Source organism: Malania oleifera, chromosome 4 (genome assembly GCF_029873635.1).
Source record: "Malania oleifera isolate guangnan ecotype guangnan chromosome 4, ASM2987363v1, whole genome shotgun sequence".
NCBI classification, from domain to species: domain Eukaryota; kingdom Viridiplantae; phylum Streptophyta; class Magnoliopsida; order Santalales; family Ximeniaceae; genus Malania; species Malania oleifera.
Genome location: NC_080420.1, coordinates 2,283,927 through 2,428,105, shown reverse-complemented (window position 1 = coordinate 2,428,105; position 144,179 = coordinate 2,283,927). Strand labels below are relative to the sequence as shown.

At 36.2% G+C, this 144,179-nt stretch overlaps 4 protein-coding genes across 5 annotated transcripts in view; all 4 read right to left on the bottom strand.

The window, feature by feature from the left end:
• Positions 1–56,829: 56,829 nt before the first annotated feature.
• Positions 56,830–57,339, bottom strand: LOC131152943 (uncharacterized). Its single transcript, XM_058104909.1, has one exon. The coding sequence runs from the start codon at positions 57,337–57,339 to the stop codon at positions 56,830–56,832; it is 510 nt and encodes a 169-aa protein (XP_057960892.1).
• A 15,016-nt stretch (positions 57,340–72,355) lies between these two features.
• On the bottom strand, positions 72,356–89,885 carry LOC131152937 (plant UBX domain-containing protein 4-like). The gene is made up of 4 exons (XM_058104904.1): positions 89,595–89,885; positions 78,703–78,991; positions 76,349–76,444; positions 72,356–72,973 (listed from the first exon to the last, which is right to left on the bottom strand). Exons 1-4 carry the CDS (start codon positions 89,741–89,743, stop codon positions 72,593–72,595), a joined length of 915 nt encoding a protein of 304 aa, XP_057960887.1. The 5' UTR covers positions 89,744–89,885; the 3' UTR covers positions 72,356–72,592.
• A 9,189-nt stretch (positions 89,886–99,074) lies between these two features.
• On the bottom strand, positions 99,075–100,566 carry LOC131154108 (uncharacterized). Of its 2 annotated transcripts, XM_058106631.1 has the most exons (2): positions 99,490–100,507; positions 99,075–99,401 (listed from the first exon to the last, which is right to left on the bottom strand). In XM_058106631.1, the coding sequence occupies exons 1-2, from the start codon at positions 100,294–100,296 to the stop codon at positions 99,381–99,383; spliced, it is 828 nt and encodes a 275-aa protein (XP_057962614.1). In that variant the 5' UTR covers positions 100,297–100,507; the 3' UTR covers positions 99,075–99,380. The 2 variants fall into 2 exon arrangements, with proteins under 2 accessions (XP_057962614.1, XP_057962613.1); XM_058106630.1 differs by having other exon boundaries at positions 99,075–100,566.
• Positions 100,567–141,633: 41,067 nt separating this feature from the next.
• Positions 141,634–144,179, bottom strand: part of LOC131153647 (large ribosomal subunit protein uL10) — a 6,913-nt gene continuing 4,367 nt past the window's right edge. The window contains exons 4-6 of the mRNA XM_058106099.1: positions 142,582–142,680; positions 142,112–142,504; positions 141,634–142,026 (exon numbers count right to left, since the gene is read on the bottom strand). Coding sequence (XP_057962082.1) covers positions 141,883–142,026; positions 142,112–142,504; positions 142,582–142,680 — 636 coding nt within the window. The 3' untranslated portion in view covers positions 141,634–141,882. The remainder of the gene's footprint in view (positions 142,027–142,111; positions 142,505–142,581; positions 142,681–144,179) is intronic.

Here is a 144,179-nt window from a genome sequence, read left to right as displayed (position 1 = left end):
GGCGTAACTTTTCTATCGGCTCTAAGTTGCACTAATTCTATCCCTAATAAGCCAAACCTTATCATACGCTTGCTATACTAATTCTGGTCCCACAACTCACCGCTCACCCATCTCGTCCCAATATAAAGGAGAACGACATCTCCTACGGTAAAGTGCCTCAAACAGTGTCATGCCAATGTTGGTATGATAACTGTTATTATACGCAAATTCCACCAGCGGCATGAACTTAGTCTAACTACCTCCAAAATCCATCACACGCTTGAAGCATATCTTCTAATATCTATATCGTCCTCTCGGTCTGCCCATCTGACTGAGGATGGAACGTCGTACTGAAAGGTAACTGAGACCTTAGAGCCTCCTGTAAGCTCCTCCAAAATCGTGACATGAAACGCGAGTCTCGATCTAACAGTATGGACACGACACTCTGTGAGAATGGACTATTGCCTGAATATAAATCTTTGTCAGTCAGTTAAGGGAGTAGTTGATCTTAATAGGAAGGAAATGGGCGGTCTTAGTCAGACGATCTACAATTACCCAAATTGCATTCTAGACATGCAATGCTGACAGGAGCCCTGAAATAAAATCCATAAACATATGATCCCATTTCCACTCTAGGATAAAAAGTGGCTGCAACTTACCTACTGGCCTCTAGTGCTCAACTTTTACCTTCTGACACGTTAAACACTATGCTACATACTCAACAATCTCTTTCTTCATACCACTCCACCAATAAAACTCCCACGAATCCCTATACATTTTCGTACTGTCAGGATGAACTGTGTATAAAGATCTGTGAGTCTCCTCTAAGATGGTCCTCTTAATATCAACATCAGCAAGAACACACAGTCTGGAATGGAACTGCAAGGCTCCATCATCTATAATACAAAACTCCTCTCCCTGACCACCCCGTATATTTCTAGTCAGTCGACCGAGGAGTCAAACATTGACCCGTGTAGGAGTTCGATCGACCAAGTTGTGTGAACTTAACTAGGTTCGGTCGACCATACTATAGTCAAATAGTTGATCACTGCCTAGTTCGGTCGACCAAGCTGAATAAGCTTGGTTGGGTTGGTCGACCGAACTTGCTTATTTTGTCCAATTTATTTCAATTCTTCCCCTGATATTATAAGTGATTATGGGGACTATTTGTGTGAGTGTGTAGGGACCTAGGGTCAGTCTACGGTCTAGGCTTTTCAATTAAACCTAAAAAACCTGGCATCAGTTGATCAAAGGTCAACTGAAGTAAGCCCTAAAGTCATTTGATTAACCTATGGTCTGTCTACGACATTTCTGATCTTATAGATCCTACATGCATGATATGCAATGATTGTTACAGACCTTTGAAATGAAATTATTACTATCCCACAATATATTAAAACAATTAATGAATATGTTGGGTCTTCACTTCTTTTCAGGTTGCCGCATGCCATTATATGAACTTGTCAATAAGAACCTACACACAAACTTGACAACCGTTAAATACCAGAGTATTTGTCATTATCAAAACTGGGAAAGACCCATAGGGTCAATAAGGTAGGAATGGGTAGATTAGGGTGTTGATAGGAGTTTAAGGTTGTTTCATAGCTTGGAGGCAGAAATCCTTTAACGAACTTCTGTGATTTTCTGAATCAGTCAATGGTTTCAAAAAACTACGGTATATCCATCGACGGTGATGTTTCCAAGCGGAGAAACTGAAATATGGAATTTGAATTTGGAGGTTAAAATGAATGCGAACAATTGGATATCAGATATTTAATTGAGGATTTGGATATTAAATTGGTTTCTTGTTTTATGATTTTGTCAGATATATTAATATGTAGAGATATTAAACTTGTCTATGTTATATATAAAGGATGGATCCTAGAGGCAAAGGCGTGGATGAAGGAGGAGAAAGCCAGTTGGGAGCTTCTAGTGGGGATGAAATTGACACCTCTTGATTGTTGCAAGGAATAGCTCATCAGGTTAGGGAAGAGATGAGACGAGACCTCGGGGGATCAAGTTACCCACTAGTGCACTGGAGTTGCACGATTAATCAATTCACCCGCTTGAAACCCTCATCTTTTTATGGTGGTACATACCCAATCAAGGCTGAGACGTGGATGCAAGAGATGGAAAAGATAATGACAGTGTTAAATTGTACTGAGGAGTAAAAGGTTCTTTTTTCCACCTTTAAGCTGGTCGGAGAAGCTAAACGGTGGTGGCATGCGATGAAGCTGTTGGAAGAACAGCGAGTAGTACCTATAGCAATGACCTGGGGTCATTTCAAGTTGATCTTCTACGATCGATACTTCCCCGTTACCACCAAAAATGCGAAGGCGAAAGAATTTTTCAATTGTGGAGAAAGCCACTGTTGTATAGTCAAGTCTGCAGAGAGGTGTAGAGGCATCAGAATGAAGAGGAAGACCTGTGTCTCCACACCCCCAAACAAATGTCAAGCAAAAGTCGTGGAGGGAAAACATATATGTTGTAGGTCAGGGGTTGGAAAGGAATGATCGAGGATGACAGGGTGATTCGTCACGCCTCAATTCCCTAGATGTAACCAGCGGCATTGGGGGGAATGTCGGAGTAGGGGTGTTGTGTGCTATAGATGCAGCAAATATGGTCATATAGACCGGGAATGTTGAGAACCGTCGAACAATGCACCTGCTCCAAATCAGAATCAGAGGAACAACCCAATGCCTCACGACGGCAGTGCTCCAGCACGTGTTTATATGTTAGGTACACCCGAGGGGGACAATGCTAAAGGCGCAAGTAATATGTCTATGTTAGCATGAGTAATAATTTTATTTGACTTTGCATGAATCGATGTTGCATATGTTTGAATTGATTGAAATGTATGAATGTGGTTAGTTAGTCTTTTAGTTGTGAAAAATGAGTGATTAACAAATTTCGAGGACGAAATTTTATAAAGGAGGGGAGAATGTAACGACTCAGAAAATTTTAACTATTTAAAATAATAAGGAAGATAATAAATGGAATAGGAAAAATAGGAAAAAAATAAAAGAAAAGGAAAAAGGGAATAAAAAGGAATTTTTAAAGAAAGGTCAGTGAGAACTCGTCAACGAACCAACTGGTCTCGTCAACGAACATTCTTCCTTGGCCCATCGACGAGGGTACATGTCTCGTCGACAAGGAGTTACCGAGAGGGTTTGAGATATCCTGAAACTCATTGACGAACTCACGGTCTCGTTGACAAGGGTTCTTCATGGGATCGTCGACGAATCCACGTCTTGTCAACGAGTCCCTGACTATAATTAGAGTTTGCTTCATTTTTCGGCGAGAAAATATTGTATGTAGTCTGTAGTGACCCAAAGAATAATAGTATTTTAATAATAAATAGGGAGGAAAATGGAAACAGGAACAGAAGGAGGTAGTAGACTTCGTCGACGACATCGCACTTTGGAAAAATACCCCAATAAATTCATCAAGACCTCGTCGACGAATATAGGGGACTTATCGACAAGGGTACAGCAGGACCTTGTCGACGAGGGCGAGCTTCGCCGACGAGAAAATACCGAGAGAAGAATTTGGGCTACTCTGAATTTCATCGACGAAGGGTAAGGTTCGTCGACGAAATTACTAAGGACTTGTCGACGAGATGACGTGGCTCATCAACGAATCCTGCAGTATAAATTGCCCTAAAATGATTTTAATCGCACAAAATTTTTCTTAAACCCTCTCTCTCTCTACCCCTACAGCCCTTCCCTCTTCTTCCTTCGATTTCGGCCTTATCAGTCACCGGATCGACAATCTGAGGCCACCACAACACTCCTGGCGGAGTTCTCTGCAAGTCTGCAGGAGCGGATCGTCAGTGGGACGAAGTTGGAATTCATCCCAAATCCAAGGTAAGGTCTTTTATTCGGAATTTGAGTTTCCAGCAATTGTAAGAAATGTAACAGACGTAGAAATAGTAATATTTTGTTCTGGGATTTATGGTTTTCAGGGTATTGAGTGGAGAACCCTGCGGGTGTTGGACCCGTTATAGTAGGGGATTTTAGCAGGAAACAAGCAAGAGAAATATGCTATGCTAGGTAGTTTTAAAATGATTTCCAGTATGAAATTTACATTTTTACAAGGTTATTATTCATAGTAGGACATTATATAGTTATTAATTATGAATATTAGTTATTAAATTACTGTGTGGCTTAAGAATATAAATATAGTACACAAGCATGGTTTACAGTATTTTCAGGGTATGTTTTACAGAATATATAGCCAGTGGATATGTTTTATAGTAATTACAGAATATCATGATTATATTGTTTCAAGTACCATGATTGTACAGTTTCCAGTACCATGACTTACAGATTACAGTTCAGTTCAGAAATACAGTTGATACAGTTACAGTTTATTTCATTGTCATGGTTAATACAGTTATTTCAGAATCATGGTAAATCATATAGCTGTATATATAGAGATAGATTATATAGTATCAGACCCTGTTGGACCATACAGTTACAAAGCACGGTACCGTAGCTATATACAGTTTACAGAGTGCAACCACCTATTCAGATATAGCTCGATCGTATAGTGCCCTAACGTGGATAGGCTTCCCATCAGATATGAGTTAAGAAGGGCAAATCAGACCGAGGGAGTATAGTGATTTACCCTGGTCGGCCAGCCAATGTAGATCCCATCTACAGGCCGCACAACCCTGTCATGAAGGGTTAAATAATGACACACAGTTATCCACAGGGACAGTTTTCAGTTATTTTTATGTATGTACTGATTTACAGATAGAAAGTATACTTATTTATATTAGAAGTATTTTGAGTAGAAACTTAAAATACTGACATGTTAAGCAACATGGAAATTGTAGTGGTTTCTATTACTTGTACTGTATTTACAGATCCAATTATAAATGATTTTATAGAGACAGATTTTCATAATATTGTAACTCATCTGCCACACACTAGTAATAGCATATTTCGTCTTACTAAGCCTTGGCTCATCCCAATTATTTTAACATTTTTCTAGTGATCCAGGTAGGCGAGCAGATCAAGCTCGCAGATAGAGGGGCCTCGGTATTGCCCTGACAATAGAGAGTGAGTATAGTTTTGGGAGTATTTTTGTATAGCCCTCACAAGTTACGGATATCTGGGGAACAGTTATATATGTATATTTTGATAAACAATTTAACACTCTAGTATTGTATATAATTATATGTGGTTATGTTCATTTGATTTCTACTTCTCGCTACTTAGGTTGATGATTGAGTTTAATCTAGTATGGTATCAGAGCATTTTAAATGTTATAGTACATAAAATAAAATAAAATAAAAACCCATTAAAATAGTAGGTCGTTACATAGTCTCTCTATAGAAAACAGCCCTCTCACATTCTCTCTAGGTTTGTGGCCCCGTTTCTCCTCGATTTGACGATCGGAAGCTCTCTAGAAAATAGCCCTCTCACATTCTCTCTAGGTTTCTGGCCCCGTTTCTCCTCGATTCGATGATCGGAAGCTACCATGAGACACCTAGGAAGAATCTTTGCTACATAGGCGGAGCAGATTTTTGATTTGGAGTACTTGGGAATCACTCCAAAATCCGGGTAAGTGAAATATTTTAGGGATTTATTATTATTTTGAAATATATGGAACCTAGGAAGTATTAAATAAGTTTTTTTTTTTTTTTTAATTTGAGTAAGTTGGGATTTTTGGAATACAGGGTCTTGTTTCCGTTCGGTTTAGGCAGGAACTTATGGAGGAGGTAAGGGGAAATACTTTATAATAGTTTTTTATTAATTTTAAACTCGCTAAATCTTGGGTATAAAATTCTATATATTTAGGAAAATTATTCTAAACGATGCAGGCATTGAAAATACTATTTTTGATTATATATTATATTGGGAAAAATCGTATGGCATGAAAACAACTTAGATAATTAAATGGTTGCGAGTAATGCGAAATTATGATTTATTGTGTGATTGTGAATACCGTTTGGGCTACGAATTCTGCTTGGTTGAAAATAGTGGTTTGTTTTGGATACTGTTTGATTGGGTATACTGTGGTAGATGCGTGATGTGCTTGAGTGGTTGGTTTTGTTATTGATCTGTGTTGTGGTTCATTTAAATTGCGATGTAGCATTAACAGTGATATGAGAAGGTTGTTATATCGTACCTGATATAACCATTATATAACGCTGGCAGTGGTATGAGGAGATCATTATATGGGTGTTTATATTGGGGGGTAAAACATTGGCAGTGGTATGTGGAGTTTTTTTTTTTTTTTTACCTATTTACCATGAATAGGGTGGTATATGTTGTAATCTGTATGATGATTAGTCCTGTGTGGACCGTGTAACCTGTGTAATTGTTAGTCCTGTGTGGACCAGTCCTATGTGGACATGTATTTTATATGGATTAGAGTCCTATGTGGACGTTGTATTCTATGTGGATATGAACCATGTGTGGGTATGAATGAAAACTGTATGAATTATCTTGTGTGGTTTGGCTGTGGCATGCGTATATGTATGGAACTTTGTGAAATGATGACATTGGATATGTGTAACTTTAATTACTTAAGTATTTAGGGTAAAGTAAAATTCTCCACCCCAGGGCTTGCTAAGGAAGGCGAGTGCTCTGGTAATTATCTATGGATACTAGAGCAAAAGGAAGCTACTTGTGTAGGCAGGTGACCTTCCCTATTCTCGAAGACTTTACCTGGATACATAACCTGAGGGCTTACTAAGAAAAGTGAGTGCCCTGGTTTTAGCATTAGAGTAGAAGGAATTTACTTGTATGGGTGGGTAGACTTCCCTATTCCCGGGAATTATTAGTAAAAATAATTATGTATGTGTGTATATGATTGGGTGACAGAGAAGTTGACAATGATGTGATTAAGAATACATTTTCTCAGCTTCTATTGATAGTGAAATACAACTGTGTATATTTTGTAATTATATATTAAACATTTCAGCTACACACTGTTGTAACTTATTTCTTCCTTACTGAGAAGTGTCTCACCTCGGTAAATATTTAATATTTTCAGGTCCTCTAGGTGATTGAGCTTAGACAGCTCCAGGGCGGGATAGTTTTGTGAGTAAATAAAAGAACGGATATGTGTATAGACTGTGTTTAATATTTTTTCCTGGTTATATAATATGGAATATGGATGTACCTTTTTATGGGTTTGCATATGTAAATATAGTACTCTGGTATTTTGTTTGAGGTTATTTAATTAATTCTACTGCGTGAATGGTATCAGAGACGTATGATTGGTCTTATAACACTTCGAGCCCCACGTGGCAAGGCGTTACATCCTGTAGGTGTCCAGGGATACATGAGTGTGACAAATCACGTACTTTACACATGCCTTGTGATATAATTTATTTATACTTGAGATTACATGATAATATTAGCTCTAAATTGCAATCGTTGGTTGATTCTCTGTGAGTTATACTTGTTGATAATGGCTGTATATTGTTGAAACTTGCATGGATCAATTGTTGCGGAGTGTGTGTATAATGGAGTCACGTATGAAAAGGTCTAGATGTAATCAGGATATATTCTTGTATGTAAAATGGTATAAATTTTGTTGCATGCAACTTTATTTCATGATTCACTGAACTGGTGTTTGTGGGTATCGCCCTAGAAACCCTCATAAGACTTGAACTCGTCCGCTAGGATCAACCTACGGGTTTAAAGCCTTGTTGCATATGGTAAATGCAATCGTGTTTCCCATGAAAGAGGAAGTAGGTAGGATTTGGTAGTTTTCTTAGATTTTTCTTTGCTCGAGGACTAGCAAAGTGTAAGTTGGGGGTTGTGATGAGTCCCAAAAATGTATGATTTTAAACCCTCATTTATCTTTGTTTATCCTCATTTTACTAAGCATTTGCCCAGAGTTATTATTGTTTAGAGCTATGCAAGCTTTGTTTGTATTTTTAGGAAAAACAGGTTAAAACTGTGGAGTTAGGCATTACGAGAAGCCAAAGAGGATTTGGAGGACTCAAAGCTCAAATCAAATGCTCAGCCAAGCTCCTGAAGCTTCAGATCATCAAGGGACAAGAAGATGATGGGCAATCATGTGGTGCGGCTTGCAGCATAAGGGGCGAGTAAGTCTTTACTCATAGACTCCAAGGTTCAGATTGAGATCAAAGTGCTGGAAGGTTTGACCAAGTCCTTGACCAAGTGACTCTCCAAGGTGACTACGTCGAGATACTAAGTCAGAACTGAGATTAGTATTACCAAGAGCCTTGACGAAGTGTTTGACCAAGAGACCTTGAGGGGCGACTATGTCGAGGTCCTGAGATTTCTTGAAGATTGAGATCCTGCAAGTTTTGACCATCAACTTCACTAGCAAGACCCAGAGGCATGACACAATTGAAAAAATTGAAGATTCAAATTCCTGATTTCCCACGAGTCTCAACCAAAGTGTGCATAAGAAAGACATAGGGGCGATTTGGTCGACAGCAACAATCTTTTACGCGAGATACACTACAGACTTTCCTAAATTGTGAAACAAATCTTGTAAACCATAGAGCCTATAAGTATTTGCTATAAATATGAGCTCTGGGTTCCTCTTTGGCCTCTCTTAGGTTAGTGACAGACTTAAGATGTCATTAAGAGCCAAGTTAGATTAGGGGTAGCATAGTTTTCAATTCCTGCTTCGGTGTGTGCATGAAGTATTTGACGGCCTGTGATAACCAGCTGCTTTCATGTGCTATCCGTGTATATTACACAATCACTCTCTTGTATCTTTTGACGTTAGTGACAGACAATCTGAATATAAAAGGGATGATCTTTTTACTGCTTTCTCTTCTATTGCTTTCATTTACTTGTTTGGATTGTGATGATGTTTAGTGACAAGATTAACACCTCTATTTCTTCAGTCAGGTACACATACTATGCTACAGTCTCCCAAAAAGGTTCACGTGGTCACTGTGACAGAGTATACTCCGGTTCCCGATCGTGCTTCGGACGGCTGGTGCACCTTTGCTACTCTATGCCATCGAACGACTCCTTAGATTGTTTAGCTGGATTCTAGTTAGTTTAGTATGGTAAACTCATTGAACGTAGATTACGTAGAACAACATCCTAAACTAAACTCATGTCTGAACACTGCTTTGTAGGAGTAGGGTTAACATAGATTTATTTGTTTTCATTTAATCACTTTCCTGTAGTTGGTTAGATTTCACCCATTGAAAAATACCACCTTTTACTTCTCTTTTATACAAGGCTATAGTAAACTAATTTGGAAGTAGTTTAATAACTATGCTTAAGTCCCTAAGGATTGACACCCGACTTACCCCACTTTCTACCGAACTTGGGATTAGTTAGGTTTTATAAATTTTATTTTTGGTAGTTAAGGACCCAAACCTTGGCGAGCCTACCGACCGTCAAGGTCATGAAAAGCAAAGGATGAAGATATCTTTATATTGTAAATGCATTTATTCTTGGCCTGTAATATTTATGGTCTGTAATAATACATTGCATGAATGATAGGATCTTATGCTCAAAATACTATAGAATGACCATAGGAACCAAAACCCTTTAAGTTAAATTGCCATAGCTTATTCACACATGGTTGTATAAGTTCAAAGACAAAAACAAGGTAAAATATGCAACTTCAAAGAGCCCCGGTCGACAAAACCTTAGGAGTTCAATTTGCCTCAGCTGACCAAAGCCATTTGTTTAAGAATTTTAAGGAGGTCGGGTGACCTTCCTGTTAAACACATATCTTCCCTGGGCGCTCGAAACCAAATCCTAGACTGACACATCTGCCTCGGTAGACCGGCCCTCAAGGTCTAAAATTAACCGGCCAACCAAGCTTGGCCATTCAAATAACTGAACCATAGGTCAGGCGACTGAACCTACAAAGGTTTGGAAAATCGCCTTGGCTCGGCTGATCAACACAGTGATCGATCAACCGAACCCTTAAGAACTTTCATATTTATTATGTTTGTTCAGGCGACCGGTCCATTGCTCTAGGCAACCGAACCTCTTAGGTTCCCAAAATTTTTTCTGCACTAATCTGTTTTAATTTTTAATTAAACTTTTTCAAAATTCCCTCTGTATCCCTAACAGTCAAAAATCTTGGGAATTCTATATATACCTTTTCATTATTCCAGATTAGCAATTCAATTAGCATTAGATTAGCCAGATATTCTCACAAAATTTATTTGTGCCTTAATTGCATATCACTTTCAAAATCAAGTATATAGTTATACTCTCTTCTTCTTTATCTTTGCAAAATTGTTTTAAAAAGGAGAGTTATATTTGCTTATCCTCTTCATTTGCAAGCTTATTGCAACTTGAAGAGTGATTGTGGTTCATTCTTGTGAGGCTAATCTTCATTATCTCCCATTGTGTTTATTGTTGAAAGGTTGCTTTTGTGAATGTTATTTTGGGATTTGGATCTTTGAAAAACACTCAATAGTCCTTATATATTTGAATCAAAGATTTTCTTCATTATCATCTCTCACATCTCTTGATAAATACATTGTTGAGAGACAAATTTAGAATACTCAACATGTAGAAACCCAAACCTAGAAAATAAAGAGAAAATAAGAAAAGAAGAAAATAAAATTTTCAAAGGGCAAATAGCCGAAATCGTCGACGAATCCCCTGTGTTCATCGACGAGTTCCCTTTTGTGTCTCATTGATGAAATTCAAGCATCGTCGATGAAGAGATCCCAAATGAAAGGAAAATATCAGACTTAAGGTTCGTTGACAAACCCCTCTTTCATTGATGAATGTCCTTCTGCAATTCGTCAACAAAGGCTCCATTTCGTCAACGAATTGTGCTGGGTCAAAGGGTTATAAATAGGTTTTTAACATAGTTCTCCATTAAGAAATCAATCTCTCTCTCTCTCTAAACTCACGCCCTCACTCTCTCTCTTCAATTTTTTCACCATTCGTCGCCCAAATCGACGATCGAAAGCCGCCACGTGGATCTAGGAGCAATTCTTTACAAGTTTAACGGATTGGATTTTTGAACGAGGTTTCTAGGCATCAAAGTTGAGGTAAGGGTGGAAATAGGCTATTTGGTTAGCATGTAATTAGTTAAATGGGATGTATGGGCCTGGGGATGTTTAATGGCCGCTGATCTGGGATTTGAGTTGATTAAACTGGGGGAAATGTGGTTTCAAGATTTTGAGCTCTATATCGCCATAGGGTGGGCTTTAGGAGCGTCGTAGGAACCTTCTCAGTAAACAGGTAAAGGGATTATATTATGTCATCTATTTTGTGAAATATGGACTAAATAAAATGCAGTATATGTTTTTGGGGAAAATAATGTGGATAGTTTGACCATCTCTTATTTTATATAAAATATGTAGTTTGAGTTACATAAAACCCTAGAGATGCTCATACCATGTTTTCAGTAATTTTTGTTTTTCCTAATTAGGTTATTTTTATTTATAGATAACAAATAAAATTTGTGTGGCGTGGGAACAGTTTTTATATGGCATATGTGAATTGAATGCCTTAACTGATTTTTTATTCAGTATTTGATATAATAGTTGGGGGTCGAGTTTTGATATAACAGTTGGGGGCTGAGTTTTATTGAATATCAAGTTTTATATTAAATGAGTTATAAAACAATATTTATTGTGTAAATTGCCATATATGATTCTAGAACACTGTGGATTTGCGATATGTGATATTGTGAGCATGGTACTGAAGCTATATGCAGGCAGTGAGTGCAATCACATGAGCATGGAAGTGTGATAAGTCAATTGGAGACCTGGGCCACAGTACTACTCCGAGGTTTTTGCTCGGGGGCCCCATTTGTGGTATACCGGGTGACCATAGGTAAGCACAATCGTACTTACGACGTTAGTTTTGACTCAGCAGCGGAATCGTCGGCTGTGAGTTGAGTCTAGCCTTTGGATCACACAACCCTTTATGGGGGGAAGCATGTCATATGAGTATGTGATAGTGTGACGACGTTACTTCAACAGTCCATATTGTGTCTTTTATGTATATATGGGAAAATTTACTATATATGGGCAATATTGAGCCGACAGTCTATTATTCACAAATTATGTATTTTCTGATGTACAGTGTAGTATAGTTTTTAAAATGCCATATTTATATACAATTAAATAATAGAATTTTATATTCACAAGAGAACTAATGTTAGTCATACAATGATAATAATATAGTCCGTTTTACTGAGAAGTGTCTCACCCCATTATACAAATCATTTTTAGGACCTTTAGGGAATCGTGCCTAGCTTACCTCAAGGTTGGGATTAGACTTTTTGGAGTAGTAATTTAGAACTAGTAAGATACCAGATATCGTATTTTGTTATTTTGGGATTGTAATATGTAGACAGATGGTGTTATGTATGTATGCATTTGGGTATAGTTTGAACTTTGGTAAAGTGTTTGGATGTTTTAGAAATCTTCCGCTGTTTGGTTTTAATTTCAGTAATGGGAGGTGCACCTGGGATTCCCTGGTTAATGCGGGTTGCAACTATATATGTATGTGCTATTAGAGAGTATTTATGATTATATCAGGTAATAAATATTCGGGTCATTACTTACTAGCACTTCGGGCCAATGTGGCGGGTCGAGGCATTACAGGTGGTATCAGAGCCTAGTTTGTTAGGTTCTATAGACTAGGTCGGATGATCTTACCAGAGTATAGGTTTAAGTAGGACGAGAATAGGAATGGGTAGAATATGAACTTTTAGTGTTGCTTCGTAGGCCTGGAGACAATAATTCCTTGATGGGTTTATGTGTTTTTCTTGATCAGTTGAAGGGTTCAGAAAACCCGACAATCCATTGATGGTTTTGTTTTCGAGTGGAGCGGCAGGAACTTGAAAAATAGAACAGGAATATGAAATTGGCAGAGTATGTCGTAAATTAGGGGAGAAGATTTAGGCCGGTGTTGGGGTCTATTTAAAGTAAATATTTTAATGTTATAATTGCACCAGACATGTTAGGATATGATAATTCTAAATTCGTTTTGGTTCTATCTTCAGAATGGATCCTAGGGACAGTAACGTTGTTGCCGAAGGAACTAGTCATGAGGGAGTTGCCCATGAGCGGGGCAGTGATAATACAGTGGCACTTTGAGACTTCGCCCAGCTGTTTGTGGCAGAGGTTATGCGGAGTTCTCGGGGGCAGGATCATCCCACTGTTGAGCTGGGAGATTCTCTTGAGAAGTTCACTCTCTTAAAGCCTTCTACCTTCGCGGGAAGTACCAACTCAATTCTTGCAAGGAATTGGACTTGGGAAATCAAGAAAATTGTGGTTGTACTACGATGCACCGATGAGCAGAAGGTGTTATACGCCACATTTAAACTGATTAAAGAGGCCGAGAGATGGTGGGAAGCAGTAAAGCTGCTGGAGGAGTAGAGACTGGTACTGGTGACGATGACGTGGAGCTGCTTTAGAGAGGTGTTCTTTGTTCGATATTTTCCAGCCTCTATCAGGAAAGCAAAGGCAGAGGAGTTCCTAAACCTGACTCAGGGACAGTTGACTATTCAGAAGTATGCCACCCAATTTGTGGAGCTGTCACGGTTTGCTCCTTACATGGTACTGGGCGAGTCTACGAAGTTTGAGAGGGGTCTAAGGTAGGAGATTATCAAACAGGTGGCTGTGTTACAGGTATAGGAGTTTTCTACACTAGTGGATAAGGCCATTGTGGTAGAGGCGAGCTTACAGGGGATGTAGAGGCTTAGAACCCAAAGAAGAGGTCGATGCCTTCTAGTTCTCATGTGGGTGCAAGATAGGGTCCTTGGAGGAGGTATGGTAATGGCAGAGGCCAACATCCGGATTTGGGTACTAGGGCATTTCAGGGGATCTCATCACACCCTTGTTTCCCTAAGTGTGGCAGGTGGCATTCGGGCAATTGCAGGGGCAGACCAAGTGACTGTTACCAGTGTGGTAAGCCCGAACATATGGTGTGAGATTACTGCGCGACATTGAACTTCCCACCTCCACAACTGCAGTATCAGGAAGGTAACTAGGCACTGCATGGAAACTACCAGAGGGGTATGATGCAGGCACGAGTGTATTCCTTGAGTTCTGGCAACGTTGAGAATCCAGGAGATGTGGTGATAGGTAACATTTATGTGCTTTCAAATAGTGTTGCAGTGTTATTTGACTCAGGTGCGAAACATTATTTTATTTCTCAGTGATTCATTAAATTGTGCAGGGTAGAAACACAAACATTAGATACTGAGTTAGAAGTGGTCACACCGACAGAGTTTGTGGTAGTGTGTAGTAGAGTGATTCGAGACTTCCTAGTGGGGATTCAGGAGAGAATGATGCCTGCTAACTTGATTATCTTTGATATACACGGTTTTGATATTATTTTGGGGATGGACAGGTTAGTAGCCAACTACGCGAGTATTGACTACCATAGGAAGGAGGTAGTGTTCAGACCTCCTAGGGAGTAGGAATTTATATTTGTCAGGTCATGTGTGCGCTCTGCACCACGGATTCTTTCAGCTATTCAGGAAAGGAGGCTACTTCTGAAGGGATGCCAGGGGGTACTTAGCATTCGTAAGAGAAGCACCAAAGGAAGAACTTAAATTGGAGGATATTCCCATGGTAAGGGAGTTCTTAGATGTTTTCCAAGAGGACTTGCCAGATTGCCTCCTGATCGTGAGGTGGAATTTGCTATTGAGTTGCTTCTAAGGACAACATCTATTTCTAAAGCTCCTTACAGAATGGCTCAAGATGAATTAAAGGAGTTAAAGGAGTAACTGCAGGAACTTCTTATAAGGGATTTATCAGATCGAGTGTATCACCTTGGGGAGCACCAGTGTTGTTTGTAAAGAAAAAGGATGGGTCGATGAGGATGTGCATCAACTATAGAGAGATTAATAAAGTGACAGTAAAGAACAAGTACCCGTTACCCAGAATTGATGATCTTTTTTACCAGTTACAGGGCATACAGGTCTTCTCCAAGATCGATTTGCGATCCGGGTATGATCATGTGAGAGTTAAATTAGAGGATGTACCAAAGACGATTTTTCATACTAGTTATGACCACTACAAATTTCTGGTTATGCCTTTCATATTGACCAATGCTCCTACGGTATTCATGGACCTGATGAACCAGATATTTCATGTCACGCCCCGAGCCCCGAACCCCGTAATGGAACCCAGGGGTGAAAATGTAACCTAACCTGTCATTGTATCATACAAATCATTACAGATACAGTACAATGGATGAGGGTCCGACCCTGTGGGGTTCCCAGGCACCCTAAACACATCCCACCACAATCATATACGCAGCGGAAAAAGTCATTCTATATCAACATATGTAGTACCCTACCAGAGTCTATACAAGAGCAGAACATGGCTCTAACAAAACGTACAAACTGGGTGCCCAAATACAACTCAAAATGGCAACCCAACAAACTACAGTCCTAGCACTTACCCAAGCGCTAACGCAGTACACCGGCCACTACGCTCCCTACACCAGGACGCTAGTTCCAATTACTCGAAGGACCTGTAAAAATGTACGTACAGTAGGGGTGAGATACCTCTCAGTAAGGAAGAACACAGGTTATATCGGTGTGTGACATTTGAGTGTTATCATGATACAACATACACGAAGTTGAATGCAATTCAGTACTAATTCACACAATGCATACACGCAAGCATACGGCGGTCATTTATACGCAGCCCCATCACAATACACACACATGATCAGTAATACACAGTGTCATCACACTCATTGGCCCGAAGCCGGTTTGGCATTCTGGCGTTGGCCCGTAGCCAACCCGCGAAGCACGGCGCCGCCGGCACATGGCTAATCCTCGACTCTCATGACATCATACCGGTGCTAATTGGTGGATCCACACCCTTTGGCCTGATCTATCGGAATAGGGTCACGCCCTCGGATATAAAGCCGAACACTCTTACCTATGTGGCAGGCGATAAACACACGCCCTCGGATATAGAGCTAGACACTCTCAGTCCCTGGAATCCTTGGAATCGCGATCCTATCAGCAATTCCGCATATCACACACACATGCATGCTCATATAACCAAAAAAACCACACTCATTTGGTAATCTAAATCATGGTTTTCCAAGCAAATACAGTTTAAACAAAGTCAAGGCACGACCATTCCAATATCAGAGTATAAATCACACATATACTCGGTTTTCAACAAAACCCAGGATTCAGCCCGTTGCCCCCTTTTTCCCCAAAACTGCAATAATGAAAAACCCATAATTTTCCCCGTTAGATCCTCCCAAATGAGTAGCCAAAACATACACAGGACCGTGGACCACAATTCCACCGAGTCCGATTTTGAAAAGAACCAATATAAACATAGTTTCCCTTACCTTAACCCCGTATAACAAATCCCGAACTCCAAGGCTCCTAACAGCGAATCGAGTTCCAAAACCTACAAATCACAATACAGAATATGTGCACAAGATAGTTACCTACAAGACTACCAAATCAAAATTAAAAACCGAGCCTTACCTCGATTTTTTTCCAAAACCTGAAAACCTCCGAAATGAGATTCCGATCCATAGAAGTTGTTGAGAATCCTTCCACGATCCTCGTGGTAACTTCCGTTTTCCGATTCCGTCAACGATCGATGAAGAAATCTAGAGAGAATGAGAGTAGGGAGAGTTTAGAGAGAGAGAGAGAGAGAGAGAGAGAGAGAGAGATTTGAGAAACTTAATGAAGAAAAAAAGAGAATTTTCTTTTATAGCCCTTTGACTCGGCCCGATTTCGTTGACGAAATGGTACCTTCGTCGACGAATCTTTCACTGAATTTGTCAACGAATAGATGGCCTCGTTGACAAATCCTGATATTTCCCGATTTATGGAACTCCTTGGCTTCTTCTCGTCGATGAGGCTCTGAATTTCGTCGATGAGAAGTACAAAGGCTTTGTCGACGAAATCCGGCTTCGTCAACGAACCTGCTCTTTTACCAAAATGTCTCTCTCTTTATATAAATAAACTCATTATCACGGTTCGAGTTCTTACAATCTCCCCTCCTTACAAAGAATTTCGTCCTCAAAATTTGCCATCTCTCATTCATAGATTCATAGATACAATTGAACACATAGACACAACTCAAGAGCGAATTGGCGATCACCACAGCGCAGTCCCATCATACACATACACATACATACCCTCACTTATGGGGAAGGAATACCGTGGTTACATATAAAATGGTCTCAGGAGTTCACAATACACACGTACTCTCGACGACTAACCACCTATCCCAACCCATAGTAGGATCATGTACAAGTTCTCAAAACAACTGTGGATACTTCTGGCATATTTCCGTTTCCAGTTCCCAAGAAGCTTCCTCAACCTTGAGGTTTCGCCACATTACCTTCACTAACGGTATCTCTCTGGTATGAAGCTTCTGAACTTTGCCGTCTAGAACCTGAATAGGTATCTCCTCATACGCTAAAGTATCCCCAATTTCCAACTCATCATAACTAATAACATTAGAAGGATCCAACACGTACCTCCTCAACATGGATACGTGAAACACATCGTGGACCCTCGAAAGTGTTGGAGGTAATGCAACTCTATAGGCTATCGGACCCACTCGCTCAAGTACCTCAAATGGTACGATATACCTTGGTCTCAGCTTGCCCTTTCTGCCGAATCTCATAACCCCTTTCATCGGAGCGATTCGCAGAAATACCTTACCTCTTCCTTCGAACTCTAACTCATGGCGGCGAACATCTGCATAACTCTTCTGCCAACTCTGAGTTGATCTAATCCTCTCCTAGATCAAACCCATATTCTCAGACGCCTGCTGCACAAGTTCAGGTCCTAACACCTGACGTTCACCAACCTCATCCCAACACAAGGGAGATCGACACCTCTGACCATACAAAGCCTTGAACGGTGCTATCCTGATACTAGACTGAAAGCTGTTGTTATAAGCGAACTCCACAAGTGGCATAAACTGTATCCAGCTACCACCAAAGTCTAACACACAAGTTTGCAACATATCTTCCAATATTTGTATCGTCCTCTCTGACTGTCCATCAGTCTGGGGGTGGAACACTGTACTAAAAGTAAGCTTCATCCCTAATGCCTCCTGCAAGCTCGTCCAGAATCGAGAAGTAAACCTCAGATCTCGATCAGACACAATGGACACCGGTACTCCATGCATTCTCACAATCTCACGCACATACAACTCTGCTAGCCTACTCAAAGGATGGCTAACTCTCATCAGTATGAAATGAGCAGATTTCATCAATCTATCCACGATCACCCAAATAGCATTCTGCCCGTGAAGCGCTGATGGCAAATCGGTCACAAAATCCATGAAAATATGCTCCCATTTCCACTCTAGAATAGGCAAAGGTTGCAACGCCCCTGCCGGCCTCTGATGTTTAGCTTTCACCTACTGACACGTCAAACACTGCTCCACGAATTGAGTAAACTGCCTTTTCATACTAGACCACTAGAAGGTCTCGCGCAAGTCCCGATACATCTTTGTACTACTAGGATGTACAGTATACATAGAACGATGAGCTTCCTCCAGAATCGTCCTTCTAATCTCATCATCATTCAGAACACATAGTCTGGTCCCAAACCTTAGCACACCTTCTTCAGAGATGTTCAACTATGTAGCCAGTCCTTGCTGTACCTTTTCCTTAACCTCGGTCAACTCTGCATCACTAGCCTACGCGACTTTTATATGCTCAAACAAAGTCGATTGGACCATCAAACTAGTAAGATAAGCCTGATAATCACCAACCACCAACTTTATACCTAAGCTCTCCAAATCCTGTTTGATGTGACACTGAGTTACAACCGTAGATACAGCTGTAGGCCTGACTTCCAACTCAACGCATCAGCTACCACATTAGCTTTCCTTAGGTGATAACTGATCGTATAATCGTAGTATTTAATCAACTTTAGCCACCGCCTCTCCCTCATGTTCAACTCCTTCTGTGTGAAGAAATACCTGAGGCTCTTATGGTCAGTGAAGATCTCACACTGCACCCTGTACAGATAGTGTCGCTAGATCTTCAGTGCATACATCACAGCAGCCAATTCCAGATCATGCGTAGGGTAATTCTTCTCGTACTCTTTCAATTGACGAGAAGCATACGCCACTACCTTGCCCTGTTGCATAAGCACACATCCCAAGCCTTTCAGAGACACGTCGCTATAAATCACAAACCCACCATCTCCCAAAGGAGTGGTCAATACTGGAGCAGTAACCAGCTGGTGTTTCAACTCCTAAAAGCATTGCTCGCAATCACTGGTCCACTCAAAGTGCACTCCTTTCCTGGTCAGTCATGTCAAAGATCCAGACAGTTTAGAGAAACCCTCTACGAACTGATAATAGTAACCCGCCAGTCCTAGAAAACTCCAAACCTCCTGCACATTCTTTGGCCTTACCCAGTCGACCACAACTTCAATCTTGCTAGGATCAACTGATATACCATCCCCAGTAACCACATGGCCTAAGAATGCAATCTGACTCAACCAGAATTCACACTTCTTAAGTTTAGCATACAACCTCTTCTCCCGCAGAATTTGTAATACTAACCTCAAATGTTCAACATGCTCTTCCGTACTCCTCGAGTGTACCAGAATGTCATCAATGAATACCATTACGAATCGATCTAGGTACTCATGGAAAACCCTGTTCATCAGATCCATGAACACCGCCAATGCATTCGTCAACCCAAAAGGCATGATTAAGAACTCGTAGTGGCCATATCTGGTTCGGAAAGCAGTCTTTGCTACATCCTCCGCTCTAACCCTCACCTAATGATATCCTGACCGCAAGTCGATCTTCGAAAAGACCTGCATCCCCTGCAATTGGTCAAAGAGATCATCTATACGAGGTAAAGGATAACGGTTTTTCACAGTTACCTTATTAATCTCACGGTAATCAATGCACATTCACATCGACCTTTCCTTCTTCTTTACAAACAGTACTAAAGCTCTCCAAGGAGAAACACTAGGTCAAATGAAACCCCTGTCCAGTAATTCCTGCAACTGCTCCTTCAACCCCTGAAGTTCTATTGGAGCCATCCGGTACGGAGCTTTAGAGATCGGTGCCTTACCGGGCAGCAATTCTATCGCAAACTCCACCTCACGATCTGGAGGTAAACCGGGTAAATCATCTGGAAACACATTTGGGAACTCGCTGACCACCCGAATGTCCTCGAGTCATCCTGTGGCTGTTCCTTTATACAAGCTAGGTACCCCTGACATCCGTTCAAGAGTAGCCTTCTCGCCTGTAGTGTTGACAAAATCTGTGGCGCTGAACGCACACACGATCCCATGAATTCATACTCCTGCTCCCCAGGAGGTTTGAAAACTACCACCTTCCTACGATAATCGATCATAGGATAACTGGAGAACGACCAATCCATCCCCAAATGATATCGAACCCCGATATGTCGTATACCACAAAATTCGCCGGTAGCAGCTTCTCCTGAATTTCCACTGAGCAGTCTACCAACATCTTCCTATAGAAAGATACACTCCCCAATGGTGTAGTAATAGATAACACCTCATTCATGTCTTGGATCTCAACCTCACATCGTCCCACAAAATTCACAGATACAAAGGAATGGGTTGCACCCAAATCAAACAATACAGAAGCTTTATTCGAAAGCAATAATAAGGTACCTATCACCACGTTATCTGCATGCTTAGCGTCCGCTGGAGTAAGAGAGTATACTCTGGCGGAGCTGTATTCGTCTGAGCGGTTCCTCGAGGTATCTGGTTGCTCCGTCGGTCCCCACTAACTGTAGGCACGTCTCGCCTCAGTGCTCGACAATCATGAGACATGTGGCCTAGATGACCACAGTTGTAGCAACTACCCCCAAATGACCGGCACTCACCCTCGTGCCGCTTGTGGCATCTGGTACAATGACCCAGTCTGGCTCATCTGAGAATCCTGGAGCTCAGTATTCTGGTAGTAACCCGAGCCCTTGCTCCTCTTCTTCCATGATCCCTGATGAGATCCTGTCTGAGAACTAGAAGGTACTGTCGTCTTCCTCGATTCCTGATCTGCCTCATCCTTTCGAATACTAGTCTCGATCATTGTGGCCTTATCCACCAATACCGAGAACTCATAGATCTGAAGCATACCCACCAGTCTATGGATATCCTTCCTTAAACCCATCTCGAACCTCTAAGTCTACTCATACTCACTCAAGATCATATATGGTGCAAAACGAGACAGTTCTATGTATCGAGCCGCATCACGTACTGAAGTCGGGAAGTATTTGTCAAAGAACACCTCCTTGAAACAGCTCCATGGTCATCTTCTCAGGACCACCTCTCTGCTTCTCCAGTAGATTCACTGCAGTCCACCATTGACCCGCCTCCCTAGACAGCTGGAAGGTGGCAAAAAGAACTCGCTGCCTATCCGTGCAGTGTAGGACCTCCAAGATCCTCTCAGTCTTCTCCACCTAATTCTCTGTTATCGTCGGCTCAGGTCCTCCAGATAACGTCAGAGGATGCATGCATGTGAACCTTTCTATGGTGCACCCCGCAACAGTAGGAGAGCGCTCGCGTCTCCTTACACTCCCCCCGATCTCTTGTAACACCTGCCTTGTCAAACCTCGAGGCATAGAAGGAGACTCATCACTCGCAGTCTCCTCGGAGCCACTTCCCAGGTTATTATCCTTGGGCTCCATGCTGTAACACAATAGGAATCTATTAGTATCCCTACAACACATACAGTTAACACCATGATCTACACTAATCGTGTTAATTACTCCCTTCCAGGTCTAGGTCTGTCCTATCACACCGACACAAAAGTCATCAATGATCTGCCCTACTTTTACTGGAATCGTTATCCCAGGAAAAACAAGAAATACCATCGACAAATCCAGGTCTAGCAACCGAACAACCCTCAACCAACTCTACCTATATTCACAACCTATACTCTGGTATGTACTCATAACTAAGCCTAACCAAGTCCACAAGATCTAGTAACCTAGTTAGCTCTGATACCAAGCTGTCACACCCCGAACTTCGTAATGGAACCCAGGGGTGAAAATGTAACCTAACATGTCCTTGTATCATGCAAATCATTACAGATATAGTACAATGGATGAGGGTCCAACCCCGTGGGGTTCCCAACTACCCTAAACACATCCAACCACAATCATATACGCAGCGAAAAAAGTCATTCTATATTAACATATGCAGTACCATACCAGAGTCTATATAAGAGCAGAACATGGCTCTAACAAAACGTATAAACTGGGTACCCAAATACAACTCAAAATGGCAACCCAACAAACTACAGTCCTAGCACTTACCCAAGCGCTAACGCAGTACACCGACCACTACGCTTCCTACACTAGGACGCTAGTTTCGGTTACTCGAAGGACCTGTAAAAATGTATGTACAGCAGGGGTGAGACACCTCTCAATAAGGAAGAACACAGGTTATATCGGTGTGTGGCATTTGAGTGTTATCATGATACAACATACACGCAGTTGAATGCAATCTAGTACTAATTCACATAGTGCATACACGCACGCATACGACAGTCATTTATACGCAGCTCCGTCACAATACACACACATGATCAGTAATACATAGTGTCATCACACTCATCGGCCCGAAGCCGGTCCGAAATTTCAACGTTGGCCCGTAGCCAACCCGCGAAGCAGGGCGCCACCGACACATGGCTAGTCCTCGACTCCCATGGCACCGTACCGACGCTAACTAGTGGATCCAAACCCTTCGGCCTCATCTACCGGAATAGGCTCACGCCTTCATATATAGAGCTAGACACTTTTGTCTACATGGCAGATGATAAACACACGCCCTCGGATATAGAGCCGGACACTCTCAGTCCCTGGAATCATTGGAATCGTGATCCTATCAGTAATTCTGCATATCACACACACATGCATGCTCATATAACCAAACAAACCACACTCATTTGGTAATCTAAATCATGGTTTTCCAAACGAATACAGTTTAAACAAAGTCAAGGCACGACCATCTCAATATCACAGTATAAATCACATATATACTCGATTTTCAACAAAACCCGGGATTCAGCCCGTCGCCCCCTTTTCCCCCAAAACTGCAATAATGAAAAACCTATAGTTTTTCCCGTTAGATCCCCCCAAATGAGTAGCCAAAACACACACAGGACTGTGGACCACAGTTCCACTGAGTCCGATTTCGAAAAGAACCAATATAAACATAGTTCCCCTTACCTTAACCCCGTATAACAAATATCCACCTCCAAGACTCCTAAACAGCGAACTGAGTTCCAAAAATTACAAATCACAGTACATAATATGTTCACAAGACAGTTACCTACAAGACTACCGAATCAGAATTGAAAACCGAGCCTTACCTCAATTTTTCGCCAAAACCCGAAAACCTCCGAAATGAAATTCCGATCTGTAGAAGTTGCAGAGAATCCTTCCACGATCCTCGTGGTAACTTCTATTTTCCGATTTCATCAACGATCGGCAAAGAAATCTAAAGAGAATGAGAGTAGGGAGAGTTTAGAGAGAGAGAGAGTGTGTGAGAAAGAGATATTTGAGAAACTTCATGAAGAAGAAAAGAGAATTTCCTTTTATAGCCCTTTGACTTGGCCTGATTTCGTCAACGAAATGGTACCTTCGTCGACGAATCTTTCATTGAATTCATCGACGAATAGAGATGGCCTCGTCGACGAATCCTGATATTTCCCGATTTCCGAAACTCCTCGACTTCTCCTCATCGACGAGGCTCTGAATTTCTTCGACAAGAAGTACAAAGGCTTCGTCGACAAAATCTGGCTTCGTCAACGAACCTGCTCTTTTACCAAAATGTCTCTCTTTTTATATAAACAAACCCATTATCACAGTTCAGGTTCTTACATTTCACGAGTACCTAGATAAGTTTGTGGTGGTATTCATCGATGACATCCTGGTTTATTCGAGGAGTCATGAGGAGCATGTAATTCATTTGAGGTTGGTACTCCAGGTACTTAGAGAAAATAGGTAGTTTGCAAAGTTCAAGAAATGTGAATTTTGGTTAGACCAAGTGGCATTTCTGGGACATGTGGTGTCTAGGAAGGTGTTTCAGTGGACTCGAGTAAGATAGAAGCGATAGTTGATTGGGTGAGACTGAAGAACATGCATGAGGTTAGAAGTTTCTTGGGTCTGGCAGGATATTACCATAGGTTCGTAGCAAGTTTTTCTAGACTATTAGGTCTGCTGACATGGCTCATGAGGAAGAATATGAAGTTCAAATGGTTTGATGAGTGCAAGTAGAGTTTTCAGGAACTAAAGCAGCTGCTAGTTATTGCCCTAGTATTGACCATTCCATTAGGAGATGGTGGTTTTGTAATCTATAATGACTCATCTAAGATGAGACTCGGGTATGTCTAAATGCAACAAGGAAAAGTTATTGCATACGCTTCTCGCAAACTCAAGGTGTACGAGAAGAACTATCCGACGCATGACATGGAATTGGCAGTAGTAGTCTATGCGTTAAAAATCTGGAGGCACTATCTGTACAGTGAAACGTGCGAGATCTTTACTAATCATAAGAGTCTTAAGTACTGTTTCACTTAGAAAGAGTTAAACATGAGGTAACGAAGATAGCTAGAGCTAACTAAGGACTACGACTGTACCATTAGTTACCACCCAGGAAAAGTTAATGTGATAGCTGATGCTTTGAGTCGGAAGTCAGTGGCTATGTTAGTATCAGTAGTTGGGGTTTAGCATGAGATTCGGATGGACCTAGAAAGGTTGGGTATGGAATTATTGAAAGGAAATCACCAGGCATTTATTGCTAGCCTATTAGTGCAACCAACCTTACTGGAAAGAATCAAGACAGGTCAGACAAAAGATGCAGAGGTGGTAGAGATTGTGAGTGGAGGACATGATGGGTTGAAGGCATATTTCAATATTTCAGATGATAGGGTGTTGAGATTTCACACCAGAATATGTGTACCAAATGATGTTGAGATTAAAAGGATCATCATGGAAGAGGCACATCGCTGTCTATATACAGTGCATCGAGGGAGCACAAAGATGTACAGAGACCTGTGGGAATCTTTTTGGTGGTCTAATATGAAAAAAGAGATTGATCGTTTTGTATAGCAGTACTTGACATGTCAGCAGGTGAAGGCCGAGCACCAGAGGCCGGCAGGACCGTTGCAACCACTTCTCATTCCTAAGTGGAAGTGGGAGCATATTTCCATGGACTTTGTCACGGGACTGCTATCAGCACTTCATGGATATAATACTATCTGGCTAGTTGTTGACAAACTGACGATGATTGCCAATTTCATTTCGGTTAAAGTCAGTTATTCCATGAATAGGCTGGTGGAACTTTATGTGCAGGAGATAGTCAGACTGCACGGGGTGCCTGTGTCTATCATTTCAGATAAGGACCCGCGGTTTACTTCCCAGTTTTGGAAGAGTCTACAAGAAGCTTTGGGAACTTAACTCACTTTCAATACTGCGTTTCACCGATAGACCGATGGTTAGTCAGAGAGGACTATTCAAATTGTAGAGGATATGTTGTGGGTATGCGTATTGAATTTTGGGGATCGTTGGATTAAATATCTATCATTAGTTGAATTCGCCTATAATAACAATTATCAGGCTAGTATCGGGATAGCACCATATGAGGCACTGTATGGTCGGAGGTGCCGATCTCCATTGATTGGGGCGAGGTTGGTGAGCGATAGATTTTAGGGCTGGAGCTTATTCAGTAGACTTCTAAAAAGGTTCAGTTTATCAGAGAAAGAATAAATACAGCACAAATTCCGCAGAAAAGGTATGCAGATACACATTGGCGAGAACTGGAGTTCAAGATAGCTGATGCCATATTTTTTAGGATTGCTCTGATGAAAGGGGTAATGAGATTTGGGAAAAAGGGGAAGCTAAGCCCTAGATACATCAGGCCATTTGAGATTCTGGAGAGAGTTGGTCCGGTGGCTTACATAATAGCATTACCCTTAGCACTATCTAAGATTCAAGACGTGTTCCACGTGTCCACACTGAGGAAGTACATTCCAGATCCTTCACATGTGATCAATTATGAGTCTTTGGAACTTGGGAACACTTTGGCTTATGAGGAGGTACCGATTCAGATCCTACACCATAAGGAGCAAGAGCCACATACTAAGAGGATTCCGCTTGTAAAGGTACTTTGGCGTAATCATGCAGTGGATGAAGCATTATGGGAATTACAGACAAAAATACACCAAAAGTATCCACAACTATTCGGATAGGCTCAACACTAAACAGGTAAGTGTTGGTTTTGTATATAGGTTTCTTAGAGTAGGTATGTTTAGCTTTATTAGTTGGTTACTGTTATGTTCATGGTTGGTCTTTGGGAGAGTTTTTTTAGGGTATTGTAATCTCTCGAGACAGTATGTCAAACCATGGTATTCCTTTGCCATAAGTGAGGGTAGTTAATAAATTTGGGACAAGATTGCTATGTGGGTGGCCGTCAGCCCTTCCTAGAGTCAAATTAGCAGATCAACGATAATTCAGGGGATGTAATGGAAATCAATTAGTAAATTTCAAGGATGAAATTTTTATAAGGGGGGAGGGGGGGAGATTGTAGAAACCCAAACCCAAAAAATAAAGAGAAAATAAGAAAAGAAGAAAAGAAAATTTTCAAAGGGAAAATAGCAGGAATCGTCGATGAATCCCCTGTGTTTGTCAACGAGTTCCCTTCTGTGTCTCATTGACGAAATTTAGGCGTTGTCGACGAAGAGATCCCGAACGAATATCCTTCTGCAATTCGTCGACGAAGGGTCTATTTTGTCGATGAATTATGCCTGGTCAAAGGGTTATAAATAGGTTTTTAACTTACTTCTTTATTAAGAAATCAATCTCTCTCTCTCTCTCTCTGTAGTGATCCAGAGAATTATGATATTTAAATAATGGAAGAAGGAGGAAAAAGAAATTAAAAGAATAATTAAACAGGGTCTCGTTGACGAAGACAGGGGATTCGTTGACAAGAGCACATAAGGGGCTCGTCGACGGGGACGTGTTTCATCAACGAGAAGATACCGAGTGGATGTTTTGGTGATTCTAAATTTCATCGATGAAGGGTGAGAGTTGATCGACGAATTGCCTTCTTGACCTCGTCGACGAGGTGACGTGGCTCGTCGACGAGGGCCAGTGTATAAATAGCCTCAACTTCATTTTTTTGGCTAAAAACTGACACATAAACTCCCTCTCTCTCCTCCATTCGTCCTTCCTCCCTTCTCTCTAGGTTTTCGGGCTGGATTCTCGCCTATTCAACGATCTGAAGCTACCATGATACTCTTGGGAAAGTTTTCTACAAATCTGCTAGAGTGGATCATCGGTGGGACTAGCTTAAAATTCATCCCAGATTCAAGGTAAGACTTTTTATTCAGAATTTGGTCTTTCCATAGTTATAGGAAATGTTATTCATGGAGAATTACTAAAGTTTAGTTCTGGAAGATGTAATTTTCAGGGTATTGAATGGGGAAGCCTGTGGGTGCAGGACGAAAGCTATATAGGGGCTTTTTTGGTGATCAGGTAAGGGAATAAACTAAAGCAGTCATTCTTTTCCATGGAAATTATTATTTAATTATTAGAAGAACTATGTTCAAGAAAGCATGTATTATATTTGAATATTATTGAAAATGGATATTTGGGAAAATACTGCAATTATACTAAAATGTATGTATTAGTATGAAATGCTAGAAAATATGATTTCAGAACAGAATGTATGGTTTTATTGAGCATTTTGTGGCATGAATATTATATTATGTGAATAATATTATGTTAAGGCAGTTCTACAGATAAAGAATGTTTCAGTAAATTTTTAGAAATTATGGAATAATGCAGTACATTATGATTTTACAATACATGATAAGTAACATATTTATTCAGATCATTATGTATAAATGTTCAGTGTAAGGCCATGATTGATAGTCGGCGCAAGGTCGTGAATTATGTATGATTTCGGCGCAAGGCCATATTTATGAATGATTTCGGCGCAAGGCTACAGATATGAAAGTAATCAGCGCAAGGCCGCATTTATTTATGTTATTATAGAAAATGCTATCAATCTATTTACGTTAAACAGTATATTATCATGTATTATATGTTATCAGAACCCGGATGATAGTTAAGTTCAGTTTCAGGAGCACGGTACCGTAGCTATACATATCAAATTATTATGTTTTAGACTTGTGCTAACTGCTCCTACTAGTAAAGGGGGTGGGAGATAGATAGTCGATGTGACTTTCAGTATAGAGTTGTAGACGCCCACCTAGCAGTTCAGACCAGGGTGTGGCGGGCTCATCGTACTTACAGATATTTTTTATTCGGCAGTGGTCGGCTAGCCATTGTTGGGTCCCGCATTTGGGCTGCACAAGCTGTTATGAGGGGTAATACATGACATTAGTTAGCTATACATCCTGGGTAAATTTCAGCATTATTAGCTATATTAGACAATTCACGAACAATATGATTTATTAGAAATATAAAAGTATATGTTTATGCAGTTATGATATGATCAATGTTTTCTAGTATGCAAAATGTACTGTATATCTATTATAGCATTAAATATTCATGTTGCCACACAGCTATATTTAGTTTATTTTCCCTTACTGAAAGGTGTCTCATCCCAACTTAAATAATTTTCAGGAAATCCAGAAAGACCAGCGGATCGAAACCGTCGTTGAGTTAGTTTGGTGCTACTCCGCTAGGAGGATAAGTTTTGAACTACGATCAACAGATTGTGTTGTAGGATCCTAAGAATACTTTTTGGTATTTTTGGATATTTTGGAGATTGTATATAAATACAGTATTATGATAGTTTGTAGTTAACTCTGGTATTATGTTCTTTATGGTTTGGTGAATGTAATTTATTTTACCGCTGCTTAGGTTTTCGCTATGTATGATAGGTGTGTCCCCGTGACCCATGGGTCTGGGTTGACTTTAATTAAATATGATTAAATATATGGTAAAATAAGCAGGTCGTTAAAGTTTGGTATCAGTGCCTAGGATGCTAGGTTCTGTAGACTCTAGAATGCAATAGTAATAATATCAGAGTATAGGATAAGGGAATTTGAGGTTTGGTCTGTAGTCTAGATGCAGGACTTCTGTGATGGTTTATAGGTCTTTCCTGGGGTGACGATTTCAGTAAAGCCATGGTAAACTATTGTCGAGTTAGGTATCTAGGTTGCAGGATTGAACTTTAAATTAAGATCAGAGATAATGAATTAGTTAAGGATATAATATACTAGTTAGGTGATAGGTTATGGTGATAGGGTCCTAAGCTAAGTTTATTGTCTTTTTAGGATGGACCCTGGAGGTAGTAGCGCCCATGCCAGTGGTAATGAAGGTGCTGGGCCCTTAGGCGCTGTGGGTGGTGATTTAGATGCAGTATTGCGTAGCATGGCTCAGCAAGTCATGACTGAAATTGCCAGGAACTCCAGAGAGCAGGGTGGTTCGTCTGCAGGCCACGACAGCTCGATTGAGAAGTTTATTAAGATGAATCATCTAGCTTTCTCAGGAGGAACTGATCCTGCAGTCACTGAAAACTAGGTGCAGAAGATTGAAAAAGTGTTTACGGTGCTGCAGTGTACAGAGGAGCAGAGGATGTTGTTCACTACATATTGATTGATTGGGGAGGCTGAGAGATGGTGGGCGACAGTGAAACTCCTAGAGCAGCATAGAATAGTACATTTAGAGATGACATGGGAGAGATTTAAGAAGATATTCTTCGACATGTATTTTTCGGCTTCATCTAGGAAAGCTAAGATTGAGGAGTTCCTGAATCTGAAGTAGGGACAACAGACATTGCAGTAGTATGCGGTGAGATTTATTGAACTATCTCGCTTTGCCCTGTACATTATTTTAGATGAGGCGAAAAAGGTACGACGATTTGAAAGAGGTCTGAGGAGAGAAATATACAAGCAAGTGTCGATACTAAAGTTGTAAGATTTTTTTAAGTTGGTGGATAGGGCCACTATAGCAAAAATTGGAGAGCAGTTGGAGGCTGAGGAGCAGAGACGGAGGAAGAGATCCATGCCGTCTAGTTCCCAACAGGGGTCTAGTTGTGGTTCATGGAAGATAGGTGGCTACTACTAAGACCAGAGGCAGGAGACCGGGAATCGTGGTTTTCAGGGTATGCAGCCTTTTCCAACTTGCCCGACTTGTGGGAAGAGACACCCGAGGGAGTGTCCCGCCAAGCGAGGTATTTGCTACCGTTGTGGGGAGCCAAGACATGTGATGAGAGATTGTTAGGCTCAGATTGGTGCTGCTCCAGCTCCTAGACCTGCTCGAGGAGGCTATCAAGCGCCACGTGGAGGCTAGCAGAGGAATATGGCTCCAGCTAGGGTTTTTGCCCTGACACCGGGTGATGCTGAGACAGTCAGCGATGTGGTGACAGGTATGGTTAATATGTTTTTTTTATAAGTTATTGCATTATTTGACTTAGGGGCCACGCACTCGTTTGTATCTGTGGGGTGAGTTAAATTGTGTGGGGTTGAAATACAGTTATTAGACATCAAATTGTTAGTGACTACACTGATCGGGTCAACAGTGAGATGTAGTAGGGTACTTTATGGCTGTCCATTTGATGTTCAGGGGAGAATTTTATTTGCTGATTTGGTAGTGCTGGACATGCATGGATTTGATATTATTTTCGGCATGGATTGGCTAGCAGCTAACTTTGCCAGTATAGATTGTCATTCGAGAGAAGTGATATTCTGACCTCCAAGGAAACCAGAATTCAGATTTACAGGGTCACGAGTGCAATCTCTACCTCAGATGGTTTCAGCTATTCAGGCAAGGAGACTACTTTAGAGTGGTTGTCAGGGATTCATGGCCTTTGTGAAAGAAATGTCAGGGAATGAAATGAAACTTATTAATACGCCAATAGTGAAATAATTTACAGATGTGTTTCCAGACGAATTACCAAGTCTGCCACCTGATCATGAGGTAGATTTTCCTATCGATCTACTTCCAGGTACAACGACGATCTCTAAAATACCGTATCGAATGGCGCCAGTAGAGTTGGTAGAATTAAAGAATCAATTACAAAATTTACTTGATAAGGGTTTTATCCGACCTAATGTATGCCCATGGGGAGCTCCAATACTATTTTTGAAGAAGAAAGACGAGTCCATGAGGATGTGTATAGATTATAAGGAAATTAATAAAGTAACAATCAAGAACAAGTATCATCTACCCCACATAGATGATTTGTTTGACCAACTCCGGGGTGCATAAGTGTATTCTAAGATCGACCTCAGATCAGGACACCATCAAGTAAAAGTAAGGGCAAAGGATGTATCGAAGACGACTTTCAAGACTAGGTATGAGCATTATGAGTTCCTTGTTATGCTGTTTGGTCTGATGAATGCTCCTGCAATATTTATGGATTTGATGAATAGGATCTTCCATCCATATTTAGACCAGTTTGTTGTTGTTTTTATTGATGATGTACTGATCTATTCGATGAGCTATAAGGAGCATGAGATACATTTGAGGCAGGTTTTTGTAGACGCTCATGGAAAAGAAGTTGTATGCCAAGTTCAGTAAATGTGAATTTTGGCTTGAGAAAGTAGTGTTTTTGGGACATGCTATCTCAGGGGACAAAATTTCTATGCATCTTAGTAAAATTGATGTGGTAGTGAATTGGGCTGGACCCAGGAACGTCCAGGAGATCAGAAGTTTCTTGAGGTTAGTTGGTTATTACCGTCATTTCATTAAGGGGTTCTCAGCTTTATCAAGATCTCTGACACGACTGACTAGGAAGAATGTCAAATTCGAATGGGATGATAGCTGTGAGCAGAGTTTTCAGGAATTAAAGTAAAAGATAATCACAACACCAGTACTGATCATCCTGTCAGGGGATGAGGGTTATGTTATCTATAGTGATACGTCCTTGAAAGGACTTGACTGTGTATTAATGCAGCATGACAGAGTGGTAGCATATGCTTCTAGACAATTGAAAGAGTATGAGAAGAACTACCCTACCCATGATCTTGAATTGGCTACAGTAGTACATGCATTGAATATTTGGAGGCATTACCTGTACAGCGAACAATGTGAAATTTTATCCGACCATAAGAGTTTAAAATACTTCTTTACTCAGAAAGAATTGAACATGAGACAGAGAAAGTGGTTGTAACTGATTAAAGATTTTGATTGTACTATCAATTACCACCCAAAAAAAAAAATATGGTAATTGAAGCACTAAGCAGGAAATCTGGGGGATCAGCGTTGGCAGCTATGAAGATTCAATATTCGATTATGATGGATATAGAGAGACTCAGTATCGAATTAGTCGAGAGTGACCCTCAGGAATGTATCGCCAGTTTAGTAGTGTAACCTACTCTGTAGGAAAGGATTAAAGCCACTCGGATGAAGACCCAGAATTAGTAGAGATGATGATCAGAATGCAGACTAGTCAGGGAGAGGAATTCTGCATTACAGATGATGGAGCTTTACGGTTCCGTTCTAGATTGTGTGTTCTTGGCGATGTTGACATCAGGAAGACCATCTTAGAGGAGGCTCATAGATCTTTATACACAGTTCATCCCAGCAGTACGAAAATGTATAGAGATTTGTGAGAGTTTTATTGGTGGAGTGGTATAAAGATGGAAATTGCTGAATATGTAGCACAGTGTTTGACATGCCAGCAAGTAAAAGCTGAGTACCAGAGGCCGACAGGTCAGTTGCAGCCATTATTTATCCCAGAGTGGAAGTGAGATCATATATCCATGGTTTTGTCTCAAGGCTGCCATCGACATTGCATGGTTAGAATGCAATTTGGGTGATTGTAGACCGGTTGACTGAGACTGTCCATTTCCTCCCTATCAAGATCGTCTATTTCCTTAACCATTTAGCAGAGATCTATATTCAGGAGATAGTCCGTTCCCACGGGGTGCCAATGTCTATTGTGTCAGATCAAGACCCACGTTTCACGTCACATTTTTAGAGAAGCTTGTAGGAAGCTTTATGGTCTCAACTATCTTTTAGCATGACATTCCACCCCCAGTCCAAAGGGCAGACTGAGAGGACGATACTGATATTAGAAGATATGCTTCAAGCATGCGTATTAGATTTTGGGGGTAGTTGGTCTCAGTTCATGCCGCTGGTAGAGTTTATGTATAATAACAGTTATCAGGCCAGCATTACTAGACACCATTTGAGGCTTTATACGGAAGGAAAGGTTGTTCTCCTTTATATTAGGATGAGATAGGTAAGCGGTGAGTTGTGGGACCAGAGTTAGTACAGCAAGCATATGATAAGGTTTGGCTCATCAGAGGTAAAATCAGTGCAGTTCAGAGCCGATAGAAGAGTTATACCGATAATCGCCTCAGGGCATTGGAATTTGAGATTGGAGATCATGTATTTTTGAAAATAGCTCCGTTAAAAGGAGTTATGAGATTTGGAAGGAGAGTAAACTTAGCCCTAGATTCATTGGTCTGTTTGAAATTTTAGAGAAAGTAGGACCGGTTGCCTATAGGTTAGCTTTACCACTTGTACTATCCAGGATGCACGACGTATTCCACATTTCTATGTTGAGGAAATATCTCCCAGACCCTTCTCATATTATCAGTTATGGTGAATTAGAGCTCAATGATTCACTAATTTATAAGGAGGTACCAGTACATATTGTGGATAGAAGGGAACAAGAATTGCATAACAAGAAGATTCTTCTGGTAAAGGTTCTATGGAGAAATCAAGAGGTAGAAGAGGCTTCTTGGGAGCTTGAGGAACAGATAAAACAGAAATACCCACAGTTGTTCCACAAAGTCCAGTCATTATAAAGGAAATGTAAGTGATTGTACAATGTTTTTTTTGCAGGTACATGTAATGATTTAGTTAGTAAGTAATATTTTAGTTTTGGGAAATTTTTATTTTACTTATGTAATCTCCCAAGACCTGGAATGTAACCACTGTATTCCTCCGTCATAAGTGAGGGTAAATAATAAAATAAGTAGACCCAGAGAATTATGATACCAGAGAATTATGATATCTAAATAATGGAAGAATGAGGAAAAAGGAATTAAAAGAATAATTAGACAGGGTCTCGTTGACAAAGACAAAGGATTCGTCAATGAGAGCACATGAGGGGCTCATCGATGGGGACGTGTTTCGTTGACGAGAACATACCGAGTGGATGTTTTGGCAATTCTAAATTTCATCGATGAAGGGTGAGAGTTCGTCGACGAATTGCCTTCTTGACCTCGTCAACGAGGTGACATGGCTCGTCGACGAATTCCAGTGTATAAATAGCCTCAACTTCATTTTTTTGGCTGAAAATTGACGCAGAAACTCCCTCTCTCTCCTCCATTCGTCCATCCTCCCTTCTCTCTAGGTTTTTGGGTTGGCTTCTTGCCATTTCAACGATCTGAAGTCACCATGACACTCCTGGGAAAGTTCTCTACAAATCTGCCGAAATGGATCGTCGGTAGGATTAGCTTAAAATTCATCCCAGATTCAAGGTAAAGCTTTTTATTCAGAATTTGGTCTTTCCATAGTTATAGGAAATGTTATTCACAGAGAAATACTAAATTTTAGTTTTGGGAGATTTCGCTTTCAGGGTATTGAACGAGGAACCCCGCGGGTGCAGGGCGAAAACTATATAGGGGCTTTTTGGGTAATCAGGTAAGGAAATAAACTAAAGCAGTCATTATTTTCCATGGAAATTATTATTTAATTATTAGAAGAACTATGTTCAAGAAAACATGTATTATATTTGAATATTATTGAAAATGGATATTTGGGAAAATACTGCAGTTATACTAAAATATATGTATTAGTATGAAATATCAAAAAATATAATTTCAGAACAGAATGAATGGTTTTATTGAGCATTGTGTGGCATGAATATTATATTATGTGATTAGTATTATGTTAAGGCAGTTCCACAGATAAAGAATGTTTCAGTAAATTTTCAGAAATTATGGAATAATGCAGTACATTATGATTTTACAATACATGAAAAGTAACATATTTATTCAAATCATTATGTATAAATGTTCGGCGTAAGGCCGTGATTGATAGCCGGCGTAAGGCCGTGAATTATGTATGATTTCGGCGTAAGGCCGTATTTATGAATGACTTCGGGCAAGACCTCAGATATGAAAGTAATCGGTGCAAAGCCACATTTATTTATGTTATTATAGAAAATGCTATCAATCTATTTATGTTAAACATTATATTATCATATATTATATGTTATCAGAACCCAGATGATAGTTCAGTTCAGTTTCAGGAGCACGGTACCATAGCTATACAAATCAAATTATTATGTTTCACACTTGTGCTAACTGCCCCTACTAGTAGAGGGGGGTGCGAGATGGATAGTCAATGTGGCTTTCAGTGTAGAGTTGTAGATATCCACCCGGCAGTTCGGACCAGGGTGTTGTGGGCCCATCATACTTACATACATTTTTGACTCGGCAGTGGTAGGCCAGCTATTGTCATGTCTCGTCTTCGGGCTACACAACTCGTCATGGTGGGTAATACATGACATCAGCTAGTTATACATTTGGATAAATTTCAGTATTATTAGCTATATCAAACAATTCATGAACAGTATGATTTATTAGAAATATAAAAGTATATGTTTATGCAGTTATGATATGATTAATGTTTTCTAGTATGCAAAATGTACTGTATATCTATTATAGCATTAAATATTCATGTTGTCACACAGATGTATTAATTTAGTTTATTTTCCACTACTGAGAGGTATCTGATCCCAACTTAAATAATTTTCAGGAAATCCAGAAAGACTGGCGGATCGAGACCGCCGTTGAGTTAGTTTGGTGCTACCCCGCTAGGGGAGTAAGTTTTGAACTAGGATCAACAGATTGTGTTGTAGGATCCTAAGAATACTTTTTGGTATTTTTTTGATATTTTGGAGATTGTATATAAATACAGTATTATGATAGTTTGTAGTTAACTTTGGTATTATGTTCTTTATGGTTTGGTGAATGTAATTTATTTTACTGCTGCTTAGGTTTTCACTATGTAAGACAGGTGTGTTCCCGTGACCCATGGGTCCGGGTTGACTTTAATTAAATATGATTAAATATATGGGAAGATAAGCAGGTCGTTACACACACACACTCTCTCTCTTTCTCTCTCTACACTCGTGCCCCTCACTCTCTCTCTCTCTCTTCGATTTTTCACCGTTTGTCGCCTGAATCGATGATCGAAAGCCGCCACGAGGATATAGGAGCAATTCTCTACAAGTCTAGAAGAGTGGATTTTTGAACGGGGTCTTTCCAAGTATCACTCCAAAGTTGAGGTAAGGGTAGAAATAGGCTATCTGTTTAGTATGTAATTAGTCAAATGGGATGTATGGGTCTCGGGATGTTTAATGGTTGCTAATTTGGGATTTGAGTTGATTAAACTGGGAGAAATGTGGTTTCAGGATTTTGAGCTCTGTATCACCATAGGGTGGGCTTTAGCATCATCGTAGGGACCTTCTCAGTAAACAGGTAGAGGAATTATATTATGTTAGCTATTTCGTGAAATATGGACCGAATAAAATGCAGTATATGTTTTTGGGAAAATTAATGTGGATAGTTTGACCATCTCCTACTTTTCTATAAAATATGTAGTTTGAGTTAAATAAAACATTGAAGATGCTCATACCTTGTTTTCAGTAATTTTTTTTTTCCCCAGTTAGGTTATTTTTATTTATGGATAACAAATAAAAATTGTGTGGCGTGGGAATGGTTTTTATATGGCATATGTGAACAAAATGCCTTAACTGATTTTTTATTCAATATGTGATATGATGGCCAGGGTTCGAGTTTTGATATAACGGCCAGGGGCTGAGTTTTGATATATATAACGGCCAAGGGGGGAGTTTTACTAAATATCAAGTTTTATATGAAATGAGTCATAAAACAATTTTTATTGTGTAAATTGTTATATATGATTCTAAAACCTTGTGAATTTGTGATATGTAATATTGTGATATTGTGAGCACGATACCATAGCTATATGTGGGTAGTGAGTGCAATCACAAGGGCATGGAAGTGTGATAAGTTAATTGGAGACCTGAGCCACAATACTACTCCTAGGTTTTTGCCCGGGATCCCCATCTGTGGTATACCAGGTGACCATAGGTAGGCACAATCATACTTACGACATTAGTTTTGACTCAGCTGCGGAACCACCGGCTGGGAGTTGAGTCCAACTTTCGGGCTACATAACTCGTCATGGGGGGAAGCATGTTGTATGAGTATGTGATAGCGTGACAACGCTACTTCAGCAGTCCAAGTTGTGTCTTTTATGTATATATGGGAAAATTTACTATATATGAGAAAATTTACTATAAATGGGCTATATTGAGCCAATAGTCTATTATTCGAGAATTATGTATTTTCTGATGTATAGTGTAGTACAGTTTTTAAAAAATGCCATTTTTATATAAGTTAGATGATGAAATTTTATATTCACAAGGGAACCCATGCTAGCCACACACTGATAATAATATAGTCTGTGTTACTGAGAACTGTTTCATCCCATTATACAAATCATTTTCAGGACCTTCAGGGAATCGTGCCTAGCATACCTTGGGGTTGGGATTAGACTTTTTGGAGTAGTAATTCAGAGCTAATGAGATACCAAATATCGTACTTTATTATTTTGGGATTGTAATATGTAGACAGATGGTGTTATGTATGTATGTATTTGGGAGTAGTTAGAACTCTGGTAAAGTGTTTGCATGTTTCTAGAAATCTTTCGTTGTTTGGTTTTAATTTCAGTAATGGTAGGTGCACCCAAAATTCCTTGATTAGGGCGGGTTGCAATTATATATGTATGTGGTATCAAAGAGTATTTATGATTATATCAGGTAATAAATATTCGGGTCGTTACTTACTAGCACTCCGGGCCCACGTGCCGGGTCGAGGCGTTGCACAACTGAGCATTAAATCTTATCATTTGTGAGTGTATTTGTGCTTGAAATTGTACATTATCTGCTTAGTATAAGAAGCACCTGTATTGTACACAAAATTCATATCTATGTTGTAATTCCCGACGTGTGATCGTCGAAAGAGGTTTGCACTGGCCTATGACGTGCACCAGATTGCTTAAACTCGGTTAAGAAAGTACCAAATGGTTTAGACCCTTTTAAGAAAACCAGTTGTACCTTTCTAAGGTGTTGCTGTAAAGGTTGGGTTTAGCCCTATGAATCTGACCTGGGGTATTCCCTTGTCTCGTAAGGAAAGGGTGTTGTAATCGGCGTCACTCCACCCATAAGCAAGTAATTAGTGAATCCTCTTACTTGTGAGCTTGAGTCGAGGACGTAGGCATTGTTTGACGAACCTCAATAATATTTCTTGTGTCACTCTTTCCCTTTTCTATTTACTTTTTGTACATGTATGCTTGCGCTAAAGTTAGTGAATGTCTTATATGCCTTAAATATCTGCATACATATTTATTTGGGAAATACTGAGTCTGCTTTACTTGTTTTGATTATCTGCTTAGTTTGATATTAGTGGTATTTTTGTTTGCATAGAAAAACCCTAGATTGTGTAATACTGTCTGTGATTTGGATTCAACTTAGGAAGAATTTTTGAAATACCCAATTCATCCCCCCTCTTGAGAATGCACCAATTCTAACAAATTAGTATCATAAGAACTACAATGATAGGTCACTTATATAATGCATATGAAAAGTGTGACTTGAACATATAATAATCGCCAATGCATGTGAGGTGAATTAGTCATTTGACATCCACAGAATCGTAAGGAAGATTGCTCACCCATCCGAAAGGTCATCCACTCATAGGATGAAGCATATACGCTTATACTTATCAAGCATGAGTGTGGGATTTTCTTGATCCATGATTTTATCCCCCCCCCCCCCATTGGACTAACAATTAAAAGTTTGTTTAATTTCCATCGATTCATATTTTGAAATTTGATTTCAAGCATTTTTAAATCTTTGGATGGAAGTTAATGTTGAATAAAATGAATTATGAATTTGAAATTTGCAAGTTAGATAATATGTGAATACAAAATGAAGAAAGAAAAAAAAAAACAACAGAGGTGCTGTCAAAAGTTTAGCAAGCTAGTCACTTTTCTCATGGTATGTATTGTGCAACATATATTTGTAAAGTTATGTTTTATTTAATATTATTATGATTGAACATATGCATGAACTACATTAAAAAATATACGTTATTAAATAGTAGAATATATTTTTCAAATTTTTTTTAAGAACTTGATTCAATTCCCTAATCTTAAGGTAGCTCAGGTGGTTGAGCGAACTACGGGTGTGCCTCTCACGAGGTCAGCAATGAGCCTCCCGGGTTCGATTCAGCCCCTGGGCTCCTGGTTTACCCTCCTCGTGGTGATGTGGGGCCGGATCCACGGGGCGTGGGATTAGTTGCTGGCCGGTGCGACGGACCGTAAAACGGACGTCGTTGACGGTAGGCGGATACCCGGGTCGTACCCAAAAAAAAAAAAAAAGATGCACATATTCCTACTTTAAACTTTTTCATATTTAAATTTTTAAAATTTTAGATAATACCTTGTTGTTAAAGTTATCAACATTACATTTATTTTGTATGTTACTTCAAAAAAAATTAAAATTATGAAAAGATTGAAACACTTAATTGCTTACCAAAAGAATAAAACAGTAAAAATTGCCTAGCTAACTATTTGATCGATACAATCTCCCAAATTATACAATTCAAAGTCTTTTTGTAATAAAAAAATATACATTATAAATCCAAAATTAATATTTAAATAGTTTAAATTTCCTTAATTAATTAATGTCTCTTACGAAAAATTCTTGTAGTAAAAGTTTGAGGCATATTAGTTGTGGAAAATATTTATTGTTTGTTGCTTTTATTTTATTTTTTTCAAATATTTATAGAAAAGCTTACTTATTTTTTAGTTTTTCAATGTCATTATTTAAAAAGTAGGAAATAAAATATTTGTTTAATTGTGTAAAATATTTTTTATTTATTATTTCCAAATTTTAAAATAATTATGAAAGAAAAGTTATTTCTTTTATTTTTTCAAAAACTATATTAGCCAATGTTCGGGAGCAGAGATTCTTTGGGATTTGAATTTGACTTTGTATAAAATTGAAATAAATTAAATATTTTTGTGGTATATTTTTTTTTTTCTGTAAATTCTCAAATATTCAAATCTATGATATGAATTATATGCTCCAAATGGAAGGTAAGAATAAAAATCTAAAAAAAAATGTCTTTCGACTTTCCTATATAAATTTAAAGGTATTTTAATCAGACTGATTCCGTGTTTAATTACGTGGTATCTTTGGAATCGAAGATGTAAAACGAGAATGGAAAAAGTTTATCAAAGTACAGATCAAATGTGGAGAAGTGTTCGATTTTGAGTTAGTTTTATTGCTGAGAGCACCGATTCTTTTAAAAAATTGAATAAATCGAACATTAAGATTTTGAATGAGTTTCAAATTAAACATCAGGGAGTTTGCGACAGGTTTGGAAAAATTATTTCGTGAGTTAAACCTCTAATAGGGTAAATAAAATTTAATTGTGATGGGAGTTGTAGGGGCAATCCGGGTACTTCTGGAGGTGAAGTGAAGGAACGTTTGCATTATTTTAATGTGATTATTGAAAGTGACTCGCGAATTGTAGTTGATTGGCTTCGGAAAGAGGATGTACTTTGTGATATCTTTGAGAATTTTGGGAAGAGCTCGTTGTGGAGTTAGAAGGAGTGAACGTCATGGTGATGCATTAATATAGAGAAGACAATAGGGTGACTGATTTTCTTACTAAAGAAGGAGAAATGGGAAACAATGTAATCTGCGAAGAACAATACATTCTACCACGTTATTTGAAAGGTATTTTTCGGATGGATAGGTGAGGTATCGTTTCCTTTCGTCGTTAGTTCAACTCTAGAGTTTCGTTTGGTGTATTTTGTTTTAAGTTTGATTGTGTTTATATTTTTATCTTCTTTGTTAGTTATGTTTAGTTTTATTGTTCCAATTTAGTTGGTTGCTGATGTTGGTTTTTTTTTTTGGAGAGTTTTTCTGTACTCTCCCTTTTGTTTTATCTTATAACCACGGTATTCCTCCGTCAAAAGTGAGGGTATATTAATACATAAATAGAGGTGCCGTCCTCTTTTTGTTAAAATTTTTTTTAAAGCATTAAAAAATAATATGATATTTTTTACAATTATTTGAAAAATTAAAAATTAAATATTAGTACTTTCAAAAGTGAATGGTATCAAATTTTTATTATTTTCATTTTTTCATACCGAGAGGTAGTAAGATATTTGATACTGGTGTATATATATTATCTCCATATTGACTCAAGTGTCATAGAAAGCCCATAGAGGCCATTAAAGTTCTCCCGAACTCAATTTTTTTTCTTTGATTGCAGGTGATCATCATAATTTGTGATTAGGTTTGATTTTTGGTTATAACGAAAACAAGGGTGAAGGGTTATAACATGTGAAATAGACTATTTGTCCATGTGAGAGGAAAAAATATATCAATTACCATATGATTTGAAAATACACATGGACTATGCTGAACAATTCATTTGAAGTCTAGTTCAATCGTTCAGAATAAGAGTGAAAATTTTAATGCTTTGGAGTTTTTTGTAATATTATTGCGTACCTAGTCAATTGAATTTTAAAAATTTTCATATCGATTTTAAATATATATTTAATATTAATTTATAATAAAGTTAAGCTTAATTGGATTAAGTTTAAGCATTTTTAGAAACTTTTAATCGAGTTAAAAGTATGAATTTAATAATTTTTAAATTGATAATCTAAATTTAATACTCTGTATCATATCAAACTAATTTGAGTATCTACTGTGTTATTCAAATAAACCCTAGCAAAGGGTTCGTGGTTAAAGTTGGCCAGCAATGGAGGCAGGGGCAACTGATGGGTATAAAGTAGGCAAATGATCAGCCAAGAACAGGTAGCGTAAGAATAAAAATGGTACTCAGAGGAAATTAAAAGTCAAGCTGCATGTGGAGAGAGAGAGAGTGAGAGAGGGTCTTTTGTGGTTCACTTCTAGCGTAGGTAGGGCATGTGATCATGAGAGTATTTTGTGGATCACTTTACGTCTTGTCCCTGCCCCATCAGTGGTGGCCATGGCCACCATGAAAGGCCGAAAAAGAAAGAAATAAAAATCAATATATATATATATATGGAGAGAGAGAGAGAGAGAATATATATATATATATATATATATATATATATACATATGGAAGTGCATAATGGAGTTCAAAAGTTGAAATAATTAATTATTAGAGATGGGATTGGCCGGTGGAGGCATCTGATCATCACTACCGTCAGCCATGCATCGACCATCGTGCACCCACCGCCACCTTACTTAATATTTTCAACTCGCCCCTAATCAATCACTCCGGACCTTAAACTGGGTTTTATCTTCAGTTTGTCATTACTCATTCCCAATTTGTTAGAAAGCAAATCTCCTTTTGTATATTAGATTTTTTTTTCTTTAAACGGTGGTGTCAGAGGTTTTTGAATAATCGATTAATCTATTAAAATAGTAAACAAGAGCCATAGAGGTTTTTGGATAACTGGCTAATGCATTGAAATTAAAGATTTTTTAAATTTCTATTATTTAAAAATTTAAATATTATTTTGAATAAATAATCGTAACCCACAAAACTCCAATTTTACTATTTTAATTATGAGAGTTTTGAGTTTATTTACCTAAAATAGACTAATGTAAGTGGTGAGATTTGGAACTTATAAATTATAGGATGTAAAATTAGAATTAAATGGACACAAATGAGATATATATATATATATATATATATCTCATTTGTGTCCATTTAATTCTAATTTTATATATATATATATATATATATATATATATATAGTTTGGTATGAGTTTTGCTGATGTGAATCTTGTATTATTTGGGTTGGTATTAAAAAATTGTCTAATATAAAATTTTGAAAAATAGGACTTTAAAATTGTTCTCTCTATTTAATTTGGCTAGTTGAGCATTATTGTCCTATTAATATAGTGTTGCTGCCTAAAAATTGAACGACCTTCACGAATCGTTCCTTGGTCACGACCATCAGAAAAAAAAAAAAAACAAATGAAAATGCCTTGGAGGACCTAGTGATCACTCCAATGTAAAAATGTAACAGTAAAAATAGTGAGTATGAGTGAAACGCTTACCTCCTCCTAGGATCTTTTTTTATAGTGATGGAGGCAAACCCTACTTCAACTTGACATTTATGAGTGTGTCATTATGCTTAGAGGGTTATAAGTAACTTAAGAGAGGTTATGCAAGATATCAATAATAGCTTTCTTGTAACCGTACCATTAAGCTTAGAAAGGGGAGGGGGGGGGGGGGTTATAAGTAACTTAAGGGCGGTTACACAAGACATCAATAATAGCTCTCTTATAACCGTATCAATAAGTTTAGGGGGTTACGAGCAATTTATGGATTGCAAGTAACTCATGTAAGTAACTTGCAGGCGGTCATGTAAGTTATCAATTGCTGCTTTTGTAACCGCGCTGAGGATTATTAATAGTTTAGTAGGAGTTACGCGAGACACCCAACGTTATCCAAAGCTGACCTTACGACTGCCTGCTCCATGGGCATATTTGTAAATATGAGCGTATTGATTTTAGCTGTGATGACCCAAAAATATATATATATGATTAAAGTACAATAATAATAAAATAATAAAAATAGTCATTAAGTTAATATCAATACAGAAGTGTTTTTCTGTAGGATCCTTGATTCCATGTTTGATGCCTAAGAAAGACCTTGTCTTAGCGAGTGCTCAGAGACCATTGCGGCTCAGTCGCTCCCTGGAGGTCGGCCTGGTCAAAATGGAATTTCATAGGATAAACAGGATAGACATTGTTTGTACACGTAAATAAGTATATATACATAAAATAGTGTTTTGACAGACATAATTTGTAGAAATACATAATAAGATGATAATAATATAGGTATCATATGTGGGGCCCACAAGACTATGTGGGGTCCACATGAGTCCCGGAGCCACAAGACACTGTTTATATACGTAAATAAGTACATAAAATAATGTTTTAACTGATATAATTTGTAGAAATATATGATAAAATAATAATAATGTAAGTATCATATGCGGGGCCCACAAGACTGTGTGGGGCCCACATGAGTCCCGAAGCCGTATGGAGGTTTACACGAGTCTCAAAGCTATTTAGAATGCATAAAATCGTATAAGAATTATTCGAGTTACGTAGGATCCATTCGGGTCTCGAAGTTGTGTGGGGCCCACAAGACCGTGTGGGGCCCACATGAGTTTTTAAAATTCAAATTTAATTCTTATTCAAAAATAAATAATAAAATAAATGATTACTAAAAATAGTTTAAAAGTAATAATAATAAGAATAATAATGATAATAATGATAAAGAAAAATAATAAAATAATAAAATAATAAAATAATAAAATAATTAATTAACTAATTGATTAATTAATTAGGTAAGTAATAAATTAAGAATTTATTTAATGGGAATGGTGGCAAGCACTCCCACATGGCCTCCATCCCCATCCCATACTCAACCCATACCTTGCCCATCCTTTGCCCATTCTTAAATTTTTAAAATTATAATTTCACCCATCTCCCCACACTTTTATAAATTCTATTTCTTCCCCAAAATTTTCCTATAAATAGGGAGCTCTCAACCTTCATTTTTCACAACAATTTTCCAAGGAAGAGAAGGATTAGTGAGTGAAAGAATTTGTGGTGGAGAGAGAATTTTTGAATAAATTCTCAATCACCCACTTTTTCCGATCTCATTTCTTAAAGATAATTATTGTGTTCGTAGCACACGGTAAAAGAAGAAGGTAAGTAAATTTTGATTATGTTAGTTTCTTTTTATTTTAAATTCATACCCGAGCTTATTTTGTACGTAAATTTTAATTATGTCAATTAGTTCCACAAAATTTTCATGAGTTTATTTTCACGCATATTTAATTATACCAGTTCTATCTTTAATATACTTGCATCTATTTTTGGGTTAAAAAATGTTCCAATCCCCTCGGGTAAATTTTCAGCATTTCTTTCTATTCAAAAATAAAATTATATATATATTTTTAACACAAAAATTGTGTGGCATGAGTTTATTTTTACGTTACATTTTTTATGTAAATATGAGTAAAGATAAGATTTTCACGATATTATTTTAAATTGCATAAATGATAATAAGATGATTTTCAAACCCCTTATGGCAACGAAAGTTCAAAGTTACAGATGCTCGGTACCGCAGTTTAAAGTTTATACGGATCAGAGTGCACCTACACTGTTTACAGAGTGGTTATTTATGTTAGTGGATTTCTCCTGAGTGCACACCTGGTTTAAGTCCAGGACTTAATAAGGAAAATCTCACTTAAAGTTTACGTACGTTGATTTAGTTTGGTCGGCCAGCCAGCTAAGTCCAGTCTTCGGACCGCACAACCCAGTCATGGGGGTAAACATGACTTACGGCAAACAGGCCTAAGGGTGGTTTTTATAATATATGTTTATACATATTTAATTACGTGTACAAAGTTACTGATAATTTGAAGGAAAAGTGTAAGTTTACGTGAAAATGATCATTTTGGTACTTAAATGACGATCTAAGGAATCACGTATAAGGAAAAGTATATGTATGTTTATCATTAAATATTTTTACAGTTTTAAAGTTAAAAGTTTAATTTAGCAGTTATAGTATATGATTGTAAAAATTTACTGTCGAAATTGATGACAAAAGTTTTATGCAGAAATCTTTAAATTTATGTTTATTCTAAAAGAAATCTTGAAATTATAGTATTAAATATTATTTTACGAAATTCTTTAAAAGCTCATTTTGGCCACACACTAATAATAATCTTATTTACTTACTGAGCGTCGTCTCACCCCAATCATATTTTATTTCAGATAACTCTGAAGGACATGTCGGAAATCAGGCTTAGCAAGCATGCGGGTGGGGATTAGAAAAATAAAGATTAATTATAAATATAGTATGATTTCAGATATTTATGTTTGTGTAATTTTCTTCTTTTGAAATAAGTGATTGTAACATGAATAATTAGCGCTCTGGTTTGAATAAAATTGAGTTTATTTTGCTTCCGCTGTAAATTAGTAGTAAAAAGTTAATATCCCAGGCCCCTCGGGGTCGGGGTGTTACATTAGCTGTATCAGTTCCCCCCCCCCCCCCAAAACCCAAAAATACTCTTGAATATTTGAAACAAGTTTTCGAGAGCAATAATTCGAACTAGTTCCTTAAATAAACAATAAAGGCCAATTCCAATTAATTCTGACCCCACCCGGGTAGGTAGGCCTTCTAGCCGAGGTTTATTTGATAATCGGCTCAATCTGAGCCGGTTTCAATTCTTAATTGGCTCAATCCAAGCCAACGATTCTAGCCCTTAGATTTATCTGAGCCGAGACTACCATAATAATCAACTCTGTTAGCTTTGGTATATTCCCAAGAGGGGGGGAGGGAATTGGTATTTTAAAAAATTTATCTCCTAGGTTAAACTATCCAGCAGCAGTATATATACAACCTAGGGCCTGTTTATGCAATTCCAAATGCGTAGATAAATATAACGTGTGGAAATTAAATAATGCGCAGCATTCACAATATAACATACACGTGCGGTAAATAAATTATGGAAAAATAAAATGCATACATGATATGTTATTGGGGTTCGGCCAACTATGCCTACGTCCTCATCTCTAGCTCTCAAACCCGAGGATTCCACTAATGTTCACTTAATGGGTGGAGCGACATCGGTTACAACCAGGTCAATTAACAGAGCTGACCTCAACCAATACACACCTTATCAGGATGGGGCACCTAATTTTCCTAATCGGGTCAAAGACAATTTGAGACTATTCAACAGGGTTAGTCTCCCTCTTCAAGGTCACGCATGGGATACAACAGAAGTAAAATTATACGTACAAACAAACGCTTCTTACATAAGTAGATATGTACCACTACGCACAATATAATCAATGCACCTCAAGTATGTATGAACTATAAGCTCAGTGCTCTACGTGTGCAATCTACACTCATTAAGATGTATAATCTCAAATATGCACAGAGTGTTCTAACAGATTAATCTTTGAAAGCAAAGTATATCAAATCTCAATATCATATTAGTATTTCAAAGATGCTAGTAATAATATTCAAATGAACTCAAAAATATTTTTTCAAATGTATCTAGCACAAGAGTTGTTTGAAATCTAATTTTGTAAAATATTTTTGCACACAAAAGTATAAGCCCAAATGAGTATTGCAATGATAATGCAAACTCACTTAACTATATGATTTTTCCCAACCAAAGATTTATCAAATGAAATCGGGGGAAAAATCTAACTCAACCCTCAATATGAAAATCAAATGTGTAATATACAAGTGAGGGTTTCTAGCACAATATAAAAAACAATAAACACTCACAAGGCTATATTTCTCAAAGGAATGGAAGTATTATGAGTATATGAGGTTGGAATGAACAAATAGGGTTTAGGAAATTTGAGAGAGTTTTTGGCTAATCCTATTTTTAAATCACCACTAATCTAAGTAAATGAACCCCTATATATAAAGAGAGAGACCAAATTATGACCGTTGGGGACACCAAGGGTATTATTAAATTTGTTTTAAAACCAATTAATATAATTAACCCAGTTTACTTAATTTTAACCCCGATAAAAAATAAGTAACCTGAGAGGTTTCAGGTGGCTGAACCATGGTTCGGTTGCCCGAATAGACTCACATCTAAAAAGCATTTTAAAAATTTCAGTAGCCCAAGTCTAGGTTCAGTTGGGTGAACAAAAGGCGAAAATCATTTTGTCCGCGATTCGGGTGCTCGAAGCTAAGTTTGGTTAACCGAACTAGCAAGTTCGGTCGCCCGAGGTCTTTTTGAACCCAAAGGTTCGAGCGCCCGAGTTGGTGAAAACTATTCTGACATGGGTTCAGGTGACCGAGGAAGATACGTTCAAATTGGTTCGGTCTGCCGAACAAGAAGTCAACAATTTGACTTTGTCCAAGGTTTAGTCGCCCGAGGCATTTTAAATGCCACAGGTTTGGTCGCTCGAGTTCTCTTAAGATTTTCAATTAAGTCCAGATTTTTGCTTCAATTAATTCCCCTGATTATGTAAGTGATATGTGGACTGTTTGTGCATTTGTTTAGGGACCTAAGGTCTTTCTATTCTACCAAAATATCCGGCGTTGGTCTACCAAAATACCTAAGGTCTCTCTAAGGTCTTGAACTTATAGTCCTACATGCATGATATGCAGATTATTACAGACCTTTTCTTAATTAAAATTACAGACCCAAATAGAAAATACAATGAATAAATATGTCGGATCTTCACTTCTCTTTAAGTCGCCGCATGCCGTCAATGTGATCTAGTCTGTATGATCCTACACACAAACATGAAGGTCATCAAATACAAGAGTATTTGTCATTATCAAAATTGGGAATGACCCATAGGGTCAATAGGCTCAATCCGAGCTGGTTTTGCTTACAATTAGCTCAATTCGAGCCAGTTTCTCTCCAAATAAGCTCAATTTGAGCCGATTCTAACATCAACTGGTTGCATCCGAGCCAATATCTCAAAAACCAGCTCTATTAGACGTCGTAGCCCGGGAGTATATATGATATACTGTAATGCCCCGAACCCGAAAATTCAGTCTTATGCGTTATACCTGAATAAACCGTGCTTCATGGCACCCCGAACCCGCTTAGTGGGACCCGGGTGCCACGTAATCCATTTTTTTGTACTTGTTATTCCATTAACAATTACACAGCGGAAAACATAACTACAATTCTCAACCAATAATACCAGAGTTTTCTACATCTATCTACATTCTAAAATAAATCATTTATCAACCTGCATTCACATATATACATATCTCCAACATCCAGTATTCACAACCATCCATTTCTCAGAAGACTTAACACATAAAACGTAAAACTTAAAACTTAGATACAACCCAAAATATCATTGCAAGTTTATACCCTTTTTATTCAAAAATGCTATAACAGCTCCGAGCTTTCTAAGCTCGATCACGTGGAGGTCTTGAAAAAGATAGATTTGTATTCACGTGAGACATATCTCAGTAAGGGAAGAAACAATATATTAAATCAGCGTATGGCCAACATAAGGTTTGTAAATAACATATAAAATCATCATTTGCATTTAATCATAATTTCTAAAATCCTTTCCTGAATCTGATCAAACACATGTAAGGTATTTTACCCACGAGAATACCTAAGGATTGGGGTGATTACCCACCCATACAAGTAGCGCCCCTCTACTCTAATACTTTAGGCAACCCGTGGTCACAACTGAAGCATATCAAGACACTTACCTTACTTAGTAAGCTCTCAGGTGAAAAAGTAATCTTGTTCTCACATAGTTCATACAATGGTTTACCAGCAGGCTCTCGAGAATAAGAAAATTTACCCGTCCATATAAGTAATTTCCCTCTATCCTAATACGTTATGTAGCCTACTACTACATCTGATACCTACTAGGTAGGGGTGAGCATAATTCGGGGAAAACCAAATTTACCGAATTAACCGACCGAAATTGGTCGGTTCGATTTGGTTAAAAATATCTGGTTCGGTCGGATTGGTTATGCTTTCCAATATTTTTATGAATTGGTTTCGATTCGGTGAATAGAGAATATTAATTTAGTTAACTGATTTAATAATTAATTAAATTTTAATATAAATTAGTAAATTAAAATTCGGTTATTCACTTATTCCCTCTCAGTCTCACACTCTCACTGCTTTCAGAAGTTAGAACTCAGAAGGCCCTCACTGCCTCTCTCTCGCTCACCCAAGCTCAATCCTTCGCATCACCATCTTCATGCAATGCCATCGCCTGTGCCCATCACTGTAGCCGTCACTAGCCATCATCACCAACATAGTCACTGCTCTCAAAAGTCAGAACGCCCTCACTGAGTCACTGCCTCTCTCTCGCTCACCCGAGCTCAGTCCTTCGCACCACCATCTTCACACAATGCCATCACCTGCACCTATCGCCATCGCCGGCCATCGTCACTAGCACACAAGCTCCCTCTCATTCTCATTTTTCTTCTCTCGCGCATAAGCCAGTTCACCGAGAACCACCCCGGACTCCTCCTTATTGGCGGCAAGCTCGCCCGACCCCAATCGTCTCCCTAACCACCTCTCCTCCGCATCAGTCTGGAATCTAGATACACCTTCCTGGCTTCCCCCCTCCCCCCCCCCCCTTCCCTCATTCTGGATACACCTTCCTGGCTTCGCCTTTCCCTTGTTTCACAGTTAAATTCGATTATCCGAATTACCCAAAAAATAAATTTGGTCAGGTTCGGTTCGGTGAGCCCCAATGGTTTGGTTAACATTATTCTTTAACCAAAAATTTTGATTAATTCGATTAATTAACCGAATTTAGTCGAACCGACCGTTTGCTCACCCTTACTACTAGGGCACTCACTTTTCTCAGCAAGCCCTCGTGTGAAGAGTTTGCCCCGCCCATATAAGTACATAACATACTAGCGTGAATACTAATACTACAATAATACATTATTCTGTCTGTCATTTATCCTGCATTTTTCATCTGTTCATGTTCTCAGTTTTGACATTTCATAACATTTCACTTTATGTGGCTCTTTCCCATTTTACATTGTTTACATTTCATATTTCATTTCATTTTCATTTTCATTTCATGTATTTGTACTACAGCTCCTTTTAGCTATACATCAGTTAGTCCACATAAATATGTGCTAATCTGCCACTACAACTCCTTTTAGTTGTTCATCAGTTAGTCTACAGCTTCTTTCACCTGTTCATCATTTATCCATGGTTGCATTAACAATCACATGCAACATAATTCATATAACATTTTCATTCTTATTGCATTCCTTGTATAACCTGTATCTTATACATATAACATAATTCAATACAAAATTTCCATTTTACCAATGCCACACAATTTAACAATATATTTCAAACATTTTCTGTAAAATAAGCCAACCCTCATTTATCGTTCATATACTAAAAGTATACCTTTAATTTCTTAGAAAATTATCCTGAAAAATCTTTCAATTTCATCAGTCCATTTTCACAAATACATATATAATAAAATAATCCTAGGCTCAAAAATCATTATTTAAATGATTGACATTTTAAATCCATACAAAAACATATACATATATACATAACATAATACATTTATCCGTTTAATTCAAAAAACCTGGTTTAATATATATTCTCCTTTGATTTCTTGAACTACGCTAATAGGGACCCCAAAACGATGCTTGCGACGCTCACTTGAACCCTGATTCAATAATCCTAGTTCAATTAAATCAACCCTAAATAAAATACTATTTTAACATTTCTTAAGCCCATAAATTACATATAAATAATTAAACTCTCAAATATAACCAATTTACTTAATTCCTTAAATCTCACTCTCGCTTTGAAGTGATGCCTAGGAAAACCAAATTGAAAATTTACTCCGGCCAAAATAATGACGATAGCGACTAGGACCCCGTGGTGGTGCCTGATTGTCGATTTAGCAGCAAATTTAAGGAGAAATTGAGAATATATGGAAAGGTTACCTTACCCCAGGAGTGGTACCTAAGTCACTCCTACAACAAATCCGCTTGGTAGAAATGTCGGTAGCGAAACTAGAAATCCAATGGTACCTTTTGTTTTCTAATCGGCGGTCGTTAGGCTGACAAAATCGAGGAGAGAGAGGAGGAGGACGAAGGTGAGAGCGGAGGAACTGAGAGTGCAGATGCTCTCTATTGAATGAAAAATAAGAAATTTCCTTCTTCCTAAAGCTTGCTTCAGGAAGTTTCTTTTAACTTACTTTATATAATAAACTTATGCAAAACATATAATATATTATATTAATGACTATATACCTACATATATATATCTTATCCCAATAGGATTTTATTACTATTTGTTGGCCTTACAAGGCTTGACTCCTATTTTGATGCTAACAAACAATTGAAACTTAACATATTTGTTAAGTAATGATATTTTAGGACTCACAAGGATCAAACATGAAAATGCAAGCTTATACTTCAAAGAAGGATGATCATATAAAGCTTAAAGCATGGATTTCAAGATGATATTTTAAAGCTTGAAGAATATAAGAGAAAACTTAAAAGTATATCAAAGCTTGAAGAAAAGTAAGAGAGACAAAAGAAAGTAAAGCAAAAGAAAGCAAAGCAAAAGAGAGCTCAAAGAAAAGACAAGCATGGAGACTCAAGCGCCAAGAATGTTCAAAGTTTTTAAAGTCTTTATGTAAGTGCTTCATATTTTAAATATCTTTTTGAAATATTCTTGAAGCTCTTTTAGGGTTGAGTATGGACTTAGAGACCAGATTTTTTAAAACCCCGAAAAATGTGTTTGACAATTTATATTTAAGCTTTTCAAATAACAAAAGGGTTTAAAAATGAAAAATGAAAGATTTTCAGAAAATGAATTGATCAGCCGACTGACCAAAACACCCTAGAATGACTCAACCGATTGACACAAGCTATATGTTGAAAACCTGCCCAGCCGATTGACCATTATAAACTAGGATCACTCAAACGACTAACAATATTTAGTCGACTAACATTTTTGAACGTGGTCAAGCCAATCGACTGACAAATTAATTGAATTTATTTTTGGTAGACAGAAAGGCCTCAGCTGCCTGTCCCGCCGACTGACCCTGTGAAATACACTACTCAGTCGCATGTCCAGCCGACTGACTCCACGAGATTTCAAATTTTTAAACTTCAACGGAAAAATTTTAAGAATTAGTTTTTCAAATATGAACATTATAAAAACTTGGTGGATACTCCAAGTAACTTGGAATAAAAGGAAAAACTTCAATTGGGATGTTATCCGATCCTATAGTTTTCCCATTTTTCATCTTTTTTAGTGCAAACTTAATTTCATTAACTTTAATTTTACGAATAAATCTTATATTTTTAGTCTTTTCCTCATTTGACAATTCCAAGTTTAAGCCTTCTATTTGGTTTTTGTTAAACAACCTACTAAAGTAACTTCACCATCTTTTTTTAATATCTTCGTCCTTAACCAAGATAATATCATCCTCACTTTTTACGCATTTTACGTTTCCTAAGTCCTTACTCTTCCTTTCTTTAGCTTTAGCAAGTTTAAATATATCTCTTTCCCCTTCTTTTGTACCTAATCTATCATACAAACTATTAAATGATCTATATTTAGCTTCACTAACGGCCCTTTTGGCATCTTTTCTTGCCTCCTTATATTTTTCAAAGTTATCTCTATTTCTACTTTTTTGCCACATTTTATACCAAATTCTTTTTGTCTTTATGATTTTTTTTACATCTTTATCCCACCAACTTTCTTTTCTATTTGAGAATCTTCCCCTTGATTCACCTAAAATCTCTTTTACTATCTTTTTAATAGAGCTAGCTAATCTATTCCAAAGAGTATTTATATCTATCCCATCCTTTAAGGTCCAATCCCCATCTTTGATCATTTTATCTTTAAATTTTATTATATTTTCTCCTTTTAGGTTCCACCATCTAGTTCTCCTACACTGGTTTATTTTATCATTTTTCTTCCATTTTTTAATACTTATATCTAACACTAAGACTCTATGTTGTGTGGTTAGAATTTCACCTGGAATAACTTTACAATCCTTGCATGATAAAAAATCTATCCTCCTAGTTAAAAAAAAATCTATTTGACTTCTATTTTGTCCACTTTTAAAGATTATTAAGTGTTCTTCTCTCTTCTTAAAGCAAGTATTCATTATACTAAAATCATATGACATAGCAAAGTCTAAGATCATCTCCCCAGACTCATATTTGTCTCCATATCCATATCCTCTATATATCCTCTCATAATTTTTATTATCTCTTCCAACGTGTCCATTCAGATCTCCTCCTATAAATATTTTCTCAGTCCCTGGTATGCCTTGTATAATACTATCCATATCTTCCCAAAATTGTCTCTTAAGATTTTTCTGCTAACCCAACTTGAGGAGCATAAGCACTAATGATATTTATTTTCTCTTGTCCTAATATCATCTTGATTTTTATAATTCTATCCCTTACTCTAGTTACATCCACAACGCTATCTTTTAAGTTTTTGTCTATAATAATGCCTACTCCATTCTTATGTTTTTCTTTTCTAGTGTACCAAAGTTTAAATCTTGATTTATTGATTTCTCTAGCTTTCTCCCCCACCCACTTAGTTTTTTGAAGGCAAATATATTAATTCTTCTTCTAACCATTATATCCACAATTTCCATGCTTTTACTCGTAAATGTCCCTATATTCCAAGTTGCTAATCTAATCCTAATTTCCTGAACTAACGTCTTTACCTGCTCACGTCCAGAATGATGCAGGAACCCTCACATGTTTGACACCGTACCCAGGCGCCGACACGACGCGTCGCTTCGGGGCGACGACCTAGCCCACCGTCGCTCACTTTTCACTACACCCGGTTGGTTCAAGTGCAACGCGTCGCTCCTAGGGGACGCCCCAGCAAATATTCGGTAAGGATTAATATCATAGTAATATGACAAATTTTACGCTGGCTGTCAACCACCTAATGCAACCCTCCTCCTTAACCTGGCCTTGGGACCGACTGTACGTGAAAAAATTAGGACATTAAGTGCATCACAGGTGGAGTTATTATGTTATACATATTAGATGAAAATTGTGTAGCATGAGAAATATGATATAACATGTTTATATTGGAACAAAATAGTATAATGATCTCCTCATTTTCTCAATATAATTTGTAATAAACTCTTATCATAATTCCCAACCAAACACATAATAAATATAAAACCGTAAAATTCATAATAAACACACATAATAAATATAACTCCATAAGAATCCCAACATGCTTAATTATGCAATAAAATAAATCAAACTCATGCCACATGATATTCGTGTTATATATAATTCAATAAATTAGAGGAGAAAATATATAATAATATATTCGGGTATATTTTTTTAAAAATGCGGGTATGATCACCTTCACATATTTAACTTAACTAAAATATATGAAATTAGGAATAGCTTCCCAAGAGGGGGGGTGAATTAGGTTTTCTTTTTTTCTTTAAATTCTTTTAGGATTAGTTCTTTTAATTTATCAATCTTAGAAACACTCACAATCAATCACAACAAGATCAAATTAAACAATATATGTGAAAATTTGTTGCACTCAATATAATCCCTATATCACAAGTATTCTTCTTCCCAATGTTCAGTTTTTAAATAAACTTTCATATTAATAGGTCAAGGATAATCAACCAACGTAGTCCCTTTCGGTTTCCACAATCAATGCTGATTTATCCAAAACGAATTACCTTCCGATCTATTTAACAACCAAACATTCAGGATTAAAATTTAAAAACAACCAAGCAGATTATATCCTTGAAAAATAAAGAGTATAGTAGAGAAAGAAGAACACAAGGATTTTTACGAGGTTCGACTTCAACACAGCCTACGTCCTCGCCCTTGGCCAAACCGCCAAAGGATTCACTATCACCGTTCCTTTAACAGTAGGAACAAAAACAATTACAAGCACTCCTTTGGTAAGGTTAGAGCTCGACTTCTCCAAACAATTCTCCCTTTGTTTGGTCCAACGATTGAACACTCAAATCGTCAATAAGCCTTGTTACAATGATAGAGAAACAATACGTACAAAATCTTGCTCCTCAAAGAGCTAATTAGTACAAGTTTAAAAACACTAATATACTTCAGTAAATTCAGAATATGAATTTTCAAAATGAAGCTCTTAGAAATTGATCACCGTGGATATTTCTCAATGAAAGAATTTGCAACTTCAAAGATCAAACACAGTGAGAGTCAGTAGGAACTTCTTATTTTCGAGCAAGGATGTGAGCAATATGAAGTGCTTTCAGAATTTTAGAGTAAGAGAGAGTATGACAGCAGATTGTGAGCTCTTAATGATCTTAGTGTATAATTCAATGACTCTTGGGAGTATTTATAGATGTATAAACCTCTTTGCTTGTTTACCAAGGAAACTTAGACATGTTTCCATAAAATAAACTTATTTTAGTTTCCAAATTTTTGAATTTCAAAAAATTATATCCGTTGGAAAATAGAAAACTTTCGCGAGGCAGACGACTATAAGGTCCTGATAGTCGTCTATCCAATAATTATAACGGTAATATTCATAGACAGAAAGGTGGCAGTTGTTTGTCCCTTGAGTGGCAGTCGTCTGTCATCAGAACATAAGGTGACAGTTGTCTGTCTATAAGATGACAGTCGTCTGTCCATGTAAAATATTTGAGCCTTCTAGTAACATATATGGTGGACAGTCGTCTGGTGAAATTTTCACAGACTTCTCACCTTTCACTAACAGTTGTCTATGGAAGCCTTGACAGTCGTCTGTCAGGCTTCTGTGTTTCAATTTTAAGCCTTTAAATTTAGTCAATCATCTGTCTATAATCCTACAGATGTCTATCAACTGAAAAATTTCTTTCTTTAATCATTTTTTGATTTCTCTCTCATTTTACTTGGAATATAAATTTGTTTTAAATTTGAAAACATTGCCAGGAGTCAAGAAATACACCCTCGCTTGAGTCATACCCCTCTAGTAGTTTCCACATAGTGCCTAGCTACCTCCGCGATACTACTGTTGTGGAAGTGATAAATTCAATGTCACGTTGCATTCTCGCACCATATGTCCAGACTTAGCACACCAGTAATAATCACACGGTCTGCCCTTGTATTCGCCCGAATGCCACCTGAAATGCCCTAGAACCCGTATCCTGTCACTAGCCTCAGCCGTGACCATACCTCCCCTAAGGACCCTGCCTCACACCTAAATATGAGCTAGAAGGCATCGGCTTCTTCTTTGGGTTCTGTACCTCCACATCACCCTATATACTCGTCTCTGCTACAGTGGCCTTATCCATCAGTGTAGCGAACTCTTGCACCTGTAGTATAGCCACCTACTTTTTAATCTCCCGCTTCAAGCCCATATCGAACTTCCAAGCCTTCATAGCCTCATCTGGTACCATGTAGGGAGCAAACCATGATAGCACTAAGAATCGAGCGGCGTATTGCTGAACTATCAGCTGTCCTTGAGTCAGGTTCAAGAACTCCTCTACTTTTGCTTTTCTGACAGAGACTAGAAAATACAAATCAAAGAATACCTCTCTGAAATGGCTCCACGTCATCGCCACCGGTACCAATCTCTTCTCCTCTAGCAACTCTACTACTTCCCACCATCTCTCGGCCTCTCCAATCAACTTAAACACAGCATATAACACCTTTTGCTCATCGGTGCATTGCAGTACAACCAAGATCTTTTCGATCTCCCGAATCCAGTTCTCTACAAGGATCGGGTTGGTACTTCCCGTAAAGGTAAGAGGCTTTAGGTGATTGAACTTCTCAATAGAATCTCCCAGCTCAGCAATGGGACGATCCTGCCCCCGATAACTTCGCGTAACCTCGGCCATAAACCGCTAAGCAAAATCCCGAAATGCCACTATAGAATCAATGCCACCCTCATGGGCAGCTCCCTCATTGCTACTTCCTCCGGTGACAACATTACTGTCCCTAGGATCCATCATGTAGACAAAACCAAAACGAATTTAGAATCCTAATTGTGACGCCCCGAAACCCGCCAAGTGGGACCGAGTGCCAAGTGTTCCAATCACTAGTATCTGATACCATAATTATCATGCACGCAACAGAACATAAATAAATAACCTCAAATAAATACCAGAGTTCTATATAACAACCCAAAAACGAACACTACAACATCCAAATATCCGTATCCACAACCAGCATTTAAAACATAACCCAGTACAAATATATATCTATATATATGTATCAGTATCTCACAATACCCCAAAAAGAAACCACCAAATATAATCCCAGCCTAAGCCTTCAAACTCGGTCTCCAAAAGAACCTGAAAAATTGTTAATCTACTAGGGTGAGACACTTCTCAGTAAGGGTGGAATTAATTATAACAGTGTGTGACAACTGAGTTTTAATATTTATATTTCAAAATAAACTGCTTCTCATATAACATCAACAACAACTAAGAAAATGCACCATTAATAATATCCTCGACATCTAATGTTATACACACATCCAATATGCACAAGTACATAATTTTTATGCAGGCGAAAGTCCCCAAGGATAGGGAAGATTACCCACTCATACAAGTAGCTTCCCTCTACTCTGGTACTAAAAACTACCTACCAGATCACTCACCTTACTCAGTAAGCCCTCAGATGAAGTATTACCTCGCCGCTAGTACACACATCTTTATTATTTTAAAGGTGAAGGTTTCCGAGGATCGGGATGTCTACCCGCCCATACAAGTAGCATCCCTTTGCACTGATACCAAGAAACTACCTAGCAGAGCACTCACCTTTCTTAGCAAGCCCGCGATGGTATGTTTACCTCGCCGCATGCACACACATGCATTCACAATATGCTATACCATTATTTTTATGTTATAATTAAATTCACATGCGCACAACACATCCACACAGGAATCATGCATTTCATACTTCATCTTCCAATGTCCTCAGTACGTGGCCCACACAGAGCAACTGCGTACATGTCAGTACATGGCCCACACAGGCACCTACGTACTTTTTATCTACATGTGGCCTATACAGGCACCACTACCCACAAAGGGTATATAATATGGCTCACACAGGCGCTATTATCCACACAGGATATAACGTGGCCCACATAAGCACCACTACCCACACAGGGTACATAACATGGCCCACACATGCGTCATTATCCACACAGGATATAACGTGGCCCACGCAGGCACCACTACCCACACAAGGTACATAACATGGCCCACACATGCGCCATTATCCACATAAGATATAATGTGGCCCACACAGGCACCACTCTAGCTTCCGCAACACGTGGCCCACCGCCCACACAGGCACCACTATTTACCAGTATCCAATCCCCATGAGCCATAACCTACCCATCATACATCAGTAGAACAAGCTCCTCGACCTGCCAATGTCCTACCCCATATAAGTGACAATATGACAAGCTCTTCGACCTGCCAACGTCATATCATGATTTATATCTAGGCAATATAACAACCTCCTCATGCCAACGTTATATTGAGATGCATACGAATAACCACACCAATTAGTTCACACATATGCATCAATGCATTTCCAAACAGGAATCCAACAGATCAATTCATTTCCCACACAGTATCCCAACAAATCAATACATTTCCACACAGGAGTCAAACATAACAATTTATTCATCATGTCATAATCATTCCAAACACCCCCACATGCAAACCCAAATACCACAGTAATTCATATTCAATTTATTAGGAAAAATTACTTCCATGTCACACGAATTTAATATCATATGCAATTATCCCAAATATAAATCTTAAACAAAAATCATCACTTTTCCAATAATCAGGCTATTCTGAAAATCATATTGATAAATAATAAACTTCATATGCTCGTAAATAATTGGTTCACCTTAATAAAATACTAATATAATTTTATTCCCCCTTACCAAATTCCCTGAATCATGCCTGTAGGGCTCCTAAAATTATACACGCGGCACTCACCCGAACCCTGATTCAATCAAATCAACCCCAATAAAATATTATTTTAACATTTCCTAATTTACAATAATTAAATAATAATTAATTTCTAAATAACCCATTTATCCTAATTTTGGGCTATTTCTACAACAACCCCACGAGAAATTCGCTCCGCTAGATTTGTAGAGAATCATCCCTAAATTCTCGTGGTGGTGTCCGATCGCCCATTTGGCTTAAAATTTAAGAAAAATTAAGACAAGAATGAGAATTTGGCTTACCTCAAGAGATATGCTCACGTTACTCCTATGACAAATCCACTTCGGTAGATATGTCGGTGGCAAAGAATGGAGTCTAGTGGTATTTTCAGATTTTCAATTGGGCGAGAATCCGCCGCGAAATCGTAGAAAGAAGACGAGTGGAGAACATGAGCTGAGAGAATTTTTTTTTCTTCTTTCTTTCTTTCCCTTCCTATCTGCACGTGAGAAGGAATTTTTTTTCTTTCTTTCTTCTCCTCTTCCTGCTTCTCCAGAAACTTAACCTTTAAGTTTTTTTTTTTTCTTTCCTTTATCCATTACCTTTCCTTTTATATATACTTATATATATATATATATATATATATATATATATATATATATCCTTATATGCATTTAAATATACATATATATATATACCTATATATATATATATATATATATACCCAAAATCTTTAAATTTCTTAATTTAATTAATTTTCTTAATATAATAATTAATTAAATAATAATAATATTTTTTTAATTAATTTTTTTATTTATTATTCTTATTTTTTTGGGTCGTTACACTAATATCCTACTATGTCTGGTACAATTATAACACTAAAATATTCACTTTAAATAGACCCCAATACCGGCCAAAACCTTCTCCCCTAAATTACGACATACTCCGCCAATTTCCTATTCCCCTTCAAATTTTCAAGTTCATACCCCTCCGCTTGGAAACAAAATCATCAACGAATTGTCGTGATTTTCTAAACCCTTTGATTGATCCAGAAAAAAACACAGAAGTCCATTAAGGAATTTCTTCCTCCAGGCTTACAAAGTAAAACTCAAAATTTTATTCTACCTATTCCTATCCTCATCCTACTTAAGCTTATACTCTGATAAAATCATCCAACCTAGTCTACAAAACCTAACGACTTAGGCTCTGATATCACCTGCAACGACCCAAAAATTTAAACTGCTACAAAATATAGAAATACTCTCTGATACCACCTGTAGCGCCTCGATTATTATATCAACACTCGGCCCCCGGCCATTATATCATATACAGTATAAGTACCAGTTAAAACCTTCTGTTCGCGTATGCCATTTAAAACCGTTCTCATGCCGCATAATTTTTATTGTTAACCATAAATAAAATAACCTGAATGGGACAAACATAAGTTGCTAAAAATAGGGTATGAGCATTTCCCGGGTTTTATTTAACTCAAACTACATATTTAATAGAAAAAAGGAGGTGATCAAACCAACCACAATAATTTTCCCTAAAAACATATACTGTATTTTAATCAGTGCATATTTGACAAAAAGCTAACATAATATAATCTCATTACCTGGCTTACAAGAAAACCCACTGAAAAGCCCAAAATCCACGCCCTACGGCTTTTGTAGCTCAAAATCCCGAAACCACATTTCCCCCAAATAAATCAACACAAACCCTAGAATATTCCTCATTTAGCATTTCCTAGGCTCCCTATACCCAAAACAACTATAAAGCTTTAAAATATCTTACTTATCCTGATTTTGGAGTAATGCCTACAAACCTCAAATAAAAAATTCACTCCGTTAGACTTATAGAGAATCTCTCCTAGATTCTTGTGGTAACTTCCGATCATCGAATCTGGCAACGAACGACGAGAAATCATAGAGAGAGTGAGTGAGGGCACGGGTTAGAGAGAGAGAGAGAGAGAGAGAGAGAGAGAGAGAGAGAGAGAATTCAATTTCTTAATGATTAAGCAACTGAAAAATCAATTTATAACCCTTTGACATGGTAACCTTCGTCGACGAAATGACATCTTCGTCGACGAATTACAGAAGGAAGTTCGTCAATGAAAGAAGGAGTTTCGTCAGCGAACCCTAAACCTAAACTTTCAATCGTTCGGGATCTCTTCATCGACAATACCCTGAACTTCGTCGACGAATCACAGAAGGGCATTTGTCGACGAAAATAATGGATTCGTCGACGAAGCCTATTGAAATTCACTTTTTTTTTTTTTTTTTATTTCTTTGTTTTCTGGGTTTGAGTTTCTACATATAAAACCATCACTAATACTATTAGTGACAGTTTTTTTTTTATTATTAGTGACGGTTTTGATCTATCACTAGTAATGTAATGCCCCAAAAATAATTATTACAGGAGGATGTAGTGGATCCTAAAAAATTAAATAAATAAATTAAATAAATAATTATTAATTAAATAATATTATATTATATTATAATACAATATAATATAATATTATATATATATATATTTTTTTTTAAAACATCTTGAAGGATCAAAGATCCTTTAGGAATAGAACATGCCCCCCCCCCCCATTTCTTTCTTCCTGCGCACGACCCCCATTTTGTAACTTTCGCGCGCACTCTCTTTCTCTCATCGTTCTCTCTCCCTCTCTCCTCATTTTCTCGACAAATACCCGGCCGATCGAAAGTCTGAAAATACCGCTTGACTTTATTTTTCATCACCGTCATTTCTACCAGAGCGGATTTGTCGTAGGAGCGGTGTAGGTATATCTCCTGGGGTAAGCTAAATTTCCACTCTTACCTCAATTTCTCGTAAATCTTAAGCCTAATTGACGATCGGACACCACCATGAAAATCTAGGGATAATTCTCGACAAGTCTAGCGAAACGGATTTCTCGTGGGGTTGTCGTAGGCATAACCCCAAAATTAGGATAAGGGGGTTATTAAGGGGCTAATTATTATTTAATTAATGTAGGTTTAGAAATGCTAGAATATTAGGCATTCTGAGGTTGAATTTAGGTTATTGAATTCAGGACTTGGGTAAGCGCCGTGAGTGTAATTTCGAGACCTTGCAAGCATAGTTTAGGAAACCAGGTAAGGGTGTTAAATATTAGTTTAAATGTTGATTTGGAATATATGGAACCTAAGGAAGGTTATATGGGTATTATTTTGGGAAATGAGTTAATTAATCTGAGGAAAACGCGAATTGTAGGATTTGATTTTCAGGCATTAGGAGCGTAGGATTTGGATTTTAACGAGACTCTTAGTAAGCCAAGTAAGGGGAATAAATTATATCAGTATTTTGATATTATTAATTGAATAAATATGTAGAAAATAAAGCTATGGTATTTTTCCTTATGAAATTAATATATTGTGAATATTAGATGAAAACTGTGTGGCATATGATGCATATTGAAAAATGTGAAATATAATGATGAGTAATTTCTGAGAAAATGATGAAATGAGAATTATTGAAATGTGAGTGGAAAATAATGAAATGTGGTATTTATATGTGAACAAAAATGATTTCTATGAAAATGAGATTGTGTAAATTACTGATATGAGTATTTTGAGAAATGTTAAAATACATGAAACATGATATATACTATTTTGAGGTGATGCAATGTGCATAGAAAATGATGAGAACATTTCTATTAAGATGAATTGAGATATACTAATATGAGATTAATGGTATATATTGATATGAAAATATTGAAACGTGAAAATGAAAACGTTAATTCTGAAACGTATATACTGGAATGTGAATATGAGAAATATGAAATGCAATATGGAAGTTAAAATGTAATGGTTGAAATGAGAATACTGATTGTGAATACTAGGGAAATGTGAACATTGCAAAGTGCGAAAGCTGCAATGGGATCATTGAAATATGATTGATGAAATGTCAATACCGCATAATGATTACGGGTATGTGGTAATGATAACCCGGATGGATGGTTATGGAAACCTTAATGATGGGTTGTGATATTGAGTACAATACCGTTGCTAGTGTTGTAGTGCAATTCCACGAAATCTTGGAGCGTATGGCATGATAGTCGACTGAGCAGTATAACAGAGTTGTTGTGCCCTCTGAGTACGGATTAGAGCTATAGGCCGACCAATTATACTACAGACGCGAGATATGTGATATGATATTTTGATCTAACTGGGTCGGCCAACCGCAGTTAGATCTAACTTTCAAGCCGCACAACCTTGATCATGGGGGGAGCGTGGAAAAAAAGATTCTCAAGGTCGCCATGAGTTTCAAACGCAATGTTGGTACTAGATACTAAGGATACTCATGAGTTGGATAGTGAAATGGAAATGGAAATGGAAAGTGAAAGAATGATAAAATGGGCTAAAATGAGAAATGAAAGGAATAATGGAAAATTAGAAATAAAGAATGATAAAATTGATAAATGAATATGTATGAGTTAATAATATAAATAATTGAGGCAAAGTGAAACTCTCCATCTGAGGGCTTACTGAGTAAGGTGAGTGCTCTGATAGGTATCAGATGTAGTCATACCTGACTGCATAACGTGTTAGGGCAGAGGGAAGCTATTTATATGGGCGGGTAATCTTCCCTATTCTCAGGAATTTCACGTGTAAATATGTGTTGAAAATGAATGAACTTGAGAAATGGTTTTAAGCTTATAAAAGCTTGTGTTGTATATCTATATGATTATGAGAATATGTATATCAGTATATTTTCTCAGATGAAATGATGATTTGAAAAGTAAAGTGTGCTATAACTGAACTCATATGGCCACACACTGTAAATAATTTATTCATTCTTACTGAAATGTGTCTCACCCAAATTATCTAAACTTTTCAGGGAGCAAAGATAGGTCAGGTGATAGAGCTCCGAAACCATAGGGAGCTAAAACCTTGATGCACAGGGTGAGTTCTTGGACTAGGGAGGTGTAATTCCCCTAGGATTGTGTTGTTTTTGGGTATGTGATAGTAATGTATATATATGTATGTTGATACTCTGGGTATTGTATTCTAATTGTTTTGCATATGCTGCCTTCCGTTGTTAGGTTGTATAAATAAAATGACTATTTACCCAGTACCCAATACGGGTCGGGTCATATGGGTGGTAATAAGATTGTTGATGTGGCCGATTTGTGAATATTGTTGATGATGTGTGAATATTTATTATTTTTTATAAACAAAAATTTGTACGAAAATCGGGGCGTCACAAGTAACCTTATTTTTTGTAGTGAATTCAAAAATTAAATAAAATAGTTATGGGTTAGACATCATCAAAAATAGGGAGATTGTTAGCATTGGGGGATACATAATCATATTTATATGTTTTGATGATATTAACCTATATGTTATTCCTAGTGTTTCCTATCTTTGCGGATCATGTTAAGTACAGGTACAATGACAAATTCATGAAGGTACTAAATCAAAGGCAAAATCAAACCGAGTTGACGTCGAGAAGGAAATATCTAAAGGACACTCACTTGGAAAGGATTCAAGCACCCAAGGAAGCTTTAATGTAGAATTGTTTATTTGTAATAGGGTGTGTTTAAGGTAGTTTATTTTGTAACTCTTTCGGTTTTTTTTCTACATGATTTTTGAGCAAGAGTTGAGCAATTGCACATGCATACTAGGACACATGAGTCTATAGGATTTCACCTTAAAGTCACAAACTCACATTTATAATTTTCATATATAAAACAAAGAGTTTGTCAAACGAATCCTAAACTCAAATATATTTTCAAAAGGGATAAGTTTTTAACATTTCAGTTTTATAAACATTTACATACTTTGTCCTGGTTTTGTCAAAACATGTTTTATGTCCTAAAGCCTCAAGAAAGTCAAGTATACTTTTATAAAGGACTTACTTAGCATATAAGATATCAAAATGAGCTTTTAAATATGTTTTCATAAATAAGATATCTTATATTCAAAATAAATTTTATAAGGACAAGTTTTAAATTATATTAGTGTTATAATCTTTTACAAACTTGTTCCTGATTGAATTTAAAACCTCAATTATGCACCTATCAAATTCCTAAACACCCTTCGGTATTTGGGACATAACTTTTGCTATAAAAGTCCAAAAAGGACGATCTTGGTGTCTATGGAAAGTTAAGAAAAAATTCCACAACTTTCATGTTGACGACTTTTTTCTGATTTAGGGCACTAGTCAACGAGTGGGGGCCACTAGTCGACTAGAAAATCCAGTAGCTAGTCTAGTCTCCCAGCCCAAATGACTAGTAGACTAGTACAGGGCACTAGTCGACTAGTGGGTGGGACTAGTCGACTAGTGAGTGGGACTAGTCGACTAGTGACCTTGAGCCTAGCACTGCAACAGACAGAAAATGGATAAAACTCGAGCCAAACAAATGGGATTCACTCCCAATGGCTAATTAACTGCTAAAATGGGTTCTTGGCTATAAATACAAGTCCTTAGACTTGATTTAATATGGTTTTGTAATGGTTTTGGTGATTTATACAAGTTCATAGTGAAATATATCTTTGAATTCAAAACTTAGCACTTTGAATCTTAGTTTATTCATTTCAAGTGCTCATTCCCTTTTGCACTCTAATCTTGTTTGAATCATTCCTTGAGAGAGTAGTGTGGGGAGTTGATTGTAATTGATATTAACTCATTCGATGAGCATTACTTTGTATTTCCATCTTATTGTAAAGGTTCTTTGTGAACCATTTGGTGAAGGTTCTTTGTGAACCGAACTTGCGAGGCATCTTGGTGATCCTTGTGGCTCTTGGTGAGCGCAGTAGGGATTTGTTCCCGAATGTAGGGTTTGATACCCGAGTTGTAAGGCTTGCACCTCCGGTGAAGGAGTTTTATAGTAGATTGTGAAATCCTTGACTTGATGCTAAGACGTGTACATAGGCTTGGTGTCGAACCATGTTAAAACTCCAGGGTTAAACTTTCTCTCCCTATACTATTTATTATTTGTCTTGTGCATGATTTATGTTTCATATATTGTAATATAATTGCTTGAATCTTAACAAGTATTTTATTTTGTAGAGAAAATCGAAAAATGCCAAAAGAGTCCATTCATCCCCCCCTCTGACTTTATATACTCATGGGTGGGACACTTAACACTTACAAAAGAGATAAACCAATTGTAAAGAGTTAAAGTGAAAAACCTCTCTTCTATATAATCATTTGTAAATTTATTTGAATTCTAATCCAAATTTTTTATTGATTTTATTTTATTTCAATTCTTACTTGAATTTTTCATGTTCTTACTTAATTCAGTTCTTATATTAGGAAAAAATAGAAAAATTGATTCATGGCAGGATTTGTGGAAGAAATTGTTAGCGTAAGATTTGAATTTGATTTGGTGTTGTCTTGGCTTAAAAAAATAAAAAATCACTCTAAAATTTTGGTCTTAATAAAATTATTTTACCATTTAGGAAAAAAAAAAACCAGATTAAGTAGATATGGTAGAACTATCATTAATTTAAACAAAAAAAAAAGGTAAAATATCTATCATGTATTTGAAAAACTTCATTAATTAATTATTAGAATATGCTTCTTTTAACATAAGTCAAATTAGGATTTGATTTTGAAGGAAGTCAAATTCTTAAAAAGTCAATAAACTTCCTTACAAATTATGATTTACTAGTTTTTCATCAATAATTAGAAAGATTGAGGATGTTCTCTTGTAAGGTAATAAATTAAAGTTTGATACTTTTACATTAGAGGTATTAAGTTCGAATTTTGAGAAGGATATGAGATGTAAAATGAATTATCTCTCCTTCCATGCTCCAAATCTAAGATACATATCTTGTTGCCTTAAATATATGCATACATATATTTAAGAGGTTTCTTTTTTTCCCTTTAGAGATAGTGGTTTATCTTTTTTGAACTTTTATCCTTCGAGTGGGAGAAAGAAAAATCTTTCAGATGACATTGAATTAATTAACAATTCTTTTAGGTGAAATAATGTTATGCTTTTTTTTTTTTTTTCTTTTTTTGGTTTTTGTCCAATCCATGCAAGTATTGTGGACACAAAGGCATAGTTTGAATGGTGAATAGTGTTAAGATTGCTAGATATAAGTGGAAGAAATTTTTTAAAAAAATTAATTTTGGGGACCAGAATATTCAAAAAGTAAAAGTTATTGAAATGAGAATATTTAGACAATTGAGTAGTATAACACTGAAAGATAAATTAATGAATGAACATATTCGTGATAAGTTAGGTATAACTCTTATAAAAGATAAGATAAGGGAGTGACAAGTTAGATGGTTTGGATACTTGTAACGTAGGCCACATAGTGCGTTCGTGAAGAAGAATGAGTTAGTTACTATGAGAGACAGTAGAGGGAGTAGGGATAGACTTAAAATAACTTGCAATAAGATAGAAAGTAAGGATTTAATAGCCCTAACTTTGTCAAAAAAATGGTCCACATTTGCAGAAATTGAAGGAAAAGGATTCATATAATCGACCCAACCTAGTGAGATTTAAGGTTTGGTTTTTTTTTTTTTTTTTTATTGTTGTTATGAATAAGTAAATACTTTTAAGGTGATATTGCCTTCACTCAAATGAGCTGGCAATAGGGAAAAAATGATGAAAATGGTATAACATTATCAGCAAAAATCTGCAAGTAGCATAGTGAAGAATTTTTTGGAATATAGTATATTTGATTGTGAAAAAAATAAGAGAGAGAGAGAGAGAGAGAGAGAGAGAGAGAATGAATTTTTAATTTGATTTTTCTAATTAGTATAGCAATTAAGCCCACTCTGAATATGACCTAAAGTTTAATTATTAAGTTTAAAAATATAAAATGAAGGTTTTAACTATTCCCACAGTTGCATGTGGTGTCAAGTAATTAAGTATAATTATTTGGCTCTACTTTTTTCTTCAATTTAATTATAATTAATAAGATAAAAAAATTCTTTACATATAAACATATATGAGCTATAGCACAAACCCATTATGGGATTCTAATTGGCCAAAAAAAAAATAAGAAGATAAATTAAAAAATTTGCATCTTTGCGATAAGTTAGGCATACCATTTGTCAAAGATAAGATAACGAAGAATTGACTTAGATTATAGAGTTTTAGTGTTAAATATATGTATTAAAAATAGGAAAAAAAACGTCAACATAAATCAGTGCAAAAAAACTAGGTAGTGGTGATTGAATAATTCAGGATAATGTGGATGTGAACACTCTTTGGAGTAGGGCATCTATCTCTATTAAAAAAAAAAAAAAAAAACACAGTAAAAGAAATTTTAGGTAAATTTAGAGGAAGATTCTCGATTAGTAAAGAAAATTGATAGTGAGATTGAAATTTCAAAAAAAAATAGTATAGGTAAAGAAGAATTTGGTATAAAATACGATAAAAATATAGAAACATGGAAAACTTTAAAAAATATAGAGAGACGAGAGTGGATACAAAAAAAAAAGAAAAAAAAACATTATTGAAGCTAAACATAGAACATATTATAATATATATTACATAAGAAACAAAAGAAGAGAAAGAGACATTTAAACTTGTTAGAGTTGAGGATAAAAGAGAAAGGACTCAAGTAATGTAAAATGTATGAAAAAAAAAAATGAGGATGAATGTCTTGATTAAATAATAAGAAGACATATATAAAAGAGAGATGACAAAGTTACTTAAATAATTCATTAAATGAAAACTGAGTAGAAGACCTAAAATTAGAATTGAACAATAGGGAAAAGGCTTAAAGCTTGAGGTTTATTTGCAAATTAGAGTTAATGAAATTAAATTTGTATTTAAAAAGATGAAAAATGGAAAAACTATATGATTGGATGACATCACAAATGAAGTTTGGAAATGCTTATGTGATAAAGGAATTATATGGTTAACTAATTTATTTAACAAAAATATAAAAAACTAAGAAAATGTCAACAAAAAAAAAAATGGAGGAAAACTAGTTTAATACCTCTATATGCATATAAAGGAGATATTCAAAGTTGTAATAACTATGGTGGAATTAAACTTATGAAACATACCATGAAATTTTACTTGCAACAAAGTAATTGAACAAGTATTAAAAGGTTAGAAATAAGGGTCTTAGAAAATCAAATTGATTTTTATGCCTGGGAGAATAAATATAGAAGCTATATATCTTTTAAGAAGACTAATGAAAAAGTTTACGGAAAAGAAGAGGGACTTGCATTTGATTGTTATTGCTGTATATCTTTTAAAAAGCCTATGATGGGAAGTTATGTGGTAGGTTCTAGAAGAAGAAAAAAAAGGAAAAAAAAAAGTATGGAGCAGGCTAGTATGTTGATGTTATAAAGGATATGTATAATAAAGTAATGACTAGTGTTAGAGCTTTAAAAAGAGAGTTTACAGAATTTTCAGTGGTAGATGTACGTTAAAGATCTACTTTGAACCCTTACCTTTTCATATTAGTAATGGATGAACTTACTAAGAGTATCTAAAATGATGCTCCATGGTATATATTGTTTGAAGATGATATTGTCTTCATTGATAAAACTAGGGGTGGAGTAGTATCTTATTTTAAAATTTTAAGATAAGCATAAATGAGATAGAATATATTAAATGTAATTTCAATCATGGTAAGAAGAATATTGAAGAAAATATTAAACTTGATGATCAAGAAGTTAATAGCACTGGTAGATTTTGATACCTTGGATTTATTATTTGAGTTGAAGGACAAATGAAGATGCAATACGTATGGTTGGCAGGTTGGGTAAAAAGGAAAAATACTTTTGATGTGTTGCATGATTGGAAAATAATATTAAAATTAGAAGAAAAGTTTTATGAGATGACTATAAGACCATTAATTGTGTTATATGGATTAGAATGTTGAACAACTAAGAAATAATATATATGAAAAATAACTCTATGTTTGGATAAACCTTGGATTTGAATAAGATATAATATAAAATTATATTAAAATTTGTTCAAAAGCACTCAACTCCAAACCCAAGGCCCAAAATTCATGCTCCTAAATGCAACGTAAAAGTTGTTAAAGTGAGAATGCTAATAAGGTGGAATGAGTAGTATAACATTAAAAGATAAATTAAGGAACTCTTATAAGACATAATAGTGCTCAAAGGTTAGAAGGGCTGGGAAGAGATATTAGATAGGAGATGGATTAACTCCTATTGTGTAGCACAAGCCCATTATAGGCTTCCAACTGACTAAAAATAAATAAATAAATTAAAGAATTTACATATTTGCGATAAATTAGGCATACCATTTGTTAAAGATAAGATAACAAAGGATTGACTTAGATTATTTAGACATCTTCTATGTAGGTTGAATAGTTAACCACTGAGGACAAGTGAGTGGCAGTGGCAACAAAAACGATAACGTATCTAAAATAATTTAATATAGGATAGTAAGGATTTAATAACTCAAATTTATGAGAAAATTTCCTATGATAGTGTAAACTGGCAGAAAAAATTCACGTACTTACCTCTTTAAAAAAAAAGAGAGATTCACGTCATTGATCTCATCTAATGAGACTTAAGGTTTGATTTTATTATTTTTGTTGGGGGCACCCACCCACATAGAGAAATTATTAGATATAAATAATGTAGAATATATAATCAATATTAGAGAAGATGAACAAGAGGAGATGATCTTCTCAGTGTTATCTTATATAACACTATTTCCTTATATAGAGATACAAACACCTCTTCATCAAAGAAGACTTCTTTTAGAAGACATTATTATGAATAGGTGTTCTTAATATGGAATAGATACTTCTCATATAAATTATAAAATTAAAAATGTGGATAATTCTGAGAAGTTCCGTAAACTTCTCTAAAATTTCCAACATCCCTCTTTATCTCCGAGGATGGAAAGAACAGCAAAATACAAGTTAAGAATTAAACTAGTAATGTGGTAAAGATGCAATCTTCACCAAGAAAAACTCCCCTGCAGACTCTGGCATTGATCAATTTCTGTTCCACTGTAGGAAAATGCTGATGAGACTGCCAACAAAACTGAACCTGAGATATATGCACACGCTTAACCAGAAAGTGGATACCTATTGTCCTATTGCTGTTCTGAGGAAGGGGACCTTAATCGTCTATCTCTCTTCATGCTCTCTTGTCCAACCAATTTAGTTTGGATCCCCAGTTGAGACGAAACATTATGGCTTCTCAAATTGGTAGAACTTGCTGTCAAGCAATGAATGGACAATCTGAAAATGGAGGTCTGAGCTTATTTTCAATCATGAAATTGATGGGATTTTATATGTGGGCTGTAAGTGGTGTTTTCAATTATTCAGGATGATGACTTATCAAGCAAGAGGGCACGGCAATAAACAGGAGGACTAGCTTAAACTGGGATTCATTAGCCTTACTCGAGGATATTTACTCTTTAAAGAAGAATTTCAGCTACTGCTTGGTCATCCACATTAGAAGAACCTAGAATGGTTTTGCTCATTATGTTGGTATGTGTGCTTTAGTAACACCTAACAATTTTATTATATCTCCACCGTTTAATATGTTTAGACAGAACGATAATTTTAGCTTAGCCTATGTGTCAATGCTTAAACATTGGGTTTAATAGTAATGTCCTCCCCCCCAACCCCCACAAAAAAAAAAAAAAAACACCCTTGATTTACTAGGTTTAAAGACTCGTGAACACCAGATAAGGTTAAAAAAAACCAGCCCTAGTTTGTAACTATCAAAAGCCAAAAACTTTGCAAATTTGGTCTACCTTTTCTCACTTTTTAAAGGTCTCATGAACTCTTGAACGGTTTCGTCTACCTTCCCTCACTTTTTAAAGGTCCTGAGATTAAAAAAGAGTAGAGCCATCCATTTTTGACAAAAATATCATTCCACTGTTCAGCGAAACTATCCCTTCAATCCCAGAAAGTTTGGGGTTTTAACTATAATGGACTTCAAAAGATGACAATACACTGGAAAATAAGGGATTCAATCCACAACCAAACCAACAAACAGCAAGTTGGGTGGCAACCAAGAGATCAGCTGGCAAATGATCACCATTAAAGATTATTTAGTATGTTTCTTTAAACAGTGCTGATAAAAAATTGTCAATTAAAAGGCACGCATTCAAAAGTATTTAACACAATCCCCAAATGCATATGTTTTCCAGCTACAAAAGACTTTGTTTCGAAATGGATAGTGAGTTTGGCTTCCGTTACAGAGAACAGGTAAATGATAAGCAGAGGAGAGATAAGACTTAGAATTTCTGGATAACAACTGAATTAGCAAGTCCTGCCTGCTCTATTGTCTGGGTTGGATCAGTAAGTTGCTTGGGTGGGAATCCCACAGTCTGCAGCTGGTACGTGCAAGCACCCCCAGGCCTGGATGTGTCTATGAAGGCGCGAAGGTCACCAATTGTATGATGGTAATTGACGCGTGCAACCATGCGGGTGCCATCAGCCAGTCTCAGCTGAATTGAGGTTGATGGCATTGTTTCATCCAGAGTCAGTCCCATGGAACGGAGTGGAGCAGTGTGTAGCGAAGTCCCACCAACAGCAGGCTCAGGTGCAGCTGAAGGTGTGCTACTACCTAGAGTTCTTCCAACACCCTCGAATGCATTGCGATGCTTCTCTCGTTCCTGCATTTAATAATAATCATTAAGACAAAAAGAACAAGATAATGCAACCCAAGCCCACAAATTTCCCATGCTGTATCAGGAGTTTCTAGTTCTGATTTGAGTATAACACCCTCACTGTTTGTGTCAAGACTCAGGCCCTGTTTGGGAGCACGCTTAAAAAAAAAAAAAATTTATATAGCACTCCGTCACTTAAAATAAGCACAAATGGAAAGAGTGGTGTTCGGCTTGCACAAAGTACTTACTGAAAAAAGTACTTTTTTGAAACCACATTTTAAGGAAATTTTAAAGTGAATCCCAAAGGCAATCAGGGGATGCTTTTGGAGATTTAAGTGGGTGCTGCAGAGAGGCATTGGCATAATTGTATATTTTAACAATGTATTGACTAGGAGTATCCAAAATGAGGTTCAAGGATGTATGCTGTTTGCAGATGATATTGTCTTAATTGATGAAACTAGAGGTGAAGTAGAATCTAAGTTAGATTTAAAGAGAGAAGTTTTAGTATCTAGAGATTTTAGGATAAGTAGAAATAAGACCGAATATATGAAATGTAATTATAGTCATAGTAGGACAACTATTGGAGACAAATCTTCCCCCTAATCTCGGATTTTCTAATTATTAAGAAAATATTATAAAAACCATAGTATTTTGGAGAAAACACACTAACCTCTCCTAAAGCTTTGGTGAAAAAACACAAATCTTCCATAAAGTCTCAAATATCCCAAAAAACTGGTTTTTTTTTTTTTTTCTTTGCGAGGTAGGAGGGGTGGAGAATACAAGCCTCCTCTAAAGATTCAAAAACTTTTGAGGTTTGCAAAAAAGACACAAACCTTACCTCATATTTTATAAAAAGACAGGGCCAGCGAACACTATTCAGTGTTCCTAAATATCAAATGTTAAAGGAAGTTTGTGAGATTTTTGAAACTTCAAGGTAAGTCCACACCTTTTCGCTAACGCTTAAGGGATGTTCATAGGATTTTTGGAACATTAGGGTAGGTTTGTATCCTTTTGTCAAATCTTAGGGGAGATAAATGTTTTTGGTCCTAATATTTAGATGTTAATTATAAGAACTTCCAAACAATGATGAATTATAGTAATTAGAAAAATATGGATTAAAAATGTTAATTTAATTTTTATTAATAATATAAATTATAATTACATTTATATATTATTTTATTATTACATAAAAAACTCTGCATAATAATTATATGATAATAATATAAATATTTACAATTTTATATTGATTAAATTGTTAATTTATTCAATAATAATATTATTAAATAATTTAATGATCATAAATTATTTTATTATATATTGTAATAATATATTATTATATGTTGAAATTTAATAATAATAATGGAATTATTCTAATAGATTAACATAGCACTTATAATAAAACTATCCAAACACGACTTATTTAATCTAGCACTTATTTTTAGACAACCAAATAAAATTTATGACTTTCAAAACTTCTTTAATTTAGTGATTATTTAACAAAATTATAAAAACTAAGAAAATCCCAAATGAATAGAGGAAACACACTTTAATACTGATATTACAAAAATAAAGGAGATATTCAAAATTGTAATATTATCGTGGAATTTAACTTATAGTCATACAATGAAATTGTGGAAAATGGTAGTTGAACAAAAATTAAGATTAGAATCAAAGGTCTTAGAAAATCAATTTGATTTTACTCTTGGAGATCTAGTACAAAAGCTATATATCTTTTAAGAAGATACATGTAGAAGTTCAAGGAAAAGAAAAGAGACTTGCATATGACATTTATTAACATAAATAAACTGTATGATACAGTACCTATGGAAGTTCTATAGTGGGTTTTAGAAAAAAAAAAGTGTGTTTGTAGTAGGCATACTGATGTCATTAAAGCTATGTTCGATGAAGTAATGACTAGTGTTAGGACTATAGGTAAAGAGATTAGAGAATTTCTAATCACAATAGGTATACATCAAGGATCTGCTTTGAGCACTTACCTTTTTGGTTTAGTGATGGATAAATTGACTAGGAGTATCCAAAATGAGGTTCAAGGATGTATGTTGTTTGCAGATGATATTGTCTTAATTGATGAAACTAGGGGTGGAGTAGAATATAAGTTAGATTTATAGAGAAAAGTTTAGTATCTAGAGGCTTTAGGATAAGTAGAAAAAAGACCAAATATATGAAATGTAATTATAGTCATAGTAGGAGGAATATTGGAGACAGTTAAACTTGATGATGAAGAAATCAATAGCACTAGTAGATTTCGACGCCTTGGATCTATTATGCAAGCTGAAGGAGAAATTGAAGATATAATGCATAGAACTAAAGTAGGTTGGTTAAAATGGAGAACTGCTTCGAGTGTGTTGTTTGATCTTAAAACACCCTTAAAATCAAAAGGGAAGTTTTATAGATCGACTATAAGACCAGCTATGTTATATGGATCAAAATGTTGGGCGGCTAAGAAACAACATATCCAAAAAGTAAAAGTTGTTAAGATGAGGATGTTAAGATAGATGAGTGGTATAATGTTAAAAGATAAATTAAGAAATGAATGTATTTGCAGTAAGATAGGCAGAACTCCTGTAGAAGATAAGAGAGGGACAATTTAGTAGGTTTGAGCACTTGCAACGTAGGCCACATAGTACAGCAATGAAGAAGAGTGGGTTAGTTATAATGAGGGGCAATAGAAAGGGTAGGGGGAAATCTAAAATAATTTGAAATGAGATAGTAAGGATTTAATAGTCCTGAATTTGTAGAAGAATATTGTCCATGATTGCATAAATTGGTGGAATAGGATTCAAGTAGTCGACCCTACCTAGTGGGCCTTAAGAATTTGTTTATTGTTGTTGGTTATTATCATCAATTTTACATAAAAGCACTAATCTATAAGTGACTCCAAATAATCCTCCCACTCTAGAAATAATGCACCACCCAATGCAAAAAAGCTCCTATACCATATCGTGTCTTAGACGAGGGCATGGAGGTTTATGCAGCCTTACCTCCTTGAAGATTTTGTTTCCTTGACTTCGACCTACCTTTTTAATTTTGAGCGTACCACCATTGCACTAGGTAAAAAGAAAAACTACATGCAAAAACAAAATAAGTTGTGTTTTGTAGAGTTCATATCCTCTCCTACATCTCGGTTATTGTAGGCCTATAGAAGTGCAAGGCATGTAGGGAAGCACTTAAGCGCATGAATAACACTGCTTACCTTGTAAGGGATTACTATCAATTTGAAAACCTTGAATGGGTTCCAGTCACCCGTTGGTGTATTCTTTCCAAAATATATGAATTGATAACCAAATAATGTGAGCATCCTATTCTACAACATTATATAAAAGCAATGCAATAAATTAGAAAGTAATAATAAGGGCTCACAGGGCACTTCTCTTCTCTCCTTATGAGGTTTACATGCACTGAGGACCTCTTATCAACTGGCTCAAGCTCTTTTGGACACTCGGACTTTCTAATGCTCTGCAACAGGAGGCACCAAAAACACAAAACATAGAATGCCATTACAGACTGAAACATGATAATAGAGACTCTATGCACAAGGAGCAGGGTTGTTCACTGCCATTCAGTCAACATAAGGAAAGGAACAGGAAAAATGAAAATAAAAATAAACAAGCTCTCCTTAAAATCAACCAAACATTTGCTACAGAAATGCAGATAAATAAATAATTCTCAAACATCACCATAGCCCCAGAAATAATAGTACAACAATCCGCTGATGGACGATGACTTGCTGAAAAGTTTAGGCCATATTTTGCTTAGATATTTAATTATTTGTTTAATTTTAATGTTGGGTGTACGAGTAGGTTGTCTATAGTATGTTGAATGCTGAGACAGTTATCATATATTGGATTCAGACTGCTCTGTCTGTCTATTGTATGTCGAGACAGTTATCATATTTTGAATTCAGACTCTCTCTCTCTCTCTCTGTGTGCATGTAACCCTGTAATGTTGCACGCACTGCAAGTTTACCACAGAATATCAGTCAAAACAACACTGCAGAGTCTAACTAAGAAAAATTCTGGGCTTGCTTTCTCAATTCACATCTATGAGCGATGATTCCTGTATCTCTTGCTCACTTCGATCTGACTCTGACAGCTTAGGGAAGAATGATGGGTTTGCTAACAACGCCCCTAAATGACCACTCAGAAGTCCTACCTATTTTTTCCCAATCTGTCACTAGCTAGTCCCTCTATCATGAAAGATTTTCTCTCAGCACTGTCCCTCATCTTTGAAATAGACATTGCTGATATCATTGTTTGACACCTCCACCACCACCACCAACAAAAACAGAAACCTCCAAAAAGCCTTATTCCCCCAATTCACCATCCTCAGATAAGGCTGTAGCTCATGGTTGCCACTTCTTTAATTCCACTTGTGCTGCAGTTCTGTTGACAGACCACTACCACTGGATTTGCTGACCTTCTATCTACCACCATTTGGAAGATCATTGCTAAACAACCATCAGCAGCAGCCAATGCACTCATAAGCCAGTAAAGAACATCTGAAGGATTTCCAGCGTTCTTCTGATACTTCAAGAATTGCAAGAAAAGTCCAGACACGAGAAATTGGATAATTTTCATGGTATTTGAATTTTGCTTGGTGATATTTTGACCTGTTCTGCAGGATCTTGGTCTGAATCAAACAATGTGTCTTTTTGGACGATGAATAAGTCTGCCAGCAGTAAGATTGAGACAGAGCTTCAATATTTTGAAATTTATAGCAACAATTGGTTTTCCTTCATGAGATATTTTACAGTGATCTGAGTTTGCAATATAAATTTGAAAAGGAAAATTCAGGGCCGTCAGCACTTTAATTCTGAAACTTTGTGAAGTATCAGCAAGGAATTCAGAAACATTGCTTCCAGTGTTTTTAATACTTGCAAGATATGGATTTGGGAAATGTTCCATGGGCTTCCATTCCTTGTTTTCAGGATATTCCTTATTTCAATGGTAATGTTTCCAAGAGAGAATTCATAGATTTGCGGTTTGTCTTTTGATCTTTATGTTGAATGTAATGGCTTCTAATCTCAAAAGTGTCTTTTTCAAAGAAGCAACAAAACTTGTTGTAATGGACTACAAATATGATCACATAAAATAGGAAATCGCAAGTGAACCTAAAATTATTGTTCTAATTGAGCTCAGGGAGCACCCAGAAGAGTCCAATGTAAAATTGGTAACTCAATTCAAATTGAGAACTAACAGGATGAAATTATTGAATCTTGTCACGAGTTAGCAATTCCTGGGCCCCAACCAAATTTTGATTCATATACTGTAGTGTGATAATTGAATAATTTTCCACTTACTGAGTTTATTGAGATTGTGAATCTTGAGGAGAATGTCAGTGATTTGTTGTTGAATCTGGAGAAGATGAATCCCTATCGACTTTATTGACGTTCATCTTTTCTCTCCCTTAATCCACCTTTATTCCCGTTTCGTCTTTGTTATTATCCTACTTCTTCCTTCCCCAGTGAATAGGATTTAAATACATTGAGTTAATAGTTTTTACAATCTTATACAGTAGCTCATCATTTAAAAAAGAAAAAATTATTTCATGATACAACTTTTAATGCTTAGTATACAATTTATTCCTTTTGAGTCTAAAAGCTATTGTAAAGATCGAATCCTATTACTATTATTATTCTGCCTTCAAACAGGAGGAATTTTGTTTTAACCTCAGTACAGTAAAAATGGGAAGTTGGACTTATGGAAGGGTATTACCTCTAGGAATGATGCATTTTCAGGATCATCCAAGCTTCTCAAAGGACCATCATTTACAGTGAAACCATTGCTCCAGAAAATGATATTGTGCATAATGGCCTCAGGTTGCTGCGGAACAGATGATTCCCTCCTTTCCCCTGAGAGAAGTCTTCCAGTTCCAGTAAAGCTTCCAGAGCTTGAAGATGGTTGAAGCTGATCAGTGGGCCTTTCTACAGCTCCCAATTGCCTAGCTTGGTTGAAAATTGAATCCACATCATTGCTCTTCGAAGGATCTTGGACAAGCATTCCGCTGCAGATGTCACAATTATCAATGTTAGCCAACACTTGAGCCTTCAACAAAAAAAAATCATATTCCAGAAGCATATTAGAGAAAAGAAAGCAGAAGATAGGTGGTTAACTGGAAATAATGAGCAGTGTTATAAAAGGCGAGGCACAAGCCTTTTGAGAATTTAATTTTTTATTAAAATTATACATATAAGTTATAGATAATAAACTTCATATAAACTTTACTAAAATAAAATTTATTATCTAGTTTTAAACCCTAAATAACTTAAAGTGGGGCTAAAGTCAGAACTTCAAGTTCAGATCTCAGCATATGTGTGCTTTTCTTGGTTAAAAAGAGCCACGTGTCCCTAACATATATGCATATATATAAACTCCACAGAAGACCCCAGTCCCACAACTCTCCAATCTTTTGTCTTTCTTGACTCTCATCTCCCAGCATCTCTCCAATATTCTCGTCTCGTCTCTCTCTCTCCTCACTTGCTTCTCAGACCCCGTACAACTTTCTGCCAAACAATCTCCAAATGCAATGGATAGATGTCATGCAGTGGAAAGTAGGTCCTTGAACAGTAGTCACTACTCATAGCATGAAATAGAGGTCACAAAGATGAGAGAAGACACTGGAGATTTGGAGGTCTGAAGTACTGATAGTGTTGAGGATCTGTCAGGTCCTTGACATGTAGAGAGACCAACCAAGAAAATAAAGTCGCTAGAGTAGGAAAATTTGGAGTCGATTGATTGTCTGAAACATTGTTGAAGGTCATGAGAGAGGATCGTTAGTTAATGGAGGCTTTATGATTTGAATAATTTCAACGAATGAACGACCAAGAACCCGGATATTTACATTCTGTACACAATCTATAATGCGTATGCATCTCTGTTAAAGGCATAAAAGGCGTGCTTTTTGGGTCGAAGCGTATGCGCAGCACGAGAAGGCACACGCCTTTGGAGGTTTTCGCCTTTATAATTGCGCCTTGGTGTGTTTTGGTAGAAAAAGCATTGAAATAACGCCTTTTAAAACACTGATAATGAGTGCTTTTTGGAAATTTAATAAGTTTGATGGATTATTATTTAACCTCCCTATTATGTAACAAAGGCAAACAATCAGACATTTAAACCACTTTTCAAATGTCATTCATATAAGAATGAACAACAAAAGGTCAATTAGCGAACGAACAATGTAAGACGATCAGGAAAAATATTTGCTTACAAATCATAATGCATGTGAAAAATCATAGCACCTCAAGAGGTGCCTCCTATTATAATCAACCCAAACGCTACTGCTAGTGTTCATATATTCTGCCATGCAAACCCAATGGCCACTAAATCCAGAGCTATCATCAACAAAATAACTTCAATCCCCTTGGTTGGAGAGAAGTGTAGAGGAGAGAAGAAATTCGTCTCTTCTCATTGTTTGGTTTAGCTAGAGTGATAAGAGAGGAGAGAAACATGGGGAAAGGAAACAAAAGTCAATGGTCATACAAGAATGCCTCCCATTGGCTATTTTTTAAAGATGTCTAATGAGATTTTTGTCTTTTAAAAAAAATCTCTCCACTCTTCTTCGATTTTGAGGTATAAAAAAGTGGCCCCTTTAAATCTTTCATATTCTTCTAATACCAAATTAGTGCCATTTTATGAAATCCACATCCCAAAAATTTGTACCTTACCAAGTACTAATGAGCCCTTCCATCCAAGTTCCAGCTTCCAGCCAGTCACAATAATCTAAATTCTAAATCCACAATGTGCTTACTAAGGTTCAGTGTGACCAACTCAGCTAAAACAATCAACCCAATATATCTCAGCACCAGTTCTCTCTCTCTCTCAAAGAGCAATTTGGATTCTTTTCCAAACTTTAGGCTTAATAACAAAGAAGGGGGGGGGGGAAAAGCCAAAGCGTTGTGATCTGCTCATAGAAAAGAAGTGAACTCAAGAGAGGAAGAAATAAAGCCAATTGAATGCATGGACCAAGTTGAAGGCTCTGCAAAGATAAAATGTAGGTCAAATCTCATCAAAATTGCAGTTCTTATTACCAATTGCAGGCCCCTCAACTACAAGGGTAGAGTACTCGAATGATTCATCAACACACCAAAGCAATGAAATCATTTTTTTTTTTTAAAGTACATAAATATTCAGGACTAAAAAACATGAACCACTCACCCCTTCTCTAAGACTTCTTATGTGCTTCCTTTATGTAACCCCAGCCACCAAATTTAGATACCACCTGAGCAGCTGATGTAGGACGGGGGAGGGTGACCTAGTCCTACTGATTCAACCCTCACAAGCAAGCATACACACTCAAAACACTTTAAATTAAGAATTCAGTTATCCAAACATAAACACAATAAATCATGCTATAGTCCACATGTTTAAGGATTTTGAAAAGGTGTATGATGCTATTCAGAGATAAGTCCTAAGAGTTCTTTCACAAAGGAATCAAGTTAAATGCGGAAAATATGCTATTTCAATATTTCAAGAATAAAGTTCTATATCTAGCAAGCAATATTCCCACAATTGATTTTAAACTAGCAAGTATCAATATTGAAGTCAATGGATTCAAATGTGGTGTTCAAGTATGGAATTTCAGGCTTTCAAGCAAAGATTTCAATATAAGCAAGGGTTTACAATATATAGTAAGGATTCAAACACAGGTATTGAAATTACCAAGAGAATTGTTTGGATGATTTGACGTTGTTCAACACAAGTCTTAGACCACGCAAGAAGATTCCTTGGAACAAGCTTTTAAACACCGAGACAAACGCAGCAATGTAATGAAGGGGAAGTGGAACTGCTGTAAGTATGTAATGATCCAAATGAATGCTGAATTTACCAATCAAAATGATAGTTGACTTGACGATATTCTACATAAGATAACTCTCCTGAAGTCCTTCGTGCAAACTTTGAAATGTAATATGCATGCTGCAATGGAATGGTGGATTGTTGGCCTTGGGTGTAACTTGGTGGTGGCCGTGTGGGTGATGGAGGGAAGTCGTGAAAGTGGGATAGGGATGGAGTCGTTGGATAGAATAGTCGTCTCTCACCACTTGATCTCCGAGGAGAACGACGTAACCTCTCACTACACAATCACAAGGATTGGACAAAGCTTAACAAGCTTCACAAAAGAAAAACCTTTTTAATTCAATAACAATACTTTTCTCTCTACACATAGTTCTTACAATGAAGGGGTATATATATAGCTAGCATGGGGGGACAAAGCATTAATAAGCTTAGCTCATGGGGGGACAAAGACATTAAACAACTAACAATTCCCACACACGCATGGGAGACGCAAATAATAAAGACACCAACTTACTACACACATTAATTACTCTTACAAGTTACTAACAAAATAAATGCTCCAACTTTCTAGACACAATAAATACTAAGCACAACTTACTAACACACACAACTTACCAAGACATGCACATGTAAGCAAGTAAGTTGTCTTACAAGATTACAAATTAAATATAAAACAAAAATCAAAGGGAGACCCAATTTGTGTGAGCCCAATGGAGCCGTGTGTGAGGTCCACAAGACCGTGTGGGGCCTTCAACATATACTCGGGTCTTTCTCACAATGAAAAGTCTTCAAATAATCCATTCAAAATCTACAAACAACTATAAACTAATGTGGACATCAGGATGTCATCCACGTGTCATCATGTCGGCAAAGAAAATGTGGACATCAAGGGGTCGTCCACACGTTAGCATATCAATAAAAGAAACGTGGACATCGAGAGGCTGTCCACGTGTCACAATATCTGAAAATGATATAGATGATGAGATCAGCATGCCCTACCTATATCATTTTTAGATATTGTGACACGTGGACGGCCTCCCGATGTCCACATTTCCTTTGCTGATATGCTGACACGTGGACGACCCCCCTGATGTCCACATTTCCTTTACCGACATGATGACATGTGGACGACCTCCCGATGTCCACATCTATTCATAATTGTTTGTAGATTTTGAATGGATTATTTGAAGACTTGCTTTGAAGACTTCTCATTGTGAGAAAGACCTAAGTATATGTCAAAGCAAGTCCGAGTTCAAGACCCATGTGGGCCCCACACACGGCTCCACTGGGCCCACACGGATTGGGTCTCCCTTTGACTTTTGTTTTATATTTAATTTGTAATCTTGAAAGACAACTTACTTACTTGCATGTGCATGTCTTAGTAAGTTGTGTGTGTTAGTAAGTTGTGCTTAGTATTTATTGTGTCTAGAAAGTTGGAGCATTTTTTGTTAGTAACTTATAAGAGTAATTAATATGTCTAGTAAGTTGGTGTTTTATTATTTGTATCTCTCATGCTTGTGTGGGAATTGTTAGTTGTTTAATGTTTTTGGCTCCTCATGCTAGCTAAGCTTATTAATGTTTTGTCCCCCCATGTTAGCTATATATATTCCCCTTCATTGTAAGAACTATGTGTAAAGAAAAAGGTATTGATATTGAAAAGAAATTCTTTTGTTGAAGCTTGTTAAGCTTTGTCCAATCCTTGTGATTGTGTAATGTGAAGCTACGTCATTCTCCCCGGAGATCAGGTGGTGAGAGACCACTATCCTATCCAGCGACTCCATTTCCACCTATCCCTCCCCCTCACTTGACCACCTCCCAAACAACACCCACACGGCCACATCACAGTATACACCCACTGCTATCTATCCTCCACTCCACTGCTGCATTAGTCTTGGTAATTTGAAGCTTGATCAAAAGACCTACGGTGTGATCCAACTATGTGTTGAGCGACGTCTAGCATCTATTGAATCTCTTAGTAAATCAGTATCTGTTTGAACCTTTACTAAATCTTGTTAAAGCCTTATCTCCAATTTCTGAAATTTCATATTTTATAAGCCTTATCCATAGACTTCAATATTTCTGCTTGCTAGCTTGAAATCAATTGTGGAATATTGTTGTGCTAAACGTAGAACTTTCATTCTTGAAATATTGAAATATCATCTTTTCCGCATTTAACTTGATTCCTTTGTGAAAGAACTTTTGAAACTTATTTTCTGGATAGCATCATACACCTTTTAAAAATTTAACATCATGTGAACCATAGCATGATTTATTGTGTTTATGTTTGGATAACTGAATTCTTAATTTAAAGTGTATGAAGGGTATGTGCTGAAGAGGGTTGAATCGTAGGACTAGGTCACCCTTACCCGTCCTACATCATGTTGGTAATTAAAGTTGGAGCATTTATTTTGTTAGTAACTTGTAAGAGTCATTAATATGTCTAGTAAGTTGGTGTCTTTATTATTTGTGTCTCTCATGCTTGCGTGGGAATTGTTAGTTGTTTAATGTCTTTGTCCCCCCATGCTAGCTAAGCTTATTAATGTTTTGTCCCCCCATGCTAGTAAGAACTATGTGTAGAGGGAAAAGCATTATTATTGAATTAAAAAGGTTTTTCCTTTGTAAAGCTTGTTAAGCTTTGTCCAATCCTTGTGATTGTGTAGTGAGAGGCTACGTCGTTCTTCTCGGAGATCAAGTGGTGAAAGACAACTATTCTTTTCAGCGACTCCATTCGCGTGGGCTCAATGGAGCCATGTGTGGGGCCCACATGGGTTTTGAACTCGGACTTGCTTCGGCATCTCTACTTGGGTCTTTCTCACAATGATAAGTCTTCAAAGCAAGTCTTCAAATAATTCATTCAAAATGTACAAACAATTATGAACCGATGTGTACATCGGGAGGTCATCCACGTGTCATCTTGTCAGCAAAGGAAATGTGGATATCGGGGGGTCGTCCACATGTCAGCATATCAGCAAAGGAAATGTAGATATCGGGAGGCCATCCACGTGTCACAATATCTGAAAATGATATAAGTAGGGCATGGTGATCCCCATCATCTCTCCCGGTCCCAAAAAAAATTCTTCTCCAAAGAATTAGAGGTTAAGTACTGGGAGTAAGATTTTGGGTTAAGATGAAGGAGAACTTCCTTAAGATTCCAACTCCTTTCGGGAAGTGACTTATCTCTCCACTTGACCACAAACTTCCACCATGATCTAGCTTGTGTGAACTTTGTCTTGTCATCCAAGATTACATCAAGGTTCTTGGGCATGGGTAGGGGTAGAGGCAAAGGCAATTTCGATTTTTCAGGTTCAAAAGGAGTGGGAAATGGAGTGGGGTCACCTGCAGGGTTAGAATTAAAAGAAGATGCTACAAGAAAAGGGGTTAGATTTTCAACATTAAAAACATTGCTTATGCTAAAATCAACAGAAATATTAAGCATGTAAGCATTAGCACCAATTTTCTTTAAAATTTTGAAATGATCCATCTTGTTAGCATGTAACTTCCTCACCTTTCCTACAAGAATCTGCTCAAGACGAATAAGGACTATAACCATATCACCCTTTGAAAATTCTTTCAACATGCAATGTATATCAGCACAAGATTTATGATGTTCAAAATTCAAATTAACCTTTATTCTTATTTCAGAGTGTAGATTGTGTATATGCTTTGCAAAAACATCAGTCGGCTCACTCACTCTAGACTTAAGTGGTAGTGAAATAAGATCTGCAGACTTTCTAGGACAATATCCTGTGATATCCTAAAATGGGCTGAGTATTGCGGTCCTATCCACTGAACTACTGAGTATCGAATGCAAAATTGGCTACAGGAAAGCATAAATCTCAAGCTATGATGTTTTCAACTACCAAACATCTCAATAGGTCCCTAAGGCTCCTATTCACTACTTCAACTTGCCAATTAGTTTGGGGGTAGTAAGCACTAAAAGACTGATTGGCACTAAAATACGAGCCTAACATAGTCCACAAGGCTTTCAAGAAGTAACCTATGAGCCTCACATCCCTATTGGAAACAATGGTTTAGAGAAACCTATTCTCGATGACAATCTTGTTGGTGGCTCTATTATTGATGCATGTGCTCAAAGTGTTATCTTTCTTGAGAGTAAGGAGAGTAGGGTAGTCACTTATGCTCTCCTGAATAAGGTCATGTTCTTCCAGCTCCTTCACTTGTTTCAGCTCCTCATGTTCTATCAGGTTTACTCTAGGATGTGGTAAATGAGGCAGAGATGAATAAGGAACAAGGTCAGTGATATGTTGATTGTCTCTATGGGAGATGACTCACTAGGTGGCTCAGAGATGACATCCTTAAACTAAGGTAGGGATGATACTTCTAAGGGTGTTTCTTTCTCAGGTTGGGGTATTTCAGTCTCCTTAGGAACATCCACTGACACTACATTTGTATCTTGACTTTCCTGCTCACACAGCTTTTTACTTATGATGTTCAAGGATTCACCACTAGTTTCTTTCTTTTCCTTTTTCTCACCATATTCCCTATCAAGCGCCAAGTTCCTGGTGAGACATTGTTTGGAAAAGTGTCCTTGTTTATGGCACTAGATGACTAGAAGTACATTGCATTGCTGGAACTCTGGTGAGAGGATCCAAACATGAGTGTTTTTCCTTTGTCCATAAATTGTTGGACTGTGGAATTGCTCTCTTAGGAGATATCTTGACCTAATTGCACTGGTCGTGACTTGTCATAACTCTGTATCTTTCAAGAGTATGACTCATTTGAAGAGATATCAAACTGTTTTCCCATGGGCCCTTTAGTCATTTGCTCAAAGTCATGAGCTAAATTATAGGCCTGTTCAAGGGACTCAATGTGATGGCGAAATAGTTTTCTCCTTAGTTCAGGCTTTAATCCTAGGCGGAATCAGGAGATCTCATGTATTCTAAAACAGTCATGCTACCTTGACGCAAGCTGTAAAGCTGATCTATAAGGTACTCTCTATAACTAAGGGGTACATACTTCTCCCTTAACCTATCATTCATTAGATCCCAATGCTCAATGGGTCAATGATCTAACCTCGCTTCTTGCCTCTCGACATTTATCCAATGGGGCTTGGCTTGCCCCATTAACTTCATTTTTGCAAACTTAACACGATGAGGGTCAATCATCTTACACCAATCAAAATAGGAATTCATCCCAATCAACCAATCTTGTAAGACTTTAGGGTTCATCTGCCCATCATAGGTGGGCTTTTGTCTTCATTACATTCTTGTAAGGATCACGATGGTCTCTATGGTAAGGTCTCCTAATGTGAAAGTCATCAACCTCATAGTCCTCATCATTCCAATGTTGGGCATAGGGCTCATGACATAGGGGTCTCTTAGCAAAGTCATCTTGACAATTCACTCGCCTTTGTGGAAGGAGGGGAGGTATTTCTCTAGGAAGCATAGGTGGTTCTCTTTCATCATTAATCCTACAACCTTGGGAAGGATTCCTGACTAGAGTAGACATCCTAGGGGTTGGGGAAGGATTCGGACACACTAGAGAAGCCCTTGGAATGGTGTTTGGTCACACAAGGTAGGGTCAAGTGTAAACCTAACCAAACTAAGTTCCAAATATCTAAAATTCAGAATATAGGTGGGCTGTTCTGGGCAAAATCCTGCAGCTGTTTCAGTCTGAAACTAAAATCCTGCGAGCTAAGGAAATGAGACTTTGAGGGTTTAGCCTATTCTAACCTAAGCTCTGATACCAAGATGATGTAGGACGGGAGAGAGTGACCTAGTTCTACTAATTCAACCCTCACAAGCAAGCACATACACTCAATACACTTTAAATTAAGAATTCAATTATCTGAACATAAATACAATAAATCATACTATATTTCACATGTTCAAGGACTTTTAAAAGGTGTATGATGTTAAGAAATAAGTCCCAATTGATTCTTACACAAAGGATTCAAGTTAAATGCGGAAAAGATGTTATTTCAATATTACAAGTATAAAAGTTCTATGATTAGCACTACAATATTCCCATAATTGATTTTAAACTAGCAAGTATCAATATTGCAATCTATGGATTCAAATGTCGTATTCAAGTATGGAATTTCAGGCTTTCAAGCAAAGGCTTCAATATAAGCAAGGGTTTACAATATATAGCAAGGATTCAAACACAAGTACTAAAATTACCAAGAGAATTATTTGGATGACTTGAGGTTGTTCAACACAAGTCTTTAGACCATGCCAGAAAATTCCTTGGAACAAGCTTTGAAATGTAATGATGGAAGTGGAACTGCTGTAAGTATGTAATGATCCAAATGAATGTTGAATTTACCAATCAAAATGATGGTTGACTTGACGAATTTCTACACAAGATAGAACTCTCCTGAAGTCCTTCGTGCAAACTTTGGAATGTAATATGTATGCTGCAATGAAATGGTGGATTGTTGGCCTTGGGTGTAACTTGGTGGTGGCCGTGTGGGTGATAGAGGGAAGTTGTAAAGGTGGGATAGGGATGAAGTCACTGGATAGAATAGTGGTCTCTCACCAACTAATCTCCGAAGAGAACGACGTAACCTCACACTACACAATCACAAAGATTGGACAAAGCTTAACAAGTTTCAACAAAGGAATTTCCTTTCAATATCAATACTTTTCTCTCTACACATAGTTCTTACAATGAAGGGGTATATATATAGCTAGCATAGGGGGATAAAGCATTAATAAGCTTAGCTAGCATGGGAGGACAAAGACATTAAACAACTAACAATTATCACACAAGCATGGGAGACACAAATAATAAAGACACCAACTTACTAGACACATTAATTACTCTTACAAGTTTCTAATAAAATAAATGCTCCAACTTTCTAGACACAATAAAAAACTAAGCACAACTTACTAACACACACAACTTACTAAGACATGCACATGCAAGCAAGTAAGTTGTCTTACAAGATTACAAATTAAATATAAAACAAAAGTCAAAGGGAGACTCAATTCATGTGAGCCCAATGGAGCTGTGTGTGCAGCTCACAAGACCGTGTGGGACCCACATGGGTCTTAAACTCGAACTTGCTTCGGCATCTCTACTCGAGTTTTTCTCACAATGAAAAGTCTTCAAAGCAAGTCTTCAAATAATCCATTCAAAATCTACAAACAATTATGAACCGATGTGAACATCGGGAGGTCATCCACATGTCATCATGTCGGCAAAAGAAATGTGGACATCAAGGGGTCGTCCACGTGTCAGCATATCAGCAAAGGAAATAGGCCATCCACGTGTCACAATATCTGAAAATAATATAGGTAGGGCATGCTGATCCCCATCAGCAGCATGATACTATCAACTACGCAATCATAGAGTATGTGTCTCAAAGTGTCAAACTTTATACGGATAATTTGAAAAAAAATGTTTGCTAAATTTCCTATGCAAAATATTGGGGAAAAAAAAACCATTGAAAATAAGATACCCTCTTCATATTTTTCTTTAGAAAATTGGAAATGAAAAACAATGAAAACTATTTTTCAGCCTCAAAAGGCCCTGCACTTCCAATTTTTCATGGTCACAAAAACAGAGTCCCCCATGTTATTTTGTTATACTGGAACCCAGTCATATCTAAATCATAACAAATCCGTAAAATCAGGTCCTATAATTATAATCATTTTCTCTCAATTTCATCAGACAGAAATACAATCAGATTTCTTGGAAAACCTAAAAATTAAGAAGAAAAAAAAAACAACAATAAAAGAGTATAAATCTCAACATAGAAACGGCAATAGATCAGCAGCTGCCGGTAAAAGGACCTTCGCAGATCATGCGAAAAGAGAAGAAAGAGAAAGCTAGAGATAGAAAAAGACCTTTTCTCGCCACCAGTGTAGTACTCCTGAGGCCCATCGGAGTCGCTGTCGGGGTCATGGCCGGAACGGGCGTTCAAATCAGCGAGCGTCCGGATACCGCCGGTTCGACTGGTAGAAGGTATCCGAGGTTTCTTGTCCCGCGATGCCATTTCCGTCTAACCAGATAGAATACGATCGGACCTGGTGAAGAGAATGCGATCGGACCTTCCTTAAGGAAGCGACGTCGTGTTGAAATTATAGCTAGTATTAAATAATTATGTTCTAATTTTAAATCCTTGCGTGACATCCCATAATCTCCCATTTCCTATGTGAATCAATTATTATTACGAGACTTGCCCTTTTAATTATAAAAAAATGATTAAATATATTACTTACTCCTCTCACGAACCGGCTGACTGAGGTAAGAAGAAAAATTAAAAGGGAATCATTCTATTACTTATTCCAACATAGTATTGCTTATAAAATTACCCTTTGTTATCTTCTAGTAGTTTCAACTTTATAGTGAGAAAACATTGGAGTTTCATTTATGATGACATTCTAGTATTAACCATAATAATGCTTTCACTATCAATTCAAAATTGTGAAAGGTGTACTTACAAGAATATTAATAGAGCAATTAAGCTCTCCATACATCTCGATCGGAAAAGAATCAATAAAGAAAGAATCGGGATTGATCGATATATTTCTCGAAACAAACGAAAAGGAAACAAAAGATGAAACATAAATCATGGATCAACTAAGCCCTCTCGGGGACTTGCTTAAGAATAAGTAAAGAGGAATCTCATGTAAATACCATGGAATAAGGTTTGATCCTATTCATGGAGATTCCGTAAATATTCCATTCCAAAAATAGAAAGTTCGAAACAATTGGGATTTTTTTTGGAGATTGGATGCAGACAATCTTAGGAGAGTGATTGAAACTCCTAGTGATAGGAATTCACCTTGAGATGAAGGATAAATTTCCATTGTCTTAAGGGCTAATTTGAATCAAGAATTTTGCTTTAAAAAAAAAAGGAAAAGAAAATAATAAGAAAATCATTTTTTACTATATTTTTTTTCTATATCAAACATCATTTAAAATGAAAAATTATGCTAACTGTTGAGATTTGAGATTGCAAGTGGAGTCGTCAATAACAACAGCTTTCCACGCAGCTTATGTTAAAATTTGAGACCTGTAATAAATGGAGACCAATAGCTCTTCACCTGCCTTGCCTACCATGGCTGACATAAGCCACCATGTTTGAATTTTACTCCCTCTATATGTATATATATATGTGTGTGTATAGTGTGAGTGCTGTGAGTGCAGAGAGAATTGCAATAAGAGAGAGAGATTAAGTGAGTTGAGCAGTATGGCTCCTCCTCCTTGTAATATTTCTTCCAGTATAGTGCAGAGGTGTGTGTTCCGTGGACGTAGGTCGATTCGATCGAACCACGTAATATCCGGTGTTCTATTGTGGATGTGTTTGATTTTTCTTCGTGTGTGATTGTTACTCCAGATTTATCCCCAACACTAACATGTTTAAAATTTAACAGAATCTAAATGTTAAGGATGCATAGAATTAAAAGTTTGTTCCTTGATTTAATTTTTTTTTTCTTTCTCACTTTTCTTAATAATCAAATATGATAAAGTGAAATCTTCTTTATTTTCCTTTCCTTTCTTTAATATTTTCAAATTTCAAATGAACTATTAATAATATTAAAATCACCAAAACACAATCCAAAAATTTTCATAATTGTAATCATAAAAATCTTTGAGGTAGCTCCATTGATGTCCTCTTTTCCTGAGAAGAGTTTGAACTATACAATATAGTTATCAAAATATGCAATTCATGAATCTGAACAAAAATTGGTATGGGCTGAGAATACTCTTTCACCTGCATCATTTTTATGATTAAGGATTGAATCCACTCCAAATTCTTGTCATAGCTTCACATTCTTCCTACTTATAAGTATTGAACTGAAAAAAAATCCTGAAAATTATAAGTGGTATTTAGTTGTGTTTAAAAAATTGTGTTTGGATACTCACTTTTTTTTGTTAGGTGCTCCGTGTTAACTTTTAATTAACAATTTCATTAATAATTATATAATTATTTTAATTAAAATATAAATTTTTATATTTAATAAAATAATATTATTTTTAATTAATAATAATCTTATCATTGATGCATATTTATAACATAATACTATCATATTAATTTATGATAAAAATAAATTATTAATTAAATTAAAATTCCCAATCTATTTAATGTTAATTTAAATTAATTAATAGTTTTTTGTATAATAACTAATATGACATAAAAAATAGTAAAATAACATATAAATATTTTTAAATATATTTTAAATAAAAATTTTCATGTTGTATAATTAAAATTTTAAATGATAGTTATATTAATTTTTAATTAAAATGTAAACATTTCCGTTAATTCAAAATAAAATAATATTTGTAACGCCCTAGAAAATTAATATGCATGAAAGTGTAAAAAAATAAATTAAATCAAATTGAATAATTAAATAATTAAATAATTAAATAAATAATAATCATTAATTAAATAATATATTAATATAATATAATAATATTATATGTGTGTGTGTGTGTGTGTATATATATATATATAATGTTAAGTTAACATCTTATAGCTTTATTGAAACTGGCAAAACACATACACGCCCCTCTCCAAATCTCGCCTCTCTCTCTCTCTCTCCCTCCACGCCGTCTCTCCCTCTCTTCTCAATTTCTTTTTCAATACTCGATCAATCGAAAAACAGAAAATACGACTGAGATCTTAACTCGACTACCGACATTTTAACCGGAGTGGATTTGTCGTAAAAGCGACATAGGCACCACTACTAGGATAAGGTAATCTCACTCTCTCTCTCTCTCTCCTCAATTTCTCTCAAATCTCCAGTCAAATTGACGATCTGACACCACCACAAGGTTTTAGGTTCGATCCTCGTCATGTTAGCCATAACAAATTTTTTATTTGGGAATCTTAAGCACCACTCTTGGTGGGGTGAGGTAAGGAAAATAAATTATGTCAAAAATTTTATAAATTAACTGATTAAATTGTAATATGAGATTGTAGGAATTATATATACATTTTTCTGAATATTTTGGCATATGGAGATTGGATTTTGGATTATTATATTTATTATGAATTGATTAAATTGGTGTTTGTGAGTTTAGTGATTTTATAATAATTATTATTTTAAAGATTAACTAATTAAATTAAAGAATATAATTATATGGATATTAGGTTGATTTTAATCTGAGTATATGTTGATTTTAAATTTGAATATATGATTATATTATGAGGTATATGATTTTCTAAGTGTTATTAAAATATGATTTTATTATTTAAATATGCGGCATGAGATTATTTCAAGTTATTGTATAAATTAAACATGTTGTGATATTGTTGAGTGTAATGTGAAATATGTTTATGAATATGGTACCATGGTATTGTGAAGTTGCATATCTAGGGTATCTGTTTGGTGGTATCTACGTAAAGGGGGACGACGATACGTAATGCCTCGATCCTTGGAGTAGTCCGAGGGCTTGCTAAATTTGGGTAGAGAGTAGAAGGCGCCTCAATGTCAGTGAGTACCTGGATATGCACCAGATGTGGTCACTGAAAGATATAATGCTTTGCATATAAACAGGACCCAAGAAATTGAGAAAATAGTTTTAGTGGTTTAATATGTAAACATGAATCATAGTATAGAAAGTTATTTATATGATATAAGTATTGTATATTATTTATATGTGGTACACAGAAACTCATTTGTCACACACTGATAATAATTTATGTCATCCTTATTGAGAGGTGTCTCACCCTATCCAAATCTAACATTTTTCAGATACCATGAGGAGTATGACAGTAATCAGAGTGTGCAGTGGAAGCGTGGATGGAATTGAAGGTCTAGTTTAAAATTGTTAAATATTTTATTTATATTTTTTATGATATGAGAATCTTTTTGTTGAATTGGATTTTTTATTGTAATAAATGTTAATTTTTTAGTGCTCTGGTAATTATTATGAAGATCTTCCGTTATTTTGTTATATGGTATCAGAGATTTATTTTAAATAACACTCTGGACCTTAGTTTCGGGTTCAGGGCATTACAGTTGGTATCAGAGCTTAGGATATAAGTTCTGCAGACTCTAGGAATGATGTTACCAGAGCATAGGATGAGTTAGGAGGGGAATAGGAACGGGAAGATAGGATTGTTCATGAGTTAGCTTAAGTTTGTAGGAATCACAATTGATGTCGTTCGAGGTCATAATTATCGAATTTCGAGGACGAAATTCCTATAAGGAGAGGAGAATGTAACGCTCCAGAAAATTAATATGCACGGAAGTGTAAAAAAAAAATTAATTAAATTAAATTGACTAATTAGATAATTAATTAAATTAAATAAATAAATAAATAATAATAATCATTAATTAAATAATATAATATAATAATATTATATATATATATATATATATATATATATGTTAAGTTAACATTTGAAGTTTCAGGTAATTGAAACTGGCAGAACACACACACGCCCCTCTCCAAATCTCGCATCTCTATCTTCGTCTCTCAACTCTCTCCCTCCACGCCCTCTCTCCTCAATTTCTTCTCTAATACTCAGTCGATCAAAAAATAGAAAATATCACTAGGATCTTATCTCGATCACCGACATTTTAACCAAAATGAATTTGTCGTAAGAGCGACATAGGCACCACTCCTAAGATAAGACAATTTTTTTTTTTTTTCTCTCTCTCTCCTCAATTTCTCTTAAATCTCTAATCAAATTGACAATCCGACACCACCACAGGGTCTTAGATTCGATCATCGTCATGTTAGTCGGAGTAGATTTTTTATTTGAGGATCCTAAGCACCACTCTTGGGGTGAGGTAAGGAGAACAAATTATGTAAAAAAATTTATAATTTAACCAATTAAATTGTAATCTGAGATTGTAGGAATTATATATATTTTTTTCTGAATATTTTGGCATATAAAGATTTGATTTTGAATTATTATATTTATTATGAATTGATTAAATTGGTGTTTGTGGGTCTAGGAATTTTACAATAATTGTTATTTTAAAGATTAACCAATTAAATTAAAGAATATAATTATATGGATATTAGGTTGATTTTATTCTGAGTATATGTTGGTTTTAAATTTGAATATATGATTATATTATGAGGTATATGATTTTCTAAGTGTTATTAAAATGGTATTAGAGATTTATTTTAAATAACCCTCCAGACCCTAGTTTCGGATTCAGGGTGTTACAATATTATTTATTAATTAACAATAATCTTGTTGATCATATATATTTATAAGATATGATTACCATATTAATTTACATAAAAATAATATTGATAACTAATTAAATATTTTAATTAATGTAATGTCAATTTAAATTTATATATGGTCTTTTTATTCATTCCAAAATTTAATTATGTTTTATTAATAATTAATGTTTTATCATACATGATAAAATAATATTTGATTATTTTCTAATTATAATATTTTTAATTAACTTTTTAATTAATAATATTTTAATTAATATTTAAATATATTTATTAAGTAATTCTTGGTAAACAACAATCTTGTTCTTAATGTATTTTTATAATATATGAATATCATATTAATTTATGTTAAATATTATTAATTCAATTTATACTTTTAATTTCTAATATTAATTTAAGATATAAATGATTCTTCTTCATCATTCCAGAATTGAATTATATTTGATCAATAATTAATATATTATAATACATAATAAAATAATATATGATTATCTTGTAATATATTTTTAAAAATTATAAAATAGACACTAAATTTATTTATATTTACAAAATCACATACGAATAATCGTACTTATAAGTGACTAAAAAGTTGCCTTAAATAGTTCTCAAAAAAATTAATTATAGAAAAATATTTTTTACAAAAGTGTTTATTGCAGTGTAAATCATATGTCACTTTTTTGTGTTTTTTATTTTATTTTATAAAAGTACTTATTTAAAGTAATAAGTTACTATTTTTCAAATTGCTCCCAAAAGAAGGCTAATGAGCCTATCAACCGAACATTATTACGTAAGATTAGTTTTTGATTTCCTTGTTAAGGGTTTAATCCCTTAATATTTCAACATCCTATAGAATTCATTATTTAATAAGAATCTTATTTCCTCACCTTGTACATGTTTCTTTGAAGGCATTCCTTTTTCCTCCTTTTGTTTTCTAGTTCAAGGGTATTTTTTTCCTTTAGCATGAACAAAGGATACAACACCACCATTGTCATATCTTGTCAAACATGACTAGTTTAAAACCACCCAAACAAGATTCCTTTTTTTTTTTTTTTATTGCTTTTATTTTTACATGATTACACTTCATTCTTTGATTGAAAAAGAGGAGAAAATTGGACTTTAGGCCTTTTGCTTTCTCCCCAAAACCATTGTTTGAGTATAGTGCTCTGCATTAAGAAAGGACAAAACACTCACCTCCTAAAGTGGTGCTTATGTTTTGTTGTGTTTTTAAGATACAAAAGTTAGATTTTTTTTTTTTAACTACTAGAAAATGGCCAAGCTAAAAGGGCCCTAGAATTTTTACAAATTTGTTTTCTATTTTTCATGGTTTTTTATAATTTTTCAAGATTTTTAAGGAATTTTCTAAATTTTATTTATTTTTTGTGTTTTTTGATTTTTTTTTTTTTTGGGGGGTCCTTTGAGTTAGAAAAGATTCAGAGATTTTTTTTTCTGATTTTTTTTGGTAATTTTCTCATTTTTTTTAAGTTTTAGTGAATTAATGTTTTAATTAAGAAAATGTGGGAGCAGTTCAGAAGAATGAATCGGGTCAAACTGGCTGAACTAATTTGACCAAGTCAACTAGAGTGAACTAGGTTATCTTGAGTCAAGGTCATCCGAGTTAGCTCGATCAAGGAAGAGAGAGGCAGGCCATGGGTTCTACCATGTGTCTCCCATCTAAGGTGACACATGGCCACTCATTAATGATGAATTTTTTTTTTTTTGGGAAAATAGGGAAGCAACATGTGGCAGGGTGACATCATGTTGATGTCACCCGCCACATGGTACAATACCAGAATTTAAAAGGGATTGCTGACGTGGCATCAATCTAGTCGTCCATAGAAAATACAAAACGAACGACTTGGATCGCGCTATGGCACTAGGTGATGTCATCTAGAACATGCAGTCCTCAACGCGCCATATTTCACCATCCGATAGTGACATGTGTCCCACTACTTGAATTGTTTTGGTGAGAAACAAAAAATATATATGTATTTTTTGCTATTTTTATATTTTCTTTTCTTTCTCTTTCTTTTCTCCCGAATTCTCTCCTTTCCCTTCTATGCTTCCTCTCTTTCTCGTTGTGCCATAACGGCAACTGCTGATGTTGCTACCCCAGTTGCTACAACTAGTGGCACATCCAAGGTGAACCTCCCACTCTTTCTCTCTTCAATCACTCTCTTTCGATCTCACTCTCTACTCTCTCCTTCTCACATTTCTCTCTCTAAAACGCTCTTAATCTCACATTTCTCTCTAAAACTCTCTCAATCTCACTCTTCTCTCTTAAATCTCTCAGGTTTCTAAACTTCTTTTCTCTATCTCTTCTTGCAAGTTTGAGTGGAGGTACGTGAGCTTTTTGCCTCTTTCTTCGATATACTCAGAGGTAACCCCCCAATCTCTATTCTTTGCTTGATCTTTAGCCTGTTCTCTCTTTTCATTTTCCTCTCTTCTTTTACTTTATTTTCTTTTTACTTTCTTAAGTTTTCTCGCATTTTCTCATGAGCCAAACGAGGGGTTGGGGATAGGTTTAACCACGGTTAGACATTGGTTAGGTTAGGATTCAGTTTGGGCTTGAATTTTGGTTTTAGGGTCTAGGCTGTGTTTATAGGCTAGTTAGGTTGGGATTATTTGAGACTTGAGTTTGGGCCTTAGGTCTAAAGGTTATGGGACCTATTGGGTTTAGATGGGTTAGATTGGGCTTGGGTGGTTAATGGATTTTGGTTTTAAGTTGGGCTATGATTAATCAGGTTTTTAGTTGGGCTTAGATTTGATTGGGCTTAGGGGGTATGACTTGGGATTTTTAGGCTAGGTTGAGTTGGGCTAAAGCTGAGACAGGGTTGGCTTAGGTAGGACTTGGGTTAACTCGATTAAGATTAAGTTTACTCAGGTCTATCTGAGTCGAGTCAACAGTTTGATTTGACTTAAATCCAAGTAATTTGACCTAGGCATTCAGGTTAGGTTGACCCATGTTTTCGGGTCTTTTGTTCAAGTCTAGTTGGGGACTTTGGCAAGGATTTTTGGTTCAAATTTTTGAATTCTGAAACCCACTATTTATAGGCATGTGGGATCACTCAATTAATTCTGATTGATCAATCAAAATTAAATTGAATTGATCAATTTATGCTTGCATTAAATTATGATTTCACTCACATATTACCTATGCAAATTCCCACATGTCTAATTTCCATTTTCCTTTAATTTTGTGCTTGTAGGTTTAAAGATGAAGATGCTAGCTTACTTTGCTTCATTTTTTTTATTTATTACTTTTTAATATATTAAGTTTTTATACTTATTTTTCCATGTATCCAAATTTTTTTCCTTTTTTTTCCTTGTATTTTTCCATTTAATAGATATTTACACAATGACAATAACCCAAATTATGTAATATAATCTTTAAACAAAATAGGGTGCCTAAAATTTGTAACCCGTCTTATTGAAATACGTTTTACAATTATTTTTAACCACAAAATTTTCAATCACAAAAATCTTTAAAACTACATTATCTATTTTATTTGTTAAAGATGGAACTATTAATAAATTCTATCATCGCTAAGACTTTTAGAGGTGAATTTTAAATTTTGTTGCTAACTTTTGACATTGAAACTTATTTTTATTGTAATGTAGGATACAATATGAAGGTCATATGTAATTATAATTTTTCTAAATAACATATTTACTACATCTTAGAATATCCAACAAAGTCTTTCTTTTTTTCACTCAACTTTGACAACTCCTAAACAAACTTTCCCTAGAGTAAATGCCTTCTAACTCTGTATATAGGAGAGTTTTAAGATTTCTATGATGGTTATAACCCTTTTAAAAATTTGGATAAGATCCGCTGAAAGTGGATAGCCTTAATCGCATGTGTCGATAACAGGTAAGCATGAACGTCGTTCTCGTCCCGATGCCATTTTTTACCTTTTATGAGTTGCTTATTTATTTATTTATTTTATTTTAATATATTTGAACATTTGATTGACTATATTTCTGATTTTGGGAAATAAAAATACTTTGATTGAGGACATTAGTCACCTTAAGAAAAAAATTGATAAAGAAAAATATTAAGATATTGTACATTAGTGTGCAGAAAATTTAATGGTCTTGCACAAGAGCGGTATGTCGCACTCCTAGTAATTTTTGTATCCGAATCTAAATATTTCAAGATCACAAAATAAGGGTAGAGCCAACATAACATATTTATAATTCATTAATACTCAATGAAAATAAAATATTTACTTATGCATGAAGTCAACAAAGCTTAAAACAATCATTAAGTTAGAAATCGTTCTTCCATGATTAAGTACAAAGAAGTGAAGAGATAGAATAACTTAAAATTAAAATTTAATAATAGTATTTCAAGAGGCAGAAATAATAACATTACTAGTACACTTTCTTAGCGAAGAGACTGCGCAGGTTGAAAAAGTTACTGCCACGTCCACCGTCGGCGCAGCCAGCACCGCCGCTCGGCCCAGTCTGGCCCCCGCCTACGCCCACGTCGCAGCCGGCTGCAACGGCACCGTTTTCATCACTTCTACTGTCTAAATGATTCCGGTACCCAATACACATTGGGACATTCAAATTCAAAACTCTGACCTTAGCTCCGCCGCCGCCTGCGGCGGGAGCGGCGGAGGTTTGGGCTTTACTCCAGCGAGTGCCCGCAGCTGCTTCTTTCTTAATCCCCTTTGCTGTATTCCGGACTAAACGCTCCGGACTCCGGGCACCGGAGGGGACTCCTCGGCGGACCTGCCAGACCGGGCTAGTCCGGCCCAAATGGACCCCGGCTCGACCGGGACTGCTCGGCCACTTCCTGGACTTCGACTCGCTACCCGAGTTGCTCCGCGAACACGGCGCGCTGCTCACCTTCCGGGTTCCCGAAGCTCCCACCCGTTTTCCATTGTTCCCGGCGGATCTGCTCCGGGCAAAAGGCCACAAATTGATATTAAGCTCCGGCGAGCTGGTCCCCCCGTGCCCGCTGCAACCCTTCCTCTCTTTTCTCTTCTCCTTATCTTCGGCGGGACCCATTTTCTTGTCCCCTTTCTTGAAAATGTCTTTCCAGCGCTTGGACGCCGTCAACGGCGACGAGTCCGGAGGCGAGGACGACAACTGGGGTCCTGGGGCGGGCTCCAGATCTGGGTCGGGAGCAGGAGAATCTGGGTCCGCGGGGCGGGGATTCGGGTCGGGTGGGTCGGAGTGGTTTGGGAGGAGGCGGAGGGGAAGCAGGACGCCGTCGACAAACAACTCGTCGGCGGAGAGGAGATTGGGTTGTGGGAAGGACGGGTTTCGGACCATCCAGAACTCGAATTCGGGCGAGCTGGATACACTGCTTCTTCTTCCGGATCCGGAGCTGCTGGGCGAGAGTCTCGAAGCTTCAGGTTGTACCAGCTCTTGGCTTATCTCCATGAGAGAGTTTCTCTGTAAATTTCTTTGCTATGGCTGCTATGGTTATGGAGGCAGCTGATAGCCCGGTGGCGGTGACCCTACCGAGGCAAATAAACAAAGGAGAATGAACGCCTGAATGAGCAATAAAAGGAGAGAGAGGTGAGAGGTGTGAGAGAGAGGGAGAGAGAGAGAGATGCTGATGACTATTGGTGCAATGAGATGTCTGGTATCTGGTGCGTTGACATCGGGCGGCTACTACAACTACTAGAGCTACTCAGCCTACTCTCATGAGTCCTCACTTTCTTCCAGTTTTATTTTTATTATAAAATAAAAACTAAAAACAAAAAGGTCAATTCCAGCTCTTTTCTAACTGCGTTCCATCGCGATTGATTTACACGTGCCTACGCCTCCCTCCTATTTTTATTTATTATTATTTTTTAGCTTTTCAAAGTCTTGTACTCATGTAGGTTTTTATTTTATATTTTAAAAACAAAATTTCTATTAATTTTACTTTCCTACATATTCAAGGGATTGAAATTTGATTAATGTGAATTTGCATAAAATATAATACAAAATATAAAATATTTTTTTTAAATAATCAACCTTAATCGAGCCAGTAATTTTCCTTGCCATTTTTTGTGGTGGAGATTGGATTCCAATGTTTTTAAAGGATTGTGATGCTTATGATATTTTAATATTTTAATATTCTTGCAAGTATAATTTTTACGACATTTATTCAATGGTGTTCCAGAATATAACAAATTAATGAAATGGAAAAGTTTTTTATATTTTTCACATGTTTACAATATAATTTATTTATTTATTTTGAAGCTAGAAATTCAAAATGTGAAATAGCATAGAGGAAGAGAAATGTATATCTTGTATTTCTCAATATAAATATTACAATGCATTGTACTTAAATCATGCTTAAATCAAATCTGAATTACTACAAATAAGCCTGTGTCTAGTGGGTATTCCTTTTGAGTTGTTTTGACCAATTCCAAGCATGATTTCTTGTATTTATTTACTTCCAGTGAATTTGCCTTTGTCTGGTCAATTTCCTTAACTCCCTCTCAAGTTGGAGTGATATTAATGACACCCAACATGTTGAGTAAGGGGTAGAATTGTGTTGGTCTAAGTGTTTTGGTAAATAGATCTGCGGGTTGCTGACTTGTGGGTATGTGGATAGTCTGAATAACTTGAGTTTTGACTTTCTCTCAAATGATATGACAATCGATCTCTATATGCTTTGTTCGCTCATACAATACTAGATTTGATGCAATATGAATAGTTGTTTTGTTTTCACTATATAGTTTGACTGGTTGTGGATGTGCTATCTGGAGATCCGTTACAAGTTGTTTTAACCAAGTAACTTCACAACAAGTTAATGCCATAGAGCGGTACTCTGCTTCAACTGAGGATTGTGTAATTGTTGTTTGCCTTTTGGTCTTCCATGAGATTTGTGATTTTTCAAGAAGGATCCAATACCCAATAACAAATCGTCAAGTATCTCGACATCGAGCCCAATCCGCATCACAAAATGCATGTATTTGAATATCAGTGGAAGTTGATAGAACAATTCCTTGGTCGAGTGATTGTTTGAGGTATTGTAAGACTCAATGTTCTGCATCCAAATGAGATGTCCGAGGTTTGTCCATGAATTGACTCAGTATATGTACTGCGTATGCTAAGTCTAGCCTTAGGATAGTTAAATATATGAGTTTCCCAACTAATTGTCAATATGAAGATGGATCTAAGAGTAGTTCTCCATCAATTTCACTAAAAGCCAAATTTGGTTCCATGGGCAGGTTTCTTGGTTTAGCACCAAGAAATCCAGTTTCCTCAATTATCTCCAAGGCGTACTTCCTTTGTGAAGAGATGCCAGTTTTTGAGCGAGCCACTTCTATCCTCAAAAAGTATTTTAAAGTACCAAGGTCTTTGAGTTTGAAACATTCTCCCAAGTATTTCTTGAGTGCATCAATCTCTTCCAAGTTATTTCCTACCAAGATGATGTCATTTGCATATACCAAGATAATGGTAAAATTTTTTTTGTGGAATTGGACGAACATAGAATAATCTACTTTAGATTGTTTATATCTGACACTAATGAGGGTTAAAGAAAGCTTTGCATACCATTACCTTGGTGCTTGTTTGAGATCGTATAGCGACTTATTGAGTTTGCAAATTCTGGTCTCCCCCTTTTGTCCGAAACTAGGAGGAAGATGCATGTAGACTTCTTCATCAAGGTCACCATACAGGAAGACATTATTGACATCGAGTTGATGAAGATTCCAATTTTGTGCAGCAGTAAGGGTGAGAGTCATCCGAACAGTAACCATTTTGACAACAGGAGTAAAGGTTGCAAAGTAGTCGATACCTTCTTTTTGATTATAACCTTTGGCAACAAGACAAGCTTTGTAATGTTCCACAGAACCATCTGGGTTGTGTTTGATTTTGAATGCCCATTGGCAACCAATGGGTTTCTTATTGGGTGGAAGAGGAGTCAAAGTCCAAGTATGGTTGGCTTCTAAAGCTTGTAGAGACTCGAGGAATTATTGTAATTAAATAATAAAAGGAAGGAGAGGAAATAAAATTTCATAGGAGGACTCAACAAGGTCTCGTCGACGAGCATAGAGCGTTTGTCGACGAGCAGTCTTCTTGGGCACGTTGACAGGGACACATGTCTCATCGACGAGAACTTATCGAGAGGGTTGATTTCAAGGCCTGAGATTCGTCGATGAGGATTATGTGTTTGTCGACGAACCTCCTTCTTGGACTCGTCGACGAGGTGTCATGGCTCGTCGACGAGGCCATGTGGTCAGCCACCTATATATATAGCCAAAAATTCATTTTCAGCGAGAGAAATTCATTTTCCAGCTTTCTTTCTCTCTCTAGTTCGGTTCCCTCCCCCTTCTCTCTATGATTTTCACCCCATTTTCCCCGTTTCGATGATCAGAAGCGGCCACACTGATCATGGGGAGATTCTCTACAAGTCTACTGGAATGACTTTTTTATTAGGGTAACGTGGACACCATCCCAAAAGTAGGGTAAGAAGATTATTTGGGTATTTTTAGCTTTACCAGGTTTATTTAAGCTTAGATTTGGTGTTGTATGAGAATATATTGGTATTTTATGAAGTAAAATTAGGGTGTCATATTTTTAGGATTAGGTTATTTTTGGGACCCTGTAGGCATGGGTTGAGGACCCCAGCAAATATTTTTTTTAGGAACCCAGGCATATTAAAGTTTAAGAAATTGTGAATAGGCAGGTTTAGGAAATATAGGTATGGTAATTTTCTGGGGAATTTATATGTGTGTGTGTGTGTGTGTGTGTGTGTGTGTGTAATTATAGGATTTTGAAGTTGGTACGCCGATGGCGTGAGAGTTGAATTGGAGGCAAGCCTCTCAGTCAAATAGGTAAGGGAAATATGCTATGCTAGGAATTTTAGAATATTTATTAATAAATTATATATTTTTCTAGATTATTATTCAGTTCAGAAATTATTTGTAAATCAGGAAATACAGTTATTAGTATATGAGATATTTATTTATGTAGTTGTGTGGCATGAGACAGTATTAGATTAGTATATGAAATTATATAGTTTTCAGATTACTATGATTTACAGTATATATGCAGAAGTATGTTTTATCAGATTATACAGAATTATGAATTACAGTGTGTATACAAACATATATTATACAAATAGATATACTTTACAGATAGATATTATACAGACAAATATTTTATAGCATGTACAGATTACCATGTTTTCCAAAATGTCAAAGTCATAACACTATGATATACAGTTTATACAGTTCAGATGCTACAGATCAATTATTACAGCTATTACAGTTCAGATATTACAGTATTTTTAGAATAGTTTTTAGTGTTATGGTTATTTTGGAATCATGATGAAACCATAAGATATATATAGAAAATAATATATATAGTATCAAACCCTGGTGAATCAATTTATGTTCAGTCAGTAGAGTACGATACCGTTGCAATTGCAGATTAGAGTGCAACCATACATCTTAGATAGTGTGTAGAAGGTTTCCGTCAACCATGTTTGGAGGGATTGCAGGCTCCTTAGAAGTCTGGGTTGAGGTGGTTGGTTTGACGAGGTATATACTAGTACTGTGCCTAGGAGAGGTTGCAGATTGGCCGGGCTGAGGATTGGTAGAGTTACAATTGACTTACTTGGTAGGTCAACTAGAGTTAAGTCCCGTCTACAGGTTGCACAACCCTATCATGAGGGGTTAAATCATGACGTATATTTTTCCAAGGTATTTTCACAGTTATGTATATGTATACAGATTTACAGAATATCAGCAGACATATTACAATATTAGAAGTATGAATAAGTAGAAACTCAGATAATACAGATGTATTTTAAACCATAATAGATATGAAATGTACTGTATATTGTCTTATCAGCTTCTACTGTTTCAGTTACTTATCAATATAGTATTTATGTAGCTCTATTGCCACACACTAGTAATAGCATAATTCATCTTACTAAGCGTTGTCTCACCCCCATGATTTAATATTTTTCAAGTGATCCAGTTAGGGGAGCGGATTAGGCTCGTAGATAGAGAGGGTTATTACACTACCCTATTTGTAGGATAAGTGTATACAGGAGATTTTATTTTTGAGTAGATGATACTGGGGTGATATGTATATATGTATGTAAGGTTTGGGAAGAATTACTGAATTATGGTATTGTAAATGTGGATGTACAGTTTATGTGTTATGCTACATATGTGTGTACATGATCAGGGGTTCCTCAGTGCCCACTTGGGGCCTGAGATGTTATAGTAAATAATACAAGGGTATCAGAGTAATTTTATTTTTTTTAAAATGGTATTGATTTTCAGGTCGTTACAGTTGGTATTAGAGCCTAAGTTGTTAGGTTTTGTACACTCTAAAGTGCAGTAGAAAACAATATCAGAATATAGGAATGAATCTCGAGGGAGATAGAAATTTGTATAGAACAGAATTTCAGTGAGATAGTGTAGTGGTCCTAAAATAAATAAATAAATAAATTAATTAATTAAATTAATAATTAATTAATTAAAATTGAATTAAATTATAATTAAATAATTATTATCAATCAAATAATAATATAATTATATATATATATATATATATATGTTTAGGATATTATATAATATATATAAAAGGGTAACTCTTCTGAAGCTTAGATTGAATTTGGTTTCTGTAGAATAGAGACTCAAGCCCCCCCTAATATCCTACGTGCTCTCATCCCTCTCTCTCTTAACTCTCTCCTCCGTCTCTCTCCTCTCTCTCTTCAATTTCTCGGTGGATATTCAGTCGATCGAAAAACGGAAGGTACCATTGGATTCTTAATTCTGTCACCGACATTTCTACTAGAGCAGATTTATCATGAGAGCGGCGTAGGCACCATTCCTATGGTAATGCAATTTTTTCCTAATTTATCAATTTCTCTTTAAATTTGTGGCTAAATCGACGATCGGGCACCACCACGTGATCCTAGTCGCGATTGTTGTCATTTTGGCGTCAATAAATTTTCAATTTGATTTTCCTAGGTCCCACTCAAAAGCGAGAGTGAGATTTGGGAAAATAAGTAAATTGGTTATATTTGAGGGTATAATTATTTATTTGAAATTTAAGAGCTTAAGAAATATTAAAATAGTATTTTATTTAGGGTTGATTTAATGGAACTATGATTTTTAATTTCAGGGTCCGGGCGAACGCTGCAGGCATCTTTTCGAGGTCCTTGTTGGCATAGTTCAAGAAATCAGATAAGAGGGAAAAATATATATTAAACCAGAATTTTTATAAATTTAATGAAAAATGAATTGTGTTATATATACGTGTATATGTTTCGGTATGAGTTTAAAATGTCAACCCTATAAATTATGCTTTCTGAGCCTAGGGCTGTTTTATTAGATACTTATATGTGAAATTGAATTGATGAAAGTGAAATATTTTTCAGAATAATCACGTAAGAAATTAAAGGTATTTTTCCAGTATGTGAATGTTAAATGTGGGTTGGCTTATTTTATAGGAAATATATATATGAATTTTACTACTAAATAGTGTGGCATGAGTAAATAGGAATGCTGTGTGAAAATATGTTATATGTATGAAATGCAAGATATACATGAAATGAACTAAGTATGAAAATGTTATACGAAATATGCTGCATGTGAGTGTTAATGCAACCATGTAAAACAACTAAAAAATGTTGGGTAAAACAACTAAAAGATGCTGGGTAAAACTGTAAGAACCCGAATCGTAATATATGAATTTAAATAATTAAGAGAAGGGTAAAATTGGAATTTGAGTAGGCTTCATCGACGAAGCTAGATTTCGTTGACGAAGGCCTTGTGCTGCTCGTCGCTGAAGTTCAGAGGCTTGTCGACGAGGAGAAGCCGAGGGGTTTTGGGAAATCCGAAATCTCAGGCTCGTCAATGAGGTCATCGTCTCATTGACGAGGTGACTTTAGTGCCTTGCCAACGAGGTCGCTATTTCGTCGACGAGGACGGCCGAGTCAAAGGTGCTATAAAAGATATTTTGGGTTGCTTAGTTGCTAAGTTAGTAACTTTTTTTCTCTCTCTCTCTAGAACTCGAAGGGCACTCTCTCTCTCTAGATTTCTTCGTCATTCATCATCTGATTCGATAATCTGACATTACCACGAGGATCAAGGAAGGATCCTCTACAAAACCTAAGGATTGGAAACTCGTTCCGGGCATTTTCGGGTTTTGACGTAAAATCGAGGTAAGGCTCGATTTTCTTTTTTGATCCGATAGTTTGGTAAAGAACGGAGTCGTGAGAATATTATGTACTGTGTTTTGTAGGTTTTGAGAACTCGGTTCGTTGTTTAGGAGCCGTAGAGTTCGGGATTGGTCTTTTGGGGGAAAGGTAAGGGAATATAGTTTATGTTGGTTATTTTTGAAATCAGACTTGGTAGAACTGTGGTTCACGGTCTTGTGTGCTTTTTGGTTACTCATTTGGGGGGGATCTGACGGGTAAAAATTATGGGTTTTTCATGTTACAGTTTTGAGGAAAAGGGGGTATTGGGTTGCATCCCTGGTTTTGTTGAAAACCGTTTGTATATCGTGATTTATACTGTGTAATAAGGATGATCGTGCCTTGACTTTGTTTTAAACTGTATATGATTGGAAAACATGACTTTCGGATTACTAAATGGGTGTGGTTTGTTTGGTTATATGAGCATGCATGGTTGTGTTTTTGTTGAAATACAATAAGAACTGGGTTCCGAATTGTTTTAGGTACTAAAAGAGTGTTCGACTCTATATCCATGGGCGTATGAAATCGCTAGGCCATAGTTGGCAAGAGTGTGTTGGCTCTATATCCAAGGGCGTGAGCCTTACCGGCTGATCACCGAAGGGTGGGATGTGTCTCACCCTTGATATACGTACATATTTTTACAAGTCCTTCGAGTAACCGGAACTAACGTCTTGGTGTTGGGAGCGTAGTAGCCGGTGTACTGCGGGTAGTACTTAGGTAAGTGCTAGGACTTTTGTTTTGTGGGTTGTCGTTTTGGGATATGTTTGGCACCCGGATGTACGTTTTGTATGTATGGAGCCTGAACTCTGTTTTGTATAAACTCTGGTATGGTACTGTTTATGTATAGAAAGATCCTTTTTCTGCTGTGTATATGATTTGTATATGGATGTGTATAGGGTGCCTAGGAACCTCACGGGGTCAGACCCTCATTCATTATGCTGTGTCATTGGTTATTTGTATGATACAAGGATAGGTTAGGTTACTAAATCACCCCTAGGTCCCATTTCCGGGTTCGGGGCGTGACATCTTGGTATTAGAGCTAACCAGGTTGTTAGGTTTTGTAGACTTGGTTAGGCGTAGTTTTGTGTACATACCAGAGCATAGGAGGTGGAAAATGAATGGGTAGAGTAGGTCGAGGGTTGTTTTGTTACTAGACAAGGAATCGTTGGCGATGTTCCGTGTTTTTCCTGGGATAACGATTTTAGTAAAATCATGACAAACCATTGATGACTTCTGTGTCAGTGTGATAGGACGGACCTAGACCTGAGAGGTGGTAGTTAACATGATTAGTTGTAGTTAATTTATGTTAACCATATTTGCATAGGAATGTTGATAGGTTCCTATTATATTTTTAGAATGGAGCCCAAGGAAAATAACTTGGAGAGTGGCTCCGAAGAAATTGTGAGTGATGAGTCTCCTTCAGTGCCTCGGGGTTTGACAAGGCAGGTCATGTAGGAGATCGGGCGGAGTGTTAGGAGACGCAAGTGCTCTCCTACTGCTACGAGGTGTACCATCGAGAGGTTCACATGTATGCACCCTCCGACGTTTTCAGGAGGACCCAACCCAATGATGGCTGAAGACTAGATCGAGAAGACCGAGAGGATTTTGGAAGTCCTCCACTGCACAGAGAAGCAGAGGGTCCTATACACTACCTTCCAACTGTCTGGGGAGGCGGGGCGTTGGTGGACTGCCATGAATCTGCTAGAGAAGGAGAGAGCCAGTGTTTCAGATATGTCTTGGATCCGTTTCAAGGAGGTATTCTTTGAGAGATACTTCCCGGCCTCCACTCGTGATGCGAAGGTGGATGAGTTTTCTACTCTGTCGCAGGGAGATATGATGGTGCAGGGGTGTGCGGCTCGGTATATAGAGCTGTCTCGTTTCTCACTGTGTTTGATCTTGAGCGAGTATAAGAAGACTCGGAGGTTCGAGAAGGGCTTGAAGAAGAATATCCGCAAGCTAGTGAGCATGCTTCAGATTCGTGAGTTCTCGATTTTTGTGGATAAGGCCACGGTGATCGAGACCGGCATCCGAGAGGATGGGGTGGATCAAGAATCGAATAAGAGGCCAGCACCTTCTGATTCTCAGTCAGGATCTCATAAGGGATCGTGAAAGAAAAGGAACAAGGGCTTGGGTTACCATCAGAATACCGAGCGCCAGGGTATTCAGGCGAGTAAAATGCAGGATCGTTGTACCAAGTGCCTCAGATGGCACGGGGGCGAGTGCCGGTCATTTGGGGGTAACTGCTACAACTGTGGCTAGTCAAGCCACATGGCTTGCGATTGTCGTGTACTGAAGCGAGACATGCCTACATTTAGTGGGAACCGGGGTAGCAATATGATATCTAGGGGAACTATTCAGGCGAATACAGCTCCGTCCAGAGTATACTCTCTTACTCTAGTGGATGCTAAACATGTAGGGAACATAGCGACAGGTACCTTGTTATTGCTTTCAAATAAAGCTTTTGTTTTGTTTGATTCGAGTGTGACCCCATTCTTTTGTATCTGTGAGTTTTGTTAAACTGTGTGGGGTTGAGACCCAAGTCATAAACGAGGTATTATCTGTTGTTACACCATCTAGGAGTATATCATTCTGTAGGAGGATGTTAGCAAACTGCCTAGTGTTAATTCAGGGAAGGTTGTTACTGGCAAATTTTATGGTATACGATATGTCGTGTTCGATGTCATTTTGGGGATAGATTGGTTGTTCTCCAGTTACGCTATAATCGACTGTCATAGGAAGGTAGTAGTTTTCAAACCTCATGGGAAGCATAAGTATGAATTCGTGGGATCGTGTGTGCGTTCGACGCCACAGGTTCTATCGGCATTGCAGGCGAGGAGGTTACTCTTGGATGGGTGTCAGGGGCACCTAGCTTGTGTGAAGGAACCGCCGTGGGATGAGTTGAGACTCGAGGATATTTGGGTAGTCAGCGAATTCTCGGATGTGTTTCTAGAAAATTTACCCAGGTTGCCTCCAGATCGTGAGGTGGAGTTTGCGATATAGTTGCTGCCTAGCAAGGCACTGATCTCTAAAGCTCCATACCGGATGGCTCCAGTGGAACTTCAGGAATTGAAGGAGCAGTTGCAGGAATTACTGGACAAGGACTTCATCCGACCGAGTGTTTCGCCCTGGGGAGCTCCAGTATTGTTTGTGAAGAAGAAGGATGGGTCGATGCGTATGTGCATTAATTATCGTGAGATCAATAAGGTGACTGTAAAGAACCGTTACCCATTGCCTCGTATTGATGATCTCTTTGACCAGCTTCAGGCAACGCGGGTCTTTCCGAAGATCGACCGACGGTCAGAGTATCATCAAGTGAGGGTTCGATCTGAAGATGTTGCAAAGACTGCCTTTCGAACCAAATATGACCACTATGAGTTCTTAGATATGCCATTTGGGTTGACCAATGCTCCGATGGTGTTCATGGATATGATGAATAGGTTTTTCCATGAGAACCTAGACTAGTTCTTAGTGGTATTCATTAACGACATTCTGGTGTATTTGAAGAGTTCGGATGAGTATGAGAACCATTTGAGGTTGGTACTACAATTTTTGTGAGAAAGGAAGTTGTATGCCAAGCTGAAGAAGTGTGAGTTCTGGTTGAATCAGGTTGCGTTTTTAGGCCATGTAGTGTCTGAAGGCGGTATCTTAGTTGATCCTAGCAAGATTGAAGCTGTGGTCGACTGGGTAAGACCGAAGAGTGTGCAGGAGGTTCAGAGTTTTCTAGGACTGGCGGGTTACTGTCGTCGGTTCGTAGAGGGTTTCTCTAAATTGTCTGGGCCTCTAACACGTTTGACCAGAAAGGGGGTGAAGTTTGAATGGACCAGTGATTGCGAGCAGTGCTTTCTTGATTTGAAGCACTAGCTGGTTACTGCTTCAGTTTTGATCATTCTTTCGGGGGATGGTGGTTTTATGATTTATAGCGACGCGTCTCTGAAAGGTTTGGGCTGTGTGCTTATGCAGCAGGGTAAGGTAATTGCTTATGATTCTCGGCAACTGAAAGATTATGAGAAGAATGACCCCACACACGATCTAGAATTAACTGTTGTTGTATATGCACTGAAGATCTGGCAACACTACTTGTATGGTGTGCAGTGCGAGATTTTCACTAACCATAAGAGCCTCAGGTACTTTTTCACGCAGAAGGAACTGAATATGAGGCAGAGACGGTGGCTTGAGTTAATCAAGGACTATGATTACGTCATCAGTTATTTCCCGGGGAAAGCTAATGTGGTGGCTGATGCGTTGAGTTAGAAGTCAAATCATGCGGAAGTATCTGCAGTTGTAGCTCGACATCATATCATACGGGATCTGGAGAGCCTTGGTACTGAGTTTGTGTTTGGTGATCATCAGGCTTTCATTGCTAGCTTGGTGATCCAGTTGACTTTGTTTGATCGTATTAAAGTCGTGCAAGCTAGTGATGTAGAGTTAGCTGAGACCATGGAGAAAGTGCAGTAGGGATTAGTTGCGGATCTTAACATCTCTGACGGAGGTGTGTTGAGGTTTTGGACCAAATTATGTATTCCAAACAACGACGAGATCACAAGGACAATTCTGGAGGAAGCGCATCGTTCTTTGTATACGGTACATCCTGGTAGCATGAAGATGTATCGTGACTTGCGCAAGACCTTCTGGTGGTCTAGTATGAAGAGACAGATTGCTCAGTTCGTGGAGTAGTGTCTGACGTGTCAGCAGGTGAAAGCTTAAAATTAGAGGTCGGTAGGGCCAATGCAACCTTTGCCTATTCCAATGTGGAAATGGGAGCACATTTCCAAGGACTTCATTACCGGATTACCACCAGCTCTTCATAGGCAGAATGCCATTTGGGTAATCATGGATAGATTGACAAAATCTGCTCATTTCATACTGATGAAGGTTAGCTACCCTTTGAGTTGGCTAGCAGACATGTACGTGTAGGAGATAGTTTGAATGCATGGGGTACTGGTGTCCATTGTGTCAGACTGAGACCCGAGGTTTACCTTTTGTTTTTGGAAGAGCTTGTAGGAAGCCTTGGGGACGAAGCTTATTTTTAGTATAGCGTTCCACCCCCAGACAGATGGACAGTCAAAGAGAACAATATAGATCTTGGAGGATATGTTACGGGCTTGAGTGTTAGACTTTGGTGGTAGCTGGTTATAGTTTATGCCACTTGTAGAGTTTTCTAGTTTCCAGGCTAGTATCAGGATAGCACCGTTCGAGGCTTTGTATGGTCGGAGGTGTCGATCTCCTTTGTATTGGGACGAGGTTGGTGAACGTCAAGTGTTAGGACCTAAACTTGTGCAACAGGCATATGAGAAGGTGGGTTTGATCAGAGATAGGATAAAATTGGCTTAGAGTCGACAGAAGAGTTACGCTGATGTTCACCGTCATGAGTTGGAGTTCGAGGTGGGGGGTAAGGTTTTTTTGCGAATCGCTCCAATGAAAGGAGTGATGAGATTTGGGAAGAAGAGAAAGCTGAACCCGAGATATATCGGATCATTTGAGATTCTCGAGCGAGTGGATCCGGTAGCCTACAGAATTGCACTACCCCTAGCACTCTTGAGGGTTCACGATGTGTTTCACGTATCCTTGTTGAGGAGGTACGTGCTGGATCCTTTGCATGTCATTAGCTACGAGGACTTGGAAATTGGGGATACTTTAGCGTATTAAGAGTTACCTGTTCAGGTTTTGGACCGTAAAGTTCAAAAGCTTCACACCAAAGAAATACCGCTAGTAAAGGTATTGTGGCGGAACGACAAGGTCGATGAAGCTTTTTGGGAACTGGAAACGGAGATACGCTGGAAGTATCCACAGTTGTTCTAGCGTATGTGTATTACCCTACTTTGCATGGAATAGGTGGTTAGTCTTTGGGAGTGTGTGTTTTGTGAACTCCTATGACGATATGTGCATGTAACCACGGTATTCCTCCTCCATAAGTGAGGGTATATATGCGTATATTGTGACGAGGCTGCGTTATGGTAGTTGCCGATTTTTATGTTCTAGAGTTGAGTGCATGTATGTATAAGTTCGTGAATGGGAGATTGCAAATTTCGAGGACAAAATTTTTGTAAGGAGGGGAGGTTGTAAGAATTCAAACCGTAATATATGAATTTAAATAATTAAGAGAAGGGTAAAATTGAAATTTGAGTAAGCTTCGTTGACGAAGCCAGATTTCGTCGACGAAGCCAGATTTCGTCAACGAAGGCCTTGTGCTGCTCGTCGCCGAAGTTAAGAGGCTAGTTGACGAGGAGAAGCCGAGGAGTTTTAGGAAATTCGGAATCTCAAGCTCGTTGACGAGGTCACCGTCTCATCGACGAGGTGACTTCAGTGCCTCGTCGACGAGGTCCCCATTTTGTCGACGAGGACGGTTGAGTCAAAGGTGCTATAAAAGATATTTTGGGTTGCTTAGTTGCTAAGTTAGCAACTTTTCTCTCTCTCTCTCTAAAACTTGAAGGGAACTCTCTCTCTCTCTCTAGATTTTTTCGCCGTTTATCGTCTGATTCGATAATCCGACGTTACCACGAGGATTAGGGAAGGATTCTCTACAAAACCTGCGGATCGGAAACTTGTTCCGGGCATTTTCAAGTTTTGGCATAAAATCAAGGTAAAACTCAATTTTTTTTTCTAATCCGGTAGTTTGGTAGAGAACAGAGTTGTGAGTATATTTTGTACTGTGTTTTGTAGGTTTTGAGAATTCGGTTCGCTGTTTAGGAGCCGTAGAGTTCGGGATTGGTCTTTTGGGGGAAAGGTAAGGGAATATAGTTTATGTTGGTTATTTTTGAAATTAGACTCGGAAGAATTGTGGTTCACGGTCTTGTGTGCATTTTGGTTACTTATTTTGGGGGGGGGGATCTAAAGGTAAAAATTATGGGTTTTCCATGTTACAATTTTGAGGAAAAGGGGGAATTTGGTTGCATCCCTGGTTTGGTTGAAAATCGTTTGTATATCGTGATTTATACTGTGTAATAGGGATGACCGTGCCTTGACTTTGTTTTAAGCTGTATATGATTGGAAAACATGATTTTCGGATTACCAAATAAGCGTAGTTTGTTTGGTTATATGAGCATGCATGGTTGTGTTTTTGTTGAAATACAATAGGAACTGGGTTTCAAGTTGTTCCAGGTACTGAAAGAGTGTCTGACTCTATATCCGTGGGCGTATGAAATTGTTAGGCCATGTTTGGCAAGAGTTTTCGGCTTTATATCCGAGGGCGTGAGCCTTACTGGTTGATCACCGAAGGGTGTGGATCCACCAATTGGCGCCGGTACGATGCCATGGGAGCCTTGGGCTACGCATGTACTGGTGGCATTGTATATCGCGGGTCGACATCGGATATCGCGGGTTGGCTACGAGCCGAGGGGTGTGACGACACCGGGTAGATCATGGGTGTGCGTATGCGTGTGTGTGCATGTATGCACTGTATTGGAACAGTATTGTAAAAATACCGGAATTACGCTTAATTGTGTACATTTTGTTGTCATGATAACACTCGAATGCCACACACCAATATGACTTGTGTTTGCCTTACTGAGATGTGTCTCGCCCCTGCTATATGTACATATTTTTACAGGTCCTTTGAGTAATCAGAACTAGCGTCCTGGTGTTGGGAGTGTAGTTGCCGGTGTACTGCGGGTAGCACTTGGGTAAGTGCTAGGACTTTTGTTTTGCGGGTTGCCATTTTGGGATATGTTTGGCACTCGAATGTACGTTTTGTATGTATGAAATCTGGACTCCGTTTTGTATAGACTCTGGTATGGTACTGTTTATGTATAGAAAGACTCTTTTTTCACTGTGTATATGATTTGTATATGGATGTGTATAGGGACCTTGGGAACCTCATAGGGTCGGACCCTCATTCATTATGCTGTGTCATTAGTTATTTGTATAATACAGGGACATGTTAGGTTACTAAATCACTCTTGGGTCCCATTTTCTAGTTCAGGGCGGGACAAAAACAGTTGAAAGATACTGGGTAAAATAGTTGAAAAATGCTGGGTAAAACAGTTGAAAGATGTTGGGTAAAACAGCTGAAAGATGCTGGGTAAAATAGCTGAAAAATGCTGAGTATGAAATGAAATGAAAATGGAAATGAATGAAACGAAAATGAAATATGAAATGTGAATAATGTAAAATGGGAAAGAGCCACGTAAAGTGAAATGAAATGAAAAGTAAAAGATGAAAACATGAACAGTTGAGAAATGCAGAATAATGACAAACAAAATAATGTATTATGGTATTATCAGTATTTATGCTAGTAGAACATGTTACGTTTGGATAAGGCAAACTCTTCGCCCAAGGGCTTGCTGAGACAGGCTAGTGCCCTAGTTGTATCAGGTGTAACAGTAGGCTGCATAACATGATAAGGTAGAGGGAAACTACTTGTATAGGCAGGTAGATTTCCCTATTCTTGGGAGCCTTCGCTGGTAAACTTTTGTATGAACTGTGTGAGTACGAGATTAATTTATCACTTGTGGGCTTACTGAGTAAGGTGAGTGCCCTAGTATGTTTCAGTCGTGGCCCTTGGGTTGCCTAATGTATCAGAGTAGAGGAATGCTACTTGTATGTGCGGGTAATCACCCTTATCCTTAGGTAATCTCGTGGGTAAAATGTCTTGCATGTGTTTGAATAGGATCAGAAAATGATTTTAGAAATTATGTTAATGATTTGCAAATGATGAATAATATGTTATATACAAACCTCATGTTGGCCACACACTGTTTTAATATATCGTTTCTTCCCTTATTGAGATGTGTCTCACCCAAATATGATCTTATCTTTTTCAGGACCTCCACGAGATCAAGCTTAGAGAGCTCGAGCTGTTATAGCACTTTTGAGAAAAACGGTATAATTTTGATAATATTTTGGGATGTAAATATTTTATGTTTTAAGTCTTCTGAGAAATGGATGGTTGTGAAACATACTGGTGTTTGTGAATACTGGAAGTGTAAGTTATGTTTTGGAGATATGTATATATGTGAATACAAGTGGAAGCATGGTTTATTATGGTGTGTAAATAGATTTAGAAAACTCTAGTATTATATTTGTTGGAAGATTATAATTATATTTTTCACTGCATAAATGATATTAGAATGTGGATTATCAAGTAAATGAATGGATTAGTAGCACTCCGGGCCCACGTAGGGATCGAGGCATTATAGATGGTATCAGAGCAGGTTTGCAGCCGGAAGTGTGATTAATTTCACAGTGCCTAGATATGGAAATCTTAGCGCATTAGGTTTTGAGATTCTGCAAACCTAGGAATGATTTATACCAGAGTATAGGAATTAGTTAGGATAAGGATGCTAGGTGAATAGATTAGATTAGGTGTTGAGAAGTAAGTTTGGTGTAGGGAAGTATAGGATTTTGTTTTGTAGTTTAGAGGCGGAAATACGTCAATGATTTCCTGTAATTTTTCTAAAGCAGTCAACGACTTCAGAAAAGCCACGGTAAACCTTAGATGATTTCGTTTTTGAGCTGTGAGACTAGTCCTTATATGAGGAACATGGATATATGTTGGATTTAAATTATATAATTGTGTTGTTGGGATTATGATATGAGGTTCTTATCTCTTTCTTGTCCTATTTTCAAGATGGATCCTAGAGATGAGGACGTAGAGGCAGAAGGAAGGGATGATTCGGAGACCTCTAGTGAAGAGGAAATTGATACCTTTGTGATGTTGAGAAGTATAGCTCGGCAGGTCAGGGCAGAAATGAGAAAGGATTCCAGAGAACAGAATTGCCCAACTACAGATAAGGGCAGTAGCATCAAGGAATTTATGAAGTTGAACCCTCTTACTTTTGAGGGGGGACCTGATCTGGTGATTGCAGAGAACTGGGTTCAATAGATAGAAGAGATATTGGAGGTACTCGACTGTACGGACGAGCAAAAGGTCCGTTATGCTGCCTTTAAGATGACCAAAGAAGCAAAACGGTGGTGGCTTTCTGTGAAGCTACTAGAGGAACGAAGATTGGAAAAGATAGCTCTTACTTGGGAGAAATTCAAGGAGCTATTTTTTGACAGGTTTGTTCCTTCTTCTGTCAGACAGGAAAAGATTGAGGAATTTACTAATCTGGCCCAGGGGGGATGACCATTGCGGAATATGCAGTGAAATTTGTGGAGCTATCACGCTTCGCACCATTTCTGATTCCAAACGAGGTAAGGAGGACCAAGAAATTTGAGAATGGTCTAAGGCGTAGAGTATATGAGCTAGTGGTGGGGTTTCAGGTTCAGACTTTCTTAGAATTAGTTGATAAGGCTTTGATGCTATCCAGAGTAGCACAGAGCCTTCAGAGTAGAAGAAGAGGCTTGTACTATCTAGTTTTCAGGCTGAGGTCAGTCAGGGGTTAGGGAAGAAAGGAAAAGATGCAGTGGATGCTGGTTATTAGGATAGTCAATCTTACCATATATGCCAAACATGTAACAAGAGGCATAGGAGAGAATGCTGGTTTCAGACTCCTACCTATTTCAGGTGCGGTAAACCAGGGTATGTTACGAAGAATTGTCGAGAACCATTGCCTGTAGTACCTGCACAAACCTAGGACCGAGGGAAACATCATATACCACTAGGCAGAGGTGGACCAGCACGTGTTTATATGATGGTCCTATATGAGGCAGATAAAGTTAAGGGGGTAGGTATGAATTTATGTTTAAGAAATAATGATTTAATTTGACTATGAATGGTTGAGAAGTTTATGTGATGATATATGCTAAATTGTGTTGGATGTCGTTAAGTAATGAATTCAAGCAATGTGAAAGGATGATTAATTAGTAAAATTTCGAGGACGAAATTTCTTAACGAGGGGAGAATGTAGTAATCCTAAAAAAATAAAATAAATAAATAAAAAAATTAATTAATTAAAATATAATTAAATAATTATTATCAATTAAATAATATAATATATATATATATATATATATATATATATGTTTAGGATATTATATAATATATATAAAAGGGTAACTCTCATGAAGCTTAGAAGCTTCAGGAGATTGAATTTGGTTTTTGCAGAATAGAGACTCACGCCCCCTTAATATCCTGCGTGCTCTCATCCCTCTCTCTCTCAACGCTCTCCTCCGTCTCTCTCCTCTCTCTCTTCAATTTCTCGGTAGATATTTAGCCGATCGGGAAAGAGAAGGAACTCATAATGTAAGTGAACTCATACTGCTACACACTTTGAATAATTTATTACGTCTTATTGAGAGTTGTCTCACCCAAATATTTAAATATTTGAGAGAATCGTAACAAGCTAAGAGATAGAGCTCCGAGATAGAGGGGAGTTAGTACCCTAATAGACAAGGTAAGCATTTTGTGTTGGGAAATGTGTTTGTGTAATTCCCTGGGTTATGTTATGGATTTTTGGAGATGTTTATGGATGTTTAGTACTTTGGTTATTCGTATTCCGAATGGTATGTAAATGTGGACTTCCGCTGTTAGGTATGTATTTTATATGGACTGATTACCCGGTATCCCACTCGGGTCGAGTCTTGATGATATATGATGTCTGGGTTTTGATATGATGATAATGATGATTATTATTATTTATTTAAAAAAAATTTGGTGGAAAAATTCGGCTCATGACACTCGCTATGATTGTTACTTAATAGATACGAAACTATATGATATTACATTTAATTGAAATGTGTCTTTGTGTGTGTTTGTGTGTGTGTGTGTGTGTGAGAGAGAGAGAGAAAGAGAGGTGATATGAGGGGATGTCAATGGCGATGGAGAGAGTGTGTGTTTGTGTGTGTGTGTGTGTGTGTGTGAGAGAGAGAGAGAGAGATAGAGAGAGAGAGAGAGAGAGAGAGAGAGAGAGAGGTGATATGAGGGGATGTCAATGCCGATGGAGTGTGTGTGTGTGTGCGTGTGTGTGTGTGCGTGTGAGAGAGAGAGAGAGAGAGAGAGAGAGAGAGAGAGAGAGGTGATATGAGGGGATGTTGATGCCAATGGAGATGACAAGAATTAATATTGAGGTGAAGGTCTTTATGAAATTTAGTCTAGACAATCTTCTATAATTCATTAATGATGAAGTAAATGGAGTGGGTGAGGAGGTGCATGGAGTAGATGAGGTCAAATACTATTGGGTTGTAGAAGATGGAACTAGGAAAGGTGATCATCTCCTCACAAATGGACTTTTCAATGACAAAACTTATTGAATGGGGACAAGTTACTTGAGGGTAAGGAGAATGGCAAGTTTTGTTGAAGAGCTTGCCGAATCGAGCTTAGCAAATCATGCTTATTTATTCACTAAGAAAGGGGAAAGCATTTGAATGAGAAAAAATGAACATTTTCATTAATCAATAAGAAGAAATAATATACTCGAACTATAATTTAAACACGAAATCTTGAAAAAACTGAACATAGTTTGAAAGGAGAAGTTGTTAATGAGTAGTGTGAAACCCATTCAGAGGCATGTCCAAAGGCACCCCAAAGAGGGAAAGAAAAGTCAAGCTAAATTATTTTCTTTGTCAATGCTATAAATTAAATTGACTTCCTAGCCAACACTTAGCCGGTTGAGGAGTTTGGATAATTTAATACATGTCTTTCTATACATTATTGAATTTGATTAGACCATAAAATGTGTTAAGAAAAAACTCCCCTTCTTGTATTATTTATTTACTTTACTTTCTTACCGTACTTGGGAATTTAGAATTCAAAATATGAATTTGAATTTGACTGAATTTATATGAAATATAATATAAAACTATATTGAATTCATTCAAATTCAAATCAATATTTTTAAATCCATGATCAAATACTAGTGCTAATTATATGTTTGAGATGATGAATTTTAGGTCTTGAATGTGTTTGGGACAATTTAGTTTAACTCTCAAGTTTGAATTTGCATAAGAATTTAGACAAAATATAATTAAAATAATATCAAATTCTATCAATTGCACAATATTCAAATTCAATGCTAGAAATTTAGTTTTTCTAGTACAACTTAAATTCAATTACGATTTTTTTTGGGAGGTTATAAGTTGAGAACTGAGAAAATTTTTCTATATTACAAATTTTGAAAGTTGAAATTTGATTTGTAGGAACTAAATAAAAATTAATGTAGTGGTTGGTCTATAGCGGCTAGTCTACATTTGGATTTGTATGATTTTGTATAAAATTTAGTATAATTTTTATTACATTTTGCTCTTGTACATACAAATTCTAAAGTTTGAATTTCAAATTCTCAAACAAATTAATAAAATTATATTACACTTTGTCCACATTCATAAAATTAAAATCATTCAAAATTCATCAAAATTTTAGTTTCCATTGAAATTTTTTTTGAAATTTTCTTCAAATTAAAATTTGACATTCAAAATCCTTAAAAAAATTTTTAATGTCATCTCAATAAATATGTACTTTTATTAAAAATAAATATTAGTACAATAATATAACAATAGCTTTGAAACTCTTGAAAAAATTATGAAAATTATGCAAAATTGAACTTATCAATTGCAAGATTTTATTTAATATTTTACACTGAAATAAGTTGTGCTCACATAAGAATAAATATTTAATTCATTCATAATTTTTATTTTTATTAACTGATGATGTTTAATATTAGCATTATTTTTAAATTATTTTATCTCATATGTAATGTATTTATTATAATGTGCATGCTTTTTTGGGGAAGTGTATGATAAATCTTAACTCTTGAAGCTTTACATCTTAATTTTTGGAATTACTATAAATAACCTTTTTTTTTTCTTTTTAATGAAATTGGGTTTTGAAGGTCATGATCAACAATACTTGTTAATAAGTTATACTCGTTATTGTTACGTGATTAACTTGACGTGATATTTGTTTGATAAATAGTTTTTAAAAAATTATTTTAAAGTTTTAACCTAATCTATAATGCTCAATATATGTTCTACAAGACCGCTATTAAAACATCTACATAAATGCCCTTAAATCTTCATAATCCCCATAAAACTGATAATACGCTCATTAATACTAAATTGAAACAAGGGAACTTCCAAAGAAGGTAATCATTTTATTCACATCTACTTTTTTCTACTATTGTAATTCAAAGTCTCTCACAAGTCTCTTATTTAAGCATTCAAGTGATCTCCTAAAGTACACCCTGACTCTTCCAAGCTATTTACGATTGTCTTTTTTCAAGTGGTCGTGATTAAAGGACGAATCACGAAATTCTTTCGATGTTCGACAACAGCATTGTTAAAAATGATTAAATAATTTGTTCTCCAAGATTTAGGGGTGGCAAAATGGTTAACGGACCGGGTTTATGTGGGTCATAAATGGGTTAGGGTTAAACGGGTTCGGGTTCGGGTTCGGGTTCGTATTGACTCGTTTATTAACAGATGACTACTATGTAAACCTAAACCCAACTATTTAAAAAATATAATTTATTTATTTTAAAAAAATTCAAACATTTCATATAAGATGACATGTAAAAAAAAACACTCAATTTTATTTTTGAATGGGTAATAAACGGGATAATTGTCGAGTGACCCGATTCAAACCTGTCTAACCTATTTAATAAATAAGTTAGATCTGAATTGACTTGTTTATAAATGTGTCAACTGTATGAAATTCAAATCCGATGTAAACGAGTGAGTCATGAGTCACCCGTTAATTTTGACCCATTTTGCCATCTTTACCAAAATCACATAGATTAGCTGAATTTTTAAAAAAGTTTCTGATAGTGTCATTTTATTTTTTTTAAAAATAAATTAATAAATTAATATTATATCTGAATGAACGCGGGTGGGTATTCCACAGCCTCGGTAGCGCGTGGGCGGCCAACATCCAACGAACACAGTCCGACAGTCCCACGCGTCTGAATGGCGACAACGAGGACACCGTGTGAATAACGGGAACCAGAGGGATGCGGCCCCACCTGGGCCGCCCACAGTTCCATTCCTTCGCCGTCCGGTGAGCGGACGGAGTGGGTCCCAAGGGGTTAATCGAAGGGTGGAGAGGAGGCGACGCAGGTGTGATGGACCACATCCAAAGGCCAAGAACCGGTGGGGACTAGGAATCTAAGCAGGGATAGACCGGAAATAAAGGAGGCGGGGTGGGTTGAGTTATTTTTGGTTAAAGGCGTTTGTTTGAAGGCAAAATGATGAGCCATGTGCAGTGCTAGAGCAGCGTTATTGCATTTATGCTTTGGGTCCCACCCAAACAGGCCCTTTCCGTTTTCGTGAATTTATTCTCCTTAGGCTGAAAATAGGAAGGAAAAAAAAAAAAAAAATGAAAGAATTCAATTTCTTATATTTGATTATCAAAAATTGGAAAGAAAAATATAAATATGTTGAATTAATGAATAAAAATTTAATTTTATACATCATTTATATATAATTTTTTTAATTACATTAAAATAAATTTTTATTTTTAGTAGTATTTGATAGACAAAAAATACAGTAAATTATAAGTTTCCTTCTATTTTTTTTTCTTTTTCTTTTCCAATAAAGTTCTTGATCCAAACGGATTATTAAAATTTATAAAATAGTTTTGATCAATCCTAAGTCGCCATTCTTGTTTCAACATATAAATATGTAAAATTTAATTTTTATTAAAAATATAAATTGGAAATTTAAAAAAATTAAAAATTATAAATTCACTTATTAAAATAAAGCAAAATACAGTGACCTCTTTCAAAATTTAATTTGAAAAAAAATGTAAACATTTCTTTGAGGTTCAGATGTTTCACAAATCTCTTGTAATATTTGACAAAAAGAATATGTGAGCCGATTCTAAAATTTTGATTTTTCACAAACTGTATTGGCATTTGATTTTTTAGGATATTTATACAACCTTCTTTATTTGTCTTATTCCTAAATATGAGAGAAAAAATTGTATCTTTTTTTAATTAAATCTCAAGAAGGTTAATGAAGTTTTTGAAATCTCAAGAAAAAAAAATATTTTTTTTATCAAACGTCAAGAGAAATTATATAGGGGACCTCTCTCCTCACGCCTCCGTACATCTGTTTCCTAAATTACACTCATTAAAAATGAATCCCGCTCTTCACATATCTAATATTAACTAATGTAAAACCAATTTGTCACATATATAACATCTAAAATACAACCACATAGACTTGTGAAAAAAAAGGTTCTCTTTATAATTTTTCCAAACGTCAATAAAAGTTAGTTTTTTTTTCTATTAAAATAAACGATCATAAAATTTCACTCTTATTCGTAGACCTCGTGATTTATTCCCACCTAATATTTTATTGTTATTTTGGCATCATTGTAAATTATACCACAAGAAATAACATATTTTTGAAATCTCAAAAAATGTTTTATCCCCTAAACATTCTGCGGTTCTATTGAGGCTAATGTCAAAGATTGCTGACTAGAAAATAAAAGAATAAAGAATAAATTTTATATTTGTGAAACCTCCAAGTATATTTTATATACTCCGGACCATCACCAAACCACATTGGACCTCATGGTAGGGGGATGTTTAACATACCCCAATACCAATATACCAATAAATTCTGTTAAAACTTAATATACATTGTTGACCTAAAGTTTAGCAACTTAAGTTTTTAGGTAAAGTAGTAATCTAACTTGGTATTAGAGTTCTAGTTATTAGGAGGTCTTGAGTTTCAGTCTTTTCGTCCACCTTTATTCTACGATATTATTTATTATTTGTTTTATCTCTCAGGTAAAATGATAATCTAACAAACTCTTGAGTTTGATATCAAGGAAGCAGGTTTGAGCCTTCGATTATGTGATAGACAAGACATTCAAAAAAATATACACATTTAAAACACGAAATACAATTTTTTTATTTATTAATTAATTAATAATATACTTTGTTTTTTCAAAAAAAAAAAAATTTGATTATCTAAAAAATTTCTACTCATGATCAGATATTAACACGTGAATTGTCATGATCATGATTCATGATTTCTTTTTATCCCCGTATGATCATAGCCGTGAGATTCTATTTTCAATTGGGAAGTTATGGGAGATTGTGAATCCAGCGTTGGGAGGGTATGACGTTCAATGACAAGAATCCAGCTCATATGGATTAAAATGTCGTCGTTTCCAAAAATACAATTACAATTTTTTAATATATATATCATTTTAACAAATTTTAGAAGGGGTTTGTGAACTTTTAAAATTTCTTTTTAAAATTTTAAAATCTTATGATAACGCTGGTATATGGATTTTAAGATTTGAATTTGAAATTACATAGATGTGAATTTAAATAAATCTAAATCTAAAATCCAAGATTCATTTTTTATGTTTACTTATTTTAAAAATAAAAAAGAAAATAAAAATATATAAAATTAATGAACAAATATTTAGTTTTAGACATTATTAAAAATTTATTTTTTTTAAAAATAATTATATTAAAATAAAATTTCATTTTGATAGCATTTAATATAAAGAGAAAATATATATAATAGAAAATCTTTGAACCAATAGACTTTAAGAAAATAAAGAGTATGCTTAAATGAAATTTATCAATGGACTATTTCTTTTTTTTGGAAGGAAACAATTCGTTTTCACTTTATAGAGGCTCACCGTATTGATTTTAGTTACATATATTACAAGAGGTACCTTATCTCTCATTTCTTATTCCTTTTTTATTCCTATCGTATCGTATTGATTTTGTAATGAATGATATAGCTTAAAACCTGTAAGTAAATTTTTTTTCCTATTTTAAATTACAAAATATCATGAAAATTAATAAGAAATTTAACTTATAGAATATCTATGTTCATTCACTGAGGCAAGTCATAATTCGTCGCTAATTAATCTCGTCATGCACATAAATCGGTGTAACTGTCTGAAGTTTTCTCGTGCAATGAATGACTAGAATCACATTATAGTAGAACTTATTATAATTTCATTCAAATTCGATAATTCATATCATTTCTCTTTCGATTCTATTCATTTGCTAATCTCTATTTCAAGAATTAAATGGACCGTAAAATCAATCATCTAGTTTAAAAAATGTAGCTCCTAAAGAGTTGTAAGGAATAGTTCTTTCATTACAAGTTTTGCAACTCGCTAATTAACAAATACCATGTTAGCATTTGGACATATTAAAATCAGTATAAAAATTGCAATAATGTTGGTTTGACATCACTTTAACAGGTCTAAATATTAACATAAGGGGAGTTTCACCGCAACGGTAAGGTTGTCGTCGTATGACCTGAAAGTCACAGGTTCGAGGCGTGGAAACAGCCTTTTAAAAAAATATAAGGTAAAGCTATGTATTATAGAAAGTGAAAATAAAAAATAAAAAATAAAAAATATATCAAATCAATGAATATAGTCTGTAAATACTATATATTTAATTCCATTCATAAATTTTTGTTTTGATGAATTCGAGTCTCAATAAAAATGCTTATTCTTACTATTTATATGTTATGCTATGAATCTATCACACCAATTTGTTTTGTATGTATGGGGAGATTTCATTGATACAATGTCAATTCCGATCGACTTACTAAATTAGAAGGTCCAATTGGTGTGTCGTATAGGGGTGTGCTAATTCGGTGAAAACTGAAATTTGGTTGGTTCAATTTGGTTAATTTTTAATTCAATTTGGTTCGGTTTTCTATTTCAATAAAATCGATAATTCGATTTTCGGTTTGGTTACAGAGAAATTACATTTCGGTTAATTGATTTAACTGAATTATATAATTTAATTTAAATTGTATAATTTATATTTAGGATTTCATAATTATTATATAATTAATAATTACATATAAATCAAATCTTAAAAGCACATAATCATATTTTTTCCATAATTAATTATAATTTGATTTGATTAAATTCAGTTAATTGGCAGAATTGACCGAATCGGCCGATTACGCGCCTCTAATTCCATAGGTAGCATTTGTTAATTTTTAATCATATTAATTTTTAATAGTATTTAATATAAAATATATATAATAGAAAATAAATTTTATTATCATTTTTATTTTTTTATTTTTTCTAATTAAAAGCTATCCAAACACGTTAATTATTGCGTTTAGTTGGGGTTTGTTTGGTAAGCTATCAATTGCAATTACTATAGTATTTTGTATGCTTTATTATAGCTAATTGGCTTTGATTGCGTAAAAGGAAGTAGGCTTTTTGCTATTACCAACGTGGGTCCATGTGCAAAAGTTTTCATGTTAGCCATCCATTATTTAGAGAGATGTTGAAAAGAATTACTTTTTATTGTAAATTTTAAAAATAATTATTCATTAATAATAATTTTTGACTATTTATAAATGATTAATATGATAATTGATGATAGGATTGATTTTTCACAATCTCTCTCACCATTGCTTGATGTTACTTTGCCGCTATTGGTGCCAAAACAGGTTAACAAGTCGGGTTCGGACATATCATAAATGGGTCGTGGTTAAACGGATTCGAGTTAGTCCGTTTATTAATGAGTAACTATTATATAAACACAAACCTGCAAGTCACCCATTTAAAAAAATATATTTATTTATTTTTAAAAATTTTAGACATTTCATATAAAATGTCTTTTTTAAAAAAAAAAAAAAAAAAACTCCTTGTATTAAACGGTTCGGGTTTGAATTGACCCATTTATAAATGGGTCAGCTTGTATTAAAATCAAATTCGATTTAAATGGGCGAATCACGGGTCACCCATCAGATTTCAACCCGTTTTGTTACCCCTAGCCGCCCACCCCCACTATCTTTAAATATATAACTTTCTTTTTTATTTTCTTCTTTCAACCATGCCTTACTCTGTTTTTCGTTCCCTCTCTAATGAGAAGTAAATTAATGATAACTTAAAATTGTTACTAATCAAAATTATATGTATTAATTAGCGTAAATGCTAATAAAATGATTAGTTAAAAATATTAGTAAATTAAAAAATATTAACTAACATGAATATTAATTTAGACTGTTAATTAATATAAATATTAAAAATTTTAATTAATATAAACATTAATCAAAATATTGATTATAGAATATTAAAATATTAATTTATTTAATACAAATGTTATTCACATAGTCTAATAGTCATTTATTATTTTGTTAAGTATCATAATAATTAGTTAGTACTGAAATATAATAATATTATTCATACGATAATAAGGTTATTTTATACAACACTTATGACAAAATTGGGTGTTTGCTTATTTTTCGAACAATGAAATAGTATTTATAATTTTTAACACATTTCCAGTTTACTAATTGTCAAGTTTAATAATTTTTTTAAAAAATACTTTTTCCTTAAGGGTTAGTTTGGATTAAGGATTTTTCTTTAAAAAAAAAAAAATCAATTTCCATTATATTTTGTCTCTACATCAAACACCAACAAAAATAAAAAATTATTTTAGTATGGTTAAAATTAAACAAAAACCAAATGTTAATGATGTGTAAAATTAAAATTTTGTTAATAGATTTAGTATTTTTTTTAAAATTATTTTTCTTACTTTCCTTGATAATCAAATATGAAAGGTAGAATCCTTCCTATGTTTTTTATTTTTTATTTTTTATCCTATTCTCAATATTTTTAAAATTCCAAACGGACCATAAGTAACTTTAGACAAAAACCAAACTAGGTGAAATCTGGGCTAACCTAATTTTTAAGTTAAGAAATTAATGTTTTGTTAACTTATGTGATATGATTTCTTGTTCTCATACTAGGTTAACTTGTCAAAAATAAGCATTTTATTTTATTTTTTTATTCTTTTATTTCATCTTTCCATTTGTCTCTTATGCTCCATTTGGAACTCGAAAAATATTACAAAAAAGAAAAGAAAATATTAAGAAATTCATATTTTCATGTTTGATTATTGAGAAAAGTAAGAAAGAAAATGAAAAATATACCAAATTTACATATAATTAATATTTAATTTTCTAAATTTTTAATCATATAAAAATAAACTTTCATTTTTAATTGAATCTAATGTAGAAGAAAAGTATAATGGAAAATGAATATCCTCTTTATTTTCCTTTCCATTTCTTTTCTCAAGTAAAATCCATAATCCAAATGTACCATTAGTTTCTTTTATCTTTAAAAAAACATCAATTATGTCATCAATCCTATCGCATTTTAAATGGGCGGATATGATGTAATTTATCTTTTATTTTTTATTTTTTTACCCTTCTCAAAATTTGAATTTAAGACTTTTAACATGATAGTTCCAAATCAAAATTTTTCATAAAAACGAAATCTCAAATTTAAAATAATATTGAAGTCACACACTTAAAACGAGACGATTCAAGTACAACGTAAACATTTTAATTAGTATCGTTTATCCAATTATACTATGAACCATTTAATAAGGGGGCTCCATTCACTTTTTTCAACCTAACATAATTGATTGGTATCTAATATTTTTTTTTTTTGTACTTAAAAATTAAAATAAGCTTCTTTGGCACAAAAAATATTGTCCATTGTAAGAAGAATGGTCTTTTTATTTTTTTTCAAAACGATCATGTCAGAGACCCTTTAGACACTGATTAAATTATTGAAATAATAAAAATTTAATTATTTAATTAAAAAAGTCTTGAATTTACCGCATGAGCCACCATAGAGTCCTGAGCGGTAAACTCATAATTAAAGGGATAGCTTTTATTGAAGAAAATTCTGATAGGACTGGATGACTCTGCTTAATGCCGAAGTACATATTCAATATAGCGATGCACAAAAGAATCGATGAAGGATGAAACCTGCTGGTGGGTTGGGTTAATGTATTGGGTCCATGATGCATGCATCAGATTCATAATTAAAGGAATAGCTTTTCTTCACCAAAATTCTGATGGGACTGGATGACTTTGCTTACAGTTAAAGCCCACTTGTTTGAGAAAAAGGAGGGGGGAGGGGAGTGGGTTGAAGAAAAGAAAAAGGAAAGAGAGAAAGAAAAAGAAGAAAGAAGACTTTGAGAGTCGTGGATGGTAAAATAAAGATGTGTTCTGGGAGTTGGATTGGATGAACATTCAATTAATGTACGGAAGCCGTGTCCGCATCTGGACTTTATCCTGATCAACGAGACCTGGAGGCGGCGGACGCTGATCCATAAGTTTGGTGTCGTAACAAGGGGTTCGAAAGGCTCGTTAGTGGCTGGAGTTCCTATGAAATACAAAAAGAAGAAGAAGAAGAAGAAGAAGAAAACCAATTGAACGGTGGAATTGGTACAATATTTTAAAAATCAATGGGTAGGTAAGTCAATTCGATAACCAATTAGGTTTGAATTGAACGGTGCAATTGTTTTTTGACATAATTATATTATGATCTCAAAAAATTTAAAAATATATATAAAAATGTAAATAAATAACATTAAAAAATAAAAAAAAAATACTTAGATAATTATAACATTCCAAAAGCTTATTATATACAACGCCTATTCAAATCAAACCACTAAATACATCTTCAAAGCAGATAAAATATGATTTAATATTTTAAAATTATAGTAACTTATCAATCATAGTGTTAAGAAAAACTTAAATTAAAAATTCAACATTCATACTACTAAAATAAAAATTTTATACAAATTAAATGATAAATTAATAAAAATAAATTAAAATTTTATTAATTGATTGGCCTAATTTGAGTGGTTTAATTGAACTAAGACCCGCCTAACTTTTTATGATAAGTTAAATATCATGTTTAATAACATAGCAACCTAAATAAAATAAGGAAAATCGACAAATCATCTAAAACAAAGTTCAGTCAATCAAAACTATTCCTTTAACTTAGTTAATAAAAGTGACATCATTTTCTTATCACTATTGAATGAAAGGGCAAAATATATTATTTTTATTTAGGGTAAAATTCACTTTTCATATCCACTTGGTGATGGACTAAAATTCATTTTTCATCTCCATTACCACTTGGATGGTAATGGAGATGTGTCCCAGGAGTTGGGTTGGCTGAACGTCCAGCTGATGCATGGAAGCTGTGTCTGCATCCGGATTTTATCCTGATTAGCGAGACTTGGGGGCGGAAGATGTTGATCTGTAAGTTTGGTGCCGCATCAGGGGGTCCAAAGGGCTTGTTGGTGGCTAGAATTTCTATGTAATCTAAAAAAAAAAGTTTTATTTTATAAATAAAATTAAATATTAATTTAATAAATTAAGAGGATACACGGTCATATTTAGAAAACTCAAGGGATACTACTGATTTTACCCTTTTAATTAATAGTGTAATTTTTAGATTTGGATCTAGAAGAAGCTGAAAGAGGATATGGTGTGAGAGAGAACTTCTTATTATTAATTATAAAAAAAAGACAATACATCTTAATTATAGCAGTCCTTGGAAACCTACTCAACCATTCTTCGAAATATTCCAATTATCAAATCAAAATTTAGGTGGAAAAAACTTAATGGCAATTCAATTGTAAAAAAATAATTTTTTTAATTTTTTTTATATTTTAAATAATTAAAAAAAATACCGTCTTATTTTATATTTTTAAAATTTGTATAGAAAAATTAAAAAAGCCTTTTAATAGTGGAAAATTATTTTTATTTTCTATTTTTTTTTAAAAAAATTTAATTTTTTTTCACAATCAAATAGACTTTTCGGTAAGAGTCCATGAGGTATCACATATAGTCACGCCTTTTTTTTGCATATTTTTCTTTCAAGAATCATGCATCCCGAATTATCCCACTAGCTAAAAGAGTGTATAGCTTGAATGGAAATATAGAAGAGTGGATCCAAAATATCCTCGTGAGTTGTCGCTGATGATAATTTCAATGGTAAATAGTCTCTTTCTTTCCAAGTATATTCTTTTGGCTATTTTTCGAAAAGTTATATAGGGTTACTTTTCTGTATTGTTCATGTGCTTACTTTTTTTGTATGTAAAATATATGATAGTGAGTTTTACATTTATTAACATTGAATATATGAAAAGCAGAATCCTTTTTTTTTTTATGACTTTAGTCCAACTTGGGCAAGCCTTCCGGATCCACCTAGGCGGCATCAAATTAGGAGATAAAAAATGTAGGGATTCGAACCCAGAAAATAAAAGAAAAATATATAAAAGAAAGGAGAAATAAATGAAAAGGAAAAGAAGAGAAAAAGAATGGAGATGGTTTTGGTCAACACCAAATCGTCGACGATTTCAGGTCATCTCAGAAAAATCGTCGACGATTACAATAACCGAGGGTATTTTAAGTGCCAAACCGTTGGTGGTTTTGTCAAGCTCAGTAAAACCGTCGACGGTTTCGTGTAGAGCAGCTTGCCTATAAATAGAAGTTCACTCATTTTTTTTTAGAAAATTCCTTTTTTTTTTCTCTCTCTCTCTAAAAGCTAGGGTTTCGGTTTCTCTCTTCCCTCACATGTCTTTCTCTCTCCTAAGGCCATTCGGAGTCCGCTCTCGCCCCCGATTGTCTTTTTCCCTCCTCTCGGATCATCGGCTTATTTCCCGAGGCGGTTTTGAAAAGTTAGGGCCGTCCTCCGAACGTTTTAGGCATATCTTCAGGAACATGTAAGGGGAATATATTATGTTAACTTGTTTTCTAAATTAAACAAATTAAACTGTCATATATGGATATATGAATATTATGATAGTTGTATTTGTGAAATTCAACCGGTTAAAGTTGAGTATAAGTAAAGAAATGGGATTGTATTAGTTATTTTTGAAAGGTGAACCATTTAAAACTAGGTATCTGATTACAGAAATACTATACATGATTTTCTGAATGAATTGGGTATATGAAATAAGGGTTTTGAGTTATTATACATATATTTTTGAAAGATTAAAGTGAATAGGGTTGATTATCTCTGTTTTCATTCAAAATAGATCTTTATTAAATTAAATTGTGGAGATGACCATCCCCATATTTTCAGTAGAATATACGAGTATATTATGATATCCTTTTCTCGTGTTTATTTATGAAAGTATGAATCAATATCCAAATCGTGTGGCATAAGATTAAATTATGTCATACAGTCTGTAGTGATTTTTATGATGCTATATTGGAAATGTATAGTATTATACTGGTTTTTCGAGAATTGTTAAAAGAATCCATGAATATTGAAATGATAAAGGGTACGGTGGTGTACGGGCTACAGAAATGATAAGTGATAAATGAAATGATTAATGATCATGTGAAAGCTCAGTATCGAAGCTACTAGAAGGAGTATAGTGCAGCCACATTGTCGGGTGAAAGTGTGGTATGGGATAGTAGACTTGGCCAGAGAAGATCAATGTTCCCTCCCTGTATGCAGGTCAGCATGAAATTTTATCCTCTGGTATACAGGTCAGCATGAAGATGTACCCTCTCGTATACGGGTCAGCATGAGATTATTCCTCTCGTATACGGGTCAGCATGAGATTATTCCTCTCGTATACGGGTCAGCATAGGGTTGGCAAGTCGTACTTACAAACAGGACTTAATTGATTTAGCTTTAGGTTGATCACTCTGACTAAATCCAGCTTTCGAGCCGCACAACCAGATTATGCAGAGTGAATTCATGATATTACATAATTGTCAGACAGAAAGATTCTTCTATGTATAATGATAGAATTATGTTATGAATGGAATGAAAGTATATGATAGAATTATGTTATGAATGAAATGGAAAGTATGTTTATTTATTTATATAGGCGTGAGTTATAGTTTTAAATGCAGTGTTTCTTAAAGTTAAAGTAAAAGTTATATTTTGTCTACACGAAAACTCATATTAGCCACACATCGATGATAATATATTCCTTCTTACTGAGAGGTGTCTCACCCCAATGAAATATTGAAAATTTTCATGACCTGCAGGAGACTAAGCTTTGAGAGCTGGGGAAGGGTTTAGTTATTGTAGATACTGTAAGTGGTTGTAAGATATGGAACTTTAATGTTTTATTTTGATCTTTGGGTTGTAATAACGCTATTTGGAGATACTTATATGGTGATGGTATAGAACTCTGGTAATATATTTGAGTTTTAAAATGGTTTCCGCTGCTTTTATTGATAATTGTGGTATCATAGATAGTATAGTATAAAGAAATAACACCCTAGACCCAACTTACGGGTTCGGGGTGTTGAAAGTGGTATCAGAGCAGAGGGAAGGTACGACAGTATGGGATTGTACTCTTCCCTATCCTTGGGAACTCTCGCTTGTGAATGGTTGTGACAAAGTAGGACTCTCTGCTCGGGGGCTTACTAAGAAAGGTGAGTGCTCTGGTAGGTACTAGTTGTAGCAACACCCAAAGTTAAATGGGCAAAGTTACAGGTGGTATCAGAGCTTTAGGTTGTTAGATTTTGTAAACTTTAGGAATGATCATTACTAGAGCATAGGCATAAATGATGAAGAGGGTAGGACTGGGTAGGTTAAGTTGGAAGGTTTTGAATGTTGTTTTGTAGCTTGGAAGCAGAAATCCATCGACGACTTCTGTGGTTTTTCTGAAGCAGTCGACAGTTTCAGAAAAGCCATGACAAACCATAGATGGTTTTGTTTCTGAGTAGTGAGATGGAAACTTGAAAAGTTGCACTTGAATGTTAAAAGGATTGATTTGTGAGGGAGAAGTCTCTAAAAGAGAGTCTATGTAATCCTGCATAGTGTTGAATATCTTCTAAATTCCTAGTGTGATATTTGTGCCTATTATGTTATGACGTTAGGGTTCTAAATGAATTTTTATCCTATCTTCAGGATGGTTCCCAGAGGTAAGGACATAAACGCTGGAAAGGATAATAACTTAGGGGCTTCCAATGAGGATGACATTGATACCTCCACATTGTTGTGAGGTTTAACCTGACAGGTTAGAGCAGAGATGAGGCGGGACTCCAGAGGTCAAGATAGGCCGCCTGCAGACTGGGGCTACACCATCGAGCAGTTTACTCACATGAATCCTGTAACGACCTGCTCCTTTTTCACATTTTTTTTTATATAAATAAATTATCATCACATCATACATTCCAACTCAGCAGGTCACAATCCACCTGGGCCTGTGGGCACCAGAGATATAACAAAACATACAGCAGAAGCCTACGCAGCAGAAAGTATAAAATCATATACATTTCATCATAATGTGCATAACACATACCAGAGTCACTACAATTACTATCTCACAGTATATACATCTCAAAAATGAAATCTAGGGACAATCCCCACAAAACCTAACTGTCCCTACCAAAAACTTACCCTTCCAAAGAGGGCAACAACTGATCCAGATCAGCGGGGCTTTTCCCGCTCTCCTATTAGGGGCTCCTGAAAAATGTAGAAGATTTAGGGGTGAGACACCTCTCAGTAAGGGAAATAAACTAATACCAGTGTGTGGCAACATGAGTATTCTGTGTTCTATATATACCATACATAACATATTCAATACTGTTTATCAAATCTGGGAAAACATATGCATATCAAAACATGGCAGAACATACTGCATTTTCATAAACATTTCTCATCTCATATCATAATAATAATAACATAAAAACAATCCTGATAGGTTAGTTGGCTGTTGTCATGTATTACCCCCACATGACTGAGTTGTGTGGCCCGAAGGCGGAACCTGACAATGGTTGGTCGACCACTGCCAAGTCAAATAGTAGTCTGTAGGTCCGATGGGTCTACCCAGACTGGTCCGTACACCAGGGGCGATAATAGCACACTTCTTGAAAATAACCACATCGACCATCCAATCTCACACCACTCCGTACAGGGCGTTAACACAGATATCATGATCACGAGGACCATGGACACATAGCAACGGTACTGTGCAAGTGCTAGCCTAAACCAAGCCAACCAGGTTCTGATATCATATACATATACTAAAACCGTGATACATAAATATCTCATATCATTTATTTTCATATCAATCATATCATTTCACATATATACGTGTATTATGAAAATCATCGGCCCGTACGCCGGCAAATCACATAGCACAGCCCGTACGCTAGCAAATCACATAGTACGGCCCGTACGCTGGCAAATCTCATCCACATAGCACGGCTCATACGCCGGCAAATCACATATACATATAAAAATATCTAGGCCCGTACGCCGGTTTTCCATCATAGAAATCCATATCGTCCCCATTCCAAAAAAAAAAAAGTATTTCACAACATTTTTATACTCATGTCACACTAAACAAATTTTCTACGTATTTAACATATCATCATTTAAACAGTATTTTCCAAATATAAATCATATATATAAATATATTTATTTTTCTTGAAACCAGATGCTACATATATATACATACATTTTCTCAAAACAAAACTAGCTTAGTTTATCCCCTTCCCTGATTCCTGAAAAGCCCCTAAGAAAATCTTCCCCGTACCCACAAGGTTCTCAACTCAACACCCTGAAAATGAAAACTCGCAGAATTAAAGTTTAGTATTTTCGTACGTACAACATTTTCTATAACTACCATTAAGTCAAATTCGACTTAAAAAGTCTTACCTCAACTTAGGGATGATTCCCAACGTTCCCAATCAACACCCTGGAAATGAAAATTTTCAGTATTAAAGTTCAGTATTTTACGCGTATATCACTTTCTTCAACTGTCAAAAATCCAAATATTGAATATAAAGTCTTACCTTGGATTTGGGATGAAATCCAACTTCGTTTCCCTGACGATCCGCTCCGGCAGACTTGTAGAGAATTTCGCCAAGAGCGTCGTGGTGGCTTTGGTTTGTCGATCCTACGTAAAACTAGTCCAGAATCGAAGAGAGAGAGAGTCGTAGGAGAGAGAGAGAGAGGAGAGGAGAGAGAGAGAGAGAGAGAGTGAAAAGAGAAAAGAGAGAGTGCACTCACGCCCACCAAAATCCAATTCAATTTGGAGTTGACTTTCAAAACTTTTTAAAGAAGCTTGTGTTAGTTTATATATATATATATATAATAGTAAACCTTAATTAAAGTAAAGCTTCTTGAAGAAGCTTTCATACTTTATATATATATATATATATATATATATATATATATATTTGTTCCTTATCATACTATTCATTTTACTTGTTAATTTAATTAATTAATTTTATTTTTTTATTTTTTTCCCGGTTACTACAAATCCCTCGACGTTTGTAGGAGGAGCAGACTTGATCATGGCTAAGGATTGGGTTCACGAGATTGAAGAGCTACTAGTTGTTCAGCATTGCACCGATGAGCAGAGGGTGCAATATGCCACTTTCAAGTTAATTGGGGAGGCTAAGCGATGGTGGAGAGCAGTAAAGCTAGTAGAGGAACAGAGACCAAGACTTGCATCATTGACCTGGAATCATTTTAGGGAGATCTTCTTTGACAGATATTTCCCCGCTTCCACTAGGCAAGCAAAGGCGGATGAATTCCTTGGCTTGACTCAAGGGGATTTAACCGTACAACAATATGCGTCTAAGTTCGTGGAACTATCCCAATTTGCCTCGTATATGAATCAGATGAGGTAAGGAAGGCATGGAGATTTGAGAGGGGTCTGAGTCAGAGGGTCTACGAATAGGTGGTGGGGTTTCAGGTTCAACACTTCTTGGAGTTGGTGGATAAAGCCACCGTGATGGAAATGAGCTAGTTGAGAGGTGCTGAGATGTCAGATCAGAGGAAGAGGCACGTGCCTCCGGAGTTTCACGCTGATACCAGTCGGGGTCCCAATTAGGGTCCATGGAGGGGTAATGATAGAAATATGGACCAGAGGCAAGATGTAGAGAGTTGATTCTATTAGGGTGAGTTGATACGCCTTCAGTGTCCTAAATGTAATAAGTGGCATTGGGGTGGGTGTTGGGCTGGAAGTGCTAACTGCTACCGGTGTAGTAGGCCTGGTCACTTGGCACGAGACTATCATGGGCAGCAGAATAACGCACCCACTCCTAATCAATACCAGGGGAACAATTTGGAACCCCAAAATGGTTATCAGAGGAACACCGCTTAGGCGCGGGTTTACATGTTTACTTCGGGACGTGTAGGAAGTGTTGGTGATGGGGGGGGGGGGGGCAAGTAATACCTTTATAATTTCAAAAATGGCAATGAATGGTATCTTTGTTTGTTTATTTATGATGATTAAATCTTTAGGGGTTTAGGATAATATTGTTTAGGAAGCAAGATTTCAGGTTGTTAAAGAAACTAATGTTACTTTTGCATAAGTAGGCTTCCTAATATTAGTTGCATCATTTTCAAGCCTAAGTCTATGAAGGCAGTATATATTAGTTTTGAGGGATTGTGATTGAGAATCAAAGTTGTTGGTTATTGATCATGTAACACTACATGTAGGAATGTTTCTTTATCTTATAGTTGTCAGATCCGGGAGTTCTAGAATTTTGGGGAGGTAATGTAGTATAGCGGAAGGCTAGGATACCTTAGTTTTGGAGTTGAATTTGAAATTGAGTAATTGAGATTGTAGCAAGAGATATTAGGGTAGCAGGTTTGATCCATTGGTCCGTGTTAGTTATCAGATCTTGATTTGAGATGTTTACAAGTTTAACTTAAACCTACCGAATTCACGATGAATTTTATTTGGAGTCATCTTTAGTAAATTTTGAGGACGAAATTTTTGTAAGGATTATATATATATATAAGAAAGGAGAAATAAATGAAAAGGAAAAGGAGAGAAAAAGAATGGAGATGGTTTGGTTCAGCACCAAACCATCGACGGTTGAGGCCATCTCAGAAAAATTGTCGATGGTTACAACAACCAAGAGCATTTTAAGTGCCAAACCGTCGACAGTTTTGTCAAGCTTAGTAAAATCGTCGACAATTTCATGTGGGGCAGCTTGCCTATAAATAGAAGTTCACTCATTTTTTTTAGAAAATTCCTTTTCTATCTCTCTCTAAAAGCTAGGGTTTCAGTTTCTCTCATCCCTCACGTGTCTTTCTCTCTCCTAAAGCCATCCAAAGTCCACTCTCACCCCTGATTGTCCTTTTCTCTCCTCTCGGCTCGCCGTCTTATTTCCTGCAACAATTTCGAAAAGTTAGGGTTTCCGTCCTCCGAACGTTTTAGGCATATCTTCAAGGACAGGTAAGGGGAATATATTATGCCAACTTGTTTTCTAAATTAAACAAATTAAACTGTCATATATGGATATATGAATATTATGATAGTTGTATTTGTGAAATTCAACCGGTTAAAGTTGAGTATAAGTAAGGTGAACCATTTAAAACTAGGTATCTGATTACAGAAATACTATACATGATTTTCTGAATGAATTGGGTATATGAAATAAGGGTTTTGAGTTATTATACATATATTTCTGAAAGATTAAAGTGAGTAGGGTTGATTATCTCTGTTTTCATTTGAAATAGATCTTTGTTAAACTAAATTGTGGAGATGACCATCGTTGTATTTTTAGCAGAATATACGAGTATATTATGATATCCTTTTCTCATGTTTATTTATGAAAGTATGAATCAATATCCAAATTATGTGGCATGAGATTAAATTATGTTATACAACCTGTAGTGATTTTTATGATGCTATATTGGAGATGTATAATAGTCTACTGGTTTTTCGAGAATTGTTAAAAGAATCCATGAATATTGAAATGATAAAGGGTACGGTGGTGTACGGATAAATGAAATGATTAATGATCACGTGAAAGCTCAGTATTGAAGCTACTAGAAGGAGTATAGTGCAGCCACATTGTCGGGTGAAAGTGTGGTATAGGATAGTCGACTTGGCCAGAGAAGAGCAGTGTTCCCTCCCTATATGTAGATCAGCATGAAATTTTATCCTCTCGTATACAAGTGAATATGAAGATGTACCCTCTCGTATACGGGTCAGCATGGGGTTGGCAAGTCATACTTACAGACAAGACTTTATTGATTTAGCTTTGGGTTGATCACCCGGGCTAAGTCTAGCCTTCGGGTCGCACAACCCGATCAGGCGAGGTAAATTCATGATATTACATGATTGTCAGACAGAAAGATTCTTCTATGTATAATGATAGAATTATGTTATGAATGGAATGAAAGTATATGCTAGAATTATGTTATGAATGAAATGGAAAGTATGTTTATCTATTTATATAGGCGTGAGTTACAGTTTTAAATGCAGTGTTTCTTAAAGTTAAAAGGTTATATTTTGTCTACACAAAAACTCATGTTAGCCATACACTGATGATAATATATTCCTTCTTACTGAGAGGTGTCTCATCCCAATGAAATATTGAAATTTTTCAGAATCTGCAGGAGACCGAGCTTAGAGAGTTGGGGAAGGGTTTAGTTATTGTAGTTACTGTAAGTGGTTGTAAGATATGGAACTTTTATGTTTTATTTTGATCTTTGGGTTGTAAGAACGCTATTTGGAGATACTTATATGGTGATAGTATAGAACTCTGGTATAGAACTCTGGTAACATATTTGAGTTTCAAAATGGTTTCCGTTTCTTTTATTGATAATTGTGGTATCAGAGATAGTATAGTATAGAGGAATAACACCTTGGACCTGACTTACGGGTTCGAGGCGTTACAAAAACATTGTTAGTTGCCCATTGGCGCATCCATGGTATTTTATTGGGCAACTTATAAGTGGGGAATTGAGCCAAGACCTTGGGGTCACCAAAACCCAATTTCGCCCTTATCGCTTGAGATCCAGAGGACAAGTAGTAGAATCCATTTCTCACATGTTTCACATCCAAAAAATAAGCACATAAACAACATAAAGGGATAGGTCCCTTGTACATTTTCTCCTACTATTGTTTAGTATACAATTTTTTCCAAATCACTTATTAAATCAAAAGACCCAATTATAGTAGCTAAAATTTTTGAATTATAGATATACATGATCAAAAGCAAGAAGGTGGTTTCGAGCAAAGGATAGAATATGTTTGGTCATGTGACATTTTAGTGCTTTCAAAGTGTCAATGATCAAGATCATCTATATTTTAAGTTAGCTCAAAAGTTTGAATCTACATATAAGAAGCACAATTGAGTAGCAAACTACCTATTTAATTATGCTTTCTCAAAACTAGGTGGAGCTTTCAATTCGGAAGATAGTATTTTGAATTTTTGCTAGATGATGGAACTAACTTCTTTTGTTTAGATAATTGAACTTTTTATGGGCAATAGACCACATTCAATAATAATAATAAAAATAATAATAATAATATTATTATTATTATAATTATTACTACTTACATAGTTTACTTGGAGTGGGAGAAAAGAGGAATTTAAGTACAATTAAAAGAGATTCAATGCTAAGTCAATGGTATACATTTAAAGATCTTCAATGGTATTTAGTTTGTTTGAATCCTCAAGAACCACATCGACTTCCTACCTTTATCTATTGTTGAAGACAAAGTCTACTCGAAATTTGGAATGTCACTTCTAATAGAAACTTCTCTTTTTTTCTCTTGCTTGAGAGGCTTTTTTTTTTTTGTAAAAGAGGGCGAAACCTTCTTTTTTTTATTAGAAAACTCTTCGCTTATGGCGAAAGAATACCGTGATTCCAACAAAACAAGTTATAAACAGATAAAACCAAAACATGACAAAACGACACATTAGACTCTTAAATTAGGAAGACCAATTTTTTCAAGCCGTATCATGCCTCTAACTAGACGGGGTAAAGAAGTAAAGTCCAAATATCTCATAATGGTGTCTTCCTCTCCCTGACGAGCCAATAAGTCCGCAACCTTATTTCCTTCTCTGAATTGGTGAGTAATGATAAAATTAATCATGAAAAGAGTCTCAAGAAACTCTTCCCAAAAATTCCATAAATATCATACCATGCATCTTCGAGAACAAACCCAATCGACCACTACCTTAGAATCACATTGAATCTCTACATTCATATAACCCATTTCTTTGCACATCCGCACTCCCTCCGTCAGGCTAAAGCGGAGCTCATCCCTTGGTCCAAATGTGTTTGGTTTAAGCATAGTGTTTCTAAATTCTCCTTCATTTCTTGACTAGCAGTTCTTAAAAGGTTGAACACTTTTGACAATATTGTAAAATGGGAAGGAACATATCAAACAAACTACATAGCCTGCTTGAATGAAGAAGAAACAAGAGACCATCTTTCCTTCTCCTATCCTTGTCTTGGTACAATACTGATGGATGTTATTGTTGAATCTAATATTCATGGAGTCTCACGAAACTGTAACTGCAACCTCCTCAGGCTCGACTACTAATGGGCTTTGTAAATTGGTTCGGACCACCTCCATATACTGGTGCTAGAAGACCCATAATCTCTTGGTTTTCGAAGTGAATGCGATGTACATAGTGAAGTAAATGCACATCTTGGTTGTCATAATGATATACATACATGGTAGAGAGTTAGGAGAACGAAATATATCTATCTTAACTTGTGGAATTATTTAAGAGCTACTGTTGTTTAGGATAAAAGAAAATTTGGTTTTGGATTGTCTAATTATGTATGCCAGAATTTGAACAGTTGGTGAAATGATTGATTAAGATGGGTAATTGCCACTTGAACTATTCGCAGAACAGTCCAATGATTTGATTAGTGGGGTGAACTACGATAACATGATTAAGCAACCTAACCTACCCTGAATAATTTTTTTGTCTAATCACCAATTGTTGATGTGGTTGTGGATGAATATTTGTTTTGGTGTCCTCACCATGACTTTTGTTTTGTTCACCTTTCCAAAACGAAACACGCGCGCAAAGCAAAAGAAGTGGGTCTCCTCTTGCGCATGGCCCTTTGTCCCAAGGGAAAGGAGAATAGCCACTTTAACACAAATACCATTTCATCAAAGATTTTATGTTTGATTAGTGAATAAAAGTACGAAAATAAAAACTAAACCAAATTAATGAATAAAATTTTATTTTTTCACAAAATAGCAGATACAAACATTAGGCTAATTCAATCAACTTAAAACTCAGCTGGAAAAAACATAGGAAAAAAGTGGACAGTATGGTGAGCAGAATATGAATCAAGAAGTTGATTCTAAGACAATAATCCGCATCCAGGCTAATATTTAGAAAATCACGACTAACAAACTGAAACCTGAAATCCTAGTCTCAAGCACAAAACTGTATTGTAATAAACATGGAACCTAGTCGAATAGACCGAAGCCCATGTCATCATCAGACTCTTCAGCAGGTTCTTCCTTCTTTTCCTCGGCAGCAGCGGCAGCAGGAGCAGCACCAGAATCAGCAGCTGCAACTGGGGCTGCAGCAACTGCAAACTTGCTAGGATCCTACACATGCATCGACAGTCAATCATCAGCTAAACAAGGAATTGAAAAATTATAATGGATATTAATGAACATAAGCACTACGAACCTGTAGATATTCCTTCACTTTATCTGCATGGGGATAAGAATACTCGGCCGCAATGGCAACAGAGAGAACATTTTTGTAGGCATTGATGAACATGTGGACTGCTGCAGCTAAGGTTGGGTATGAAATGGCCAGCGACAGTGCGGTAACCATGGAGACACCAGTAGCAAACTTCTCAACAAGGTCTTCTTCGGTCAGGTCGAGCACCTCTGGGCTGAAAACGGAGCCATCATCATAGACAGATTCGATAACAAGACCATAAGAGAAGGGCCTTATCCCTAGCTTTGCAAGAAGGGCAGCCTCAGAGGATCCCACCTTGTCACCCTTCTTAATAAGCTCCACAGGGGTAATGATTTCAACAGTACCCTTGTTAATCTTGGTAGGAATGTTGAGGACCTGAGAGGCAATAACATGAGAAACTGTAGCTAATGCAGGAAAATGATGGGGTAACGTTCTCAGTTGACAATACAAACCTGGAAGAAAGAGGTCTGGGAAGGATCAAGTCCTGTGTTGCCAGGCGGGACAACAACATCAATTGGGGCTATCAACCCAACACGAGCAGGAGCTCCAACCTGTCCATATTGCAGAAAATATTTACTATGAAATTTGCAGCACAAACAAAAAAGATATGTCTTGCAGAAAATGTTAACAAAGAAATTTGCAACACAAACAAAGAGGATAAGTTATTAGATCCAAAAGATACAACCGTCCAAAAGTACCAAACAGACCTACAACACAGAGCATATGTTGGTGAAGGGGGGCAATGTTTCATTGCCTACTTTATACCATTTTAACTCAAAGAAGAGCTATAGCTAAAATTCTAAATTCAAAAACTAGTAGATTGGGATGCTCCACTGGGTAGCTTAAATTAGATCAATCAATACCATGTAAAGAAACAAGTTGCTTGACAGAATTCACCAACTAAATACAAGAAAAATTAGGGTATTAACTTCAAAGAAAAGCTTTGCATGCCTAAATGGATTCTAGATAACTAAGGGATGTATTTTCCTTTTCTTTTATGGTTTTTTGTGTTAGGAATATACGAACAAATTCCCGAAATCTGTGAGAAACAAATAGAGAAAGGATAACGCCAAAGAAAAATTCAATCACACGCACAAGACAATATTTACGTGGTTCGGCAATTTTGCCTACGTCCACGGAGTTGCAGGGATTTCAATATTATCAGGAAGAAAGCACAGAGAGTGCGGCGATACAATTCTCTCGCTCTCGCTCTCTCTCAAGAATACAACAACTCGAACCCTAATCACCCGAAAGCACCCTTTTTATATGTTGCGCCTAGGGTTCCGTTCCGAATGGGCTCCAAAAAATTTTCCCCGGGGGCAACCCCCACGAGTACGGCTTGTACCGCTTAGTCCATGAGCACTGCGGCTTGGGCCTCACGCTCCATGGACTAAGCCTTAGGATAGAAATCTCTAATTAAACAGAGGTCGGGTCGTCATCCAAATTAAGACACAACTAGGCTCCACAAAAAAGCCCAACATTTTGGGTGTGAAGGAGTGGAGGTACATACCAGATCTGTTTGGATTGAGAATTGGAGTTGAATTCAGAAATGCAATTCTAGTCCCAAGTCAGTAGAGGATTTAAATTGTATCTAAAGTATAATTTCAGCATTTGTTTTGCACAAAGAATTACAACCTTCAACTATAATTCCAAAATTTTCTCTCCTTTTTTAGTTTGAGCCTGGCTGTTAGTTGGTACATGTTTGCAGTATGCAGACCTTGCCTCAGTCACTTACTGTGATGTTGGTTGGAGGTGGTGGCAGTCAATAATGGACATTAGCAACCATCGTAATAGCTGTATTTGCCAGCATTTGTAGGATGATGGAAGCCAATAGCAGTAACTGATACGGCTGTCAACAACATCTTCAAACTCTTTAAGTCCATTTCTAAAACTGGGATGGTATGAATAACCAAATTAAAAATTGAAAAAATTTCAGCTGCTTAATTCTAATTTAGAACACTAACAGCGTATCAATTGCCAAATGAAGCACAAAAATGCAGAAAAAAAAAATTGTATTAACATAAGAAATATTCATTTTGATGAAAAATTT

Coding starts and splice junctions, on each gene's coding strand:
- LOC131152943 (XM_058104909.1), bottom strand. CDS start 57,339: ATGGCCGAGGTTACGCGAAGTTATCGGGGGCAGGATCGTCCCATTGCT.
- LOC131154108 (XM_058106630.1), bottom strand. CDS start 100,296: ATGGAGATAAGCCAAGAGCTGGTACAACCTGAAGCTTCGAGACTCTCG.
- LOC131152937 (XM_058104904.1), bottom strand. CDS start 89,743: ATGGCATCGCGGGACAAGAAACCTCGGATACCTTCTACCAGTCGAACC. Junction 76,445..78,702: donor AAAATGCATCATTCCTAGAG/GTAATACCCTTC, acceptor CTCCTGTTGCAG/AGCATTAGAAAGTCCGAGTG. Junction 72,974..76,348: donor GGAGAGAAGAGAAGTGCCCT/GTGAGCCCTTAT, acceptor TATTAAATGCAG/GAACGAGAGAAGCATCGCAA.